General features: G+C 42.2%; 2 protein-coding genes across 9 annotated transcripts; one reads left to right on the top strand and one right to left on the bottom strand.

Moving 5' to 3' along the window:
- Nucleotides 1-11100: 11100 nt before the first annotated feature.
- Nucleotides 11101-13167, top strand: SIVA1 (SIVA1 apoptosis inducing factor). Its single transcript, XM_051769984.1, has 4 exons — nt 11101-11413; nt 11503-11682; nt 12310-12466; nt 12938-13167. Exons 1-4 carry the CDS (start codon nt 11296-11298, stop codon nt 12993-12995), a joined length of 513 nt encoding a protein of 170 aa, XP_051625944.1. The 5' UTR covers nt 11101-11295; the 3' UTR covers nt 12996-13167.
- Nucleotides 13168-29776: 16609 nt separating this feature from the next.
- Nucleotides 29777-104735, bottom strand: AKT1 (AKT serine/threonine kinase 1). Of its 8 annotated transcripts, none has more exons than XM_051769974.1 (14): nt 104683-104735; nt 97638-97814; nt 65385-65513; nt 58684-58795; nt 55766-55913; nt 53880-54011; nt 53648-53713; nt 51690-51758; nt 50867-50992; nt 49457-49585; nt 44971-45185; nt 36865-36952; nt 32095-32197; nt 29777-31395 (listed from the first exon to the last, which is right to left on the bottom strand). In XM_051769974.1, exons 2-14 carry the CDS (start codon nt 97681-97683, stop codon nt 31316-31318), a joined length of 1443 nt encoding a protein of 480 aa, XP_051625934.1. In that variant the 5' UTR covers nt 97684-97814; nt 104683-104735; the 3' UTR covers nt 29777-31315. The 8 variants fall into 8 exon arrangements, with proteins under 8 accessions (XP_051625934.1, XP_051625930.1, XP_051625935.1 ...); XM_051769970.1 differs by lacking the exon at nt 104683-104735 and adding an exon at nt 104262-104591; XM_051769975.1 differs by lacking the exon at nt 104683-104735 and adding an exon at nt 103823-103976.
- Between the last annotated feature and the right edge of the window lie 8782 nt (nt 104736-113517).

Raw genomic sequence — 113517 nt, 5'->3', positions numbered from 1 at the left:
CTCTGCCAAAATTGCCCATTTGGAAAGTTCTTTGGTTTGTTACTGGTGTGTTTGTTGTCTGTCACCTGGAGAGCTGAGTCTGATGACTGGGAGGCAGGAAACAATACAGACTTTCCTGCCCCTAACCTCTCCTAGTAATACTTTACATGGGGTAAAGCTCCAGCCCACTTGTGGAAATGGCCCAGCTTCCTGTGCAGCAACTTTTCATGTCCATCAGAGAGCTGGTTTCAAGTGCTGGATGTTTGCAAAAAGGATGAGCTGACATCACCCTTTTAAATGGGCATCAGGCAAGGAAGAAAATCCAGCTCCAATCGTCTTATCTTTAGCAGTCCCTGTTCGTGGTACAGGCACTCCATCAGGGGTGTAACCTGTGCATTTGTTGGCTACTAATAAGTGAGTGTGTTAGTGCTTGTTTCATCTCTTTATTAGATCCATGTTGCCAGTGAAGAAGAGGATACCTGAGGCATGGAGCCTGCTGGACTGCCACAGTGCTACATGGATTCATGGCATGTGAAAAGTGGTACAGCACAGGCTGCTTCAGGGAGGTAGGAAGCTGGATTCTTTGCTTCCTGAATCACTGATCCATCACAAACGAGCTTTGATATGAAAGTATTTTACCCTTGCATGGGGCTGGCTGCACCTTTGCATATTGGTCAAATCTAAAATGAGATATTATCCATGTAGACGTCAGCCATAGAGGGAACCATTAAAGAAGTGAAGAAATCCCACATAAGGACTTCAAGATTTTGCCATTTAATCTCCCATATACTTACAGGAAATTAGTTGTTCTAAAATACCTTCATGCATTATTAATATCTGTACATTTGTGGAGTAGACACTGCTTGTTAAATATTTGCCCATCAGTCATATGAGACGGTAAGAAAAAAAAAACAGGAGAGAAGGTCTTCTGTAAGCACATACACTTCACAGCTTCCATTAATGTAGAAAATTTTGGCCAACAGCTGCCCTTTTCAGTGGTTGAAAACAGTACAAATTTTAACACTGTCTAAATAAACGTGTTTGGCAAGAAAAAAAAATAACGTCTTTGTCAGAAAAAATAAACCCAACACTGGTGTATTTGAACATTTTCACAGTCTTGAGATAATGCATCTTTCCTGTGTCAGGCGTCACCTTTCAAGAGCTGAACATGCACTCCAGAGTTTACTCTGCAGGCTTGTAGAGTCTCAGACAGCAGTGTTGGGCTTCAGGTGATACCTTTACAGCGCCTGAGAAAGTGGCAGAGCACTTCAGACAGTTTAGGTGGCCACTGAAATCTTTAAAATACTGCAGGTAGAGGCACTGGAGATATGTTTTCTTGCAGACTGCAGGATACAGTCAACTGTACGTGCCCTTCCAGCAGAGGTGTCAGTGTCCATCTTCATCTTCCTGTATGGGACATAAAACTTTCCGTGCTAACTGGGCCTAATTCTTCAAATGTGAGGAAACAGTGTTTGCTGCTGAGGTTTGTGGAAGCCTGGCTGGCCTGTAAATGGAGATAGTCCCATGCAAGTGGAGGCAGCCTTTGGTGAATCTGACAAAATGAGAAGCTTGGAAATACAGTCACAATCATAAAAACTTGTTTCATGGTGTTCTTTGCTTCTGAAGAGGAAACTCCCAGTGTCAAACCTACTGTATTTAGAGTCCTGTTTCCATTGAGATTCTTGAAGTAGTGCAGCCCTCTGCCACAAATGGAGACCTGTCCTTTGAATTCTGAGTTCTAGATGGCTGACAACAAATGGCAAAGACCTTGGTAAGCTTGAGGGCTTGGCAATGGAAAGCTCCTGAAGTGCAGGAAGAAGTGAAGGGTTCCCCATGTCTCAGTACAGATTGGGAAACAGCTGGCTATGGAGAAGCTCTGCTAAAAAGGATCTGAGGTTTACAGCAGATGCCAGGGTGAATATGATACATCTTAAATAAAGCAAGTGGCCTACTGGGCTGTACTGGGGGAATAATGGTCAGGAGATGAAGAAAGGTGTTTTCCATTACTCACATTGGTGAGTAGTACCACTAATTCCTACTGCACATCCATGGGCATCCATTGTAATGGCATGTTTTATATCCTTAAGAATTGGGTGAAGAAGAAAGGGAGAACTGGGAAGATGATGTGACATTCTAGTTTCTTCAAGAATCTGCCTTGCAACAGGTAAGACCAGCTACAGTCCCAGTGCACAGTCACATGTATGTCAGTGCCACTGTTACAACTTTGCTGCTCAGTTACCACCCCAAAGCATCAAAACCAGGCAATGCAGTTCAAATTTTGAGCTTTTCATTTCATGCTCCAATTTTCTTCTGCTTCAGTTGTTCCAGCCATCAAGGCTGTGCCCTTGTGGTGCCCTTGGCAATGACCATTATCACTGTTTCACACTTTGGTTTGCTCTACAAAGTAGTGCACCCAGTTTGGGTTCCTTTCCCATGGAACCAAACAAGAAATGCTCTCCAGCAGTGCCCCTGCTATGCTCCAGATACTACTCAGAGTTCAGTCCATGGGACCTGACAAGAGCTGGTCAGAAGCCACCCTCCACCTACAGTGTGGATATTGGGTCCTGAGCCCCAAGTGCTTTGTGTATTTCTTCTTGTAGTGCTGCACTGCCTGCTAATATAGACACAGCTTTTGAACATCAGCCATTCCATCTCCTCTTATCCAGTTCTTTTTCCACTTTATACTGATCCCTAACTAATAAGCAATTATTTCCTATATGTTTCTATATCAAATGCTTAATGAAGTCTAAATAGGTTATAACCACCTCATTTCCTTTATCCATAACATCAGTTATTATTCAAGATACTCAGAGGTCATCTATTGTTAAGTCTACTTTACATTTTATCCCATTTTACATTTACCTTCATGTTTTTAGTGAGCCTTTCCTTGAAAATATTGCTAAGTCTTATGAACTACTGAGTCTAGGCTGTTAACCCTCTGGTTGTCAGCATGACTTTTTCCCTGCCTCCTGTGAAAGTATTTCACTTTCAGTTCTCACGTAATACAATACCACTCTCAACTCAAAAGGTTATTAAAAGCATTTCTCCCTGCCTTGAAATTGCATAGAGCCATTCTTTCAAAATTCAGGAATGCAGTTTGTAGCTGGACCAACAGGGCCTCAGTCATATCTAAGTGAGATAAAATACAGCTTGAAGACATTTACTAAGTTCACAAAAGGTTTTCCTTGCCATTCTGAAACAGCATTAAGTTTCTATCTATAGCTTCTAAAGGAGATTACTGGAAAAGGGAACTAAGACATCAAACCCATTCCCTGAGGATTTGGTCCACTGATTTTAAGTACATACATTCTGCAGAAAAAATGAGAATGTGCCTTCAGTGATCTCTAGTTGCCTGTACTGGGTACTGAAATAAGTAGCATCTCCAACTTTGCCAGAAGAACTGAGGTTGGAATGGGAACAAAACAGCAGGAAGTTCATGTGCTGAGTGCTGAACTTGGCCTAAAGAACAGCCAGTGTCTGGGACAAACTAGGGGGTGGCTGGAAATTTTTACGAGCTAGGAGGAATGTCGGGCTACTCGCCTTCATTACTCAGTCGGTTATTCAGTGCCAATATCACAGTTTTATATTCAAGCCAGTTTCAGTGGTGATACATTTGTTTATGTAGGTAGCTCATCCTAGAGTTTAGGTAGTGATAAAGAATCAGTATTAGAAACAGAGCCAGTACTGAGCACCTTCACCAGCAATCTCGAGATCTTCTAAATCTTGGAGACAGGAAAGGAGGAAAGGACAGGACTGTGTCACACCAATATTTTCTCTGAAAACCTCATGCAGAAGAAAAAAAAAGATGAATGCATATGCATGGCAGGAACCTACTGAGCATAAATTTACAGAATAAGTTATGATGCATTTTAATGTACACGAAAAAGAGGTCAAGTGAAAGAAAAAAAAGAGCTATTGTCTAGTTAAGGCATTACAAATGGGATAAGGCATTTTGTCTATTTGAGATTGATTTGCCCCACACTACATAATTAAAATACGAAGGCTGGTACTGATGGAAGTCAGGGCCCTATGCAAAATGCATTGATGATTTCCATGCAGGGGAAACATGCCAGCAGCATGAAAAAGTCTCATTCTATTAGTTGGCACCCTGGATGGTAGGCCTAGGACTGAGCATTACTTTCACAGCTCACGCCACACCACTCATGCGAACTGCTCAGCAGAGAGCCAAGAGAATGAGTGCCTTCAAGACTTCCCAGCATAAACAGATTTCAACCAAAAGGGCTGTGCTAGGAAAATTTCCACATTAGCCCTTGTGATGGTCCCTGTAGCTGTGGCATGTTATCTGGCAACGTTCAGGGAATTGGCTTGACTCTGTGCAGCTTCTGTTTTCTGCACAGGCATCTTCTCTGTCCAGGACTGACAGCACAGCCACACATATTTAAAATAAACACACTTTGTGAGGTGCTGCTGGGGATGGTTTGTGAGACACAGTGAGTGCAGAGAGCCTGGCATAGCCCCCTGGAGCTGAGTGGATGTACCCTGAGTTATTCCAGAGGCAAACATGTGAGGAACAACATATGAAGCTGTCTCGAAGTAAGGATTCATTTCCACAACAAAATAACAAGAACAGGGCTGGATGCAGCTGCAATGTGGAGGGAGGAAAGTTTTGCCCAGCCCTTCCCATGCCATGTGTGGGAGAGGATGTTTTGTTCTGTGCAGTGCTAGTGAAAGGGCAGAGATACCTCTCAGAGCCTCTCCAAGTAAATCCACACTGAATAATGTAATAGCATGACTTGGACACAGATTTAAAGAATTCGTAGGACAACGACCTAGTATTAAATGAAAAACATTGTCTCCTGCAGAGAAGGAAAGCAGAACACTTGGCACCACGTTAGGTCAGGAGTGGCTGTTATCACTGTCAGAGCTCAATTTCCTTTTTTCATGGCAGATTAAAATAATCTGGAAAGAAGCAAAATGAAAGAAAAGTGCGTGGCAACAGAAATGAAGGCACACTACTGGTGGAAAGGCCAGGAACCACAACAAACATGAAAAACATCTTGGAGAAAACAGCCCCTTTGTAAACCCTGTCAGCAGAACAATAACATCTTCACAACAGCAAAAATAATTTATAGTTTTGAGAGTGCCCTCTAGTGTGAGCAGGACCTTTGGGTGCTCTGATCTCCTGAGCAGCGCTGGTGTTTCTCAGAGCTGGCAGGACAGAAACACGCTATGAAATTCAACCACACCGTGCTAATTTAAGAGCGACCACGGCAGCACGGCAGAGCCTCGGCTTAACAGCAGCATTCCTCAAGAGCCAGCCCTTAATCCCACACATCACCAGTTTATCAAAAATTATCTTGATGCATAAACTAATTCATTAAGATGAGGGCATGAACTCTGTGTTATCGAGTCCCTGTGAAATGACTTGCTCTTGTGAATAGACAGTGTCTGGTGTGGGTGTAGCCCTTTGAGCCGAGCTGTACACATGTTGTCTCTTGAGGCTGATGTACTACACAGCAAGAGGAAGGCACCGAAGAAAGGAAAGGGCCATGAACCCTTTCAGAAAAAGCAAGTTTATTCAAGGAGGTTTGGGGGGTTTTTATCTTCAAATCCATATTGCAGAGTACAGGAAGGACAGTGCAGTGGGACCGAGCGGGTGGGGTGCGGTGCTTCACCCCAGGCCTGACAGAGGATGTGTGTGCATCCTGATACCCCATCCAACCTAACACAGGCTGCATGCTGGCACATGGCCAACCACATCAGCTTCTATAATATACTTTAAAAAATTTCCATAGTATTCCTTTGACCATTTTAGCACGAAAACATTACAGAAGAAACAGCGAATTGGCCAAAATCCACTCATTTTATATCAGTACAATTAAGGAAACTGGTTATTTGAAGAGGTGTAAGAGACAGAGTCCCACCTCTAGGTATTGTGTTTCAGTTTGTTTCTAAATGGCCTAATAATGAAAGAACAGAATAAGTGGGGAATTTTTACTACAAGCACGGGGAGGGGAAGCCTTTGGTATAAGTGAAGCTGAAGGGAAAGATTAATTATATTGAAGGCCTTTCTGATGCTTATGAGACCCTGCTGTTAGGCATTTGGAACAATCTAAAAGCTAATATAATCTCCTGGATTGATATTAATGTCCCACCTGTTCCTGACATGGAATACTTTGACTTGTTACTGTAGGTGGGTAAAGATTGCTTGCAAAGCAAGGCATGGAGAGTAAGAAGCAAGACTGATGAATATTTAGATTCACAAAGCCAAATCAACTATCCTGTATATTTTTTCTGACCCTTCCTAAAACAGCAGGCAGAATTTTCCTCAATTTGCTTTGTTCCAAGCTTTTAAGTTATTTTCCTCTTAAGAAAGCATGCAGTATTGAGTTGCAATGTCTGTGACTTACACTGCCTGTGATTTTTTTTTTCCCAGTCTACCTGTTTATTTCTAATCATATTTTGGAGTAGCTGGAAGCATTGACTGACAGATAAACTCTAATTATGATTGTCTTACAGATGGATCAGATGGATCACAAACAAACAAACAAAAATCTTTAACTCTGTAATTGCTTATTGGAGTATTAAAAATCTAAATCTACACCTTTTATAGGCACTCAGGGGAGGAATGCTGAGACCCATTTATGCAACATAATAGCATTTCCCTGAAAGCATCATTTTGGTACTTCATTAGAAACCAAAATGGCAAATTGTATGTCAGGAATTATTAGGGAAGGGACCAAGAAGAAAACAACTTTAAATTCATGTTATCCAGGTGAGTAGCACACCTGCAGCTGATACACTGGCCAGCCAGTTTCAGGAAGGATGTCAGGGACTATAAGAGGTATGGAAAAGGACATCTGAGGCTTAGGTGTGCTGGGTGCCCTCAGCCACACAGATCCCTGCTGCACAGAGCTCTTGGGGCACTCAGGGCTCCCTCCCTTCCCATATGGCTTTCCCTGCTGTGCACTGGGATGTGGCACAGGTGATGTGGATCAGGACACACTGCAAAGGAGTGCTTCAATGTGAACAAAATGCATCAGCTGGAAGGAAAAATGAAGGAGGATGATAGACATCTTCGTAGTCATGGATGTTATTCAGAGAGTCAGTAGAGCATGGTTATTCATCATCTTTTATAAAATTAGACATAGGAGACAAACAAAGAAATTAACAGGCAGCAAATTGAAAACAAACTTGATGAAACATATTTTTATAAATAATGTATTTTTAAATAATATATTGCTCAGTTCTAGACCCTGCTAGACAAAATAAGAAATTAAATGTTACTGGTTTTGAGAAAGGGACTAGAAAAATTCCTGAAGAGTGGGCCTGCTGACAGCTGTTAAACATTAAGATCCAGATGGAAATTTTGGCTCAGAAAATTTCTGACCTCTAAAATGTAGAAGTGATGAATTATGGCCAAAGTCCTTCTGTGTGTACCCTGACTTTCTTGAAGTACTGGTAGAAATAGAATATAGGAAAGGCAGACTTAACAACAGCGGTCCATTTTGCTCCTTAAACTTGCTTACTGAAAATGGAAACCCCTGAAAAAAAAAAAATGAAATGCAATTTTCCTTTTTGCTGTAAGTGACAAAGCTATCAACCAGGCAACTTGTCTGTAATATTCACATGGGCACAGGAGAAGCACAGTAGCAAGAAAAAGACTGTAATTTTTATTCTTTGGGCTTTTTTCACAAAAAGGTTTTCAAGGATAAACCAAAATCATTGTATTTCACAATTGCCTCTGGTGGTTCAGGATTTGTTTGGGTTGTTTTTTCACATTCAGAATCTCATTAACTAACCTGAAAAATCATGAGCATTAATTTTCAGGAATGCTCAAGGCCTGCAAGCTTTGCCAGATCAGAGCTCAGCCTTTCTGCTACTTCCAAATCACCAGTGAACTTTCCTCAAGGGTTACTGCGCTGAAACTAATAAAACACCCAGCACCATTCTGTTGGGTAACAAGTCATCAGACAGGCAGGTGACTCAATTCCCTTCCTGCAGGATGCTCAGGTGTGCTGGTGCAGAGCAGATGGAATTGTTTTGCCTTCATAGCTTACAAACAGGAGACAGCTTATCAGTGGCAGATGTTATTGAGGTTGAGTCTTGCAAAGCAATTAAGAGATGTCACCACCCAAGGCTGACTCAGAGAGCTGCAATAGAACATTTCTACATCTGCCCTGCAGTGGGGGGTGGTGGCACATGTCAAATGTAATCAGCCCTCGGGGAAAGTCCCTTCCAACTCAGAATATTCTGTGATTCTCTGTAAGTGCCCTTAAATTTACCCTTTAGTGACAGCACCAGCAGCACTGCTGCAGCATGAGCTGCTCTCTTTCAAATCTAATTCATGTGTGAGATCAGTGTTCCAGAGCACTCCTTCTCCACAAGCAGAATAGTGCTTTTAGCTCTTTCTTCATAGTTCAGCCGGTTCTCAGACAGCCAAGTTCCATCCACTTGTATCCTATGCTGTATTAATGAAACGTGTATGATCTGCTGCCCTCTATCCCAACAGGGCTCCTTCCTACTGGGATTACATTCTACATACTCCCCAGAGAGCTTCAGGGACATCAGAGTGTACAGCTAATGAATATTTACAGAGAAGTTTTTTTAAAGAGAAAGGAAAGACAATGAGTTTCCAATAAAAATTGTCTGCTGAACATCCTTAAGCATACATTTGCAAATATGTGCAGAAAAATCCAGAGTAGAAACCTTTACAGCTAAAGAAAGCATGACAGGAGTCAGACTTTGGAGCTCAGGAGGGATTTTTGTGAATTACTGTGAGTTAGAACCATAGCTTCCAATCCACAGACCACAGGGATGGGCTGATCAGCTCCATAGACAAAAAAAAAATCACATTAACCTGTGTCAGTTCAGTGTGGTTGTACCTGCAAACTGTCAGCAGCTCAGCAAAAGGTGGAAACATCATTTTGGTGTTTGAACAACGCTCTCAAGCACATGGTGGGATTTTTGGGGTTGCCCTATGCAGAACCAGGAAGTAGACTTGATGATCCTTGTGGGTCCCTTCCAACCCAAGATATTCTGTGATTCTATAGATGTAGTTAGACACTGTGCTCAGCACTGGTCTTGGTGTCTCAATAGTTTTGGAAGAATTTGAGAAATGAAACCAGGGTTAGTCCGTTAGGTATTGTGGCCCATTTTCAACACGTAGATCTATATTGTATGTCTTGCATATTGCACTTTCATATAAATGATTGCCATTCTAAATCTTGTGCTAGTATTGAAATCATACACAACAACTTTTATGAGTTTCCGAATGAGAGAAAACGCTTTAAAAATATTGATTCTGTCACTATTTGGGGGGGAGTTATTTATTGCTTGGGGTTTTTGGTGTTTGGTTTTTTGTCAGTGTTTTGTTTTTTTTTTTTTTTTTTTTTCAGAAAGAAATGTACATCTGTTCATGTAACTTGTTCTTGACCAGATTAGAACAAAGAAATCAAGACTGTTCACAAGTCCTTTGGACTCAGTAGATTGTAAATTTATTCGTGGAAAAATCACTCCTGTACTTGGTTGTGATTCTTTCCAGAGTCCTAGAGTCCATACAGGGGCAGTTTTGGATTCAGAGACCTCTCTGGAAGAACTGCAACTGCCCTGTCTGATTATGTTTTTCAAATGACACAAAACATTGCACCGGAACATCACCCCTAGTTTTAAACTTGTTCACCCTGAGGAAAACAATGTATTTTCAAAATATACGCAGTAACCAGTCCAACTGCTACTTGGAACGGTGCCTGAGGCTTTTAACCTCTGAAACCACACCTACAGAGTTTATTTATAAACGGCAAATTCATTACAATAATCCCCTGTCACAGCAGAAAGTCTCCGGGGACTCTGGATTTAGCTGAACCTGGCCACCAGACCCCAAAAACTCACTGTGCCCACAGTGGTGCACCCACGCCTGCTCTTGGCTGCTCTGAGGGGCCCCCTGGAGTCACTCTGCCAGACAGGGGGTCTCCAGCCTCCTCAGTAATTTTTTTTTTAAGTGAATTCTTGTGCTTTTGCACATTTTTTTTAGTTCCACAGCAGGGGTTGAGGTTGCAGGAAGAGCTCGGTGAGCAGAGCATAACCTGCAGAGGGAAGGCGAGGCAAAAAGCACTGACGGGCAACGAGGTTCATTAACGATTTGGACACAGGACTTAAAGAGATACTAAGTAAGTTTGCAGATGATACAAAATTGGGAGGAGCTGTAGAGTTCCTGGAGGGCAGAGAGGCCTTGCAGAGAGACCTCGAGGAATTAGAGGACTGGGCAATCACCAAACGTGTGAAGTTTAACAAGGATAGATGCTGGATTCTGCACCTGGGACACGGCAACCCTGGATGTACGGATAGATGAGGAAAGGGACCTGGGGGAGTCCTGGTCGATGGCAAGTTGAATATGAGTCAGTAGTGCCCTGGCAGCCAGGAGGGCCAACCCTGTCCTGGGGGGCATCAGGCAAAGCATCACCAGCTGGGTGAGGAAGGGGATTGTCCTGCTCTGCTCTGCAGTGGGGCAGCCTCAACTTGAATATTGTGGCAGTTCTGGGTACCACAAATATAAGAAAGACATTAAGCTATCAGAGAGTGTCCAAAGGAGGGCAACGAAGATCGTGAAGGGCCTTGAGGGGAAGATGTGTGAGGAGCAGCTGAGGTCACTTGGTCTGTTCAGCCTGGAGGAGACTATGAGGAGACCTCATTGCAGTTACAACTTCCTAGTTAGGGGAAGAGCAGGAGCAGGCACGGATCTCTTCTCTGTCGTGACCGGTGACAGGACCCGAAGGAATGGCCTGAAGTTGTGTCAGGAGAAGTTTAGGTTGGACGTTAGGAAAAGGCTCTTCACCTAGACGGTGATTGGGCGCTGGAACAGGCTCCCCAGGACAGCGATCAAAGCACCAAGCCCGACAGAGTTCAAACAGCATTTGGACAACGCTCTCAGACACATGGTTTGATTCTTGGGGTGTCCTGCGCAGAGCTCAAGGGTTGGACCGGATCATTCTAGTGGATCCTTTCCAACTCAGACTATCCTGTGATTCTGTAAGTTTCTGTTTACGGGCAAACCCGAGTCCCAAAGCTGGTTTCGCCCTTCCCCGCCGGGTCCCCCCGGTGCGGGCGCAGGGAGGTGACGCCTGCGGGGCGGTGACGGCGGGCGGGGCCGGGCGGGCGGCTCTGCCAACCCGGGCGGGCAGCGCCGGGCGCTCGGGACGGGCGGGAAGCGACATCACAAGGACGAAGCCCTCCCTTTCCTGCGGGAAGAACGGAGCGGTACCGCGGCTCCCAAAGTGCCCGGTCGGGGATGTTCGGCCCGGGCCCGGCGCGGCGGTGACGCGGCGGGGGCGGGCCGGGGCCGGGGCCGGTCCGGCCATGCCGAAACGCTCCTGCCCCTTCGGGGAGGCGGCCCCGCTCCAGCTGAAGACCCGCGTGGGGCTGCGGGAGCTGAGCCGCGGCGTGCGGGGCGAGGAGTATCGGCGGGAGGTGTTCGGTGAGCCGGGGGGCGGGATGCGGGGAGCGCCGGAGGGATGCGATGGGGAGGCCGACCCTGACTCTGCTCTCCTCCTCTCCCGCTGGCAGAGAGGACCCGGCGGCTGCTCTTCAGGGGGGCCCAGGCGTACATGGAAGGCGCCGGTCCCGCCGCCGCCCGCCCGCCGGAGCCGGAGCCGCCCGGGGATGCGCAGGGAGGGGGTCCCCGCTGGAACGGGCAGCTCCTCATCGGCCACGACGGGAAACTGCTGCGGCGGCCCGCGGAGAGGGGTAGGTGCCCGCTGGGCCCGGGGGAGGTCACAGAACCGCTGAATATACTGAGCTGGGAGGGACCCACGAGGATCAATGAAGTTTAGTTCCTGCCCTGCACATGACAGCCCCAAGAATCACACCACGTGCCTGAGAGCGGTGTCCAAACGCTTCTTGAACTCTGTCAGGCTTGGTGCTGTGACCACTTCCTTGGGGAGCCTATTCCAGTGCCCGACCACCCTCTGGGTGAAGAACCTTTCCCCAGTATCGAACCTAAACCTCCCCTGACACAGCTCCATGCTCCTCTCGCCAGGAGGCTGTAGACTGCGATGAGTGGTTATAGACTGCATAGTTCTTCTTTATTGATTTTCCTCAAAGGAATTGTTAGATTTGAGCTTCGCTGACAGATTTGCGAGCTGTCACATGTATGGTCTGCGCTAGAATCCTTTAGTGGCTTGCCACTGAGCAGAGAAAGAACCAAGAAAGTTCCAAGCAGGGCTCGCTGTGGCGGTGCCTGCCCGTGTGTTCTGCGAAGTGCTGCCACCTGTAGCTGTGAGCGGAGGCTCCGCAGCTCTTGGGACTTCCAGGTGCTTTCTCTGTCGTGCTCTTAAAGTACGGTCACTTCTTAATCGTATCTTTTCCAAGCAGTTCCACCCGTGGGAGCTTCCAGAGCCTGCTCATCGTGTGTAAGGACCACTGATGTCAAGGAGGTGTGTACGCAGTGTGACCGGTTTGTCTGCCAGAGCTGCAGCAGGCTCTGCAGCTGCTGCAACAGGGTTGCCTGCTCTTTGTGCTCCACTATTGAGTAAGTGCCTTTCAAGTTTCTAAGCTTATTTTAATTATATATGCCCTAAAAATTGGACCCAACAGATATCTAGCTCATCCACGTAAAGGACTTAAACTCTTTTTAAACTTCAGCAGCAGTAAAACTGTCTGAAACATGCCAACCAAAATGCCTGTATGAAGCAGTATTATGAGTGCAAGTCTAGTTTAGCTTCTTATTTAAGTGCTGTAGGAGGCAAAAATTCCCCTTGCTTTCCCACCAGCAATGTAGTGTGTTGGCCAATGGTGAATGAATGCACTCCCAAGGAATAATCCTAAGTTTTTGCCCTCGTTGTTAACATTTCTGTGATATAAAGAAATACTGAATGTGCTGTGTGGGAGTCCCGTGGTTACAGTTGATAATAGAATAGAATGGCATTTATTGCTATGTTCCAGAAACAGTTGACACACTGACTTTGTTTCTTCTGGTTTTCTTTTTTTTTTTTCCCCCTAGTTATGCTGATGTGGGAGAGCAAGTTCTCTGCAACGGTTGTTCAATATTTCAAGTCTGAAACTTGATGAAATAACCCTTGTGGCTAAAATGTCCATGAATTTCATGAAGTCTTCTCCTTACAGCTGGTCAATTAATCCTTTTAGCATGTGAATTAGTTATGGAATTTCTATGTTTTATATTTTATATTGTACTTTTAAATATTGCAGCTAAATAAACATGTATATTTTAAAGCTTTCTAGATTATTTTGAGTTGGCTTTCTCCTTTTCCCTAGTTGTGGTATGCCTGGTGTTCCTGATGTGATACAGAATTCAGAATATTCTCTCCATATGTTGCTCATGTTAGGACACACTTTTGTGAGATCAGAATAGAAATAATTTGCTCCTTCTGTGTTTTCACGTGAGAGTGAATCCATTCTGGACACAACATTTTTTTTGTGAGCTAACTAGGAAAATCAACCAGGCCTGAAGGTTTTTCCAAATAGAGAATTTGCTGATTTCTGGTTAATTATTTTTTTAAGGTATCACAAACACTGTGATTACTGACAGCTTGAATAGTTTTAATCTTTCTATGGTAACTTTGATAGAAAAAGCAATAGTATACCAGGCTTGGAGCAGGAAAGCTTTTCTCAATAGTTAATTTTCCAGTACCCTCCTTGTAAGGCCTTTACTGGAAAGCAGCTTGCTTGTGAGTTGATCTACACTATAAACTTCATATTGTCCTGAATACCCACTCAAAAATAGCTCAGGAAGTGGTCTGAGAAATGGTCAACACTCAAGTGTACCTTTCCATAAACCAGCTCATTCCTTGTTTTCCTTTCACATCACTGCAGAGACCAGTTTGCTTGGTATTGTTTGTGCTGTAGGAGTGAAGTACTACTGGATAGCCTCTCAAAGTAGTTTTCTTTTACTGGTTTTGCTATGTTTCTTAAAAAAATGCTTTTCATCTTACACACCAACTATACATAAGACAAAACTACAGTGGTCTTTACCTCAGGAAAATGCTGACTTAAGTGGCTGATTCAGGACTGTAGGATAAAAGGAATAGATTTGACAGAAAAAAAGAAATTCTCCTGACACTCACAGCTAATGGTCTGTTTCTCGAATTCTTTGCCTGGAACTCCCAAAGCAAAGTCACCCACTCATGATTCCCAATCTTCTCAACTGTGATTAGTATGTTTTGGGTGGAGTAACCTTTTTTTTACCTGATCCTCTCCTTTCTGTTTGAAGAGACTTCTCCCTCACGGGGACCCTTTATTTGACAGTCTGTTGAAAGCATTCTGGGTATTTACCTGTCAGAATACTGCAGCTGCCCAAAGAACAGTAAATGCTTTAGCAAAGCGTGGGTGTGGCTGTTGCTGAATAGCTGCACTTCTTAGCTGCACATCACGTGGCTTTGGATGTATCTGCCACAGTGAGGTGCAAGATGACATCCTTTCTAGCCCTTGTAGCACTTGGTGTAACTACACGGAGACACTTTAAAAGCATTTGTGGCTTTAGGGTATCCTGGGGGATGTCCCTTCACTACTGGGTCAACCATCTGTGTCCCCCTAGACTGGCTGATGGATCTGGTTACTTTCCCTGTTCTGCAGGCTTTGGTGCCAGTTGAAGTGGAGGAGTTTACTAGTTCTTACTCCAGTCTGGATTTTGAGCAACTGTAAAATGTATCTTGTCTTCATCCCCATAACAAAAAAAAAAAAAGGCTGAGGCAGGAGAGCTAGTAGTGACAGAATTAGTTGGAGTGTGCAGCAGTTCCACAGCAGTATCTGTCTTCAAAGCCATAACAGATGAAGTCAGGATGGTGGCAGATCCTTGGTGCAGTTTCCAGAATGTTGCTCCTGTGGCAATCATTTCAAACTACAAAGCTGAGCTTTATGAATGGGAAGGATCTGTGGCTTACTGCATTTAGATGTTAGTTTTAGGGAAGAGCTTTAAAACTTGGTTTTATTTCATTTGAAGATTTAAGCAGTGAACAAAAGTGTTTTTCAGTCAAGCATATTTTTCAAACTGAAACCTTTAAATATGTCTGCCTTTTCTCATTCTCTCCTGAGGGTGAGAGACTGAAAATACTGTTTTGCTTCCAGGCTCAGGGAGAGATGAGACATGTTGTTTACAGATGATTCGTGTTTCAAAGTAGTTGATAGATATGGGTTTTTGGCTCATTTAGTCACTGCTGTATTTCGTAGAAAGCTGTCCCCTGTAAACAATGACATGGATTTCATGGCTTAATGTTCTTATTTGTTATCCTCTAGCTGCTTGAAAGATGGTTGTGCATTCAGGCAGATACCCAGTGCGGCGGGAAGAGCTGAGAGAAGAAAGAAGCAGGAGGGCTGGAAGAAGCTTTGAGGCTGGGAGGAGCAGGGCAGGAGGAGCACAGAACAGTGTGGTCAGCTCTTGCACAGGGGTGGTGCATCGTTCAAATGAGAAATGGGTTTTAGTGGTTACCACTCACTTGCTTCTCTGCCTTCAGAAGGTGTGAAAACTGCCCTTGTCTACAGAAAACTCAAATATTATTCAGGAAAGTTCCTGCTCTAGTCCTGTAGGTCTCAGATAAACAATGGGAGGTAAGGCTGGGGACTGTTTGTAAATCTTTATATTGCCTACACTAAAAAAGAAACCTGTGTGAATGGAAAAATCTTTGGGTGGGAGGTTCAAAGATTTTTCTCTTAGGCTAATTAATTCTTACTCACAACATCAGCCTGTTGCCACATTGGGTACTGATAGGACTGCATAAGAGAGCAAGAGAAATTGCTTTAGTAATTTAGCAGGAAATTGGGTGTAATACTGTGCTTTTTTGTTATTATCATATGTTCTTCCCCTCATACTGAGTGCAAAGTGTCAAAAATCAAAGTTTGCCTGCTGTTCCAAGGAAGGAAATCCCCTGAGGAGCCAGCATATTGGTGGGTGAAAATATCCTGCAGTAATGATATTACAGATGGGTGAGAAACTTCTGAGGCCTGTATATCATCACTGGTGACATATGTCTCAAAGAGCACAGTTTTATGTCTAAAAGGAAGTCAACTGATCTGATCAGGATAAAACAATTTCTTTTAAGCCTAATAAGTGAGTAAATTCTAGAAATGTGTGGTTTCAGAGATGCCAGATATTTAAGGACTATCTAAGGTGGTGACTTCAGTAGTCTCCAGCATCTACACCTTACATTAGAACAAACCCACAACATATAAAGAAGCTCAGTGAAAAGAACAAATACACTTGAATTGTCTCCTTCAATAGCACTTGTCCTGTTCACGTGGCAATTCCCATATGTTTTGCAGCTCAGGTTTGCTTTCCCAGAGGAAAGTGAACCATTCCACAGATGATCCAGAAAACATGAAAAATAAAAATAAATAAATCTTAGCTCACAGATCTAACCAGTGCCATTCTGTGATCGGTGTGTCTTCTGTTTAGTACAGCCAGCATCTCAGCCTCACCCCCTCCTTTTGTTTTGATGTCCTACCCATTCAGACCCTGACTTTTAACCAATTCATGGCCTTTTTTTTTTATTTAATTATTTCTGAGCAGGTGATAACTAGATGAAGCTCTTTGTTGTCTCAGGGCAGGGCACAAACCAAGTTTCGTGGGTGTGAGTGCAAGACAATGTCTTTTTTTTCTTTATCAATATGGGTAAGACATTCATGCTTTGCCTCTGTGCTGTATTTGCTGCCATCAGCTGTGAGTCAGCAATCTACAAATGGTTTAAATCTTCTGAATCTTTCCTTGAAGAGGTGCAACCAAGAAGTAGAAATGGAAACAGTGTCATCTGTGTTGGTTTGGCCAGCACACAACTGGCCTTTGGCTGGATGGGTTAGAAAACAGCAAATGCCAACACTGTACAAGGAATACATATTTCTCTCTCACCATGCTCCCTACACGATGATGGCTTTGGGTTTTGACAGGACCAAAGTGGATTAAAAGATTGAATCCTAGCAAAATGTAACTGTTATTGAATTCCCACCTCTGCTGTGGAACTGCTTATATGTGCTGCTCCTTTGTAATTTTTGGTTAGTTGTAATATTGTTTCATCACGGCGGATTCTGCAATTATAAGCTGTTAGTGTTGCCTTTCCCTTCTGTCTAGATTCCAACAGTGCTGAGCACCATTAAGTTTAGTGTGGCAGTTTATCTCCACAGTTCACTCTGTGTAAGTCAAGCTTGTCCTCTGCTCCATATGGTGGTTTGCCATCGACTGTCAGACAGAGCTTAGATCCCAAGCCATTGCAGGAATGTGTGGGGTTGTCCAAGCAGAGGGAGGAAAACCTCGACCCACCCAAGAGCAGCACTCAGCTGATGTGCAAAACAAAACTGCCACAGCAGCACAAAGATTGTAGAGCCAAACTCTGCAGCATAATCTTGGGTGTGCCAGCTTGGCAAACGGGAAATGAGAGGGATGGTGGGAGGCTCTTCCCAGAGAGCATCCTTCTCTCAGCAGGCTTTTACAGGAGGACAGGGGAGGCTGAGAAAGCCTCGTGTACCCACACATACCCCAATATTGATTTACCTTGTGCTCTTTCATCCGCTCTCATTACTAAAAGGAGGAAGGTAGCAAAACTTTGAACATTGTTTTTAGTGAAGCAGATTGGTTAACCTATTAAAAGTAGCCGAGAGGCTTCAGAAGATGTTAATGCTTCTTTAAAAAATAAATGGGAGCTATGTCATTTAATAACAAACACTTCTTGTGAATAGAAAATTGGAAGATAGTTATTGTAAATTACTTTCTGTTTTATATTATTAAAATTGCAATAGAGTGAAAGTGATCAGACACTATATATTGTATATTTTAACGGTTAACACAGTAATTCTTTTTCTTTTCTAGAGACACTTTATTTTGACAGATATTGAAATATCGTACTTTTTACAGTTAATTGCATTTTGAACTGCTGCCATTGTAATACAAGTTTTAATATTTGCTAGTGTTGTGTATTCTGGGCTTTTGTTATTTCGTTGTTTGTTTTCTTCTGGGAAAAAAGCTGGAATAAAAAGCCTCAGCTGGAATCAAATTATTCTAGCTTACACTTTTATTGCAAGTTTTTAGTTCTCATAGTTGTAATTTGCATTAAAACTTAGCTCTAGATGTTATGTTACTTATCTCTTGCAGAGGTTATTATTGCTTAAACACTTTGTGATTGCAGGATTTACTTCAAATTTTAGGATTTATTGAATTGTACTTTCTTGCCTTGTTTGACTCAAGTGTAATAGTTTGGTTAGATAACAGCAAATGGTCCCCTTCTCACTTTTTCTGTAAGATACAAATGTTTTTCTGTTTCTTCTTTCCCTGACAAAGACAGTTGTAGGTTGTAGGGACAGATGTCCACTTAATAACCTGCACAGCAATGTCAGAATCCCCATGGTACCACCAGGTACTACCTTGATCTGTTTTACATACAATTGCTCCTAAATTTGCACTGAAGTTCTGAAAGCTGCCAGCGGCTTCTTGTCCAGAAGTACTTTCTTGTCTTGTACTTTGATTAGGGGCTTAAGGTAAAACATAACCACTCACCCGACCTCTGTAGCAGAAGTTTCATCTTAAAGCCACAGGGTGGCAGCGCGATGTTGGTTTTGTGTCGCTGGTTACCCAAGTTCTTGGGGTTTTTCTCGAGTCCTCACAGCGTGATTGATACTGTTAAAATTGGACTGCTAGTCTGGGGAGGAAGTGTGTTTTAGAATATTCCCCTCAAAAATCTGTAGGTCGAAAACAGATGTTTTCAAAACAGATTTTTTTTTTAATCAAAAATACTTTGTACCATTCATAAAATACAGAGTGAAATTCAAAAAGGACCATTTTGCTGCCTGCAAAGACGAAAGTAAAATGTAAATCATATGCAAAAGCATAAATTGATCACATTGTTTTTTCTTTTAATTTTAAGGTATCAGTATAGCAAACAAGGGTGTTTATATGCCAGACAACATGTAAGTTATGTCACTCTTCTTAAAACACCCCCCTCAAAAAAAGAAACCCAAATACCCCCATTCCACACTTGGTTGCATTAAATGAACATATCCCACTCAAGTTGCTTCTTATAAAGCTGTGAAAGAGTCCTGCCAAGAGCAGGGCTGTAAATCTGGACTTGGAAATGTACAGTGGGGCACTGAATGGCAGTGGCACCTGGGGGATGGTCCTGGTGGTGGAGAAAAGGTGAGGGTTGTGCCATTCTTTGAGCAGAGCAATTTCAGGAATTACGGACTAGTCAGTCTGACCTCAGTCCACAGGAAGATTATAGTGTGAATCCTCACAAAAGCTGTGCCCAGCTCTACATTCAGGCACATGAGGGGCAAGAAAATAATTGGGAACCGTCACACAGATTTATCAAGGGCCAAGGTAGCTGGCTTTGCTGATGAGATGAGCAGCACTGGATGAGAGGAGAGAAATTGGTGTAATTCACCTTGACATTAGCAAGGCTTTCAGCACAGTCCCCAAAGCACTGTTTGGGAGCTCTGTTGGAGAGGTGGGGTTTGAGCAGGTGAACTGTAAGGTGGGTACAAGCAGTGCTGGACTGTCAGATACAAAGGGCTGTGACAGGCAGGGCAAAGTCAACCAGCAGCAAATTAGCATTGCTTGGGGGCTGTCACAGGAACTGGTGCTCCAGTGACCCTCCAGGGCAGAGAGACAACACTAATGAACAAGAAGCCTGGTGACTTCCAGTTCACAGATGGGTCACTTCTGTGGCCTTCAGAGTCCATCAAAAGCACAAGTATTTTATGATTTTTTGGGTGCTGCAAGGCTGTGTATTCATGTGGGGTGCATTTGGATACACTTAACAATTTATAGTACTGTTGAAACCCTTCAACACTCCTAGATCAGCTGCATTCTTCTTCTGTTCTCCTAAGCATTGATTGCTGCTGTCAGAAATGAGGAACTAGTAAAAGGCTATGTGGTCTGAGTATGTCCACTCTTACATCCTGTTTACTCTGCTAGAACTACTGATATGATAAAACTTACTCATATCATTAAGTGTTTTGGTGGGATGTGCTGTAGAGTGCAGCACTCTGCAGAATATTGATTCCTGAGCCTAAAGAAATGATTCAATTTTCAACCAAATAGTTTACATACAGAATTTAATGCACTTTTATATATCTCATCCCATCGAGTTTCGTTTTGGGAGCTTCATTCTCCCACGCTTTCTTGCACTGAGTAATACCTCCCCAAATGAGTAATCTGATTGTTCTGATTTCTTTTTCCATGATAGCAAGATTATTTGCTGCCCCAGAATAGATTTTAAAGTATTTTTAAACCCAGTAAGAACAAACTTAGAAACCTGGGACTGTGGTCAGTCTGGATGACCAGGATAAGGAATTAACATATAGTAAAATGTAAGGCTGAAATATATATAGTCAATGTGCAAATTTTCACAGTCTCCTCCCAAAAATGTCAAAAGAAGAAAGCCAGCTCGAATACTTCTTTCATACCTGAATGGTTTAACTCCAGGTTGTTCTGGAAGTCCTCACTTCTCTGAAAGTGAGAGCACTTGGTCTCAGCTGGGTGTCGTCGCAGTATTGTTGCTCACAGAGCTGACTTGAAGATATTTGTGTATTTAGATGGGTCACAGGAGTGCAGGAGCTTTCTTATTTAGCCAGGGCATGAAGTAAAGAAGTATTATAGAAAACTGCTTCATTCCTGTGACTTTGGATCAGCACAGCTGAGCACAAGCATCTGTAAGTCCTGAAAATACCTTTTATTCCTGACCTATCCAATATTGGAGCACACTGTCTTGGTGAGACCAAGAACTAGGAGTTATTGTACATCAAGTTAGAGGGACTTTTCTTTTTCACTGGTACAAGACTTCCACTTTTGTTTGCTCCTATACCCACCTGTTTGTATTTGGGATCATTGCTATAACTGTCTTTCTTACATCTTGCATTGAATTTGTCCCTTCTGTGCTGATGTCACTGATAAGGACACCGTGAGAGCCTGTGCATTTCTGTTCACCTCAGCACTAAGTTTTCCATTGGTGAAGTGCAGAGCTGTCCTTGCTCTGCTGAAGAGATCATCAGTGTTCATGATGCTGCCCTTTCTCTGCTGCTGCTCCTTGTAACCTACTGCAAAACAACATGGTTTGGGGTTCTTTCATCTTTTCCTTAGTGCCAGGCATTGTGGCAAGTACAGCTTAACAGGCAGGAGTCGTGGCTTCAAGCTGTACCTGAATTGTCTAATGTTAATTCCACACATGGTCTCTTCTCCCCAAGTTAAATGAAAACTTCCCTAATAACGAGCGCTGTCAGAAATGAGAGTGCCCTTTAAAGTTTAGTGGCATACATCACTTGGACATGAAAACTAGTTCAAACCTCAACACTTGTTCTCTGTATCTTCTCGAGAATTTCAGTTCTTGTGAGGCCTTTAACTTAGAATATTTTCTTAGTTTGCTTAACTCCAGCTACCATCTGTTGTTCGGTGACAACTCGGAGCCAAGACGGCTGATGGAGATCCGAGTTCTCCTAGATCAGCACTTGGCACCACGAGCTTTTTCACAACCCAACAAGCAGTTCTAACAGCTGCATGCATGAATCACTTAAGTTATAGTACCCTGCAGCACCCTGTAAGAATGGGTTTTGACAATCTGGTCAGATGTCACACAAGCAAAAGTGCGATGAACCGAGCTCCTTGGAAGGTGTGACATAAATTTCAGATTATTATTTTGATACACATTTTAATGTAACATGCTCTAAAGTTTCATTGCTGTTCAGAAAGTTTTGGGACTACCCTGGATTGCACGTAAGAATTTACAATTACAAAAGAAATTCAGTGGGCCGGGGTGTGTGTGTGTTTATTTGTTATAGCAAACTATTCTGACACATTCCCTATGGCATTTCATATCACTGAGAGACAGTTTGCTCCAGCAGTAGAGTGCTCTTCACGTGCTTTTGACTCAGTCTATATTTAAACCAGTCTCCAGCAGTATTTTATTTCAGTTGTTTTAGTCTGGTTTGCTTAGCTGTGGATGCATTCTTGATTATGATCAGTGTTTATTGCAAGATTTGCTGTCATAGAACCATAGAATAATTTAGGTTGGAAAAGACCTCTAAGACCATCGAGTCCAATTTTTAACCCAGCACTGCCAAGCCCACCACTAAACCACGTCCCTGAGTGCCACACAGCTTTTAAACACCTCCAGGGATGGTGAGTGACTCCACCATTCCCTGGGCAGCTTGTCCACGTGTTCACATACTGCACTTTCACAAATGCTACAGAACATCATTTCATTCAGAGTTTAGGAAGCTGTAAGAGCACTTCTTTAAGGTTTGCAAGAGGACTGTGGGGATTCCCTGTGGGTTTCATAGCAGTTAGGTGAGTGCACCAACACCAAGCCCAAAGGACCAGTGTCCAGAGACCAGGATCAGCCTGGTGTCAGTGGGCAAACTGGGCTACACAGCTGAGGATTTGTGTTATGCTCTAGTGGTGTCATTATTTTTTTAATGATAACCATTGCTTTGGCTGAGTATTTAACACGAGGCCATTGACAAAGAATTTATGGAGTCCATATGTTTGTATTTCACTTAGTTGTCCAAATAAGGGGGGGAGGGAGCAATATGGAGATTACAGTGTCTTGATTTTATTTTGAAGCTGCATCTGCAGACTAGCTGGAGCCAAGCAGGGTAACTATAGGATGGACAGTATCATCCAGGAATAGGGTGTTAAAACTTCTTGGGCAACTTCCACAGAGCTGCCTGGCAGGAATTCCCCCTCAGTTTCTCTTAGAAAATGAGATCAGTGGGTACCCAGGGGATAATGAAGGCTGGCTGCCAGAGAAGGGAAGCCTTGGTAGTTCTGCAGTAGGATGGGAAAAGAGATGATTCCAAGAGTTTAATCAATAGTGTTGAGTTGGACTGCAAGCCTTTCACACCACTAGAAAAGTGGATAAATTGATCTCAGGATGCTCAGGCTTCAGACTGATGCAGTGAACTTGAGGATGCTGAAAAAGGTTGGTGCTAGTTTCCCATGTTTTAAAGAGCTCTTAAAAGTTTATAAGAGTTCTAAAGAGAATATGTAAATGTTTTCCATCAGCAATTTTCGGTTAATGTCTTATCAGGTACTTTATGTTTCTAAAGAACTCTAGATAGGTTAAACTTGATAGTTCACACCACAACGTAAAGATAAGCCAGATAATGGGCAGACAAAGTTCTGTTTTGTTTTCCCTGGGTTTTTTACATTTATCAGCTGGAAATCCACACAAATTTAGGGATGCCTTAGAACAGAAATGTCTGCCAGACAGTAAGGGATGACCAGATTTTTTTTTCCTAAATCTACAAAAGGAGTAAGAGTGTGCGATAAAAGGCACTGGGCCGTTACCTCCTCCTCTTACCTGCAGCAGGATTGATATTAAAAATATCAGTAGGAATAGGAAATCACTTTAAAATTCAATGGAGACTTGCTCTTTTCTTTGGTTAGGCCAGTATTTCATGCCAAAATATACCAGACAAGAGTCCACATGAAACTTGAGGACATGGGTCTGTATAGACAATGTAAAGTGCTCCTATGGATTTGGGTCAGATGAAGTCTCCACAGTGACCCAAGGAGCATCCAGAAGGAGAAAGATACTTATTTAAAGACATATTCTGTCAGTTGATAACACACCCTCTAGAAGGGACTGCAGAAGATAAGAAACAGGCTAAGGTACAAAAAAAATGAAAGCAAGGGAGAAGAGGAGGAAGGGATCCACTGTTTCTTGTCTGCTGGGAAGAGACAGGGGAAGGAGGACGATGTCATAAGGCAAAAAGCAAATAAAGAGAATTGGAATTCTGACAAAACTGACTGAAAAAAAGGGCAGGGGAAGTGCAGCAATAGTGCAGCCTGGTCTCTGCAGGTACCACCCAGCAATCTGCATCCAACCTCCGTGCAGCAGGGAAGTGAAAGCCCACCTCCATGTGCCAGCTTTTTTCCTGCTCCCAGGAGAGGAGATCTGCTCAGCAGAAGACAGATGGCATTACCATTGCCTGTGCTCCTGTGGGGGCTTTTTCCAGATGGGGAGTTGGAAGCTTCTTTGTGCTGCTACAGCCTTCCTCTCCAGCAGCCCTCGAGTGCTCGGGGCTCCACCAGCCTGTGCACCCGGATCAGATGCTGCTCAGACATGTGCAGCTCAGCACTGAGAAGATTTCAGCTGAACCTGTTAGGAAAACAGAAGTATTTATAACGAGGGTTTTCTTCCTCTTTGAGAAGTGTCCTTGTTGACTTTTTCTTTCTTGTAACACGCACCTGTGTTTTCTCATTATTGAGAGACTGCTGATAAAACCCGAGTTACTATCAGTGACCTGAAAAGAAAGGTGATGTGACTGTTTTGCAGAGGAACCCCAGACAACCCTGTGTCACACACTGACTTCACCAGCCAATATTGGTGCTTTCCTGCATTGCTGGGATGCCTCTCCTACCTCAAACAAGGCACGGGTGTGACAAGTTTCTCAAAATTACCTGAAGAACCACTGGACAGTCCAGGAAGCATCACCCTCATTGCAACTCAGTGAGCTGCTTACTGGAATTTTAAAAAAAAATAATAATCATTTTAAATACTAAGCAGCAACCTTTGATCTCTACTTCCTTCACGCCAAACAAATCAGCACAGAAAGTAAAACTTTGGAAAGGTAACATGATTACAAGTTTTACAAACAAGTAAAGGGAAATACTACGTTTAATCCCCTTATCTTAGTTACACGTTAAATTTATGACCTCACCTGTGTAAATAAGTACATTTTGTTCTGCTTTCTTCCACTTCCCTTCCCTGCAACTTTCCACTCTGCAGTTGCTCCAAGTGACCCTGTTCTCTCCACTTTGTTTTTACTAAGCTTCATTTTATACTCATTATTGGAGGTATTCCTGTCTTCCTGTTTAGTTTCATTTCTCCCCATAATATCAGAATAAGGAACCATTGCAGCAGCTAAACATACCATATGGAAAACTTACTATATGCTGCAACCATCTTAATAGTATAATTCCATTTTTCATTATAGAAGTTCAATGAAGGGCTCATATTTTGATCTTTCTGCACATCCATAAACCCTTTAAAAGTCACTGGAGCAATTTATCAAATGTGTGAGAAAAGTCCATTAGCTATTAAAAAAAAATCACTCAGATGCTGTATCGTCTCCAGGCCTGTATGTGGGAGAAGGTGTTGGTGTTGTTCTCCAAAGTCAGAGTTGCACCTCATTGAATTAAAATGAAAAGCCAATTTCAGGGTAAGGAGCCTCTAAAGCACCCCTTGCCCTCACAGCCAAGCCAGGGCTCCTGACTGAGGCCTGGTGACATGTGCTGAGCTGCTGGATTCACTTCCATCAGGAGAACCAAGTCAAACTGGCATTTTCTGCAGCAGCTGGCAAACTGGAAGCATATGCCAATCTGCAGGGTGCAGCTGTGCAGCTCCAGGTGTCAGCCACCTTTGGGGAGCTGGCAGCTCCTGCCTGCATGAGGAACAATTTCTGAGCAACCTGCATCAGACAGGTGAAAAGGACAGTACAGGAACTTGTTTCAGGCGTGGCACTGTGGAAAGGAAAAGCTGTGACCACTAACACCAAGCAGAGATGGAAGTGCCTGGTGGTGCTGGTGTTACTGCAGCCTCCCAAAAATAGCCCAGGGATCCTGTCAGAGTGCAAGTCCTAATGCAGAGCAGACATCATCCTTCTCCCAGAAGAGTAAATATCACTCAGGGTTTTCTCCCCTTGCCACGCCAGAAGGAAGCCCAGAGTATCCAGCCTGCCTTCACCCACACAGCCATTGAATCATGGAAAGGTTTGGGGTGGAATGGACCTTAAAGATCATCTGGTTCATCTCAAGGAATGTAAGGGCAAGTGCCTGGTGTTCCTGCTTTAGAGGAATGCACTGACATCCTCCAGTTCAGTAAGTGACAATATGCCAGAATACAATGTACTCTTCATATCCCTGAGGAAATTACTTACAAAACTATAATGCAATAAAATGTGGATGAATTTAACAAAAGATACGCGCTTTGCTTAAAACAGTAAGTGCAGCAAACTTGGGATGACCAGGGCCAGTGACATCAAAGAAAATGACACAAATGGGGAATTTGTACTATTGGAAGCATTTCAAAGCAAGGCTGGTGTCAAGTCACACAGATTGTATGAAAACAGTAGGCAGGTCATATCAGGCTGGAAGTATAAATCTATACCAGAGAAGACAGAAAAAAATCCACAAAGACCCTCCTTCACTAAAGCACATGCTCTCAAATCATTAAAGAGATTAAATCATTAAAGAGACTCACAGACTAGTTGTGGTTTGCAGGGATTTCTGGAGATGGTCCAGCCCCATGCCCCTGTTCCAAGCATGGGCACAAGACCTCAATTTGAACCCCATTTTTTTGAACACTGAACCCCAAAGGAGTTCAATTTGTTCCAACTGCTGCACTTCAACACAATGAAGGAAAAACAGTATTACTGATTTTGCCTTTCTCCAAAACTGTATGTTTAAGCATGGATTTCATGCTCACTTGAATCCAATTTCAATGAATTCCCAGGCACTCTGCTTAAGATCACAGTCACTATTTTTTGTTCTGATACAGGTTTTCTCAGCTTTCTGGCTGAGAGCATCAGTACTGTGAGGACACAACAGTGCAAAGAAATAGATGTGGCAGAGTTTACAAATAACTAAAGATCACAACAATTGGGGGAAGGTCTGTCTCTCTGTGAAGAATTTTCACTCTTGTATCAAAATAGTTATACCATTTTCTGCGGGGTGAAAATTATGTATTATTTTAACAATGTGCAGAATTTGGGAGACCTTCAGAATCCAGAAATACAGCAACTGCTGTGTTGCCATTTATCTGCTTGAAACAAACTCAAAGCCCTGATGAAGATGCAACATACAAGCAGTTAAAGTAATCTGACAGCAGACATGAAGAAGCAGTGTGGAAAAATTCCTAGAAGTGGCCTCTTAGACCAGGGTTACATTTAACACAGGAAGAAATTCAGAAAGCCTGTCTCTAGAGAACAGGTAGTGAGCACTAACAGGCAAAAAACTGAAGCAGCACTTCAGTGAAGGAGGAACAGAACTGAGCTACGAGCACACCGAAAAACCACAGAGGGAAGTTAAGTTTTTACAGATGAAGTCCTTGATTTGATCCTTAAAAAAGAACCCACCACGCTCACAACACCAGGATGGTGACCCAGCAGCTATAAAAATTAAAATAAAAAAAAAAGGGTCAAGCAGGAGCTACTGTAACAAAATGGGTTTGTTTAAAATGGTTTCAGACACAGAGCAACTACTCATCACCTGATTAGAATGCAACATATGCTCCAACAGACAGCTACCACACGTCTGCACGCTCAGCTGCAGTAGGGATAATAAGCTCCTGTTTGCTATAGGCACTGTGTGTTCTTTGCATTTTACTCCTCGTGGCAATTAACCTCCCTGTTATTAAAAAAATTGCACTGGAAGTGGAAGACAAACACACTCATTTGCAACACTGAAGAAACAAGATCCTTTTACATTCGCCTGTTTCTCCAAATGTGTTTTTACCTCTGAAGCTCTTCTAGATATATTGAAATAAATCAATCCTTCTAATTTATTTCCCCAATATTTCTCAGGCAAAAGATCCATACAATTCTCACAGGCACTTTCTGGGTGTGGGCTCTTCTTCTGCAACTGTCTCCTTGGAGTTTGCACTCCCATTGTAGGTCGTGACCTCTAATCTGGGACCACCATCCTAAATCCTGCTACTGGAGATAAAAATCTTGTTTTGGCATGTGCTCTCTAAAAGCAAAGGGTATTTTCTCTGACAAAGATTTAAAGCTACCCACAAACACAAGTATGAGAATACAGTGCTCTTGCACTGTGCATTTCAATGCACATACACCATCCAAAGTAGCAGACAAGAAAACTCACCACCAGTTAAGGCAAAGATCATCCAATTCAAACTATCAAGGCAAGTTTTTGCCCTCAAAACTCCAAAACCTACCATAATTTATTTCTCAGGTGGAAAACTGGGAGCAAATTCAAACAGCAGCCAAGGTACTTGAGGCCTGCATGAGAGCAGTGCAGCAGCTGGAGAGCAGGTGGAGTTCACCTGCTGGAGGGGTGATGGTGCAGAAAGAAAAATGAAGAAAAAGCAACTTATTTTACTGGGGGGCTCAGAGGTCAGTTTGTACAGAGTTGAGAATGCTATAAACCACAGTTATCTTCACCCAGTTTAAAGGGAGAACAGCCTGCCATATCCTAATGGGATTGTACTGGATGTTTTAGTTACACAAGGGAATATAAAACGGAATTTGCAGAATTACCTGGCTTCTGCCCATGCCTCTTAACCCCAAACAGCACACAGGGCTGTGCATCTGTTTCAAACACGGCTCAGTTGACCTCAACTCCTGACTGCACTCAGAGGCATACACAGAACTTACTGCAAGTTACTCACTTGCTCTTGCCAAGGGTTTTTTTTCCCTATTTTTTCTCCCAACCTGAGTTTACAACCAAGTTCCTGGGCTGTAACATACGTATACTACCAGTGTTCAGAACCTGGGATGCACCATCTTTGCTGCAATGTGTAACACCAGAGCAAGATGACATTTTTCAATGCCAGAAGGAAGAATTAGGAGGTTTTGGCTGTGAAGAAAGTTCGAAAAGTTTTGGGTTTTCAAATCAAAGAGTTAAAGAAAGGTGCAAGATTTAAGAAGTCTCTGCATATATGGTACAAAAGGAACCTGAGGTGAATGACATTCAGGTCACAGGTTTCTGTGATAGGATTTTCTGTGCTAAATCAAAAAGGACACATTTTAGGTTTGCAGACAGACAACTGATACACCTGTAATCATTCAACTATGGACAACAGGTAAGGTGTTTTAAATAATCACTGGCTAAATGAGGGAAAATATCCAGAAGACCTGGCATTCAGGTGTGGCCCCCACAGTTCTTGGCTGCCAACAATACTAAGGTTCACAGAGATTTTTGGCAGCTTGGTTTTTTTATGTTATGTTTTATATAAGGGAACTAAAACAATTAGCAACAACTGGCAGAAAAATACTGTTCTGAGACATAATCATCCTCAGCAGAACAACCCGTTCCACATCTGCTCCTGCATTTGAAAGACCAGATTTTCCTGGGGCAGATTACAGTAACCTTTGCTCACTCATGTTGCCTATATTTGGATGCATGAAGTGTGTTAGTTCAGAACTTGTCAGTACTTGTAGACTTGCAGAAGAGTTCCTTGGACTTCGTCCCTGGGCTGGCTGGAGACTCGGGTGAAGGCATGGAAGCAAAGGAAGGAGAGCAGTTACAAGATCAGACCAGCAGAATAAGACAGGCTGTCCAGTCTCTAGAGACAGATCCCTTCTTTCCCCTTCCCTTCTTGCATAAAACATGCTGTAAATTGCACCAGGAATTACAGCTTATTCCTTGAACCAAAACATGTGTTGGATATTTAATGGCTTAGTACAGTTGCAGCTTCTGTGCTGAGTTTGAAGCACACACTGCAGTTGTTATTGCATGTTCTTGTACTGTTCTCTGTATTCTTGTTTGAAAATGGACATTCCAGCCTCCTATAACCACCTCCTGTGATTAACATTAGTCCCAAGAGAGGAAACATAGTTTTAGAGACTGTACAGTGGCCTGAGTGATGGAACAGAAACATCTTTGTAGATCAGGACCTCAGTAACACATTCTCACTGGCATCAGGAAGGCAGCAAAACGAGGCCTGTCCTCATTCACCTCAAGACAAACTTTCTGGCACAGGGTGCATTTCTCTGAACAAACATTTTCCAAAATTATCTTTGCATAATGATCAGCACAGAGATGAAACAACTGAGGAGGGACAGAACAGCCTGAATCCCTCAGAGATACACACAAACTCGAGAAACTGGAGCAGTTGTTGCATCCCTACAAATTCAGAAGGTTCCTACCACAAGAAATAAGAACCTAACTCGTTAAAGCAATTTTATTTAAGTATTTGGAGGGAAATTTTCATATCATGAGTAAAAATACTAGAGTTGAATGTTGTTAAAAAAAAAAAAAAGTCAAGATGATGGGCTCTCTGTGCAAGCACAGCAGTTTCTGATGGAAAGGAGAAGCGAGGATTTTCATAACATACTCCCTTTCAAATAAAAAAATTAAATGCTAGTTAACTGGAGTACATGTCATCATTTTTTATACAGTCAAGAGAATGAAAAAAAAACAAAAAAAAGCGCAATTTAAAGAACGCAACCTACAATGGAATAAATTCATTCGCAGCAGAGACAGAATAAGACTGCTTTTATGAAAATTACAAAGAAACATGATACAACAAAAATAGGGTGAGGGGAATTTTCCACTAAGATTAAAAATGAAAAACAAAAAAAAAGTTCACTTTTTGAACACCATTATTATTCAAACACGTATGAAGTTCCAACCTATTTTTTTTTTACATGGGAAAACACTGTTAAAGTGAATCTTCAAGAGTGAGAAGGCACCATGAACTGTTGGTTGATACCTTTAATGCACACTCAAGAAATAAGAAATGATCTGGCATGATGCAAAAAATCATTAAGTGTTTATATATATTCATATATCTTTTCATAAAAAAAAAAAAGCGGCAACAAGTCATTACTTCAGTGCCAAAATGTACTTGTGTCTGGCTGATTCGCTCATTAAGATGATTTCTCACTTAGACCTGTGTGGTATTTCTGTACAGTGGTGGAAGTGGGTGATTTTTTCATTGTTGCATTTCATATTAGATTGGTAAATCAAGCATTTTCTAGGTTCTGAGAAGCCAATCCTATGAAGTATTCCTAAGCTCTATGCAAATGGAATAATTAAATGCACTGTCTAGAATGGAATACTCATCTGTACGATGTGGCAATCCCACTGGATTCAGTTTGATATGTAATGTCTTGTAGCAGATGTTATAACAAAAATAACTTTTGCTTTTTGATTTACCTCACTGAGGCCATTAATGCTGTTCCTATAGTTGGTTTTCTGGAGTTAGATGATGCTTCACTGCTGTCCAAAATGAGTTTGAACCTTGACTCTCCAGAGTTTGTTCACTTTGTTGCTTATATTATTGCACTAGCTACTAAAGTCTTATATCTTCCTATATAAATCTAATTGTTCAGAGTGCAGATTCTATATTTAGATAATGAACTGTATGAAATAAATAAAATAAGGGGATTTTCTGGTCAGAGTTGCTGATATGTTGAATACCTTAATTATTTCTAAAGTAAACAGTTTTGGTGTATGTTCTTAAAAACCTATGGTCATTCAGCATAAAAGCCTTGACGTAATACTTAAAGAATGGATTCGTTTTCCTTCTCAAAAATGCATCAAAGAATTGTTTTAAATACAGAATCTGTGAGGCTTCCTACAAAGTCATCTAAATCGTAATACAAACACAGTTTGTAATTCAGATAATATAGAAAGTTCTCTAGTGTCCATTGAAGTAAGGTCCCCAAAATGCAGTCTGTTTTGTTTCTGAATGGCAAAACATTAAGCGGTTCCACTGGCTGAGTAGGAGAACTGAGGAAAATGAGGTCTTCTCTCGTTATCTACACAATCCATGCTGTCATCTGAAAGAGGAAAACAACATTAGACAATATTTTCTAACTTTTCGATTTTAAGTAAACAAACAGTAAGATATTGCACGGTAAAGTTATTTCAGAAAATTTCAGTGTTGCCTTTTTTCTTCTACAACTTGAAAGGACAAAGAAAGAGAAAGTCTTAAATCTCCCCCCAGTAAATGGGGATCACACCAGATCCTGACTGGTGTATGTACAGAGTTGTTTGGATGTCCATTAAAAATTGGTAGAAGCTGCATAGCTTAAATCCATATTCACTGTTCTGAATCTCTGGAAATTTATATTTGACAGCAACAAACATGCTCAGTTACCAAGAAAATAAAGTACATTTTGATTGAATATGGACATTAGTCCACGCTCAATTGACTGCTTGCATATACACAGTGTGTGTGGATATGGACATGTGCAGAACTCATTATCAGAATTAATTTCCAGTGGGAATGTGCAGAGTTGGAAAAGAAAACAGTACAAATAATTTCACTCTTATAAGACAGGTTTTTAATTTCCCGAACTGGAAAGACATGTGGAAAGTTTCACAACAGTTTACCAACTTCTAGGTCAAGTACATATGGAAAACCAGCAAGTTTAAACTGATGCTTTTTCACATAGCTGAAGAGAGCTGGTAACATCACAGCAAATTATTTCTAGTGGTCTGGAGGACACAGTGAGAAACATTTGGGAAAACTTTACCTTGGTCAGGAGGAGTGATTGTTATCATCTGTGCTGTAAATTCTTCATCAAAGTATCTTGTATCTGTTTCAGATGTAACTTGTGGCTTGAACAGAGGTACAAGCTATGAAAAACAAAAAAAACAAACACTGTCCATTTACAGGTTCTTGCAGTGCTGTAAGTGAAACAAGTAGGATTTGACATAGTTATAAGCTACAGTGCCTTTTCCTACCTTCCTAAAATGTCTATAAAACACCAGTTCACAAAGAAGGAAGTATATACAGTAAAAAATATATATTTAGGTGTGCACTTCCTATTTATGGGGCATTTAAGGCATTTTTTCTCTAGGATTTAAATGCACAAAGAAGCACTAAAATTGCACAAAGAATCCTAAAATTTCTTCAAGTAACAGTATATTTACAAATGTTTAAAGACAATAGTATGTACTGGTTCCCAACCTAATTATATGGAAATTGTCAACTGCATCTAGTTAGGTATATGCTTAAGGAGGATGCAAATGTGTAAGAAAGATGCTCAGTGATACCAAATCGATCAGCTAACCTTCTGTATCACCACAAGGGTTGTATCATTCACCAAAAATTTCAACTACAGAGCTATTGTGTCTATGCAGCTCTGGCTGGAAATGTGCTGGAGGTCTCACTAACCTGGGAGAATTTAGGCCAAGGCAGCAGCAACGTTAGGCTTTTATATTCCTGGTCCTGAAAAGCAGTTTGATGTCAACTCTGAACTTCGAAAAACTGAAGTGCTTACAAAAACCTGAGTCCAGTCAGCAGTGAAATCCTCCTCATGTCACACCAGGAGTTGCACTATTCGGGGTTTATTCTTGAGACTCACTCGGGCAGACAGGCTGGAAACCATCCATGTGTACCTAGGCAAGCTCTGGCAAGAGCAGCTCCAGATGGAGAGGAGCTGCTTGACTGGGGTTGGAGGAGGAGCGCGCCTGGGAAGCGGGATGACAGAGCTGGATGCATACAGATGCACAGGGTTGGAACATGTACAACTTTGGAGGGCAACAGAACTGGGATTCAGACCTCACTCACCTCCCCACTGCACAGTGCAGCAGAGCCAGAATGTAAACACTGTTCTGAGCCCTCCCACAGAGGACATGGAATAGCGCTCAGCGCTGGGCTCCCGCTCGCCCACCACTGGGGTTACACATGGCCATCTTTTAATAGCACAGAGCCACACCAGGCAACAATTTGGGAGCGTGATTGAGGAAGTATATGGCTTCCAATCTGAAACTGCAGGGAAAGGTTTATCAAGGTAAATGGTAAATTGCTCCAACTGGAATTACGCAGTGACCCCAAGACTTGCACTCCTGCGCTTGCACAAATAAGAACGACACTGACAGAAATCACTACACTCGGAAAACATCAGCAAATCTTGGATGTACAAAACACCTCTTCTCCACCCTCAACTTTTCCACCTGCTTGGATGTGGAGAAATCATTTGCTTGTCAAGTTGGTAAATGAGAAAAGCACTAGTTTCAAGCTCCCTATCACCAGGATCATCTTTCTGATCTGTTTTGAGAGCACCTGACAGCATGTTGTCCTGTCTTACAAGCAACAATCCAATGAGTCACCTTCATTTTCAATGTAAAGACTTTAAAAAATGTAATCTCTATATATGGCAGTATTTTCAAATACAAAGAAACATTTACTGTTTAAAATCAATCTTTAAAAACTAGGGGACATAAAGACTGTTAAAATAGGAGAGTGCAATTACAGTACACTTTTTTGTTTTTTTTTTTTTTTTGTTTTTTTTTTTATTACTAACAATCCTCCATGCCCAAGGATGGCTTAAAAGAGCTGGGCAAATGATCCTATCAAAAAAATACTAGGTTCTTAGAAGTGGTCTTTGTGTCATGAATTTAAAAAGGAAAAGGAAACAGGATATCCCAACTCAGGAGTCACCCTGAGCCTTACAGTCCCCCTGAAGCTATTGAAGATGGAATGCTTCACATTATAATGTTAATAACATTTCTCAATCAAATCACACCAACATAATTATATGTTGGAGCCCTGTTGAGGATAAGGAATTTTTCTCTCCCATTTTAACTCTATTCTCTCTCTCCTCACACAAGTTTCTGTCAACTCCTCAGAGCAAACCTGGCTTTGTTTTTGACAGGCTATGCATGCACACGTGTGTGAAGATCTATCTGTCCTTTTAAGCTAGTGGTGGTTTTGGCACTTGCAGTGCCCCCAGTTGCTCTGCTTGCTGTGCACAGCACAGAGTGATTTAGGACTTGGGCACTGCAGCAGACACCTGAACTATGCACATCGCAACGACTCGGAGCAGCGATCCCAAGTGAGAACACATGTGGAATGGGCTAGCGCTGCCTGTATCATTTTCCTTTTTATTTTAGTATCTGTTAGAAGCAATTTGAGACAGATTATGATGCACCCACAAGACATTTTTTTCCCCCTAGCTGTCAAATTCTGAACATTAAGCTGGAAACAGAGGGAAAGCCGCAGAAAGCTCCAACACTGGCTTTAACAAGCAAATATGTCACTTTACTGAAAAGCTGTCACTGCAATAGCTCTGCAGTTCAACTGGCAGAGAGGTGCCACCTGTAGCCTCCCACGGCTGCAGACCAGCATGAATCCTGCAGGTTTATGCTGGTTTAAGAGAGAAAAAGTACCAGGGAAAAAAATGCATGTGATTAAAATCTCATTGTGTATGTTTCGCTTGTCGGTGGGCAAAATACTGCCAATGAAATCGCACCTTTCTCTGCACCAGAGACAGATAGCACTCTTCCAGGAGAGTCTGATGAACATTTTAAATTTTTAGGACAACCTCAGTTATTCAAAACTCCTTATAATTCAAAGCAAAGCTATGTTTCCAAAAAGCTTAATTACAAAGCAAGTGTTCTCGATTACCCAAGCCCATATTCATGCACATATTCAGCATTACTGGAGATGGTGTGTAACCAAGCTTAGCGCACAAACACCTCTCAGCAGCTGACAAAATCCAGCTTTTATCCATGAGACTGCACTTCAGGTAAATGCTGCAAGATCCTCTTTGGACCACCCAGAATGTAGGCAGCAATTACTCACAGGTTTTTAAAATCTTTCCACTTACACAGCATGCCAACTTCAGATGCTAGTGGGACACGAGCAAAACCAGGATCTAGGCTCCTTGGACAGGACAAAGTCAGGAGTAGTTTCAATCAGCACAGTTTTCTCTAAAACATGTTAAGTATCTGAAATTTCCTGGTGGTTTCTAGAACAATATGAATCAGTCCTACTATGGGACAACCTCTGAAGTCTTTCTGAGTCCTATGGATAAATAAATTGCCTCCACCTTGTGTGATTTCTTTTCCATTCAGGGAATCAGGACTACCATCAAATCACAAACAACTTCACTCTTGAAGTTTGAGCCCCAATATCAGCTTTTTACTTTAAACTGCATAAAAATAGCAAAACACGAAGTATTCAGCTTGTCAGCTGGGTGAAAACAGGGACAACTTCCTGTTTAGAACAGGAATTCAGATCCACTTTTTATATTATACCGAATAGACACCACCTAACTCTCTCCTGCACTCATGACTGCATACAGCTCTCCCTCACAGGATGCTTTGAAAAGGCTGAGGTCTAAACTCTTATCTACACTTTCAAGGCACAAAAACTTACTTTATGATTTTTCAGTTCCCTTTAACCACACAGATCTGTGAGGAAGTGAAAGAAGGGAAGGAAATAGAGGACTCTTTGTAGTTGTATACAGGAACTGGACAATTCCCCTACTATGGTACAGCAACTCAGTTTCTGCAAAGCTTCTTACCTGTTCCCACCAACTGGAGAGAGAACTAAACTGTACTTAGAGATCAAACGAGATCTGATACCACAAGGGGCTGCTGGAGGAAAGAGGGAAATCAGGAAAGGCTAGGATTGAATGAGATCATATGGCACCAGTAGATGGGAACCCTGAATCACCAGACCCACATTTTAGTTGGCTGCATTTCATGTTAGTGCTATGAAAATGTGGCTGATGAGAATCAAATGGGAGAAGACAACAGCAGATCACTATGAGAGCACAAAGCAGGACACCTTGGAGGAGTGAAATACTCATCTGTGAAGGAAGGGGCAGTGAGACATAGAAATGATAAAACACACTCCTATGGAAAGGGCTGGGCTCTTTGACTTCAGTGGCTCCACTGGAAAGCCCACAGGCTCAGTGGGTCTCATGGAAAACCAGTGAGAAACACCACAAAGTGCAGACACTTCCTATCAGTCCTTTGTCACACACAAAAAAATAGTATTAGGCTTGGATTGATGCAAAAGCCCACACTTGTATGCACTTGTCTTGAATGCTGAAATTAGACTGAAAAGGCAAGAAAAATGCAATGGGAAAAAACAGTCCATCTTCTACTACTGCTTCTAGGAATTTTTGCTTCAGATGCTCAGGAACCAACAATAATCCTGGTCTCACAAGGGATACATCAGTTGATAGGAAGAAATTGTAAGAAGAATTCACAGGAAAAGCAATTTTAAAAGCTTAAAATACTGTCTAAATTTGGAAGCAATTTCCATTACATCTTATTTATTCAGCCAACTACCTCATTGAGAGATACTCCTATCACTGCAAAATAAAAATTCAGAAGTAATCCAGTTACAGTATTTTAAGAAACACTAAGCAATTTAGCCCTGTTAAAAACAACTGCAAACCTTTTCTGTGGAGTGTTTCTGTGTACATTACACAGGGCAACAAAATTTGAAACATTCAGTATATTCACAGCTACAGTTCACTTTGGATGAACAGTTGTATAAATACCTTTTTCTCATATACATCTTGCCAAACAATGCCAGCAAAGAATTTGTGCTGCATAATCTCCTTGGCATCATCGGGACCACCACCTAACCTGTAGGAGGCAAAATAAGTAATTAAATGTTTGAGTACAGTTATTTTTCTCATACAATTTTTATTATAGGGTAGTGAAGAAATTCTGAGTTTATATAATACATTTGGGAGCAGTTCCACCATTTGCTACATATTTGGTTTTTTGTGCACGGACTATTTTAGGCTTCAACACAGTTCCACTTAAAAGATTTAAAAACATGCTAACAAACAGAGTTAGAATAAAGGTCTCTCTCAGAAAAAGAAAAAAGAATAATGATCACAATTCAAAAGACCTGCTCTTCAGGAAAGCTGCTGTCCTGGGGACCACAGCAGATCCTACAAGTAAAAGGTTTGAGCCACACACCCTTTTCTCTGTACTAACAAGAGACTACCCCCTACAATTTTCTAGAGCAGAGCGATGCCAGCAGTAAAACTGAATTTGATTTTGAAGTGAAAGAGAGACAAGGCTTTTTAAGGCAACCTGATTTATGCAACCTGATTTAAATTTCCATTAAAGAAAACAGTTGACAACTGCAGTGATAATATCACGTCGTATGCAAATCTTTCCTCCTCCTTGGCTTCAGGAAAGCACAAAGGGTGTTTTATTGACTTGAGGTATATCAAGATAAAGCACTTTTATTCCAAAATAAAACTGTCCACACAGCTTATAGATGCAATCAGTTTAGTTGCAGTCTTGAGCTAACAGATGCTTAAATTTTGCTGTGGAGGTTAAAATGTTCTCTAAAAGACTGAACCACATATCTGCAAGCAAAGACAGGCACCAAGAAAGCAAAACAGACACTGGGTAATCAGCAGGAGACTCTTTCAGGTAACAAGGTTAAGGTAACGCTCAGGATTTCAAGTACAGGAGGTGTTACCATGTTCACCCAGGCTCACTTCCAGGATCTGCCTGTTCTCTGGTGCCATGGGCAAACTGAGATATTACCACTGTTTTAAGAGCTTAAAATAATGACTCTACGTGGCCAAGGCTAGAGCTATACTGCTACAGAAACCAGGGATAAGGCCTGTTCTCTGAGCCCAAAGCCAAGATTCCCAGTGAAGCCTCATCCATGCTGCACAGCATTTGGCCCTTCATGTCCTCCAGGCCACATGCAGTAACCCCTCAGCCCTAATACACAATTATCTGGGGATAAAGGGGAGAGGTTTGGTTCAAAATATCTCAAAATATCAGAGATAACATGAAGGTTGTGTTAAAGCCCACTGAAGTGGTATTTTTACAGCTTGAGACTGCAAGCTCTGGGATGCAGTGTGAAGGCACAACGTTATTGGGACAGCACTGGATGACAGTTCAGCGTGGAAAAGTCAAATACAGTGACACTGTTCACAGTGCTGACTGGGAAGGAATCCTGGTGCATGCAACCCCCTCAGCCATGCCCACATTGGCTGTACCAGAGACACCAAAGCAGCACAGGTGCCTGGCAGTCCAAAGTCCGTGCTTGCTTCCAGGCCCTCTTCCATTCGGTGGCACAGCAACCTAAGGGGTTTGCTCCTACACATTCCTTCAGGAAACGTGCAGTGGAACAGCTCCCCAGTCTTCCAGTAGCAAAGTGCTGGGTGACTCTCTCCTTCCCAAGGTAAGCTCTAAGACCAACCTAAGTTCACCCTAGAGCCCCAGAGGCCAAACCAAGCCGGACGATGGCTCTCCCAACTGCCTGGCAGCACATTCTACAGCTGTGGAAGAGCCTGGAACAGAGCCCAACTCCGGGGCAGCCTGGGAACAGAAACAAACTCCGTGAGTAATCATCTCTCGGCTGGTTCCCCCCAGGTCCAGTGGCTTTGCCAAGTCTCTACCAGACTCCTTGTTCCTTCCCCAGCACAGATGATAATGGCTGATGGAGAGGGTGGAGTCAATCCTCCTTATCCACAGATGCCAACAGACGGCACGAAGTTCGGGAGTGACTATGAGCTAAGAAGCACCTGAATGGTGTTTTGCAGAAGCAGGCAGGAAGGCTGGTTGGCTGCAGCCATGTACAAGTGCTTTGCAGAATATATTATCTAATATGAGCCTTTGTTCCATGAAGGGCAAACACGTACTCCAGGAAACGCCAAAAAAACCTCCAGATGCTTTACTTACCTTTCAAAAATCTATACTATTAAACAAATCCAGTCAAAGCGAATGGGGAAACGATAGAAACCTCCTGTTTTGGACATGGACTTATTCCAAAATACACTTCTGTTTTCCAGAATTATTATGAAAGGACTCTCAAGGAGAACAAAATTAAATGGGCAACTAACACAAAAATCATGCTTAAGCACCACTGAGAATGGAAAGAGCAGCAGGTTTGTCTTTCATAGGGACATGCAATACATAAAGAAAAATATAGCAGAAATAAGAGCTTTGAGGAGATTCCTGTACAATAAAGTTAAATTCCGTGCATTTAAGTCTTCAGACAGAACCAAAAACAGTATAAATAGGACTGGAAAAGCAAAAGCTATGGAAATTTACAGTATACAAAGAAATATAACAGAAAGTGTAGAGACCAAAAAGCAATTTAAGAACAAACACCTCAAAATCTAAACTTCTGTCTAAATTGGTCTCCTTAAGAAACACCTGCCAAACAACTCTGGTTATTCATTCAACTTCTATCTACATTTGAGAGGCTTTTTTCCCCTCTATTTTAGTTAAATAAAAAAATTGAAAATTATTAATAAAGTGCAACATCAATATTAAACTGAAACAATTTTCACATTTTAGCTTTTTATGAAACTGTATTGCTTTCAAGTTCCATTAACCATTTAATGACAAATGTCTGTGCTCCACGAATCAAGGGCAATCAGCCATCCTTCCACTGATATATCATGTAGAAACAATTTTTAAAATTTATGTGTTGTATGTTTTTAATATACATATATAAATATAATGTATAAACAGACAGTCAACAGTGACAGTATTAACACCATCCAGAAGACTGCAATTACTGGATCACATGGAAAATATTGTCCACGTAAAAAAAAAATAAAAATATTTGTCCACATAGAAGTAAACAGTGCTCAGCAGCCTCATCCATTCCCAGCTCTTTTAAGAAGAAACCCACAAGCTTCTAGTTTTATAGTTAAGAGGTTTCTACAGTTTCTACAGTAAGGACAGCCAGGCTGCAGCGCAGAAAAGTGGGAGCAGCCACCTCCACTCTGCCCTGCCAAATAATCCCATCCCTGAGCTCGTGCTTTGCTGTATTAGGAGCCACAATACAGATTCTGACTGTGGGCGAATCCCCATCTGAAGAGACTGTCATACTTGGAGGCAACAGATCTCTGTTGTTCACAGACCTGCACGTGCACTACCTCTCATCTGAGAAGATGGACGCAGTTTTAGGCATCACTTCTGCAGTCACCCTGTCTTCACATGATTTGTCTGAGTCACCCCTGTCCCCGAACCTCGTTTTACAACAGCACAAACATACCCACCAGGCTCAAGAAAAGCAGCTCAGGAAAAGCTATTGGTGTTCGCCAGCTCCAAGCACATAGACACATATTTCTCCTTTTCTGATACAGTCAAGATGGAAACTAATATTTTACTATGTCCCTTACCTTCAGAGGCCTCTAATAGCCACAGGGAAGGATTTGGGAACTGCATCTACATCACTTTCCTGTGACTGGAACTATCAGCACAGAGAAGCTCTGGACGGCTTTGGGAACAGCATGATTTGATGACTCCAGATTTGGAAAGAAAAGGCCACATTCTTCCTAAAGCCCTGTACACAGAGTCTATTGGGGCTTTCCTGCTCAGAGATTAAGACTTTTGTAAAGCCTAATGCAGCTAACTTCCAGCTCTGTGCTGAGCCTTACTTCCCCACTTCTTCATTAACTATATGCACATGACACAAACACAGTAGATCCAGAAGCACTGAAAAAGTCCCCACTCCCCAATATTAGTAATCAAAAGGAGTCATGTTTGAAGATGCTGAATCTTGGGAAGTCTCTAAAGTACTGGTTTCTAGAAAGCTGGGAGAAAAATCTCTTTAAATCTGCCTTTTATGTTTTTCTCAGTTTCAATTTAGATCTCTGTGGGTGAACTGTTTCACTTTGTCCAAATCGCTCTGGACAGAACCAAATTAGGCTAAAATTATCATACCCAACAGCCAAGTCTCAGTCTGTCTCAAAGCACCTGGTGAAACATGAAGACTTGATGAACACTTTGCAGTTGAACTGATATGCAGGACACTGGAGCTGACTGGAGGCACTTTTGTACTCCAGGCACAATTCAGAGTAAACACAAACATTTGTCACGTGTGGTTTCAAAACTTTGCATGTCCACAGGGCACCAAAGTCTGCTGTCCAAGAGGACCAGTTATTCAAGGTTATCTCCTCCTGCCAGCCACCAGCTTAGCTGGGACCACCTCCAGGCCCCTGCAGTCCCCGTTAGTGTCACCTCTAACTCTTCCAACTCCAGCAGCTGCTGTGTGGGCTGCAGACCTACCTGTGCCTGAGAGCAAGTTTGCTCAAGATCCATCTAACCTTCCCATAGCAGAACACCACAGAGGACAAAGACACACAGCTTAACTCCTTTCACAAGGAAAAAAAAAAACAAGGAGTTTGGTTTTTGTACAGGTAAAGGCTTGATTGACTCTCATACTCCTAAGCATCTGTGGCCAAAATTGCACTCTGGATGTGGAAAGAATCACCACTGCTAGGAAAAAGTGAAGTACCAGATCTCTGTGTGGCTGCAAAAACTGATTAGCAGGTCCCAGTGACCTTCAGCTCTCCAAAAGCACAACCACAATTCTGGTTGTGAAGTCATTAAATCTTTGAACAGGTTGTTTGTAAAATGCTACATCTTCTCCCTCTCGTTCTTCCTGAGTGGCAAGGGCCAACAGCACCACAGGAGACAGAAGCAGGTGAACAAACCCCATCTGAGAGAGGCTGAACAACCCTGACCTATGACAGGGGGCACCAAGGCATGTAGTGAAAACACATCAAAATTCAGATTAAACCATCCTGAACTTCTTTCAAGTTATAAACCTGCCAAAATTCAGAGCTTTTGAGACACTGCTGATTACAAACCCACCCACCCACCCATCTGAACTCAGCCCATTTACATGGAGCACTCTGATCCATGCCCACTTCCACGGGCTGCAGTCTCCACAACCAGAGGAGTAATAATGAAAGTTAAAAACTTTGTTGTTTTATGTGTGAAAAAATGCTCTGATTACCTCCTTTCATTTGATCTATGTCACAAAGCAGCAAAGGAGAATTTCAGGTCACATTAACAGGAAATATTTACAGAATAGTTTTATTCCTTCTTAGGAAAATTAGGGTTCACATTACAAGATTAATAAACTTCTATCAATCCCAAAAGAAACTTCAAAATTCCTTTTCTCTTAGAAAATGGATTTCACATGACCAAATTTAGAAAACAGTCATGATTAAAAGCAGAATGCAAATTACTGTTCTTCACATTTTCCCCACATGCCTGTCAGTTTGAGACTGAATGGGTATGACTGAACACAGAGTGCTAACCCTGCTTCTGTAAATCCAGCTCAGGTACAACAGGTCCCTTTTAAGATTTAACTCACTGACACAGATCACAATTCCTGAGATCCTTGATATTTAAACTACCCTCATCACTGAGCTTCATTATATTAACCTTTACTGATGTTGGGGGTTTTTCAGATAATGATTTTACGGGAAGTGACAACATCTCCCAGTTTCATTTTTCTCATGAATTTGGCCATCTCCTCCATCCCACTCTGAAGTTCACCAGCAGTTACTAAATGCTGCCAGTTCTGATGCTTTCTGCCACAGACAACATTACAATGATACTGACTTCTGTCCACCCCAGGGCTTTATGGAAGAGGGGACTTCTGCTGAATTACACAGTGACTCCCCAAAGCACCATCAAAGGGCCAGTGTCAACCAGACTATTGCACATTATTTAACTTTTCAGTGACTGCAGTTTTGTAGCTCTCTGGCTGGTTTTTGTCAATATGGTTCCATGAGCTCACTGTGAGTCAACTACCAGGTATGTCAGGCTCCCACCTCAGCATACAGACCACCCAGAAAAGAGAGTGTAACACTACAAGGGCAGGACTTCTACCCCTCATGCTTCCAGATTAGTTCTCTGTGCCGCCTGAAACGCCACAAAGCACAAGGGATTTGCCAAATCACAACCTCAGTTAAAACATTGTGTGAATGGTGATTGGTTAGAGACCAGTATTTAAGAACAGTCCATGATCCAAAAAGCTTGGGAAGCACCAGTGTAATTAGGCATAATTACAATAAGGCATGTGTGCAGGCTTGTCTAGTCAATAGTTATTTCTATCAGCAGTATGAAAATCATCTGTCCAACAGATCAGAGCAGCGCCGCTTCCAAGCCTGCAGAAGATACATGTGAAGAAGTGGCTATTTGTATAAAGTGAGCATATTGTGGAGTAATTATTGGCATTGGGAAAATCTTGTAATTAGAAACGAGTAGGCGTTCTTTGTTTGTCAACAAATTGCATTTTGGTTCATCAGAGATGCTCCTTTAAGAACAAATTGCAGCAGATGCTGCTTGTGTTTTCCAGTGATTGAAAGGCCCCACCTGAATAAGCTACAAAAGGGTCACAATTGCATTTAACCCAGCACTTTACTGGACAGGAATCCTGTTGGCAGGGGCTGCAGCCAGGCTCGAAGAGCACAGTGCCCGGGGGGCTGCTCATCAATTACACAACCTTCTCCTGGAGGTCCCCTTGCAGGCGCCGGGTTCAGGAGGGGGGTGCAGCTGTTGCCACCTTGTACAAGGCTGGCCACGTTCCTGGCTGCAACTGTGCCCCGTTCCCCACGTCACCGCCAGGCTGAATCCTCCAGCAGTATAAATTGTGGATTTGCATTACAAGATCTCCCAACAGGATTTTCCATCAAAAACAGCGATAGAAATAGCCTACAGTGATGACAGAAATCGTTCCTACAAGTATCCATGTACCGGCAAAACCCGCTTTCCTGCTGTGTGCACACACGTGCGCAGAGACTAAACAAACACCAGAAAGCAAACGGGAATACTCTGCTTGCACCTCACATGAAAGGTTTCCTATTTGGGGCCCATTTACAGTGGAAGGTTCAGGACAGAAGATCAGGGGCAGAGTCACAATATTATTTGTTCTTAAAACGTCTGGGTTGACAAGATGGCAGGTTTTTAAACTGATGTTTATCTTTGTGCGAAGGTCAACATCCTTTTTGGATCTAGTTCTATATTGTTTGTCAGCCATTAGTGGCTTAGGGTTTTTTGTTTTCTTTTCGGTTTGTTTTTTTTCTGTTTTAAAATCAAGGGTTATTTTTTAAATAATACAGCAATTAAAAAAAAAAAACAAAAACAAAAGGACAAAATAAGAAAAGTCAATTGAACATGGTTTAAACTCCACCACAAACATGGTACAAACACCACCACCTACTGTCCAAAGCAGGATACTATATCACTGGCACATATTTAAAGAAAAAATTCAGAAAAGGGACAGCAGTCTCAGCTGGGACAGAAGGTGAAAGTATTTAGTGTAGAGTAGCTTATAACCCACAGCAGCCACTGGATTTGTTATGACCAAAAGCAGGGTTAACTTCCTTTTTCCCCAAGCTATAGTTTTGCTTAATGGCAGCCAACCTACTGTGAAGTTCAGCACCAAAGCTCCTTCGTGTCACTATTTGTGGTGTCAGCTCATGTCAAAAGTTAAAAATAAATGAGTAGATCCACTTTCTGCATCTTGTTGGATGATCGCTTTAAACAGATTAGAAATAAAACTATAATTTTGTCAGAAATACCTTCCTCAACTTTTAAATAAAGAACAATATCTGGCATGCGTCCATGCAGGCAATAGCCCTTTGTGCAGTACAATTTTCAATTATCTTGCAGTTATGACAATAAGGTTATTTCATATGGGAGTGTAGAAATGGTTACTCCTAAGTCACCTGTCTCAAAGACAGTTCCCTTTCATTCACATAGCACAATTATTAACTTCCTTGTGAAGCCTGTAGCAGAATTTTTCTGTGGGTTTTTTGGCATTTCTGAGGGCACAAGTACTTAAAAGTGCAACCATTAAGCAACAGTCTCACCTTTGCTTAGGATCTTTCTTCAGCAAACCTGACAAGAGAGATTTTGCTTCAGGTGACAGTGTGCGTGGAAATCTGATCTCCTCCATAAGGATGAGCTCAAAGAGCTTTTCGTGGTCCTGATTGTAGAAAGGGAGCCGGCCACACATCATTTCATACATCACGACTCCTAAGCCCCACCAGTCCACTGCACGGCCGTAGTCATTATCTTCCAGAACCTGCAGAAGGTAAGGAAAAGGCTTCAGAAGAAACTCCCAAACCAGGCACGAACACAGAATTTGAGAAGCAAAATTTAACTCAGCAAGTCCGTCTCACATGATACAGCTGAATCTACCAGAAAAGTACTTGCAGAGTATCCATGTGAAAAGAACTGCCATCCATGCTCACCATCCCAGGTGAGCAGAATGGGGGAAAGGAGGTAGCAGGTACATTACAGCAGTCTCCTTCCCTTCTTCCTCCCACCCTCCCTCACATTATGGTCATGATAAGCACAACCTTTGAAAGTCCAAAGGCTGAGAACTGTTCTCACATTACAGAGCCAGCTGTTAAACTCTCACTTATTCATCACAAACTGTTCCAAATGGAATCCAAATTTTTAGAAAAAACCCAAACCACCGAGGAGCCATATGAGGAGAAGAGACCGTCAACCTGTTCCTTCACAAGCGATAAGCCAAACATATCCATCACCTTCATATCAGCTTGCCCACCCCAAGGGTTGCTCTGCACATGCTAAAAGACCACCCACAAACACTCAATGACTAATCTACATTAAACACTAAGAGCCAGAACACCACTCCTAACATTTGACCGGCTGCAAGGCTGTAAAACGGCAGCCAAATTGTCTGGAAATGTTTCCCCTCCACCCCTTTGCCCCGCTCTAAAGGCACTCCTGCCTCTGCTTAGAGGGCTGCAAACCCAGGAACTGTCAGTGGGGTGGACTTTTGCCAGGTCTTACAGCAAAATGAGCCCAGCACAGTTCATTCTTCTCTCCCCCAGGCAAATTCTACCTAACAAAGCTGTGGCTGGTGCAGGGACTTAAGACCCCAGCAGTGCCCTCCACCTCTCCTGCTCGCTGGTGAGAAGCCGGGCCATAGTGCATTTCTGATCTTCTGCACAGTGGGTTGTTGAAGGGAGTAGGGAGAGTTTTGTGCCTTGTGCAGTGGATGTTAAAAGGACTTCTCTAGACTTGGTGTCTCCTATGCAGTTGTCTGTAGCTGACACCAAGAGTCTCATGTTCCAGACCCTGTCCTCAGGTTTTAGTCGTCATCTTTACTCCTTTCACGGGTCTGCACTGAGCTGCTTACTCTTGCTAAGAGCACAAACCACAACTGCACCACCATCGTGTTTTCTTGCTGTGTGGTGTCCGTGTGAGCTTTACATTCCTGCGATTCAGAACACTTTACGCTCAAAAGCAAAAAGGTGAAAGAGTCAAACAAAGTTGACTCAAGTTTAACAAAAGCAAGATCTGAACCTCTTACGGATCTTGATAAAGGTTTTGCAAATAAAAAAGAAGCATCGGGACACTTCACGTAACAACTGTTTGCACTCTGGCTCTCTGCATTCACTAATTATTCCCCTTAATTATCTGAACGAGGGAGAGGGCCTGCAGTAAAAATCAAAAGGCTGCCAGGTATTAGATTACCCCACGTCGGTCTATTTACAGCATCCCCGGCCGTATGATTCACACCAAACGACAGCTGGCTGTGCAGCTGCCCCGTATATGTATACGGCCGACACAGCTGCCGGCCGGACAGGATTCCAGGAGCCGGCCCCGTCCTTCCCAAGGCATGGCAGCCCTTCGGCTCGCAGGAGATATTGTGTGACAATGCAGTTACCGCTCTCTGAGTCACCCCCGTTCAGTGAGCGCTTCCTGTTCGCACTCCCCTACACTTGGCTTGCCTAAAATAAAACAGTCACAGGGCCTCCAATTTTTATTTTTTAAACTGCCGCACGAGAGATGCAATAGGAGATACTGAAAGAAAAAGAAAACCACAATGGCCTTTGTTGTGCACTTAATAAATGCCATAGGTGCTTTAGAAATGCAGTAAACACTTCAAATGTTACTTTAGTAAGTGCATTATAAGCTGTATTATAAACTGTATTACTAACTGCAACATTTCCCTTCACCTCCATTAATTCTAAAAAGAATATAAAATGCTTATTTCTTCAAAGTTCTTTATCACAATGAGCATACACTCATATTAGTGACTGCATAAAAGAGAGCAACGGTGTATCAAAAATACACCGTAACAAAAAAGATATTGCACTCATACACGATTTATTGCAACACACTGGATAGCTGGGGAGCAGTGAAGTAGCAAGGTCATTTCACTTAAATTAAAGGATCATCATTTCCTAATGAGCAGCTCTGGACTGCTGTGAGATGGAATTTGAAAGAGAAGGCAGAACAGTTGTAAACATCACAGCCATTGATGCATCTGACACATCAAAGTTGACATGGTTCAGTCACTGTCATCCATGCATGAGATTCCAGTATGAACCTAAAAACAACGATGCAACAACTGTACAGACACGCCGCTGTGCTGGACTCGAGTTACAAATGCAGACAAGAGGCTCAAGACCCCCGCTTTTAAGGATGTCTGACCTCAAACACATGGAATATCGCTCGCGCACAATTTCCAGATTTTTTGCATGCTATCAACCAGATGACAAAAGCCTCCAGAATTTAACACTCCAACTCACAGATGGGGTTTGCAAGTGGGGGAGAGAACTGGGTTAATCAAAAGGATTTGTCCTTCAGGGTTTTTGGATGAGCCGACTCAACATAAATATTAAAAAGAAAAATAATAGCAAATGCCATAAGAGAAAGAACAACACAATGCCTGCACAGGGAATCCCCACATTCTGAGTTAGGAAAAAACAAAACCAAAACAATAAATATTTTCAGCCTCCTCAAAAAACCCTTGACGAGAAACTGAAGTTCAGCAGTTGATTTTTTGAAGGAAGCTAAAATAAAAGCTAACACTGCATCATGCTGCTAATTACTCTCTGCATCAGTAAATCTCAAACTGTGGTGCATGGACCCCAATTTAGATTCACTGAAGACTTCTGGTGATCCATGGAAAAGCTGGCAGTTATCATGAGATTGGCTCCACCTCCTTGCTGCAAGCTACTTTGACAGGTGCCCACGTTCTCCATTATTACAAAGAGACTGGAGGCCCTTGAAAGCACCTGGGAGTTAAAAAAAAAAAACAACCAAAAACCAAAAAAACCCCAAGAGCACACTGCCACCACTATGTAAGCAGAGAGCACAAAAGTGCTGATCAGCAGACACCAGCTCTCAGCAGAAATATTCCTCCTCCACTTCGGTTTTCCATAATCTGTACTCCTGCATACTTCAACTCAAGGCAGGTTTGCAATGCCCAAGTCTCCCAGCTCAGGGAAGGCTACATCCTGGCTGTGTCAACAGTATATAATCTGCCAGCAGCCCGAGACTTGCTTCTGCCTGTGCTCTGAGCTGGATAGAAACCTAAACGCCACGGGTTGCAAAGCCCCCACTGCAAGGGAAGCAGTGCTTGTGCAAGGCACACCACATTAGCTCGGGCTCTGTGCCCCACTAATACAGGGAGTCTGCTTCCAGACAGCTCGGAGCGTGGGCAGAGAAACCAGCGTCTGCCTGTGAAACACCGTGTGTACATGTATCCCCTATAACACAATTCCACTTTTGATCTGCCCGTAACTAACTCACAGCTATAACACCACCTGTGTTGCACAATTCTCGGAGTGTTTCCAGGAGGAAAGCTGCAAGAACACATTTACATTTTACACTTTACAAAAAAAAAAAAAAAAAAATAATTTTGCACAAGAAAAAAAAAAAAATCCCCCAAACATGCCATTTGGGGGCTGAGATCCCCTGCCTGGATTTATTTCCTCTGAAATTGGAATGTTCAAATTAACATTGAGAAATATCTCGTGCTTTTATAGTCATAAAACAGTTGGCACTTTTAATGCATACCATGCTAAATACTGCAGAAAAAGCTTGGTCTGTCCTTTTTTTGAAAACATGTCGCCTTATACTGCCCTCAAAGAGTAAAAGAATTGGACAATACTTTCACTTCTTAAGCAAAGTCCTGTTGATAACTTTCAACAGGACAACAAACACCATACTGCAAAACAAGTAATACAGCATATAGTATTCGAAATGATTTAAAAGATTTTTTTTAAAATTACATACCTTTTACATATTAAATTACATATTACATATTAAATTACATACAAGAAACAAACTGTTCCAGTAAAATGTAAATACTCCCTGAAGTGGACGGAAGATACTATCCTGGTGAAAAATTATCACATATCATTATGCTAAAGATACATTCCAGATCATGATGAAAAAAAGGAGTCTCAGCATGTGTCATAGCAGTCAGTGCATGAACACATAATGGCACAGGAATTATTCTGTATTCTTACTGCTATCATGGACAGCATATAAGAAGGTAATTTAACACAACAGCCAACATAAACATACCTCCGGCGCAAGGTACTCTGGAGTGCCACAGAAAGTCTTCATTGTTGCTCCATCCTTGATGCCTTCTTTACATAGTCCAAAGTCTGTTATTTTTATGTGTCCATCTTTATCCAGCATAAGATTTTCCAACTGGGAAGAAAATCCAAATTAAAGACATGATTATGTATAACATACACTGCTCCTGAGCAGGACAGCAAAAGACATAAATTTCTGCAGATCAGTTTTTCAACCTCATTCTCACTGGGGTCAGAATAATAGTAGCTGCCAAAGCATGTATAATGTAAATATACATTGTAACACTTTCCTTAGTTCTTTAGGGAACATTAGGTAACTAATTTGCAGTAACCAATGGTATAAACAGAAGGAATGCGGAACGTAGACATAATATTTATGCTTCTACAATATTATCCCCAACAGAACACCAGTTATTTTGAACATATATTAAGTATTCCCCCCTCACACAACTTCTTTTGCTGTGATTTTATGAAATAATCTGTACCAGTAAATAACAGCAAATCAAACAGAAATCATTTGCATGGCTACGGAACCACTTCCAAAGAGACCCTTTAAATGAGAATCACTACATACAGTCACTCAGCAAATGGTATTCATCTTAGCTTGGGCCACTAATTTTTGAGAAAGCCACCCAGGTATCACATGTCCACCATGTACAAATAAGGTGCACTTTCAAACGTATCATGGTGATATGGGAGACAAAATCCCAGCAGAAATCCCAAAATTACTTTGACATAGCCTGAAAACATTATGAATGAACACAATGTTCATTCTATATTGCTCCTAAATAAACTACCAGTATACCCTCACACTCTCCTGAAAACTCTTCTCAGGAAAAAAGAAAATGCTACTCTTAAAGCTTCCTCAAGAATTTCTCGAGTTTGTTTGCCCTGAAATATCTTGTTTCATTGGGGTTTTTTTCCCCCTTTGTGCTCACCAAACAAATAAGTAACTAACATGAAGCTAAGGCAATTTTCTGACTGGAAGCAGGTGCTATGAAGACAGTTCTGTGAGCACACTGCAAGGAAGAGCAACATTCACACAGTGTGAATTTGCATCTATCTGATAAGACCAGGATTATGTTCCACCGTGCAGAAGAACCAGCAAAGTTTCTCTTAGAACATAAGCAGGCAAGTGAAAATGAAACCCAAGTAGCCCAGTGCCCCTTCCTGTTTTCTGAAGGGCTGCCCCAGGGTCCTGATAAATGCCTCATACAGCCTCTTGAACTATGAAAGTGTACAGACATCCTATAAAGTCACGCCCAACAGCTGCAACAACAGTTAGGATAAAGTTCAGTCAGGAGAGCATTTCTTAATAATTCAGGCTCATTTGCTGTTGTTAACAGCAAACAAAAAGCCAAACACCCAAAGCTTATGAAATTATTTCTCTACATACCTTCAAATCTCTATAAACCACATTCTTCTCTGAATGCAGGTAATCCAGCGCTGAAACAATCTCGGCTCCATAGAACCGAGCTCGGTCTTCAGAAAAGACGCGCTCTCTTGACAGATGGAAAAACAACTGCAAGAACAGTGATTTGTTTAACTTCAGATGTTTCTGAGTTATGTCTTGCACAGGACATCCTGCTTGGAATGTGCTACTACCTAAGAGAAAACCCCTTCCCTTCCTCACCCAGCTGCGTTCCCAAATGTGTTAAAAAGAACCATAAATAAAATGATTTGACAATTTATATCTCTTATTCACAGATGCACACTGATAACGAGCTTGTGTGCTGCAGTCTTGTATGTTCAGAAAATTCTAAAAACTCTTTTTGACTGAACTACAATTACATATTAAAACTACAGTGTGATTTGGAGAAATGTTAATATTCTCACTTTTCCTTCTTGATTGTAACAGTAGTTAGCTCCCTCCAAAGTAACACATGCTCACAATATTCATTAAAAAGTGTTAAAACTTGTCTGAAGAAAAACTAGAAAGCAACCTTGCCTTCTTGAACTTCTAAATGTCAGATTACAATATATTGCTGTCATGTAAAATAGGAACCTACGCCCAAAACCTTTATGTTCTAAAAATGGAGTTGAGAAAATTAAGAGTCTTAATTTTTAATATTAGTTAAACCTGCAAACAGCTCTGCTTAACTGGGACAACTTGGATTAATTAGAATTGCAAACGTGGACCTTAGCTAAATAATGTCAAGCAGAATTAGCAGTAGTACAGGAAAATCCTAGAGTATTAAACATTATTATATTTCCCTTACCTCCCCTCCATTAGCGTACTCCATAACAAAACACAAGCGATCATGTGTCTGAAAGGAATACTTTAAAGCCTGAAACAGATTTAAACCAAAACTTAGAAGACAGATCATAGTGACAATTATAAAAGCATTTTTAATAGAGTTTCAGAAACAGACATGAAATTTTCTATTTTAGTGAACTTTTTGTCCTTGAGTCTTATATCATACCTACACTTTCCTGTTGCATCTGAGGACTGATCCACTGCCAACTTATTTCATTAAATAAATTTAATTAAACATTAAATCAATCCCTTGCAGAAGCAATCAGCACCTATAAAGCTGTGAAACAAAGTCCTGGCTCATTAAAAGTGACACAAAATGTATGTACCAACAGTGGCTGTGAAGTTTCCTTCTCAGGCCACAAGTTCCCACAGGCTCCACCTCACAGACAAGAGGCTCCGACCAAACCCCAGAGCACCGGGTTTCACTGCACCAGCGGTCCTCTTACATGAAACATATATATTTACACACACCAGCCCCCTGGTCTCTGCCCGGCTGCCTGCAACTGCTCCCTGCTGACAGTCTGCCAGAGGATTGAGCAACACTGTCGATACCAATTTGTGAGCAATTTGCAAAAACAGACCGGATGGAGGGTGTGATGGAGTGTCACAAGGTGCCTTTGTACAGTCCTGTCACATGTGTTCCCGTGGCAAGAGTAACATCAACTTGTTTGCCATAGTCTTGAGATTTCTGGTCATAACCCATAACATCATAGAATACCCTGAATTGGAAGGGTCCCACAAGGATCATCGAGTAAAACTCCTGGCCCTGCACAGGACAACCCCATGAGTCACACCATGTGCCTGAGAGCATTGTCCAAACAATTCTTGAACTCTGTCAGGCTTAGTACCATGACCGCTTCCCTGGGGAGCCTGTTCCAGTGCCCAACTACCCTCTGAGTGAAGAACATTTTCTTAATATCCAACTTAAATCCAGTCTCACAGCTGACTTCAAGAGACCTAATTTTGGGTATTTGAGTTTATGAAAGCATCAAGGAGAAAATATCACATGTGGTATCACTGTCTTCATTACTAGGGGTGACATTTTTAAACTACTCATATTATTGCAGAGAAAGGGAGGATCAGGTTTTAGACATTCATGATTACACTCAATACAGACAATATTTACTTCCAGAGGTCACACTTAACAGGGCTTAATTCCAGTTAAGCCCTTGTACCTGGCCAAAGGAAACAACCAGGATCCTATACAGTCTCTTGGAGGGTTTAAGCAGCTGTAAACAACTCAGAGACAACTTGTAATAAATATTAGAAACAAAATCTTGAGATGGAACTTGGATATCTGAACTCAGCACAGAGAGATTGCTGGCACTGAAAGTCTAAACTGAGAGTATGGTTTGATTACACAGCTAAGCCAATCCAAAAGGAAAGCAGTGGTTAAAGCACAGTCCTGCTCTTCCCTGCCCCATTCCACATGCTCCCACCACTATTCTTTGGCTGCCATTACCAGTGTTCTGATTCCACAGTTTCTGAGAGCTTAAAATAACAACAAAGACAAAATTAAAGGGTTTTTCCCCACTCTATCTTCCTGAACTTGTTTGTCACAAGATCAGGGTCACCCTGATCTCTGCTACAAAGAGGAGACCAAGCATTTGGAGGACAAGGGAAGTAGATATTTCTCTCAGAGATAGCAAATCATTAAATGGGTGAGCTGTAAAGTCAAACCACACCCTGAAACACTGTCTTCAAGAGGTACTGAGGACCTGCTCTGCAAGAATCAGAAAACTTTTAAAAGTATTTAAATTTGTGCTTCCCAAAAATGGAAAGGGTACAAAAATACACAGCCACTCTGAAAACACAGATCTCAGATGCATTATATAAGTAAAAAAACCCAAAACCACACAACAGGGAAAGCCTTGTTTGTCATGATGTCAAGTAACACTCAGCAGAGGCAGAAATGCTTACTGTTAGGAATGGATGCCGAGAGTTCTGTAGGACACGGTTTTCTGTCAGCGTGTGCGCTACTTCATCCTGAAACACAAGCAGAAGGAAATCAGCAAGGTGGTTCCCCAGATCAGGGCTCCATGTAAAACACTAACAGAGCAATTATTTACAAGTTCTCTGAGAATCCTCGGCATGACTTTGCCAAAGGCTGTATCAAGGGCAAACCACATCCCCAGGTTTCCCATCTACTCACCTTTGCTACAATAACTTCTTTCTTCAGAATTTTCATAGCGTAATACCGTCCAGTTGCTTTTTCTTTAACTAAAATGACCTTTCCAAAAGTGCCTTTTCCCAGTAGTTTAAGGTATTCAAACTCGTTCATGGTCTGTTAATGATACAGATAAAAAAGAACTGAATTACATGAACTAACAAGAAGTATACTATTCTCAGCAGAAGTGCTCATTCACGTGAGAATGCATCGCATATGTTACACATGTGTCTTTTTGTTAATCTTTTTGTTTTGTAGAATTCAGGAGCAGAAATGACTCTCCCATAAAAATGAACGCCAGTGCACTTCCAAATATAATCAATCAAACTATTTAGGGAAAACCATAAGCTTTCAATTAACTGAACGCTCTTTTGCATGACAACACTCAACTGTGGAAGTAACACTCAGCATACATTAATCCAGATATTTTGACCTCTTTGTCAGTGCAGACGTTCCTTAAAAGGCACATGCTGCTCTGATTCCAGGGATTAAACTCACACCTTTTTTCTGATGTTCCCTGCATTTCTAGGAGGGTGCTTTCTTGTGCCTCATTGTACTTCACTGAACAGCATCAAAACCACAGGACAAATAACTGCCTCACAGACTAGCCATGTTGCAGGCTAAGGACTCTCTCTGTGAGATCAATGATGGCTGCCAACGTGGCAACAATCAGACTTACACAACCCAAGCCTCAGTTGAGGAAAAAAATTAAGACGCTTTCGACAGTAAACTTCCTCAATAGTCTTCCCTAGAACTGGTTCAGGAGACTTCCTGCTAATTGTTCAGTACAGTTGATATCAAGACTTCAGTCATCACTGTCACTAACACACCCAGGGAGAGACAGTCACTGTTTCAGAAAAACAGGTATATTTGACCAATGTTTGACCAATATTTCTCATTGCATTTCTATGAAGAGTTGCCCAGCAAGGGCAGGATCTGTTGAGTCAAGGATCTAAAGGCCTAATGGCAGCTTTAATTCAGAGAGACATGTAAGTAGCCACCCCCATCACTCTAAAAGCGCTGACATGACACAAGGGTAACAAGAACTTAGTGAAGAAACTGGTGGATAACTATCTTTTTATAGAAAAACATCAGTTTTCCCAAAACTGAAACAAACTTATGAAAGTAGGTGGGGATGTCAACGGTGAGATGAGGACACAAGAAAGTCCCCAGCTAAAATCCACAAACATTACATTCACTTGGGAAGTTCCTATCAATTCTTTCTTGCAAGAACAGCTGGGATCACTTTGGAAAACAAAAATCCAAACAGAAGACCACAAGGAGGTAGAAAGAAGTGAAGGAAGGCTAAAGACAGACACACCTAAAAAGGCTAAAGATCTCCTCTGGTACACACTCCTTTCATTGAAGGCCACTGCTGAACTGGCACTGTGCATTCAGACTATGTTGTGCCTGATGCAAAACCCCAAGCTCTAGGAACATTACAGACAGACACTGCAGTGGCTGCAGGGGGTCAGCCTAAACCCTTAATCCAGAGCAATTAAATTCACTGGACCCACCCTAAATCCTGCAAATCCACTGGAATACCTTTGTACCCGCCTGCAAAGAGTTTAGAGTCATGTGGTCTAGCAGGAGCTATGATTTCAGGCCCTGTACCACAGGAAAACAGGTAAACCAAACCCAGACACGAGCTGGCCTTGAAAGTCATCCAGTAAGGAATCTGAACTCAGAACTCTGGTGGACCCAGATAGGCTCTGCCTGGTACCTGCTCAGCTCAGACAATTGTTTCCTGCAGAAGCTGCATCTACAACCAACTGTGTAATTGTTATGGGAACAGATGTGGTTTGATGGCTATTTCTTGTCTACATTTGAGAAGACCTAAAAAAACAGTTATTCCTGCTATGCCCACTTACCACTTTGTGTTTTGGCTTTGTCATAGAAACTTCCATTTCTTCGGCACCTGAATTATCACTGGGAGAGCCAGATCTGAAATCCATCATCTCTTCCTCTTGTTTCTTGAGGCTGTCTGCTACTGTTTGGATGGCTTTTGTCCATTCTTCCCTGGCAAAATATAGGCAAAGACATTCATTACTTGTGACTTTACCATCTGCCATTGCAAAGATCATCAAGGAATACAGAGCAACTAATGCTCTCTGAGGAATCAGTGGAAGATACAATGAATTATGTGCATTTTCAAGCACTGTAAAAATGCATTTTTAAGACCACTTTCAACAAGTATCTTTATTAACAGTACTAGAAACAAAAGACAACTGAAGTTCTCCCAGTCTGGATGTAATACAAGGCTTTTCACACAACAGAACTTTTAATAGGCATTCAGTCAACAGCTGATACAACCTGGTGATAGAGAGACTTACATAACAAAAACAGACTTGCCAAAACCAAAAAGCAAGAGGTTCCCATGAAGCACAAAGCAATTAAATGCAGTGTCTACATTTCTATGGTGCACTGAAACACATATCCAACTCCTGGGGACACTATGCCACCTTTTCGCACACATATCCCAAATTTTAATGGCAAGGGGTGTTCCTGGAGAAGGTATTAAATGCCAGGATACTTAGGTTATTCCTGTGTTATAAAGATGATGACAGCAGTACAGCAATTCCTGTGTAAACTTTAGCAGAATGTCAGCAAAAGCAGTGACATTTCATCTTAGGTCTTGGTTACGATAAAGTTTCCACAGCTGTTTCAGCAACGGGTGCTCTAACAGTGACCCCTTTGACTCCCATGGAGACCACTTCCACTCCAGTGTCCTTTGGGAAATTTCACACCTTTGGAAACTACTGAAGTGAAAGTTCTTGGCCTTCACTTGATTGCACTGCAAATTTATTGAACATAAAGAATACAACTCGTAAGGGCTTAAAGGGTTTCAGGACAGGGTTTAAGACATACAGGGGCTGAAGGACTATCTGAACTTGCCACGTTTTACTGTCTTTTGTATCTGTAGGGAATGGGATGTGGTGGTTTAGTTGGTGTTTTCCAGGCACTGGTTAAACTCTTCTCCCAAGGACAGTCCAGGTAAAACACTTTGCCACCGCAGCAGGAACAGCAGCAGCCAGTGCTAAACTGCTCTACATGCAATCTGCAGTGCAGCTGTGCCATCCTTATCAATGTCCCATTCTCCACTGGTTCTATGAAATGACTTTTTTTTTTAAAAAAAATCATATCTGAACATGTGGATTTTGGTTTGTGATGGATGGAAGAGGCAGATCATTCACCAGAGGAAGCAAAGTCCATAGGAAAAAGTGCCCAACACAAGATTCTAATTAAAACTGCACCACTCAGGGTTTTCCTGCCTTGTTCATTTTTTATTTTGGATTTTGCCTGAATATGCACTATCCTTCCAGCCCTGTCTGGGGCAGCAAGGTAACGCCAAATGTTCTGAACGTTCTCGCAATACTCCCAGCACAGACTATTCCATCCACCATCACAAACACATTCCCTTATCTGCTAGTCATATTTTTCATATTCAGAATGGTTACAATAAGAACTTTTTCTTCTGTACTTTTCTCTCTCCATCTCTTTCAAAAAGCAAACATTGGTTTTAAAGGCAGAGAAAGCTGAAGGTATATCTACCTTCATATCTCTTCTAAGATTTGTTACTGACTTGGTTGAGATCTCAGCCCTCCTGAAGTGAGTATCTTTGATTTCTGGGAGACCAGAATTTCACCCTCAGCTTTTATGTCTCAAGAGTACACAACAGAAGTGACTAACACTCTGAGCCCCGAAGTGTCACAAAGCTGACTTAATTGGTTAGGAGGGAACAAAACAAGACTGAAATACAATCTTCTTCCAAGTGGAAACTGTTATTCACTCCCTTTAGGGTCACTGACCACAACGCTACTAAAGAAAACAAGGACCAGTTTCTTTTTCTTTGCTTTTAATTTGACTTCGCCTTCTTCTGATCATTGTAACAGAATTAAAAGCAATAACTGGAAACTTTCTTTAAATCAGTGCATGCAAAGGCTATGAAAACAAGAGGCAAATAATATTGGATAGAATTTACCGATCTTTAAACTAAACATGTGCCAGTATCATAGCTAGGGAATACCAGGGGTTTAAAATACTCATTCCCCTGGGGCAATGGTACTGGAATAATTTAAATTCAGTTTCTGAAGAGCGAGTAAATATTTAAATACTCAGTAGCTGCAGAATAGCTGTGCTGGAAAACTGTTCTCTCTGGAGGTAAGAGATCAATTCTCCAATGATGAGAGCACAGGATGCAGCTCTTAGCTTTGTTTCCTAACAGCTGAAACAGAAATCTGCACCTGCAGCAGATAACTATCACCTTTATTATCTAATTTGCATAAAACATTAGCAATCAGCAATGATACAACTAACTTTTCCTTTAGAAACAAGGTGTCTAAATAGACTTTAAAAGGTCAGTATTTTGATACAACTCAACTTTGCCTGAATCTCTATTTCACTTGTGCTTATCCTTCCAGAAACTCCCAGGTCAGAAACCCTTCATTTTACATACCCACAACACTTCCAGTGAGAAATGAACCTTACATTTCCAGAAATAACTACCTGTGTGCTGGTACACACCTGCACCTGTCCATTTTGGATACCCAACCTAGCAACTCTTCATTTACAAACTGCTCAAAATCCACTCTCTGAAACCCCCCCTTAGGGTACCTTTTATACTGGAACATGGACTAAAACTGAGGCGCTCAAAAATCATTTGTCGATTTTCAGTCCAGACGTACATCATCTGATAAATAAGAGCTTCAGCAAAAGACTTGCTATTAATGCTGAAGACTTGCATCTGCTTTTGCAAGGAGTTTATGCATTAAATATGAATGAAACATACCGCTCCTCTGGAGTCTCCACATGAAATGTTCTTTCAATTACTGTGGTCCACTGGAGGCATCTAATGATAAATGTGTTTGGTTTAGGTCGTTCTGTCTTCATCAGCTGGCACTCTACCACAATCAAGGAAGAAAGAGTCATGGTACATAAGCAGGTTTAAATAATCATTTGTCTTTATTCTTATCTAGCAAACTGTTGTGATTAATCAGCCATAGAAATCTCTGTAAGTACTTCTTTAGGAGACTTGAGACAATTTACTCTGTTGATGAAACCAATAAATAGCTTGGGAGATAGCCATCTAAGCAGCACCGAAATCAAATTCTGCTTTGAAAGGCTCCACATTTGGTCTGCCTATAGAGGTAAGTAGAAATGTGATGTGATAACACAGAAGCCATTCAGACTCAGGTCCCAGACTCCAAAGGTCATCCAGAGCAGAGCACATGGCCAAAGTCAGTTGATAATGCAGCAATTACATCCACTGAAACTGAAGTCAAGCCCCCACATTCCCTCCAGTTGACTTTCCCAACATAAAACCCTGTCCGTGGCTTCCAAGGAGTTGCCAGAGAGCACGTCTGGTCACTTTGCAGTGGCCTGAGGAAGATCAGACTCAGCATTTCCAGTCCTCAAACACTAGAGGGAACATCAAACTGCAAAGGCGCCCCCTGAAAAGACCCCATTCCAAACGCCTTCGGGACAGCTGCCGCAGTCGGATGCTGTACGGACACGCGGCTCACAGCTCCCATCACTGCCAGAATTCAAGCACAGCCTAAAAAGGCTACAGAAGTACAGCTACATGCAAAGCCACCACTTCCTTCATCAGAATGCTCTACTGAGAGCTGAGCATTAATTTTTTTTAATTTTAAAATCACATCTACTACTTTAAGCTTCATAGGATGTTACGAGTGTTTATCCTTCCAATTTGGGCCTGAAAATGCACCTGACTAAAGGTACAGCTAATGCTATACTAACAGAGAGCTGAAAAATAAAAGAAAATCAATACCAACAAGAAGCTAAGACACTATATTTTTTACATTAACATTAATAGAAAATCTAATTAATTAAGAAGCTCCTGCTGGAGGAAAGTGAAATTAAGAAACCAAGTGAGCAGGGGGAAAAGAAATAAAATATAATTGTGGGTTTTTTCTTGCATTAAACTCTTTTCCTTGCAGTTAATGAAACCACAAGCTCGCTATTATTTGGTCTTCAGGTTCTAAATCACTTTCCAAGTAAATAAAAAGGCACTATGAAGACAAGAAGAAATTTCTGCTTACTGCTAGAGCTACAAACATCCTCCACCTTCAGAAACGTGCAACTTGAGGACAGAATCCACCAGAATTCGTACATGTCACTAAAGGCTACGCTGGTTCCATTAGGTTAATTTCATTACTGTGAAAATTTAGAATGCTCAGTTTTAAATTCAAGCTATTAATTAGCACCAAGATAAAATATTTACCGCCAGTGTTTTTGGGCGCCATATTTTTGGCAATATATTTCATGCCTCATTTGCGGTTGGAATTATAAGCTTTTCAATGAGTAACTTCGCATTTTTCATGACAAGAAAAAACCTAATTTTTCTTTAATAGCACGCTGAGGTTAATACTGCATCCTACTAAAGCACTGCAATTAGATAAGAGAAAGTTTATTAATGAGTCATGGAAAGGTTTTAGTGTGATAAACGGCACTCCTTCATTCACCCAGATTAAACAACTTCCACACAGCGACGCAGCCCAGCGCCGTGTTCAGCCTCCCGGCCACCTCCATCCTCTCTCACTGAATGGCAATGAAAGCCAAACTACTGCACGGGCTGTTGCAGCCCAGCGCTGATAAATTCAGCTCAAAAGATCTCATTCCTGCTCCCAGACCGCCCACCTCAGTTTAGCTGCTCTTCTTTTTCTGTTGTTTGTTTGTTCTGCCTCCCATTTTTATCTGCTTAATGTGATTAGATTAAGGCCAGGGTTGTCCTCTACGAGCCTGCACAATGCAGCCCTAAGACACCGAATTTGGCTGAAGACTCGAACAACATCAGGCTATTTCTAACCTTGTGCTAATCCAGAGCTGTTTTCCCATACTTATCCAGAAGGGTAACATTATGAAGAAATAAACTGAAAGGTTTTGTTTACATTTTAAAACCAGACTTTACATTCACATTAAGTGCCTCGGATTCTGAAGAAGTAGCACAGACATTTAAATTAGCCATGAACTCTAAACTTTAACCATTTAATTTCAGCAAAATAAACCACACGAGGAGTTTTCTGTCATAAAAGAGGACCAATTAAACGTCACTCTTCCCCTAAATCAGCACTGTCCATTGATATTTGTTCAGCTTGCTGATCCAGCAATCTTTAAGGCATACAGCAAGATGAATAATAGAGATTTGTCAGTTAATAACCACTATAATTCAAGTATGTCACACAGAAGTGTTTTGTTTAGTGAACAATATGCTATCTAATTACCCTGCTCAATCATAACAGCACATATCAAGTAATACAGAAGGCTTTATTTTTAAATTGCTTTACCAAAGTGCTGTACCACATAGGTTCCAGAAAGTTTGAAACTACCACTTAGTTCCCCCCACATATGACAATCACATGGATTTTATTAACAAAATGAATAAACAGTAGGCTTTTTCTTACTTTTAAACCCAACTGTGTGCTCTTTACTGTAGTTGACAAGTTACAAAAGCACCAAACTTGCCTCCTCTAACCATGTACTGCAACATGAACCACTCCAGCAGAGCACAGACACGGACGATGTGTAATATCAGGTCTGATTTATAGCATGTTTGGAGGTTCTGCTTAAAAACATTCACATTTCAAATATGGGCCGAGGGTCACTCACCCACTTGGAAGACAGTTTTTCCTGTCAAACAGGCAAATGTAAGTATTCCCCATTTGCAACAAAGTAAGTACTATAAACAGCAGCCTGTTAAAAATGATTTAAATTGCTCTAAAGAACCTCTTGATTCTTTCCTGGCGTTTGGTCTTTTAAAGTAAGTAGGACAGAGAAATTGTTCCTAACAGGAATAGACACCAAGGCATTCAAATGTAAATTACCATTTTGTATTTGAAAGACACTTAGTATTATCCTGGTGACTTTCTAAAATGTCACAATATTTGCTTTCCCAGCACTTAAGCTAAAAGGCAGATTACTTTCGATGAAAGTGTCAAACTCTGCTCCCTATATAATGACATCACACTTGGAACAATAATGTAAAGGAAGAATCCTTCCCCTTCCCTGCTTTGGTTTCTTTAAGGAAGGGTATGGAGAAAAAGAGAAAAGAAAAAAAAAAAAAAGAAAAAAGGTAAATGAGGAAAGAAGAATGATGAAGAAATAAAACTTTGGAGAGACAAACAGGAATGTTATGTTGAAGTTCTTGTTTTCTGCTAGCACCACTGGATAGATTCACCTTGGATAGATTCATGCTGTGCCTTGCTCAGCATGGCACAAGCTAGGAGCACCAAGTTACAGACCTGCACTAAGGTGGCCCTTAGTAACAGCAGACAAAAAATTCAGCCACTAATCTGGCCATCCCAAGCCCTCTGATAAATGCTTGACTGCAGACACACAGTCCTGCCCCAAAAGGAGCTCTCGTATTGTTGAGCAATTATGTTTTCAGCTGTACAACAAAACCACCACAGTCCACCCTCCTTTTTGACAGCCGGGAGAAATAATCCTTTTCTAACAGGAGCAGCCTCTCTCTCCATGTGGTTTTTCACAATATACTGCTTTTCTCAGCTATATGGTTTTAAAGGCTTATAACCTAATAGGGAGACATACATGATAATCCAAGATTACAATCAGTATGAAGGCTACTTATCTCACAGATTTACAACACAGGCTCTATTGGTTATTCATCTGCAGGGGCTTTGGAGCAGAACTTTTAGGTACAGGTTTCTTTTTTCCTTCTATCTTATTAGTGGTGAAGTACAGAACACAAATGCAAATAAGACTCAAATATCTCAGTTAAATGCTCAGGTACCATCATTCAGAAGTTCTGCTTTGTTTTTTGGGGGTTTGCTTGTTGTTTATTTGTTGTTGGGTTTTTTTAAAATAAATCACCAGTAGGTTAATTCCAGACAAAATAAACTCCTTAAGCACAGCATTAAATTACAAACATAAATATATGGTTATTTAAAATGGAGAATTAGCTGGTGAAAAAGTTATTTAAATTAAATAAATAGTGAGTCTCTCTCTACCTAGAGGGGCTTAGAAACAAGTTTTCAAAAATGTACTACCAAAACCCTCACAGACTGAAAGGAAAAGTCTAGTGTAGCAGAAAGAAGAGACTGTCAAACACATGGAGAGCACACTGTTTATTGCTAATACTTTCTTCATATCTGTTAAGGAAAAAGACAGGTAATTGGTATCTTCTATCACTCTTTTCTCATGAATGGAGTATTTTCTACCTCTCATGGACTGCCAAAATCACTCAATATGAATTTTACACTACAAGTAAGAAGAGTCCCCTACTCATGACAAAACTCCTTTTACTTGCAAAGATAAAAATGCCAACATTATATTACAGCAGAAGAGGTAAAGATTTTAATCAGAGACATGGGACCACTTCCAAAGAACAGACTGACAGAGACAGCCTGCCATCTCATTAAGGAAAAAAATCTAGTTCACTAATTAAGAAAAAAAGTCAGGGCTATCATGGTCTCTTGGAGGAAAAGAAAACAGAAAGATTAATTTTTACAAAATATTTAAGCTAAATTCCCCCCCCCATTCACTAGCAGGAGGCTTCTATAGGCCTGTGCTCTGGCCTGAGCCTTCCTCTAGAGACAGCTCGAGTTCACTCACATTAACTCAACAAATTAACCCAAATGAATGTATCAGGCAAGCAGGTTCAAAGGGAAAGCTTATGGTGCAAAACACATCCAAACAATACAAGTGTGGAGGGCACCCAGAAGGGAGCTGCACATCAGGTGCTGGAAGCACCATGTGCTACTTCCTATGTGAGAAATTAAATCCTGGTGGGGAAACAGCTGCTTCTGTGAGCCCAAACCCACAAAAATGACTTCTAGCAAGGGGGCCACACTCCAATCATCAAGACCTTCCTGATCTGCCACTAGTTCACCAGGCAAGAGCCAGTCTAGGAACATCCTCCCACCCACCACCCAGCCTGCAATGCCTCTTAGAAGGGCTACACCTTATCCACAGGCACATGCCGCATCTTCTCCGACCATGCTCTGATGCCATGGTAACAAACCTGTTTATCTATAAATGCTGAGACTGATGGGCTCAATCTGCCAGAAAAAGCACTATATTCCTGTTGTGAAAACCTATTTAAGTTAACTAGTTTTGAAGGCAACTTGAACAAAGAGAAGGCAATGGACACATTTTTACTCCTTAGCACTGAGCTGCCCAAGTAAATGCAGTTAGCAGCAAGAGGATGGAAGTGTCCTGCAGAAAGTGCATTTGTTAAAAGCCTCTGGCTATAGACCAAGTACTGAATTAATTTATGAATTAATGGCTTTCCGCTGCCTTTCTTTACCTTCTTGATCTGTAAGGAGATACCAGTCTAAAGAGGAAAGTACTGTCATTACTGAAATGAAAACACTATGACAATTCTCTCTCTAAAACGAGGCAAAAAGCCCCAAAGCACTCTTAGCATGCTGCACAGAGGCACCAGGCAACAGCACGTCCACTATTTATTCCCATCATCAGTCAGAACAGGTATATGCTGCTACCGGAGGAAAAATAACAAACATTTGCATTAATTCCTAGTGTTGCCCAGCCCTCTTAGGACCAGGGTGTTCCAAAAAATCTGCTTAATGATCAACTACAAAGATGAATCCCATGTATTTGAAGCTATCTGTAAGGAAGAGGGAAAGCCCCTGCACCCTTCTTGCTGCAGAGCTTTGCTCCCACTAGTCACCAGGAACACGGAACAGATCGTTGTTAATAACAGGTGCCACGATCTATTTTTAAGTGGTGGAACGAGACACAGGCAGATCATGAGACAGGAAAGATTAAGAACAGGAGAAAATAAAAGCTGGAAGTATACAGAGAAAGGTTAAAAACATGAGCAAGAGAAGGAAATTATCTTCAGAGTCTTCTATCACATCCTGTGCTGCAGCACCTGAGCAAAGTCGGAAATGTTTGCATAGGAAAGAGTGCAGAGGTTAGGAGATGTTATTATTTCCAAATCTTTTTGTTGGCTTTAATAGAAGAAACATGGTTTTGTGTTCAAAATTAAGAAAAATCAAGCTTGTTTCATTAAAACCAGTGCTCACTCTGCATTCTCTTGTGCTAACAATTAAATAACTTTGACCTATGTCAATGCCACTGGAATTCAGACCTGGTGGCAGAACAGAGGCTGAAATGCTTTGGCTGTGCCTACCTGTCAAGTACTGGGACATGTGCCTGGGTTAATTTCCACTTTAAAGTAACTTGCTGAATAACATACATACAGAATATTAACAAATAGATTGATTTTATTAGATAACTAGAAATGGTAAATTAGTAGAAAACTGGTTAAAAAAAAAAAAAAGGCAAAAAAAAAAAAAGCAGAGCATCAAACCCCCACATCACAGTCATTCCTGAGAAACACAGCGGGGTTTATCATCTCAAATAAACACCTATAGTGTTTAGATACACCACTCGGGGCAGATCTGAATGTTACAGATGCAGCTTACCAGCTATGACTACAAGAAAACATCGACCCCCAAACTGGACGAGGGAGCAGGTAAGAACACTTACGAGCTACTGAGAAGTTATTTAGAGGTGATTCCCGCTGGTCGACATCCTGCGGTCGCTCCTTGTAGCCAATGAACGTGCCATCGTTCTTCAGGAGAAAATACCGTGGCCTCCATGTTTTGATGTATTCTCCTGGAGAGACAGGATGGGCAAAGGGAGAGAACATCAGAAAACACCCCAAAATACTGACTCACCGATAATTTTTATTTTTTTTTGTTAATATTGAAACTACATGTCATTCTGACAGCAGCAGTTTTAAGAACATTCAGTTCAGTCTGATACAAACAGTGGAAAAATACAGGCACTGAGTCAGATACTGCTAGCAATGTTAACCATAAAAATGGGACTTCATAGAAGGTAAACAGCTATGTTTTGTTCTTCCATCTACTCCGATTTCCATTCAAATTCTGCAACATCTGCCTTAAATGCATTTTAAATTTAAAAAAAATCAGAGCAGATGTCCTATGTATTATTTTTGCTATTGTCATTTTTCATACTGACAAGTGGAGAAATTTTTTTCATTTACATTTTGCAGCGCAAGTATTTTAAACAACAATGGGTAATTTACTAATTAGTCAACTGCTTTATCAAACCAACAGTCACTTTTAGACCGTAAGAAGATAATTCTCTGCTTATGTTACATAACATCACTCACTCCTCTCACAATATCTCAAGCGTGAAACATGAGATGATATATCACAATATGAAGGGGAAAACACTGGATGATGTATAGCCACCACAAAGAAGAAAACAAACATCTATTCTGAAAGATATGCCACCTTTCTTTGTCAGAGAAAATATCCCTTGCTCACACCATGCTACTGCTTCTCTGAGTAACCTGCATAGGTGTGTGACTGTGTTACAGCCACATTCCAAACGTCCAGCAGTAGAAATAAAAGAAAAAAGTTGATCAAAACATCAAAACCTCAGTTATTTACGGGATTTATTTGTAAGATACTGGTCTTCAGGTAAGGAAGAGAGAGGTTCCACTGTGGCTCTTCTGGATGACTGTCAATATGCCTTGGCTTTTTGCTTATTGACCAGACTGTCTTCTCAGGCAGTCTCTCAAGAACCTCAAATAGCTTTTCATGGAGCCAAGCTGCCCCTCTAGGTCCTACAAGGTCCTGCAGTAGTATTTCTATTCAACTGAGTCATAAAAACCTCACTTAAGATGTTATTCAAATCACACTACTGGCCACACTTTTCCAACTCTGCTCACCCCAACAACTGATTTTAAAAAAATTAAAAACAAATGGTCACTACAAAGCACCCACAGCTGAGCATCAGCTATCCCTTCTCTCTTGAGTATGGTTTCTTACTTGTTTGTTCAACACTGGTGAGAGGACAAGGGAGCACAGTAGGAGCCAAGTTCCTTTTCCAGCCTGTGCACCCCATGGTGCTGCCCTGAAGCGGCTGGTGCCCAGTGCCCACAGGTTCATCTGCTGGCAAGCTCTTCAAACAACCACCCAGAGCAGTGAAAGGAGGAGGCTCACCAGACTTATTGGCTCTGGCAACCTTCTGCTGCTCTCCTATTCTCCCAGGCTCCACTCACACCCTCTTTTCCTGCTGCTCAGCTTTCCTCTGCCAGTAATTTCTCTCCCAGCGAAGTGCACCCTGCCCCAGGAACTCCCTTGCAGCTGCTTTGTCTCCTTCCTCTCCCCAGAGTCCTCCTCTCCGTCTGTGGTGCAGTTTCACCCTGCTTTGGGCACCAGCTGTGTCACTTCTCTGTTCACGTCCATCCCGTCCCCTCCTGCACACCGAAGCAGAAGCAGCCCCGAAGCCCACACCACGCGGCCACGGGCACACACACCCCCACCAGCTGCTTTCACCTGTTTAGTCCTTGTTGGGCTTTTCATTTTCTATTTAAAGCAAAAAAACTAAGAGTTACCGAACTGTTCGACAGAGTTGCACAGAGCTACCTTTGCAGTGGCCATGTCTGCAGAAAACATCCACTTGCACTGAGGAAACAGGTATGGGGCAAGAAAGGGGAGAGGAAAAGGAAGGCGCACAAACCTTCTCAATGTTTCTTTTAGAGACATCTGTTACTGCTGTAAGTCTTACACTAACCTATAAGGGGTTTACAAAAGTGTCATCATTGCTCCAGGAATTTCAGAACTCACCTACAGCTGTCATGGTTTAACATTTATAAGCAAGGAGGTAAATGTAGAAGGTTTTGTTGTCAGTATCTTTTTAATTCTGACCTTAATTAAAAGCTGAAAACTTTCTGGGATCAGTAGGAGATTATGAAGCCTTCCACATTTAAATTATCAGTCCAACTCAGCTCAGATCAGTGAGATTACTCCAATCTCATTACTATTACACCACAGATGTGACTACAGGGATAAGAAGATACGTGGCACATTCTGCCCAGCTCTTGACTAGAGGTTTGCCAGGTAAGCAGGTCAGGGAGGTGGCTGTCCAGACTATCACAATTTTGGAACACACTGTTACATACCTGACTCGTTGGTATTTTCTTCTCTTGCATAAAGAACACCCAGGAGACCTAAGAACCACCACATACCCCTTATGATACCTGCACTTAAGACTAAATACAGATTTGATGGGACATAAAATATCTGAACAGAGGTAAGACAGAGTTTCCACCTCCCTTACTCCCTAATTTGTGCTACACATCTTTCCCATTGGCATTTACAGAGGGGACATTTATTTTTTGCAGATTCTGAAATTATTATCTGGTTATTTTCAGTGAAGCACGCATAATTTTACACAAAATTACACTGTACTGTCACAGAAGACTCTTCCTCTTAGATTAGATGCTTATGTTTGGCTCTCATACTTTTTTACAGCTTTATCCCCACCGATCTGTTTCTCTGTTAGAAACACATCATCTAACAGGATTAATCACACAGTCTTTAAATTGGTGCACTCCATACATATATATAGCATCCTCCTCCACACTCACTCTTTCTCTGTGAAAAATCAAGGATTTCATTACTGCCAGGCTTTTTGCAAGGATTGTTCTACTTGGATCTTCCCTTAGCCATTGCTTTAGCTGGTTCTAGTTCCTGAACCACCTTTCTCATTTGCAAATAGATAACATGATTTTATTTAAACTTCTTTTCCACATGTCTGGAGCTTAATGAATCCTGTAATATGGGAGCCTACATATTATTGGTTATTGCTCTTGCCAAGGACAGTATGAGGCACAGTCCAGCATCTGTGGTATAAATTTTTATTATATAACACACTGAGGTTGTACTTCTGCATCTTGCAGCAAAGTGGTAAGACACTGCCTGGTGTGTGACTTCCCAAATAGATAACCTCCAAGTATAATTTTACATTCAAACCTGAGCAAACTATAGTTCCTCTACAGAAGTTTGGACACACAGATTCACAAACACAGTCATTAAAAAAAATGTACAAAGTGCGTATTCTTCAGAAACAAGTTTATATTTTTATGATTAGCCAAAACACTATAAATGGCCTACAACCCATGAGGACCACATCAATTGTGACAGCAAAACTGACTACTTTAGGCAGAAAAGGAGTTTGTCAATACAGATAGAAAATAATTATGTGGAACTGCTGGGACAAAGCTGTCTGAAAAACATCAACACCTTTTCCTTCCTCCGATATACTCAGCAAGCTGTCATGTCTGAGGAGTGAACTGAGCTGTTTCAATTTGTGCCCTGTGTTTTTTGTTCCTGTTGCGGTTTTGTTTTTAAGAATCACAAGCAAGAAGTTACTTGAACTCACTAATATTAGCAGTTATGTAGTCACACTAGAAAGAATTGTACCGAGTACAGTAAATGCAAGCATGTGTGGCAAATTTTATCAGACAACACTAAAAAAAAAGAAAAAAAAAAAAAAGATCCACCATGGAAAAGTGAACAATTTACAAAGCAAAACATTTTTTCCTCTGTGATTCACTGCTTGTGTAATGCCCTGGCAGAGCCTTCTTTGTTTTCAGTAACAGAATGCTAACACTGCAGACACAGGAAAGCAAAAGCATGGGTTATAAATCCTACATATAAAATCCTGGAACCAAATAGACTCCTCTGTAGTTTGCTAGCTTTATTATTTAAAATCTTTATGTACCATTCTGTTTACTCCAAGCAATTTCCAAATTGCAAAGAATCCCAAACTGTATATATCTGGAAACATACACAAAGATAGTTATAGACTGATTTCCCTTTATTGCCTTGTGTCTGCCCCCACACACTGCACATTAAAATACTTAACACACACTTAGAATGTAAATCCATCTCATGCCAGAAAAGCTTTTTCGCTGTAATGCATACTGCAAAGCACGCTTATGCCTGAATATTTCAGAAAAAGTTAAACACAAAACTCCTTCAGTTCATGAAAAGTTAATTCTACTGAGGATTTACAATAATGCAGGGTTAGGTTATTTTCCTCTCCTCCCCACAACAGTATCTCACCGAATCTGGAGCTGTCTACCACTGATAGAGTATCTAACATCAGAAACAGCTGCCACTCCCTGGGAAGCTCACGGGGTAAGTGGAGAATAATGAGCAGCAAGCACCAGCAGAACAAAAGAAAATCCATCTTTATTTACCAACTGCTGCATGCTTGTTGCTGCATCAAGCTCATTCAAAGCCAACACCACACCCTTTAATTCAGAACAGACTATATTTAAGAAGCCTCTGCTATTTTTTTTTAATCAACTCATACATACCAATGGTTTGAAAAAAAAAATCATTAGGTTAACCAAGTCAGCATCCAATGATACCCTTGATATTTAGAAAAGCACCAGACCAACTATTAACTTTCTTATGGCCCAAAGTAACCAAGTAACATGCCCAGGAGCACTGACTGAAAACAAGGTCTCAGTTACATGAAATGCACTCAAGTGGCTACCACAAATCTGTGGATAAATAGTGCATTAAAACTTTCTGTCCTGAGCATCAGAAGCATCAGCTTTAATTGCAATTAAGGTTAACGCTCAAAAAAAATGAGAGCTTTTGCGTTATGCAAGCCTTCTCTACATTCCCACACGCTCCGATGATGTAACGACACTCCCTGATTGTACAGCCCCAGTTCCTGTCCGAGGGAACACGAAAGTTATGCCAATCGCAGCGCTAATGTGCCACCAGTCAAAGGTGGAATGACTCATTCCCGAGCCTCAATGGCCGCGAGAAGTGGTCTGCATCCTGTCGGCCTAATAAGGTCTCGGCAAAACAGATGCCAGTTTCCTTAAAGACGTGAAGCTTTCAGGAGCTGCCATCTCATGTGTGCTGGAGAGTGGGACGGGGATTTACAGTTAGTTTTTGCTGCTTGAGTAAATGGGGTAAGTGTCCGCTCTCGCTTCAAAACCAGCTGAAATCAAAACAGATTTGGAAAAAGAAAGCCGGATTGAAAACCTGCCTTTGCATTTCTAAAGCACTCGGAAGCAAGCCCTTTCCAAGCCAGGGAGCTAATTCTGGATCTTAACAACCTGACACCAAACAATTAAGTCTAGGGTGACCCGAATGAAAACTCTCAGCTCAAATACGTTCGTTTTTTTATAGAAATAACTGCACAGACACCCACAAGGCTGGTGCACCGCTCTTCGCTCCCCTCAACAAACTGTCAGAACAAGATATTTAAACACGGTGCCAGGTTTTCGGTAGCTTGGGGAAAGAAAAAAAGAAAGGAACAAAAAAAAGAGGTTATGCTAATGTCTTTCCCAACGTGCTGGCGGAGAGAGAAGGACCTCTGGTTTGTCTGCCTATTCAGAGGCGCAGTGAAGGGGCCGGTTCTTTGATGATTTTTTTGGGCCCCTCTCTGGATGCCTCCTCAGCCGCCGCCTCCAGTGTACAGCTGCGGAGGCACTGCCTGTGCCTGGAATCTCAATGAGGTGGCCGGGCCTGGTGCTGGGGCTGCTCCCCCGTGGGGAGGTCACCTGCAGCCCAAGGCCACTATGCCCAGCCAACGCTCCAGAGCTCGGCTCATCCACGCCAGCCCAACGCTCCAAAGCTTGGCTCATCTGCACCAGGCCAAGGTTGAACAGCTCGGCCACTCCGTGCCTGGCACAGCCCTAATGTGGGGTCCCACGGTCACAATGGGCTAATTTGGGGCATGACAAACCCACTCCCCACTTTCATGTCCCACGGGTAGCTGGACGGCCGCGCAGTGCACCGGCAGCCCACACGGCCCTGACTGACGTGACTGCCAACAGGTTCAGAAGAAATGCCTCCTCCTCCTGGGTTTCTGCTTTTCTAAACCTACTGCCGTTTCTCACGCTCGCAGAGAGCTGCAACACAGGGCACCTGCTTCATTATCATATCTTGGGGGAATATGGGGAGGGAGGGAGGGAGGGAGAGGGGAGTTGGAGGTGGGGCGAAGGGGGATGGCTGAGCCGTCTGGCCTTCGAGCGACAAAGGGAGCCCCGCGAGGACAACTCCTGGTCACCTGGCACCCCACATCTGTAAATTAACTTCAGAAAGCAGCAAACAGCCTTGGCTTACTGCTTCCCACAAAGCTGTATAGAAAAACAAGCGTATTGGAAGCTGCCTCTGTCTTCAGTTACACAACAGCGCAGGTGGGAAACACTTAAGGAAGGCAAGGAATGGGTGCTCTGATTCACAAAGCTGGCCATGGGAGAGATCAGAAGTCAGATTACGAAGAAAGAAAACCAGATTCTCGCCCAATACTTTCTCTGTGCAGGGGATGGACAACTAAACTACCACGTTGTCTCCAATTCCATCTCTGCCAAAGGGTTTGAGATCACCAGCCAACACCACCACTGCAGAAGACAACACCTCTATTTTTCACCACTGTATTTCAACTGTCTGGTTATGTAAAACTGAAACATGGAGGTTTATCTTTTTTCTTGTTTGGGTTTTTTTTGCTGAATTTCAGTTTAGAAGGTCAAAAATGTTGCCATATTGCTTACAGCAATCAATTTAAGCAATACCAGATATTCCCAAAGGAGCAAAAGAGAATTAATCAGCATGTAAAAAACTCCTTACTCCTACCTTTGGCACAGCTTAGTCAGGCTAGTCCTAACCTACAGCTGTCTCCAGTGGGAGAAGATGTAAATGAAATTTCATTAAAACCAGCAGTTTTAAGGATAGCTATATAAATTACAAGAAAATATAAAGTGATTCCTTAAGCTATACTGAAAGCAATCTCAGAGTGAATTGCATCTCCACTACCTCATGGTGTGAGCAAAAGGACTTAAAACTACCATGAGGTGTCCGACTGAATTAGAGAGATCTTTTCTGTAACAAGCTTGCAAGCAGCTATAGCATTTTACCAAAACGCTGCACTCCTGTAGCAGAAAGCACCATCATGTACTTCTCTGCTTTTGACAGGTGCCCAGCTCTCTCTCATTTTTTTAAATAAATAAAAATGACAGAGGAGGTGTCAGATTCACTGAACTGAATTAAGCATGCTTAGAACAATTATTTCTCCCCAAGTAATTTTTACCTTGACACTATGATGGAAAATAGCACAAGCAGCTAACAAGCCACTTAAGCTAATAAGCCTCTTCAACTTCTTAAATATCTTCCCTTAGAGGAGGGAGGTAGCTACAACTATTCCTCAAGCTCAATCTGAAGTTAATACAATCAGTATTTCTGAAAATCAGGCTCTTAAATACACCCCATGTGTTTATAAAAAGAGTGTGACTTAATCCTCTGAAGAATTTATGTCTACTACAAATACAAAGAAAAACAAAAACTAAACCAAAAACACCAAACTCGCCACACCCCAGTGTATTTGAACAAGGATGGGCTTTTCTAGACAGCATCTAAAACCTGATTCAATTATTTTACCTCTTTGCCTAAGAATCCTTAGCCACGACTCTTGTGCTTATCTGAACTCATGCCTGATTTGAGTATCACAAACCCAGTTTTATTCTTCAGTAAATCCTGTCTAGAGACTGACAGAGAGTGTCAAAGGGGACAAAGCAAAGAAACACAAACCAAAGCTCTTGCAGAGATTAAACAAAGTAAGACCGAAATCACAGTTTTAACTTGTATTCCTCAAGCTGCCTACACATAGAGGATGTTCAGGAAAAGCATCATTAATTGATTAAAAATTATTTTAGGCCTCTTCCCCTACTCTGCCCCATTAAAAAAAGATTAGGTGAGTCAAAGACTGGGGCAAGAGTGATTTTTATGATGCATTTATTTGCTTTGCGAACATTAAACCTGGAAAGTACTCAGCAGAGGCTCCCCATCAAAATCCCAAAGGCGGTGAGACTGAGAGGTGAGCTGGTAGCTTGGGGGGGTGTGTGCACAGGAGAAAGCAAGAGCAGGGGAGGGAAAAAGCAGGACACAGGCATGAAGAAAACATCGGCAGCAAGGACTGGAGAGTCCCCGCCTTGCTCTTCTAGGCTCCCATTACCAGATCATTGTGTCATTCACAAAGTGAATCAAAACCTCGGGGAATTGTAAAGAATTGGCTAAAAAAAAAAAAAAAGGCAAAACAAAACTAAAGGACATTAGGAGAGATTTATGGCAACAGCAGCTTTTCTAAAACAGAGGATATGGACCAACTTCAGAGGCAGTTGAAAAGGAAAAAAAAAGGCTCTCTTTGTAAAAACTAAGCTGCAGAACATGGACTTTAATAAATAAGCAATTTATGGAGAGTAAGAAATTAACACATCGTATTGTTATCCTTTAGCTTCTGGGTTTGAGTCCTAATTTTCAACATAAATACAGAATTGTTTTAGGCCACTTACAATAAAAGCTCTACCAGTAATTGTGTGATCATGCTGTGCATCAGGAAATTTCTTGAAAGTGCCAAGAAAAAAAATCAATGCAGAATTTTAAACATGTTTATACAAACAGTTACTGGGTAAATATTTCATAGAAAGATGCATGAAAGCTAAGTTAAGCAAACATTCAATGGCAAAAATAAGAAGCAACATTAAAAAAGGGGTTTTGTCTTCATATGGCTGGGGCTAATTTGGATTTCCCTTCTTCATTTCATCACTAGTAAGTCTGCAAAACCCTGGAGGAGCACACGGAGACCATGTTAGTTCTAATAAAAAGTTTCATTTATCTTGAGCCATTTAATGGCCATCAATGGAAAAATTACAAGCACTTCCCAGAAAGCAAGTTCTAATATTTGTTATCATGGCAACCTCCTGGTTACGCCTCCAAATTTAGTATTCCTCAGATAACTTTTACTGAGTCACTACCCCAAACTCAGCAATGAAAACCTCCTCCAGATAACAGGAGTGCTGCCTCACTTCAGAGGAATTTTGCAAAGTAACTTAATTGCCTACTGAGAATTTATTAAAGCAACTTCACCTCTGAGTAACACGAGAGCAAACAGCCACCGTAGCTCTGGTGCTAAGCTTAGCTGAGTAACACAAGCGTAAGAAACCTTGCCAAGGATTTCTGTGCCTCGGACTTCGGTGTGTCGTCACCATAAAGCAGAGCACAATCCACACTGCTGCCTCAACAGGGCCACAAGCCCAGCCAGATGCACTACCAAATTTCATTTATTTTTATGACAGATAGTCAAAATGTTGAGTCTCAATATAATCAAACAGCAAAATTCCTGCTGGATTTCAGCGGTACCACAATTTAGCCCTGTAACACTGCAACACGACTAAAATAGGACTAAAAACATGTACGTGTAATCACAACTATTTTTTAAACCCTGAAGTCATCTATTATATTATGCTCATTATACTTCTTCCTAACAACTCCAAGCTCCAGGATAGATGCATTTCAGTCAGTCACATGAAAATCTGCTTCTTACACAAGGAGGAATGAAATAAAGACCAACCCGAAAAAACATACAATAAAGACCGACCTACCTTGACACTGCTACCATTAATTAATTTTCATGTTGCCAACAGCATCTTGGTACACTGAAGTCACTTCTCATTTTAAAAACAGCATAAAAAAAGAAAGGTATACACCACACAGAAGTGAGAAGCAGATGGACACAGGAAGATGGGAGCTTGAATTACACTTTCCAGCCTGCAGTGCCCCATACTTTTGTAATTTTTGCCATGTCTTCCCAAAACAGCCTCCTCTATTCAAACAGATCCTATTACCAGGGGAAAAAAAAACAGCACCCCCTACCCGCAGCCTGTCCTGAACTCACACCAGTTTCTGTGGGCATCAAACCTGGCACTTGCCCCACTGGATTTTCTGAGGTCAGGGACTACTATGTTAGCCCCACCTTTCCTCCACAGCTGGTTTTCCAAGCACAGCACACCACAGGACTGTTCCTCACCACACACATCCCTTCCTCCACTGGAATCCTAAAAGCCCCATCCCATAACTGAGCACAGTCCACGCTCTGCAGTTCTCTTCCCACTGCCACAACGATATCCCCAAAGAACAGAAGCAAAACAAACATCAAAACACATCCCTTGCCTAACCGGGTTACAGCTACCAGTCAGGTGTAGAACTTGCAGCAACCACAGCAGCTGTCCAGAGGAGTCAGATTCCCACACTTTAAGTCAGAGAACACCAGAAAACCATAAATAAAAGCTTTAAATTCATACGATGATTTTTGCTCTGTCCTGTTTGTAAAATAATTTAAAAAAAAAAAAAAAAAGGAGAGCGAAAAAAACCTACAGGTCACCTGGGGTAACATTCTTGAAGGTCATCTGGGGCCACCTTCGTGCCTCAGGGACTTCTGGAAAGGAAGGTACAGGCACATGTACAGAAAACCCTGCATGCAAACCCTGTTCAATGCTCAGCACACGCTCTGCTTACAGCATTTCCTGCCACTGCTCCCTGATCTGATGCTTCCAGCTCAGGCAGCAGCTGCTGGGGGCTCCTCTGCCACTCCAGGGGTCAAGCCAAGCAGGTGCCACCTGCAAACCCAGCAAGGTGGGAGGGAAACAGGAGGAGAAAGGGGGAAGACAGAGGCACCTTGTGGAGGGGGTACAGTGCGCCCGACATGAGCCAAGATGTGGCTACCACAATTCTGGTTGGAGTCTGCTGCATCAGAGGACAATGCTGACAAAGGACAAGCTGGGTCTTTGATGGACTCAGAGCACAGGCAGGGCAGGGAGAGGTGGCAGCCTGACCCCCCACCCCAGGCCATGCCAGCTGTGCCGGTTGCCATCACCAGTACCGGTCCCGGCTCTGTTGCTGCTGGAAGTGCAGGCTCCACCCAGCCCATGGGGAGAGTAATGCTCCTCTCTCAGAACTTTGTTCTTGAAAAATGGTCAAATCCAGTAGGTTTAAATATCAAGGTTACATCCTTTAGATACAGACACGCAGGTACACCAGAGACAATGTGGAGCTCCAGCCACGAGCTCACAGTATCGCTGTGCTGACCCTGCTCCTTCACAGGCACAGCCAAAGCTCACAATGAAATCTTCTGAAAGTCACACTGGCCTCAAAGACTGAGCCCACCCTCTGATCTGGGGAAGCTGTAAGGTTTAGATTATTCCCTAATTAATGTTTTTGCGCATTTATTTCGCCATCCTCTGTGAGAAAACCTTTTTAACATCAGGATTACGGGAGTGTCAAGCTAAGAGACAAAAATTTTCCAAAAAGCAGTAACTGTACTTGCAATTTTCATTTATCCACAGCACACCAAATGAACCTTGGTTGTGGATAGACTTCTTGCAAATTACAGTTTTCTAAACAAAGGCACCCTTAGTTACAGAAATTGGAAGGTACAGATAACACCCTCTCCTTTAAAAAAATAAGAAATAAAACAGGATAAAGGATCCACATGAAAGTTATTGTTCTGGTATTATATTTGGTGATAAAATTGCAGCTCAGCTACAAAATTAACTAAGAAAGAGTCCGCTACTGGGTCACCATCACTGGTTTGAGAAAATGTTTTTCTACACAAATTTTCTTTGCCTCATTGGAGAATCCAAATTTCCTAGTTTAATCTTTTTCCCTTTTCCAAAAGAAATGGGAGCCTTTTTAAGCAATGAAGATATCTAGTTATTTAATCACAGGGGCAATACAAGATTAAAATGGTTTCAAAAATTTAATCCAAACTAAATGTCTCCATTATGATAAAGTTTCCCAATGAACATGAAATCAACAGGTTTCCAATTTCAGGTACGAAATTTGATTGAAAATGCTGCTTTGCAAAACTATCACAGTCTCCTGCCCCTCCTCACTAAAAATGCAGTCTAAATTGCTATTTCCATAAAGAAATACGATATTAACAGGAGTTCTATGAAAAATTCCTTATGACCTGCAAGGATTCTTCTGCTTAACCCTAATTTATCATACAGAAATCAACTGCTCTGCAGATATGCATACCAGCAAGCTCCTTTTCCATGCTGCAGTTGGAATTTCTACCAAACTGGGGGTGATGGCAATTCAACAGCTTTATTTGCAGTCCTCTGTTCTTTGCACCTATTCATGACAGCACACAGGATGCAGAGAAACGTGGTCATGGCATTCTATACACTTTCCATTTCATCAGGTATGCTTCCCTGTCTTTATCTTTAAAAAGGAAACTGTAAGCAGTAAGCTGCAAAAAGGGTGATGATGAAAAAGCAAGAGAGGCGAGGGAAATAAAGGAATATTTTTTTAAATTACGAACATCAATGCCTTTTAGAAAGAAGAGATCCAGCCACATTTCCCTCTTCCTTTGTACTGAAGTTTAATAAACATTCTCTCCAAGTTACCAATTTTGAGAAAATCACCGGATAAACACTTGTGTTAACCCAGCTACATGGCTCGGTGCCAAATGTAATGCCAAACTTCCCAGTTGCAAAACGAGCTGTTTTTACACACCAAAGTAACCACGCAGCAGGCCTGCCGAGCCTGAAGACAGCTGACAGAGATGACTGTTGCTGTCCCCCCATTGCACCGACATCCATCCAAATACCAACATCTGCTGTGCTACAATTTACTTTTTACACAACATTTAGCAAAACAGTGCCTCTGACTGCAACATCATTAAGGAAGTAACAACAAATAAATCGCAAAGTCCCATCAGACAATTGTAAAATTAAAGCATAGTTTGCCTTGCATGCACTGAGCTTTAGTTCAGACGTACTGGACTTCAGAAATAATAAGCATTAGAATCTGTTTTCTTTTATTAAACACACAACACACAATTCTGTACACCGTGACAAGCACAATCCATCATTACAGTGTAAATTACAGTTTTGAGGGTATTGACTTGACTCAATAGGCAGAGAAGCAGATGCCTGCATGGCAGCCTGGCTTGCCCGGGACCATCACAGCAACCCAGAGTACTAACAGGATTACACTGTGCCTGCAAGCACAGGAACTGTGCTCTAAATTTGGGGCCCACTCCTTTCCAAACACCCAGAGCATGTATTTGTGCTTGCAAAGTAAGGAATTAACATTCCTAGAATCTAAAGTGCCCTTTGCTTTAAAAGCAAGACGGAGCACAGGGGCCAAGGCAATCAGCTACCACCGCACAGAGGTGAGGTGGGCTCTGGTGGTGAGCCCTGTTTACAAATTCATAGCCTGTGGGTTCAAACCAGGATTTTGTCTCCAAAGTGAAAGCCAGGTTTGGTGAGTGGTTCCACTGCACTGCCCAACACAGTTCACATCACAGAGGACCCTCCGTGATCCAGTGTCCTCCAATTAGTTGTCCTTCACACCTGCACCACCCAGGGTGCTGAAAGTCAAAATGGGGCTGCGCTGACACCCCGACACTGCCGCAGTGCCTTCATTGGCACACAGGCAAAAGAGGAGGAAGAACAAAGAATTCTGATCTTCAAATTAATGCCCAGTTTTCAAAACCAACTCTTTCTTCCTCCTCTCCTGCAGTAATTCTATGAATGCAAAAACAAGCAAAAAAAAATTTAAAATCTCACTTTCTTTTGAAAAGCAGATACTGAAATTAAAAATTTAATGAAAAAACAACTTAGATTTTATTAGGCATCAACTAAAAGGTTTTCCCTCAATCTTTCTGCTTCTTATCACCATCTTTAACACAACCTAAAAAACACTCTAGTTACAAAAAGTGACATTTTTTGTGGGAACAAACAGTGCCCCTACATCTCCAGACAATGTGTCTGTCAGGAACAACAACATACCCAACACTCAGCTCAAGATACAAGAACTTGGCAGGCTGTATCTCAAAGCAGTTTCACCAAAACAATAAAGTTTCCCTCAAATCCCTATCAGCTTAATAGTGGAAGACAATAATATTTCAGATAACACAGACAGCAAGCATTTTGGTAAGTGCAGTAGACATTCTTTATCCAATTTGCAGATAAAAACAGGCAACATCCACAGCCAGATTAACAGACATGCTGCTACTTTCATGCTTAATTCATGATAAAGGCAAGGGGTTAAGGCTTAAATGCTTCTGGGGGGTTTAGCCTGTGTTGATTTGTATTAGACTCTACAAATATATATACAATTTTATTTTTATATATATTTATATTTGGCAACAGAAGCTGTGCAAAGCACGGCCTAAGCACAGATCCTCTTCTGGGCAGGGATTTAGAGGACAGACTCCTCTGTGCTAGCTACTACATGTTTGCACAACAGGAGTCAAGGTCCATTGGAAACTTATCTGAAGACTTGCTCCTGCACAAACTTTAGGTTCAACCTCCGAGTTCAGAACTGAAACACTATTTGTTTGTCCATTTATCCCCTGGCACGGTTGGCTTTTTGTCAGACAGATGTATGCCACATGCAAGTCATTTCCCAACCTCTCTGCTCCACCTCCCTCCACACACTCTGCACACACTCTGACCCCTCAGCAAATGTTGTAAGAGAGGAGGAAGTGTTTCTGACAGTTTGCAGACTCTTCACACCAATTTTATGCCAGAGTATAAATGTTTTCTCCTGCCCTCCAACCCTACTTGTAAGGAAACAAAGCAAAACAAACAAAAAATCCACTGCTTCCCAAACAACACTATGCCCTAAACCTAGCAGCAGGAAAGGAAAGGGGAGGGAAGGGGTGGAGAGGAAAGGACAGAGAGGATGGATTACACTGAAGTTATTTTTGTCCCGTTCAAGTGGATGGGCAGAGACAACTAAATATAGAATTTATCAAAGCAGGTGAACAAGAAAGATGACATGAGCCCCATGTTTCAAGGAGCAAGAAATAAATGAAGCATACTCCTACAACCTGGCCTAAAAAGCTCCCCAAACCACACTCATTTGCACGAACAAGACTCTACTGAACAAACATTCAACTCGCCACAGCCTTCCCTTCGGACATGTGACAATGTAAATGGCAAGCAGATAGGCTTCCTGTCTCTTACCTGCTTATACTATATATAAACAAGACTACAAAATCCACATTAAAATAGAAAGAAGTTCACACTCCTCTGTGGTGTCTCTGGACAGAAATTATTCAGAAGAAAGTATGCTTGCATGTACAGCTGGGTAATAAAGCACCGCTTGAAATCAAACGTTAAGGAATGTTATGTTGTCAGTGGCAACACAAAGGATGTGGTTTCTACGAAATTTAACCAGTTGTGTCAAAGACAATTGCTTTCTTCTGGTCACACAGCAGTCCATGGCTTGCTCAGAGTAACTGCTACAGTGGTTTGGATTTCACAAGTGAAAATCCATTCATAAGTATTTTTAACTCCTTCCAGGGTCTGAGTTAGTCTGGGAAATGTCCTGGGTGGCACAGATTCCACTGAGGCACTGTGAGCAGGCCATGCTGGGAAACATACATATAGCAAGACTTATCCAGGCTCTTGGTCTCACAAAGCCTGCAGCCAAGGACCTAAACATTAAGTGCTTTGCCTGCAGGCACACAGGAGTGAGCAAGGAAACCTTCATAGGAAAGACATGGCAGCAGTCAAACCATGCCTTCAGCGGAAGCCAGACTCACATGAGTGCCGAAATCTACCACTGGGCTCAAAGAATAGAACGCTTTTCTGCGTTCCCCTCTTCCATCTGTGCTCCCAGTTACTGCAGTATCCAAGAGCCCCACAGCTTGAGCTGCATTTGTCGTCACAACATCCCTGTGAAGTAGGGAAGTGCTGTTATCACCACTTTACAGACAGGGAACTAGGGCACAGAGAGAGAAAAATAACCCTGTCTGAGGTGATCGTACAAGAAGGAAGTTAGTGGCAGAGCGGAGGAAGATTGACTTCGATTCTTAGTTCCAGGATGGCACTTGAATTCATCAGACACCTCTTCAGCTTCTAGATGCTCTGCCTTCAGTTTGACTGACCCACCCAGCTCCCCTGGGCCACAAGGAATGGGGAATGCATATGCCTTTAGTAACAGCATTTCCAGCCCAAGAAAAATGAAAGCGGGTATCAGATGCAAGTTCTGTTTGCATTCAGAAATCCAAACCCGAGCAAGGAAAACCATTTCCAAAATAGCCAGCACTATCCTGGTATTGTGGGAAAAGGAAGGAAGACGTATCAAGTTTTCATAGTAAAAAAAATTAAAAATCCATGGCAGATCATTAGTACAATTTTGAAATAATTAGTGAAAGTTTTAACAGGAAGCTGGTATTAGACATCTTTCAGGAACCTCCCTGCCCTGGAGATTTTACGTTACAGAACAGTAAGGAATTAAAAAAAAAATCCCTTTGGTACTACAGCTATCTCATTTCAGACAGAGACCTAAACACCGAGCTAATGTATTTTCATATGGAGACCTTGCCTCCAGACCTCACACAACAATCTTGTCTCAGATAAAACAAATTCCAGAGGCTCCACACTGCTTGAGGCTCCCCATTTCTGGCTGAGCCAGGCTTCAACCCTGCTCTCTTTTCTAAGTGAAATGGCACATCAGGTCCAAAATTTACTCTATCCTTTGGGACTCCAGTTGCAGCCATCCAGAGAACTAATTGTGAAATAAGCTTCTACAACTTAAGGGCATTCATAAAGCAGTATTTAATGTCAACTGTTTGAGGTGACTATTACCCTGGAGAAAACAGCAGAGATCCATCACCCTATGGATCACCGGGTTTATCTAATCTGACTCCAAAAGGTGACTGCTCATCCTAATAGCCAAAGGATGACAGACTTTCTAAACCACCATGAACAGGCCTTAATGATGGACACAGTCACCACACTGATGGGGACAAAGAAAGAAATTTGTGAGTTGGTGGTAGCTGAGGGCACCAGATCAGCCATGCTCGGCTTCCAAGTCAATGCTGCCATCGATAGACCATCACCGCTGACAAGCTGGACCTCACGGTGCAGGCCTCCGCTTTTACAACAGGCTGCTGTACATTTCAGCCACCAGCCACACAAGGGGCATCTAAAGCACATCTCCTCTGCCAAGGTAGAGTCTGAAGGAGCTGCAACCAACCAGCTACTGCTGAACAAGACTGCACCATCAGGCACCTAATCCAACTTCCATCAGTGACAAAATAACTAACGCCTTGCTTGGAGGGGACCAGAAAGAACAGAACTAGCTCTACAACACATCCCTCTAACCCTATTTCTCCTCCTTCTTTAATACTCAGACTATAAAAGAGTGAAGGAGAAAGGTTGGGATGAGGTTAGAAATATTTCAACTTTCTGAGAGCGAGCCTCACAGCAACAACAGCCAAACAAACAAACAAACGAAAGCAAAACTTCCAGCAGCTTCACAGCTACACAGCAATTATGGTAAACCAGACATTCTAGTAGGTAAAGCAAAAAGCAACTTTTGGGTCCAGAGCAGACGCAGAACACTAACAACAAGTAGTAAATACGCAAAGTTTATTATTCCAAGTTTTGAACCTTTCCCTTTAAAAAATCCCAACTTCTGTATTTGAACAGATCAGCCAACACTGAAAAATGAAAAGGCCTGTTGACAACTGAGGAACTGTTATTAATTTTGTTTGATGGCCATCACAGGGAATATGAAAACTAAAATCGAACACCTCTACAAATGGGGTTGTTATTCTCCTCCAAAATCAAGGTGGGCTTTGCATGAGATTCCCACCATCCCACTGTCAAACAGGTCAAGAATCACAGAATACTTTTGCTGAAAAGAGCCATTTGAGGTGATCTGGTCTGATCAGCCACTCAAAGCAGAGCCTTTCTAAATGCTACAAAAGAAATCCTAACACTAATAGTGCATGTAGGTAATTCAAGAGAATCATACAAATACAAACACAGGAAATAGAATGAATGCAACTTTATCAAACTGCAACTTTCAAATCAAATTTGAGGAACAAAATCTCAGGTCTGCTTGGCCATGTGACTTCATTTTAATCTCTCTGCCTCCAGTAACTGGTCTGAGCATTCTAGGAGTCAGTATAAAGATGAATATCAATACATTCTTTGTGTGTGCTGGGCATAAAAAGGAGAAATGAAGTCAGTGTTCCTCCATGGCTTATTTCACCACATGAATGATGAGAGAAATAGCACAGGATTGTACACGGTCACAAAGCTATGCACAGCCTCTGAAGCATGAACATGTATCTACAACCACACATCCTGTTGTGTGTCATTCCATTTCTAAAATAATGCCTGAAAAGAGGAAAGTCTCCAGAACCATGAGGTTTTGCCATAAGCACACCCAATATACTCGTGGGAGTAAACAAACCTCTTTGAGACACCAACGAGAGCTGTTGTGCCCATCCCTAATAGCCTGGAGCAGCTCCTGAGAAAAAAGCTTTCCTCTGGTCATAGGAGGATTCCTTAAAATGTGAAGAAAACGTCATATACACCAATTTTTACACAATCCCACCAGTAACACATCAGAAGATTAACACCAAAAAAAACCCAAACCCCAACCCTTAAAAATGCAGAAAACTTAACAAAGTAAACCTGATTTTCCCCCCTATTTTAGATACAGCTTTCTAAAACATAATGATTCATATTACTGCAGTACACAGCAACTTCAGGCACACATCTGGATCTGAGCCACCTGCTGTACACATGGAACAATGAGACAGTCCCTGTTCTGCAGAGTTGACTGTCACAGGACAGGGACAATGGAAGGCCAGACACACACACACACAAAAAAAAGGGGACCAATACTGGGCATCACAGGGAACAGCAGTCACAGTGCACACACACTACAAGTTCATCAGGGCCTTTTATAAGCAACACAAGGAGCGAGAGCTTTTGAAGAGGATAATAAAGCAGCACTGCAGCTGTTTACAGGGACCATTTCCCAAGTGTGAAAGGGTAGCAAAAGAGAAAGCACACAAGTGCTTTCCTGCCTTACGTTGTAGTCACAGTATAGACACATGCTAGGCTAACTGGAGGCAGAAGTCAACATCTTAATAGCAAATTAGAGATGGTAAAAATAGGTATGAAAAGCAAAAGCAGCTGGTTTTGTAGCTCAATGCAACAGAGGAACTAGCGTTAGGAACAAAGCAGCAGCCCAAAGAACGAGCTCTGCACTGTTCAGAGCAGCACTTTGAATAGGACAAGGTTACATGCCAAGCATACAAAGATGCAAGATGATGCAAACCTTAGGAAAGTATATTCCTCCCTCCATGTTTTGCTTTTGTTTTCCATTTTCAAGAATAAATGTACAGTCCAACAACTACAGCCACCTGGAAAAAATCAACTTCTTTGAAGATTAAAAAATACAGTCTCGGCGGCCAATCTGCTCAGAGTTGCTGTAGAGCTGAGACTAGTCACTATTTCAGAAAGAAATCTGGCCACCTGCTGCTCTAAGCAGAGAAAGTGGTGTACATGTAAAATCACGCTTTCTCTGAAATTACAACTGATATTACAAGGAAACACAGACTAGACTGAGAAAAACATGCATTAATTCCAAATGGTGCAGCTATGCTGAACTGAACTGTACACGGCTGGCTAGCAGTCTTCATTCTGTTGTCAGAGGTCTGCTCATCTTAAAAAATCATTTCATATTATTCCTGATGAACAAACTTCTATAGACACCTTAGACTTGTGGCTTCCTTTCAAGTCAGAGGGTAGATATCAGTAAGGCTGGGGCATCACAAAACCTCAGGCATTAAAAAAAAAAAGTTACATGAGTTATTAGAGAAAGATGAAACACCTACAGAACGAAAGGTTCCTAGTGCAGCAAGAACAGCACGTTCTAACCCAATAAAAGCAATCACCAAGTTAGACCTAGAGCACGCCAGAGATCAGATGCCAACGACAAGGTGTAAATTTTAAGCAACTGCTCTTAATACAGTTGAGCCACCCCAGCTGAAGAGAAGACACTGCTCCATTGCATCTGTCTTTAACAGGGCTGTCCCACTGTGTTCAAAATGTGAGGTCAGATTTGGCTGCTACGACTTTGCAATCCCACTGTATAAAGGGGGAGAATTAACAGTCCAGAGAAAAAAATGCCTCATTTTACCTGAATATGCTGCTGAATCTGGCAAGAGCTGTCAGGGAACACACAGAACCCTTCAAAAATACACATCTTTTATTACACTGGGACTGTACTTTGTGTTGCACAATCCCAAGCTTTTGTTTCAAGCAAGAAATTGTTTTCTAAATATTTTGTCACCATGACAGTCTAGCCTTGGACTCAAATTCTGCCCTTGGTTACTCCAGAAAACTCCTGTGAAGTCAACTGTGTGGTACAGCTTGTGGCTGTGTCCTGGGCTGATGGGAAGGCTCACCTGGATGTGCAGCCACCGGTGTCCCCTTGGCCCTCTGTGCTCTGCATGGCTCTTGCAGCCTGAGCTACTGCCTACCACAAACTGAGATCTGTGTGAAGAAACAGCATCACAGAGAACAGGAAGATAGTTTTGCAACTATGAAATACTAAACATCTTCCCAACAGGTTCAGCTTGAACCGAGGAGTACAGGCAAGACAAAACCCATTCCCAAGAGAGCAAGAATGAAGTATTTTAAACACAAGAGAGAAAATGAGACGTAGAAAAACATCCTGGCTTTGAGGGCCCTGTTCCAAGTAAAAACATGTCTTTCAGTGACATTAATCTGGCAAACTAAATCTGAGCAGATACAGCCTAAGTCCCCAGCACAGCCCCAAAAAGAGCAGTGGAGCATTTCCGTGTGACTCAGGAAGCCCAGCGAACACTTTCTGCAGAACAAGATCAACAGGGTGTTTATATACTGCAGCGGCGTCATGTGAACGGGTGGTTTAGTTTGTGAAATGAATGTTTGCATTGTCATTAAAAAAAAAAAAAAAAAAAAAAGCCCAAACCAAAAAACACCCTCTATTCCACACTTACAAGTTTCCAACATTAAAAACATAGCAGGGGAAGGAAGTACTTCAGCAGCCAAAATTTACAAATTCTTACCATAACTTTGGCGCAGTAAACTTCTCCAGTGTCACAAAGGCCTATTCTTCAGGGGGCTTGGTTGCCTTTTTTTCAGAAGGACTAATCCACATGTGAAGGCTATTAAAGAACACACAAAATACCAGCAGAAGCACAAACATGCATATTTTGTGTGTGTGTTTTCCAAGTTTTATCTGTTTTTCCTTACACAGATACCCAAGAACAGCCTGGAGGCAGGTATTCCTGCTTTCTCTCTTTTTATTAATGAAGCTCAGTAAGCTTTTTCCTTTCCCTGAAAAATGACAATGCTGCTTTATTTTAATTCATTCAAACCAGTGACAGAGATTCATCCTCTTGAGTTGCACTCAGCAGCCAGGCTTCAGGAATTTAAGAAAGAATGATGATTTTAATACAGAGGGGTTTTGTTTGTTAGTTTGACTAGAAAAGAAATTCCTCACAGTAACCTTTTAATTGTTTGAGAGGCACCTTACTAGAATCTCAAAGAAAACGCTAATACTCTAAGTTACACTTGGCATTTCTGCACAGCAAAACAAATCCAAGCTCTAAAAGTCAGCATTTTCCTCTTATTATCTGAAGCTACATAAAAGCCCTAACATAGATTTGAAAGAAATATAGCAGAAAATTCTTCCTGATCTAAGTACATAGGACTAAATTTATCTTTCACTTTCCAAAACACTGCTTAGAGACTGGGCATTTAGAGTTCTATTCACTAGCTAGAAAAAAGCCAAATGGTACATTTTAAAAAACTGACTTTGAAATATTGTTATGAGAACAGGGACAAGCTATGTAAACCCTAAAATTCTGTGGGTCTTTGTAATCACGATTACTGTCGCAAACTAAAAGGCTCATATTCCCTACTAAGCAAACATTTACAATTAAATCCATTCTGCACAAAGCATTTGCATTTTGAGATAGAACAGTCAGTTGTTCAGCTGCTGTGATTTAGATGGATTGGTTCATTATTGCTGCAGTTCGTTTTCAGCTACACTGTATAACAAAGGGGTGCCAATGTAGTCGTGAATGGCTTTAAAGCTAAGTATGCTGGTATTCTTCCATGATGATGTAATTTAACTATCTCCCCTCTCCCAGATCAAGATATCTTGACTTTACAGGCTAAACTTCAGCAGAAACGACAGAAACAAGCTGTCACAACAGTGTTCAACAGACAGTATAGATACTACAAGTCAGCTGGAGGCTGTTGCTGGCAAGTTTGCAGTGATTTTCCACAAATGAAAAAGCAATTTTCCCCCAATTCTTATTTAGAATAAATACTTTTGCTATCATGCAAATAACAAGGCAAATTTGACTTCCACACCAGGAGATACATCAGTTATATACCTTTCAAATGTTCCTGCTACACTAAAATGTACCTTTACCAGAAAAGACGACCAGAATTACAATTATCCCTGATGCAAAGAAAATTTCAAGATGAAAAAGTCAAATACTATCCTACTCCTTCACTGCCTGAAACATAACACAAAGGCAGTATGAAAGTCACATATTGCATTCTTTAATATTAAGAGGGATTAAAGAGAGAGCACGACTTCTTACACAGGCAAATAGTGATAGGACAGTAGAGTTTTCAACTGTTTTAAACTAAGGGAGAAGATTTAGATTAGATGTTAGGAAGAAATTCTTTACGGTGACGGTGGTGAAGCCCTGGAACAAGATGCCCAGAGAAGCTGTGGATGTCCCATCCCTGGAAGTGTTCGAGGCCAGGTTGGACTGGGTTTTAAGGAACCTGGTCCAGTGGAAGGTGTTCCTGCCCGTGGCAGGGGTGTTGAACCAGGTCCATATTTAAGGTCCATACCAGCTCAATCCACTCTATAATTAAAGCAGCAAAACCATTTTTCTATTAACAACTAAGTAAAAAGGTAGGATTTCTTTTTTTAAAAATTTATGGAAATAAAGAAACATGACGATTAATGATGTTTAGCCCCCCCAGTCTAAAGCACGGCTTTCTCCACACACTGCCTAAGCAGCACAAAGAACACTTCCCACAGAGTAACTCCATTAGTGAATTTGTAGTGGCAAAGGACTCTTATCCTGTGTCCAGAAATCAGTTTCCACCTATAAAACTCCTTCCGAGCCCCAGAACCAGCACTGTCACCACAGAGAATCACAACTGGATTCTAGACCGCTCCATGCAGAAACTTGCTGTAGAATAACAAACATTTAATACAGCTAAACCTATGCAACTACACATTTCAGTCAAGTCTTGAATTAAGAAATACTTGCCTTCTCTTTCCTTGGTGTTCACAAAATTTCATTCTACTTAGTGAACATAGGAAGGGAAGGGGACTGCACGATTTAAAGTTAAAAATAGTTAAAAAAAAAAAAAATCTACATTACAGAGAAAACACTTAGTTAAATGATTGCTATTTATTGCAGGTTTATTGGCCACAGACAGGCGTGGGGATACGTGTGACATGCATAAAAACACCAGTCCAGACAATCCACGCCTGGAAGCCCCTGAAAAGCAAGCAGCAAATAAAAGGTCATATTGCACTCTGCAGCTCTGAAGAGACCTGACAATGGATTTTGAACTGCTTAACAGGTTGTTCAAGGGTGTAGCTTTTTACTAATACTCCAGCTGTGAAGCTCCAACTTAGGAATAATGACAAAAACATACAAAATTGTGGGTACACCCTTGTAATTCAGGGCACAAACACTACCTAGTGCAAATATTTTCTACAGCAGTGTAACTACATTATTTTGCACAAGGCAGCACTACACTGGCAGTTGTGATCTGGCACATACAAAGGCTCATATAGGAACACATGGAAAAAATTTTAACTAAGTATTTTTTCTCTTAAATCTTAGGATTTGAGTTCAATGAATAAAAAAAGCGGTTCAAATAGAATTTCATTTTGATGTTTCTATTAAATAGAACATTTAATATTAGACCGGTCAAGCCTCTTGCAGACAAGAAATTTATTCTTTCATATTGCTTGCTTTCTGAAGTGTAATCAGGATGTACTTTGTGATCCCCAGATCCTTTGACGCAACTGCAGAAATACTAGGGTATACTGCTAAGGCTAGGAGGTCAGAAAAATAACACCACACATTATAAATTACTTTAAATCCTCCATTTTTTGAGCTTTCTTGTTACAAGTAATTCAACAGCCCTTTTTCTTCTGCTTAGTCTAAACCTGAAGCAGGCACACAGGTTATCTTTTCTAGTTTTTCTCAGCATCATGAGGACTAGCAAGCTTCTCTGCTTCAGGAAGAAAAAGGGGCAAAATCTTGTGATTTCTACATGTGGAAACTGATTTATAAAGCCACCATAAACGTTAAGGGCTGCACTTACAACCTGAGAATTAGGAAGCAGCCCTGTCCTCCATCAGCACCTGAAGTCCACTCAAGTAACACCAGTGTCAACCTCTTGAGTTAGACTTTCTATCAGCATAACAACACTTGTCTTGAAGACCCCTCCTACGGAGACAGGCTGAGAGAGAGTTGGGGCTGTCCACCTTGGAGAAGAGGAGACTCTGGGGAGACTTTACTGCTGCCTTCTGATACACAATGGGGGATTTTAAGAAAGAGTCAGAGAGGCTTTGTACAAGGGTCTAAAGTGACAAACAAGGGGTTGTGGCTTTAAACTGCAGGAGAGTAGATTTAGACTACAGAAGGAAGAAATTTTTCACTATGAACGCCCTGGCACAGGTTGCCTGGAGAAGCTGTTGATGTCCAATTTCTATAACTGTTCAAGGCCAGGCTGGATGGTGCTTTGAACAATCTGGTCTAGTGCAAGGTGTCCCTGCCCATGGCACAGGGGTTGGACTAATGATCTTTAAAAGGTCCCTTCCAACCCAAACTATTATAAGGCTGGAGCTCCCTCCCAAAGAAGGCTGTGGTTCACCACCAACACAGAGCCCACTTCTCTGACATGCATGTTCTGTGGTTCTCACTAAGGGTACATTTGCAAAGCACAGGCAGAGGAGACTGATTTGACAGCCTCAAAAATGACTCAGATGCTGCCCTCAATCTCAGTGTGAGCACAAAATACCACTGCAGTCATGCAGAGAACCACTGACTCCAAGGGCTATTTCTACATGCAGTTCACCAAAGGCCTGGGCTTTGGACAGCACTTCAAAACATGCTCCCCCAAGTTACCCAAGAGACTCAGGGAAATAGTAACTGACTTGCCCACAGTCTGTGATGATTGTTTACCTCAGCTGTCCTCAAATATGACCATGCACTTTTGAATAAATTGACAAATTTCTCAATCTTGTTTGATCAGCTATCTTTTTCACATTTTTGGCTCAACTTGAAGAGGTGGGAGAATAATCCCAGACGTCCACAACATGTTTTCCAACTGCACTCAAAGTCTGTCTTCATTATTTCCCCCTTTCGGTTGCAGTAAATATTTCTCACAAAAACACACTACTTCACACCTAATATGGTGCTATTCTTTCTCCATTCTTTTTCTTCCTCTTTCCTCACATAGTTTCCTGGTTTTTGTTCCCTCTTCGAGAGGTACAATGTACCTACAACATAATGCATCTGAAAATAATAATCCCTCCTCTGTCTTCCCCCCATGAGAGATGACTTTTTAAATAAGATTTAACTCATTTTTTTTGCCTTAGCAAACCAGTTACTCCAATATGTAAAAGGAGGAAAAAACCGGCACGGCTGACAGATGTTTGTTTGGTTTTTACAATGCTCTGTCTTTTAAAATACATTAAAATTAAATGTTGAAATATTAAGCAAACCCTTCTTTTTTCCAATATATATCAAGGTTTGTTTCCTAGATGAATCTGACACCAACCATCACCCCGATTTTTAAGAAAATTATTAGTACCATAAAAAGTGTATAAAAGCAGAGACACCACATGTCACCATGTACTGGTCTAAGACACCAAAGTCCTCACCAGCATTTTCAGATGGTAAAGTCTCAGGCTACGAGTGCTATCCCTGAGCAAGTCTGAGCAGGTGAAGCCACAGGCACAGGCAAGGAGTGCAACCGATGGTGCTCAGGCAGTGGGAGCACCACCAGTTGGAAGGGAAGGAACCTTCTGGCACCCACACAGGGGCTGCAGGGGAAGATGTTTTCAAGTGAGGACAAGGCGCCAAATCTAAAATGCATGGCACAGCACCCTGCCTAAAACCACTCCTGCAAGAACAACGAGCAAGCTTTATTCCCTTGCTCTCTCTTTACCTCAGAACAGCATACTCACTCAGTATTTCTTTCTTCCTACATCCAAACCTGATGACTTTTCAATATGCCTACTGAGAGAAAAAAAAGAATAGAAAACATAGGCAACTTTTTGGGGGGTTTTGCACAGGCCTACCTCCCTTTCCCTTCTTGAAAAGAAAGGAACCATGAAAAAGAGGATCAAAGCCAATACAGATGCTTTCTGCATGATCCACTGTATCAAGCATTCCCAGGCTCGCTTTTACAGGGCTTGCAACGTCCCAGATCCCTCATTCTCAAATCCCTTTTAACAAGTAACATTAATTTATGATGCTCCCCCAGTCTTAGAGATAAAATTGAGACCTAGTTTGTTTCGTTTCTGCTGTACAATAAAGCAGAATAGGAAAGTAAACTTCCAGGACTGACATAAATAATGTGGGCACCATCAACATCTGAGCTCTTCCTCTTTGCCATTCAAAGTGAGAGTGTTTAGTGTCACTCGCATGTAAGTTCCAGACAGTCAGTTTACAAACACTGAGAAAAACATCTAACCTAGCATCACTTCCCTAAAGAACTGGAAGTCTTTTGTGAAAACGTTGGAATAAAGACTTCCTGGGAGTCATTTTTACAGAAAAAAAGAAACGTTTGGACTTCAACCTTCAAAAATGTGAAGCTTGTGTCTTGAAGAATGGGTTTAATGCAAAAATGTTCTGGAAGAAAGACTTCTCTGAAAGGACACTGGAAAGTAACAAAGCCAGTCAAAGACAAGTAGTTCCTCTGTGAAAGGAAGATGAGCAATCTCTAGGCTACGCTCTTTCAAAGATGAGGTTCAGTATTGTTACACTGTACCAGCTGATTCTCAGCTCCTGACTTCCCTGTCATCCAAAGCAGACTTATCCAGACAGTATGCTGGATCCAGCCTGTTTCCTATGATCTCTCCACAAATAATTCCATCAGATGAGATTACCCTCCAAAAGTCTAGCTGACTAGCCATTATCAGCTCATATTTCTCCAGATGTTTTGTGATCTCATCCTTTCTTAATGTCTCTAGCATCTTGCCTACCACCAAGGTCAGATTTATTGGTTGACAATTTCCTGGTTCCTCCCCAGTCCTCTTTTCCCAGAACAGGACAAGCAAAATGAAAGCAACCAAGAGCAAGCATTGCAAAACTATTGCCCCTTGTGTCGAAAAAGAGACACACAAGGAAAACCACAAACTGACACAGCTTATCTTTTGTTTCCAATAAGAAGAGCAACAGATTTCCCTATAAACCCAACCCTTCAGCTCTAGAAATAGCATCAGCTTCTTTCCCTCTGTCACAAACTTCCCCACTCCATTCTTTGTCCAGCCCCTATCTTGTTTCTTACCTTTCCATTCCCCCCAGTTTTTCCTCTGAAGCAGCTGTGCCCTCTATAGCTGGCATCTTCAGAGTTCAGATGGCTCTTAGGATCCTTTGTATCAAGTGCCACAGCCATTCCTTTGAAATACCATGAAAGCCAGACGATCCTCGAACTAATCTGAACCTCGAGGGTTCTGGCTACACAGGTCATCAAGACAGTGCATTGCTACATCCCAGGGACAGACAGAAGCCAAGATAAAAAACAAAAAACACCCCAAAATAAAACACACACACACACACACACACACACACACATAGAAAAAGGTAGGGAACATGGTGAGAACAGAAAAGAGAGAAGAAAGAAGAGGTGAAGAAAAACAGCAACACAAGAGACCCCCCCCACTGGCTTAAAAAATATCTTGTAAGATCCTGTTTTGATTCATACTAACAGAACACTGAAAGTATGAACCTGTGCTCAAAATAACAAAGCTAAAGTTCACCATCTGTGCTATTCTGCCAGAGAAAGTTAAAAGAGCAACAATCAGCATTCGATTCCTGGTTTGTATTTTACATATGAACCCTGCATTCACTTTTTGCAATGAAGCTATAGGAAGACAAATCACAAGGGACCACTGGTTATTTATTCAATTGTCTGTATCCCTCCATTCATTACAGAAATAATTCTTTAACAAAAAAAAAAAAAAAAGTATTATTTCCAGAAGTGGAATAAGTATCTTTTGTATAATTTCTCATTTAAGGGTCTCTACTAATTTTGATCAGCTTGTAAGCCAGAGACTCAATCAGTCAAATAGTTTTACCTGCCTGGAGTCCACAAAAACTGACATTTCAAGAAAATGTTCCGGTTTTCATGGTTAAAATACTGTGTGTTGTTTATATACTATTTAAAAACAAAATAGCTCTGCATTTCCTGCTAATTATTAATGGATGAATACACAGGTCTTTCCTGCACCTTATAATTGCCTCAGATTTCTCACACTGAGAAATCAAGAATTCTATTTCCTTTTTCAAATGTCAGTGTACATTTTTCCCTCCCCCTCTTTCCCTGCCTCCAGAAGACTCCTTTTTTTCATACGAGTTTATGCCCTAATAAGAAAACCGGACATACTAGGGAGGACAGAGATGACAGAGTATCAAAACGCACAATCCCCCCTTTGTTAGCTGTGCAGAAAGACTTAAAAAAAAAAAAAAAACAGGATGAAGACTGAAAACAATAGAAAGACCTTTATAAACAGGGACCAGAGCAGAAAGATGCAAGAAATCCAATGAGATCTTTAAAACAGATCAGTAAAGCAGGCAAAATACACTTGGGCACACCTCGGTTATCCAAAAAGTTCCACACACACAACCAAAATTAAGGATACTCATGACATACATTCAGAGAACCTATAATCTCAGAGCTCAACAAGCAGCAATTTGGGCAGATAATTTTCTCCTTCTCCCCTCATATTCAATCACAATTATGGCACCCCTGGGTCAAACCATTTCCCCCATCCTTTCCCACTAAACAAACCTTCAGCATAACACAGCCAGGGAGTACGTACTGTGGATGTACATGTACAATACACCAACCCCATGTCTGAGTTCCTTCATGCGTCCTATGTGTGTGCTGGAACAGTTCAGCCGTGCAGTTACACAGAGAGTGGTCAGAAACTACTTCACACAAGAGTCTGTTGCCTTGCTATGATTTGAGTAACATGCACTAAGCACTGCCAATGGGGAAGAGGGCAGGGGGGAAGAAGTTCATTCATGAATCCTTCTATTTCTGCCTGGTTGAGGTTAGACGTGTCAATGAGATGACTCTGGCCCCTGCACAAACAAACATCTGCACTACTGGAAGTAGAGCTTCCTTTAAGCAACTGACTTACAGAACTGCCAAGAGCTCTCAGCCAGGCAGCAATGTTTAATTCCATTTCTCCATTTGTATTTTTAATCTTGGAAACAAAAACAGAAATGTAAAGCATGCTGACAGAAGAAAACTACCCCACAGTTCTAGAAAGCCCTGCTATTTCCCCGCCAGGCCAAAACACCTGCTCCTGCTAATGATGGCTTTATGCTTACTTACACCTGCCATCCAGAAGGGCTCCAGAGCACTTCGCTGCCTGATTTATACATACACAACTCATTAAAACCACCAAAATTAAGCCACTGCTGGGGTGAGATGTAGCAATTGTTTCACTGCACACAGCCATGCTGTTCAACGGCTCGGGACGTGAACTAAGAGACACCATAACCAACCAAAGCTGTGGGGAACGTTAGAACATCATTGCCCAATCTGGATTTCGGACAGTCACTACCTAAAATATTTGCATGTGGAAAGACCTAAGATCTTTAAAGAACACTTGCAGTGCAACCTTTGGTTTTATAAATGATCCAAAAGACAAACAATATATGTTTCCTATATCTAAAAATCCCCCTTTAGCAGTCCCTCCCTGCAGTAATTACTGTTTACGCCTCAACTTCAGAAGCTCATGGTATCAGACATCAGTTTTGGAAACATCCTGTGGTTGAAGCACTTGATCTAGCAGAGCCAGCACACTGATAGGGTCAGGCAATAAGTCTAGATTATTCAAAAAGAAAGATCCTTTACAAAACACACACACACAAGTGGATCAGTTACCCCCTGACCAAGACCCGGCCAAAAGAACTGAATTTGTCAATTGATTCCAAAACAGCTACAAAACCAAGAGAGTAACAGATCTGACATGCTGGCAGGCTAAGATGTAGCACTGCCTTCTGAAAACCTCCTCGCATGGACAACACCGAATTAATAACTGCAAAGTCAATAAGTGGAATGAAATAGGTGTCACTGTACATACCGAGAGGGTAAAAAGGCATTGGGAAACAGGTTAAAAAGATTAGGAAACCTGGCATCCAAAAAATGCCAAGACACGTTGAACAGTTTGGGCGTTTGGGCACAAATTTGCTGTATCAAATACGCAGAACGTGCAGAGTAACATTTTGGAAATAGAAATGTGTTCAGCAAATAATCTCATCGTATTATCAGCAAACTATAAGAGATAATAATCTGTTTCTCTAAGGCAATTTAAAAAAAAAAAAAGAAAAAAGTCAGATCAGGAGATCTGGGCATCTTTTACTGAGATCTCCTCCAGAGGTCTCCTTACTTGAAAGTAGCTTTATCATAATCCTAGAAACAACAAAAATTCAGTTCTCAAAAGTAAACACAGACACGTTTGAAACACAACATGACCGTTTCAAAGTTTCAGACACATCTGCTCTGAATCGTCCTGACAGTACCTTTTTCATACTTTCTAAAGTAAATGTTTCTCCCCGATTTTTTTACAGTGTTCCTCAAAATAACAATTTTTTTTTTAAATTACAGGTAAGTGCAGGAAGAATTGTAACAAAAGACAGTTAAAAACCCTCAGCCTAAAAACACTGTTTAAACTAAAAAAATCTCTCTGATTTGAAGAGTTTCTAGATTCATAAATGGTAATGGGAAGCGTAATTCTGTGTTTCTTTTCTCCTGTTTAATCCAAACACAGCATAATTCTCAAATACTTTATCAGAACAAGGCAGCCTGGGTACACCAGAATTACTGAATGAGCTGTTTAAGCTAATGAGTGCAAAGAGGTTTCCAACTGAAATAAACCGGAACAAAAAAAAAAACAAAACAGAAAAAATTTTATCAAAACATTTGTACATCAAGCATCAAACAATCTGCTAAACTACACTGCATATCCAGCTGTTAGAAATATATGCTTCCACCCTTTTAAAACACAGATCATCAACATGTTTTCTAAATCCTTAGATATTTCTTATTTTTGCAGAACCATCAGCCTTTATCCAGGTTATGATAACGTATTTATAATTTCTTCCATAAATAATTATGCTACACCTTTGCACCTTCAGGCAAGTTGCTGCAAACCCTCTAGAAAAATCCTGAGTCTGCAGAACCATGTAAGCTTCCCTACTGCTGGAACACAGAGATTCTGTTGTTGGTCCAAAAAAAATGACGCTATTATGGAAAGTACCTGTCAGTGCTCTCTCCTTTCCAAGGAATGATAGTAGAATATAAAGAAACACCTAAGTGAGGTACCATATAGGATCAATGCTGTGGTACTTGAAAATGAACACCTCCCCATAAAAGAACAAACTCACTGTTTTGGGAAGAAAACATTTAAGAATGTAAATGCCTAATGGTACACGTGACTGTTTTATCAGTTTTGCCACTCTGTCAAGAAGAAAGACTTGTTACAAAAATCAAACTGCATTAGTGGTACAACAGAAATGCAGAGAGTGCACAAACTCGAGGCTATTCTTCCCATCCAGGACACTGGTACCAAGACCAGTTCAGACACAAACAGAATAGCACATTCTCTAGCAAGTCTCTGCAAGAGCACAGCACTACTCGCGAAGTACAGGCATATTTTTCAAAAAAGATTCACCTTAATCCTCCCTTCAAACACAAAAAGAAAAGCTCCAGGCCTACATGTAAAGCAAAATAATTTGCTACAGTTTAACCTCTAACACTAAGAAGCATCTCCTTCAGTTGCTATCTCTATCATCATTTTCAAAGCAGTTTTCAGTGAAAACACACAGACACAAAGAAAACTCCTCGAATGTGCATTTTCTAAAACTTAAAAGAAAGTCACACACAGTCCTTATATTCCCACTAAGGTGAAGGGGAAAATAATGGATTATTTGAAGACATGCTGCTAAACACCAGATCATTGCACAGGAGACAGTCAATCCACTGTCCGGGAGGGAAGAGTCACTTACCTCGTTTGTGAAGCCAGCCTTCCTTCACTATTGCTACTTCATTCATAATGGCAGGAATGTCTCTTGAAAAACCAGTTTATGCCAAAAGATCACTCTGTTGAAATTCCTGAACTCCAGCAGAAGGCTCCACAAGAGGGACGAGGGTTTTTTCTCCGTTTTTCTCCTTCCCAGCTATTTCTAAAAGGATCAGAAGAACAATACACCATCATCTCAAAGCATGTCACAGACCTACAGTAAGGGATATGCAAGGAATTAGCTTTCACTGCTGGGGTGTTGGTTTGGGATATTTTTGGTTTATTATTATTAAAAATCCTAAACAAAGGCTTAGCTCTTCACAAGGATTTTTCTACCTCGGCGGGCGGAGGTGCCAAGGTACGCGCTTGCTGAAGTCCTGCTTCTTCACTGAGTAGGTTGATCACAGGCAGACTCACAGCATTACCAGAGTGAATTACAGGTTGATTCAAGACCTCCATCTCCGCAACACCACCTCACTCTTCACAACAATAAAAACTCTGAAATTTCACAAAGTCCAGTTTTCAATATTTCCTGGTAAGGAAGACCTTCAGAACCTCTTCTGAAAGAGTCGTTACAGTATGATGGCACTCTATTAACCAGCACATGGCATATCTTAGAGATAAACCTTTGAGAGTAAATATTCCCATGCTGATTCAGATTTTCTTACCTTCAGCATCATCCCATTAATCCCACTCAAACCTCCTCGACTTCCCAAAAAGCATCTTGTCTACCTTTGTCATTTCTACCTCTCCTAGAGGTACACAAACAACCACAGATAAGCTCATGTACCTTTCTGTTATCCAAAATCAGCCCTTATAGCGCCCTGATCAATTTTACTGCTCTTCCCTAACAGCACTGCAGTTTGCTGTTGTCTTTCTCACACTGAAATACACCCAAGTGCAATTTGGGATTTTTACCCCTCTGCTTTATGAGACAAAGTCCCTATCTAAGTAGCTCAGAATTGCTATATCTTATTGAAAATGTGCCTTGCTCATGGCTGACTACCACAGAAATGTTCTGTGCATTTCTCTCCCTCATTCAAAGTAATCTCTTCCCAAATGCATTAGCTTTTATTATTCTTCTAAATTGAATCTGATTATTTTTCTGCTTGTGGCACAAATGTTCCCTGTTTTTCTTCAATGTCTTCTGCGCTCTCCGGAGTGTCCATGCTGCCATTCAATTTGGTATTACTTGAGTGATCAAAAAACCTAATTGGTGACAAATTCCCAGCAGTAACCGACCAGTTTTAATAAAACAAAATCCAGCAACATTTGCAACCTCCCACCAAAGACCTGGCTCTTACTGGAGTATCTCTCCAACTACAGACATCACATTACCACCTAACAAACGTATACCGTCGCTGCATGCATTTGGCACGTGTGCATCAATTATCTCTGAGCGTGCAGGTGATAGCCATCCATCAGAAATTAGATTAAAAAGCAACTAATTCCCCATAACTCACCAAGACGTAACACTAGATGGAAGAAACAGGTGGACAAAATGAATCCAGCCTAGAAATAAAACCCCAGCAGGGGCTGAGGGCTCTGTGCCGTAGATCACAGTGCTCTGAAACAGGCAGCCTTCAACATACAGAGCTCAAATTTGAACAAGCTCCATCACCGCCAGCAGAAATGCATGGGGAGAAAGAAGGTCACTCCCTTGACACTTTGTTTAGGAACCTACACTGTTTATTACTATTCCTCAGCTTTTCCAGTTAACACTTTATTTTCTAGTTCTCCCCAGAAACAAGGTGGGTTTGAGGTTTTTTCCCAAATTACTAATCTGCCAATCTCACTAGTCATAATTATCGACTCCGTGAAACAGATGTTTGCATGAGGGAGGGAAAACACACAGAAAATTACATTGGAACAAGTGACATGTAAGAATTCATTAATTTCATAAATAAATATGAGAACACAATACTCTGCAGAATAGAGACCAGCAACCCAGAGCTGCCAGAGTTACTTAGGAACAAACTCCTTTAGCTGCAGCTTCAGAGCTATTAGGAACATGGCAGGCTTTCTTCTTCCTTTCAGAACTGCATGCACAACAGTCATGCAAGCTAGACTTGCTTGTTGATGTCAAGAGGTTATGCTGTTGATGCTTGGAGGCTTCATCTGAGCATTGAGCAATTTGCAAAGTGTTGAACAAAACCCCTAAGATTATCACAACTTGCATATGGAAATGCAACACCCAGGTGTGAAAGTTAACGCTTCTAACCTCGTGTCACAGAGCACAGGGACTGTGCAACCTCCCTCTGCACCCTGAATTCAATGATTTAGTGGCACTGAACAATTTACACTCTTTTCAATAACCATACATAAAAAAGGAAGCTACAAGCCAAAATAATCTGTAGAAAGGACAATCCTACTATTAAAAACAGAAAAAAGCATGAAGGACTAAAATTCTGCAATCTGCAACTAACTTACTCCAGGTTTTCCTGGGTTAACACTTGCCAGGATTACCACTTGGCAGCCTCCTGCTTGTCATCAGCTAAGCTGTCATCTCATAATCTGAATTTGAATGACAACAGAGCCAAAAAAAGCAGATCAACAAAGAAATACAAAGTTCAGAGGAACTGCTTTTTCTTCTCTGTGGTGTCCAAGCAGTTTGGACTGCCTTTCCCCCACAATTTATACCCAAGAAACATCAGGCAACTGCAGCCCTGCTCTCAGGGGTATGTCTTTACCTGCCCATCCTCTTCCAGGGAAGAGGGGCGGTGAAGTGGGTGGGGGGTGTTATAAAGAAGCCATGCAGAGGCAGCATGGCACAACCAAGTGGGAAAACATCAAACATTCCCTGACACCAACCTGCAGCATGGGTTCCACCTCGGTCCTTGAGTCAGCTATGTGAGAGCACTTATTTCATAGGGGTAAACTTGAGCTATTTTTACTGTGAACAGCCGGGGATCCCTTCTCACTATCTAATAAGATGTCCATAGACACAGCTCCAACAGCAGCAAACCCGCTCTGTCTCGTGTATTTTAAAACACACACTCAAGCTGTGCCTAATATATCTGCCTTAGTAAAAGACATTATTGAAGACAGTGGCAGCAAGCAAGAGGAATTTCTCGGAATAGAGGAGCAAGTTAACTATAGGTCAACGTACTACTGAAGATGCGTAAACCAGAGAAAGTTCCTTTTCCATAAAATCCTTAGAGGGAAAAAAAAAAAAGGAATGATTACAGTCCTCATTTATGGCCATCTAGGAATGGTTCCCAGTGAACAGAGGGCATCTGAGGTAAGTATGACCTGGCTGCTCCAGTCTGTGTCTGCACAGGACTGAATACTGTCAAAAGCTAAACAACTTGGTCTTTCTCTTAGCCTTCTCTTTGCTTGTTTTTCAAAATGCATTTCTATAATATTTTTTTTAACACTGAAGTATTCCTCATGCAGCTGAAGTGCAGTAAATCATGAATGGCATGACACCAGCATCATATCATGGTGACGCTGGGTTTGCGTGTATATTAATTCCTTAAAGGTTATTAACTTCTTCATAAATAATGAGATAACTCACTTCCCTAGGCACTGCAGCAGCAAAACCTGCTCTAAGGAGTCAGTCAAACCAACCGCCCAACAGAAGGTGGAGCAGAACCATCTTCTCCGTATTTGGGAGAGTCGTCTTAGAGCTCCTTCTCTTGTTCTTTTCTGTATGTTATGCTCACCTTCTTTTGTCTGTACAAAATTAAGAGATGAATCTGTCCTCCTTGTCCTCTTTCCAATATGAAATTTTATATTCGTTTCCACTCACACCCTAAAGCACAGGAGGAAGAAAAGGAAATTTTCCATCATGCTGCAGCTGAAACTTAAGCTTACGGGATACAGGAGCATCTACAGTAATCACCTCATCTTCATGAGGGAGAGTAAGCAAGGGACTAAAAGAGAATCAGATTCACCGGTCTCAGTCCTGGCATGTCAGACTGCGTCCAGGTTGCACTAGTTAGCCCAGATCAGAAAGCAGGTTACAGCAAAGCATTCTCCTGGGCTAATGCTTTGCCTGTCACACCACCAGTTACCGATGTCCACTGCCTTGATGTGGCATATTCCTGATACTCCTAGGACACCCGGAGTCCAAATGTGCTACACATCCTTACATGTTCTCATAATGCACAGCAGCAGGACCAGGCAAAACAGGATCCAGATGCCCATGTTTGCCTACCATGGCCACATGACACTGTCATGAGAGCAGACGACACACAGGAACCAGACTGGAGCAGAGGGGGGTGCGTTTGGGCCCATTACATGGGATGCCACGAGCAACCCACGTCCTCCTCCCAGTGTAAGCTCACAGCTGACAACCAACTGCACCTAAACAGCAAAGACACAACCAAGCTGGGCTCCAGCCAACATTTCAAGTGGAGCGTACAGATAGATGTCCCCACCAGGCTTTGACCAGCGAAGTACATCTCCTGGTTACGCAAATCCCGCCCTGGGTGTTTCACGGGAGCAGCAGCGATTCCAACGTGCTCAAGGCCCTCTGAGCCCGCAGCAGCTTTGCACCATGACCCAGTTACCAAATCTGGGCAGACAGCTTTCAAGGAAGCTTAGAAGGACCAGGTTGCTCCAGCATCTCAGCTTCCCTTACAAAAAGGCATTGTGGGCCGCAACTTAGGCGTGGTCACCAGAATTTACTACTCTATGCTGTGTGTCAAACGACACCACATCTGCTGGAATTGCATGGCAGCAAGTGCAGCTTATCACAAGGTTCAGAAAGGCTTCTCAGATACTAAGCTATAGAGAAAATGCCAACTAGAAAACAAAAATCTCTACAGCTACTTTCATTTTTTTTTCAATCCGTTAGCCTAATCTAGGTTTACAAAACCTTAACCTGAAATATTTGTGCTCTTATGCCTTTGCTGATCAATAGACAGGAGGTTAATACCGTTCAGGTGAGGGGCCAGAGTTACGACATCCAGCTGTCCAAGCTGGAACCACAACTACAGTTTGACAGGACAAACTAAGCTGCCTATTTCAAAACTGAGTGATGGCAGAAAAGTGACTTCTTCATGCCCCCTCTGCAGCCCAGACAAAATCCTCTTTATGTTCCTGAACAAGTCCTCTTACAGTTTATGGTCATATAATTTAAGAACTGTGCTGCTCAGAACTTCTGTACCAACCTGAGATGCATTCAATCAAATTCCATTTTAAAGTATTTATGACAAGTTTTGTTCTGTGCCCAAAGAAATAAAGCCAGTCATGAGCCTATTTAATTGTTAATGTAATCACTTACAGGACATTTTTATAAGACTGTAAGTGAATGCTGGAGCTAAAAGTGACTTGTGGACACTGGATCAATTCTTAAATTTGATTTACCACTGCTGTACACCAAAATCAGTTCTATAAACACCACACACAATACAAACCCTCCTATTTAAAAAAATCAAAGGTAATTCCACAGTGTCTTTAAATCTGTTAACTAGACAAATGTTGTGGCTGTCATCATGAAATTAACTACTACATAAAAGTAATTACTAGTCATGCAGTATGTCAAATTTATTTACCTGCAAACAAATATTCTTCAGCATTAAGTGTTAGTAACTCCCTTTTATAACAGTATTTTGAAATGTACATCCCTCCTGTGGTATAAATAAAACAAACAAGCGCAAATCGTGGATTTGCTTCTTATATGTTAAACGTGGTACAAAACCAAAGCAAAATAGTTAAATGCTTCCCCCAGTGGGGTTGGGGAGGGACACACTACCGATAAGGTACAAGCTGTATTAGCATTCGCAGCGTCTTGTCAGTAAAATACATAAAAAGCACCAGCACGTTTATATGCTTGATTATGTGTTTTACAAGCGAAACAGAAGCAAAAGTCCTACAAGTCTCTAAGAACATTTCGGCAATTGCAGAATTTCAACTGGGGGGGGGGGTCGGGAGAGGCATCTGCAGACAGCTCTGCAAAAAACAAAAAGAAAACAAAAACCAAACACCAAAAACAAACAAACAAACAAAAAGCCCCAAACAACAAACCAAAAAAAAAAAAATCAAGTCCACAAGCGCTGCACAGCCACCTACACACGCCAAATGCCCACGGAGAGAATCACACCCCCGTCGGCAAACACTCAGTGGTCCGCAAAGCGGAGCTGGGCTGAACAACGCGGCCGCAGAAGACAAGGGGAGAAAATGGGGGCGGGGGAGGTGGGAAAAGGCGGGGGGGGGCTCGGCTACTTCGCTCGTCGGCGTTTCAGAAATAACACAAATCATCCCCCCCCGGTCGCCCCCACCGCCGTTTCCCCGGGGGATGCTCGGGCAGGGGCCGGGGCGGGGGCAGGCCCGAGGGGAGCCCCCCGCCCCGCCGCCCTCTCCCCCACCGCATCCTGGGGGAGCCAACAGCTTCCTGTCCGCCCCGGGCCCGCCGGCAGGACGCGACCGCCCGCTCGGCCCGGGGGCCGCCCGCAGCCCGGCCCCCCGCGCCCCCCACCCCGCCCGGCCGTGCCCGGGGGGCGCCGGGGCAGCCCCCGGCCGGGGGAGGCGGAGGGAGGGCGGCCGCCCCCTCCCCGTGCCCTCCCGTCCCTCCCGGCCCCGCACAATGCGGCCGCGCCGAGCAGGCCCCGGCCCCGGCGCTTCCTTCCCCCAGCCCTTCCCTGCCGGGGAGCGGGTCACTTACATGGCTGGAGCCCCGGGAGGAGGCGGCGGCAGCAGGGGAAGGGAGCCGGGGAGGGAAGCAGGGGAAGGGGAGGGAAGGGGGGAGCGAGCCAGCGAGCTGAGCGGGGGAAGGGGGCGGCCGGCGAGGCGGGCGGGCTCTGCGGCGGGCGCCGAGCGAAGGCCTCACTGGGCTCCCGGCAGCCGCCGCCTCCTCCTCACCATCCCCGGGCGGCGGGGCGGCTCCTCCTCCCCCTCTCGCAGGCGCTCGGCCCGTGGGGTTCGCTCGCACGCCCGCTCCGGCTGCCGGCTCGCCTTCGCCGCCGCTCCGCCCTGCGAGGCCGCCCCTCGCCTCGCTCCGCCGCCGCCTCCCCCCGCGCCCCCGGCCGCGCTCTCGCCGCCCGGGCCGGGCTTGTCCCGCACGCGTGTCCGCGGTGCTCGCTCACATCCTCCGCGGAGCGGCCGCCGGGTCCCGCCGCCGCTTCCCGCCCGTGCCGAGGGGCCGCCCCGCTCCGCTCCGCTCCGCGCCGCTCCCCGCTCGGGGTCCGGGGCCTCGCCGCCCTCCGAGCTCCCTCAGCGCGGCGGGGCAGCGCCCGCCGGCCCGGCCCCCTCCGCCCACCCGCCGGCCCGGCCCCAGGCCCCGAGGGCGGCGTTTCCTGGCCCCGGGCCGTGTTCCCCCTTCCCCCGGCCCTGGGCCGGGGAGCTGGGGGTGGCTGAGCCCCGCGAGGGATGTGGCCTCCCCTGACTCGGCCTAAGGGCCGGGTGCCTGGAGCGTGGACAGTTTCATAGAATCACAGAATCAATTAGGCTGGAAAAGACCTCTGGGATCAGCAAGTCCAACCTTCGACCGAACACCACCATGTCAACCAGACCTGGCACCAAGTGCCAGGTCCAGGCTTTCTTTAAACACCTCCAGGGACAATGACTCCACCACTTCCCTGGGCAGCCCATTCCGATGTCTAATCACCCTTTTTGTGAAGAAATTCTTCCTAATGTCCAACCTAAACCTCCCTGGCACAGCTTAACACTATCCTTTCCTATCGCTGGTTGCCTGGGAAAAGGGACTGATCCCTCATCTGGCTACAACCCCCTTTCAGGGAGTTGTAGAGTGATAAGGTCACCCCTGAGCCTCCTTTTCTCCAGGATAAACACCCTCAGCTCTCTCAGCTGCTCCTCATAACCCTTGTGCTCCAGACCCTTCACAGGATTCATTGCCCTTCTCTGGAAAAACAGCAACCCCAAAAAACGGGCACCCGACCCCACCATAGGGAAGAAGACCTGTCAGCCCTGGCATTTTGAACTCTGGGAAGGGCCAAGCTCCTTTAAATCTCTTGGAGCGCTTCCAGCAAGCTCCCCCAAAAATATGGGGTGCCAGTCTGCTTTCTCTGCGCTCGGAGTTTTCCCTTGGTCCTGTAAAATACCGGCTGATTAAATAATGAGGTATCACAGTACCTTGGAGGATAGTTCTTTTCCACAGCAGATGGTCTGCAAGGCATTAAGGAATTGCCCGTGAAGGGGCCAGGGCAGTGAGTCTGGATGCTGCGCTTGAGGCCGTCCTGCTCTCATAGCAGGAATGGCTCAAAACATCACAAATTACTTCAACTATTGCTTACAGCATGTCATTATTTTTGGTAATGTTTTTGAGAGCCGTTCTGCTCTGAAAAACAATGTTGTGGAAACACCTATGACAGATTTACATTTCTCCACCCACCCACTATCAGAATTTGTCCTCTTTGGTCATTGAGGGATTTTGTTTATTCTGTAATTGACAGTGCCATAAACGTTAACTGGGCTGTAAGAACTGATTGGATTTCCCCAGAAACGTACAATCACCAGTGATAGCATTTCTGCCATCGGAAGCTGGCTGGAATTTAGGAAACAGCACATCTTCCCACAGCTTTGCACTGTTGGCAACATAGAAGTGCGTAACACGCACTTACAGCAGTAAAGATGAGGAATACAGCTCTGCCTTTACACTGGTATCAAACCCTTTGGATATAATAAGAGGCTTTTCTACGACATCATGTGAATGATTGTAAGCATTTAGTGAAATTCGCTTTCTTCTTTCGTTTTGATCAACTAGCTCTGACTAATCATATCTGTTATCAGGGTTCCTGAGCATCAAATGTATCGCTGGATTTTGGGTACACCAGTGTGCTAGAGGAGCCAACAATGAGACAGAGGAAAAAAGGCTTTACTCTTCTTCATGGGGGAGGCAGAGAGAGCAAGGCCTCCTTTCCCACCAGGGAACAGACCAGTTCCTCCTGGCAGAGCAGCTATACTAGTGCGGGATTTTCTGTGTGTCTCCTTTAGGTTTACTGGGGCATATTTCAGTGCAGTTTTTAAAATGTACCATTCAGGGAACTAAGCAGAGTAAGCAGACCCTGTGGCACTGGCCCAGTTACCTAGTTTAGGGTCAGATCTTCAGCTGCTGCAGTCAGTGGAAAGATTTCTGTTGGTGCCAGGGCAGAATGGAATGGCTGTGGGAACTCTCTAAGATGTAAAGGTAATGGAAAGGAAAAATCTGGGTTTGTGATCACATTTTGACCTGCCATGTATTATGTACAAAGTACGTAGTGTATATTAAAATGTAGGTAGTCATTGAAGATATATTTAAAATTAAATTAATCATTAGTGTGCAAAGCTTGCAGGCAGCTCAGAGGACATGTATCTTACTTAACAAAAACAAGGAGAAAATTCATTTATGAACTAATTTTGAGTCTTCAGGCCTCAGTTACACCTAGAAGTAAAAAGCACATGTAAGTACAGGAGTTCAGTGGCTGTAAGACACTTCTGTCCAGGCAGGGGGATCTCTGGTAATAGATCTGGTTGCAGGAGAGTTTTCTTGCCTTCCTGCCAAACCCTGTCCTGATTGATAAGCTCCCAGGCTGTGTGGTGAGCAAGGTCATTAGGACTTCCCCCTGCAAATGAAGCAGCGGTTTAAAAAATAAGATCATAGAGTAAACAGTTTTCTGTCCTGAAGAGAAGAAAATAAACCTCTGTTGTTTGCTAGAAAGGAAGTACAATTAAAAAAAAATCCAAATTTCAACACGAACTTATTGTTTAGATTTGCCGACTGTTGATTTACCATGATGAAAGACAGGCCCAAACTAGAAAGTTTGGATCCTGATCTGGATCTGACATTCCCCAAATCTGAGGGGGAAGTGTGATTCAGAGTCTGGAGTAAGGGCTTATCTCTCAAACACAGCAAAGTACTGTGGATAAAAATACCCAGGTAAAGTAGGAAGTGCCTGGTCTGCAACAACAAGAGTGACTTTGTATCAACAATGAACAAAAGCAGCTTTTTTTTTTCTTTGAGAACAATGAAATCACTCAAGAATTTTTATAAATACAAACAATGTGGGTTTTATCACTCAGTTATCATCAGTGGGATTATAGTCTATAAACCCTAATTTTCAGGGAAGTCCCTAGATTTCCCTGAACGCTTCCTCAGATTTCACATCTGTTAACTCTCGTTTATTAAGTGCTTCAGGATAAGGTGCATCACCGGTGCCTTGGTATTACATTACCTGAAAATACTGAATGTAGGAGTTAGTGGCAAAGAAAAGTTGATTGCCAGGTAGTGTATTGATACCATGCCAGAAGAGCAGGCAGTCCTGTTCCCATCCTTTTTGAGCATATATATAGGTAGCATATAGTTCAGTGTTACTTTTAAAAATTATTTTAAAATGTTTAAACTATGAAGCTTTGGATAAAATTGGTTTTTATCCAGTCAGGCATAAGAAGAAAGACTAGCATGGTAAGATGAAATGGAATTACTGAGTTAACCCCCAGTAGAACAAGCTCTGTTCCATGATTTCAAGTAATAACAGCACCTTTGTGGGCCAACAGAGAATTTGTTCCTCACTTTTTAAAAGGTAGGCTGTACTCAGAGGTACTCAAAGGAAGAAACTGTATGACTTCCTATTGGAATTACTGAGCTAGTATCTCAGTCTAGGCACTAACAGCTTTTAGACAAACAACTCAGATTTGGTCTGAAACAAAAGTCTAGCTCAATAAAAATACAAATTAGAAGTGCTTTTCACAGCACCAAATATAATAAACATAGCTGTGCTTCTAAAACTGAGCAAATCCAATGTTTGAAGGTGTATTTCTCAGTAGCAAAACAATAGCAAGCTCTCTGGAAAAAATAATTAATATATAGTCATGCTGAAACATTGTGGGTTTGCTTTTTAGAAATTCCTCTTGAGAATAAATAGATGTACGAGTTTGCTTGTCCTTCTCTGATGAATTTCCTACAAGGCTAAGTGTCAGCTAAACTGGTAATGGGAAGAGCAGAACTCAATGGGGCCTGTTTGCTGCTCTTCCTGATGGCTTGCTAAAAATCCCTGGGAGAAGTCAGACAGAAGACCTAGCTTTGGTTTCCAGCTTCTGTTCCAAGGTGCCAAAGCTGGAGAGCCCTGGGATGGCAGGGTGTCAGTGCCGTTGACAAGCTCCAAAGTGAGAGCAGTAGAGTCTTCTTCACCAGGAATAATGACAGCCATGACAAGGGGCAGCAAACATGCTGTGGGCAGTTTGGTATATAAACAGGAACTGGATTGGTTTGCATAGAAAATGGGCTAGTTATATATAAAACAAACAAAAATAGCAAATATATCGGTTCTGTGCCATACACCACTGCAGTTGCTTTTGTTGTTACAGTGATAACCACAAGTCCCAGCCTGGACCAGGCACCATTAGGCACTGTAGACACACATCAGAAGACCTGGGCTTTGATCTGAAGGGACTGAAGTCTGCTGCAAACTGCTGCTTTTCCCCTCTCCTTAAAAAGTAGCATGTCATGAGTTCTTAGGTCTGGGAAGATACCTGAAAATGCTGAAATTCCAATGATCTGTGTGAGGGAATATCACAATCTTAACTACAGTCAGATAGGCAAATCCTTTGAGACTGAAACACTGGCATTATAGACACATATTAAAAGAAAAATAAAAACTTTCACATTCCTGTTGCATTCCCAACCCTCACACACCTAATGCTAACTATCTTCTTTACCTAAAATTACACAGTTAAGCGTGGTGTGGGCATAATAACTTGGGTTTTGTTTCATGGGTTGATTATCCCTGCAGATCCCCACGTGCAAGGAGCAGCAGCCGTGCTGCTGGATGAGGACACAGGCACAGCAATGGGTTCTTGGAGCACTGGTTCTGGCTGCGTTGAGCTCCAGGTGACAGCCAGCACAGAGCAGCTCAAGTTTTCCTCATGAGATTTGCAGTTTCCTGGAGATCAAGAGTTGGAATCGAATTTTTAAGGTTTTAAGCATTATGGTGACAGGGGCTTCCCATATCTTTTAAGATATGTATATGTATATATGTAGGATATTTATCCAGTGGACTGGCAAGTGTTTTTATTATTTGTATAGTAACACTAGAAGAGAAGGGTTTGCTTTTAATTTCTTCAGTGTGTTTTTAATGGCATCTGCATACACGTGACAATCTGCTACGCTTTGAGTCACCTGCTCAAAATTGTATAGTTTGGAAACTTTGAAGGGCAGAAGTGACCATTTCAGCATCATTCTGGTCTGACCCCCTGGCTACTGCAGCCACAAAATTGTGCTTACTGATGTCTTCATTTGTATTCAGATCCTGCTTTATTTATAATACAAGAAGCAGTCCTATGAAAGGAGAGCCCTGCTAATAATTTATATATTATATAAATATTTATTTATATATTTTTAAATATAAAATTTTTTTCAGCTATTTGAACATTTCTCTCCTGTAGTTCTTTGATTTCTAATCAGGTTTAAGCTTATGCTATCACTTGCCCTCAGTGAAATCACTGAGTTCTCTGCCTGACTTGTTGTCACAAAACATTTGAGTACTTTTACTATCTTTTGGCTACATCTACACTTGTTTTGTTAGCTGTGCCTGCAGATAGGCTGGTGGCTGCTGCGCTCTGTGGCCAGAGTGAGTTATGTCCATCCTGCTCTGAGGGGCTGGGCTTGTCTCCAAGCCTAAACCCTCTTCCTCTGCCCTCAGCAGTGAGCAATTGTGGCCTTGGAGGAGTGATTTTCTGGAGTGATCCAGTGGATGCTGAAGACCTCATCTCCACATCAGAGGTGTTTCAGTGAAGTGGGGGTGTTTCAGGCTAACTGTAATGGGGTCCCATGGACTATATGCCCAGTGGTGGCCAAAGTTCATGTGGACTGCTCTGGAGGATCTCACTGCTTTAGGTTCACTGGAAGGGAGCTCAGTTCATGCACTCCCAGCCTGATCTGTGATACAAACCAAACCACAGTAAATGGGTACAGTCTGGAGATTTGCCTCAACAGCACAGTCCTGATTCAAGCATGCTAATGTAGACTCAGGAATTGGGAACATTTGCTGCCACATCAGCTGATGGTATCCAGAAGTTAAGAAGATATTTGGGAGAATATTAGGAATTGAGGATATTAGGAATAATAGTCAGAGACACATCGGCTGCAAAATTCAGGCTCAGAAACCCTGCATGTGTCCTAATATAACAAATACCTTCTTGGTTGCCCACCCCATCCCTCACCATACTTGGCACATAACATCAGTTTTCTTTGACCTCGAGTCGTCAAACATTGCCTGTCTGATGAACTTCCCATCCCAGCCTTGACCAGAATGGCTCACGCATTAAGCTGGGTCCACCAAGAGTCTGTATAAACCAGGACACAACCATCCCTTTGGGTCTGTGTGGGACAGGACCTGCCTCTCGGCATGTCCATGTCCAGTGCTGAGCACAGTCTCTGCAGGAGCTTCTTGGTGCTCATCTAAAATACACACTAAATTTTCAAATAACAAAGGCAACTGTGAGAGAAATCAACCAGTTGACTGGCCTTGTGGCCTTCGCTGGCCTCAGCCTTGTCATCTGCATTCGGCTGGAGAAGTGGCTGCTCCTCAGCCAGTTATTGGTTGCCAGCCCAGAGGGAATCAAGCCCACTGCCGCATCCAGCCTGGCTCTCACACAGCGTTCCCGCTGCAGCCCCTGAGCCTACCAGGACAGGCTGGCAGCCGGAGAGAATGATGTCACCGAATGGGCAGGGCTTCTTTGCCGCCGATAACATCTCAGCAGATGTCCTCCAAACATGCTCACGGTTCCCCCATTATAGCATCTTTATTACCCATTTACCTTTCACAGTCTCACTTTTTAAGTCAGCAAAGAGGTTACTCTTTGCTAAAGACCATGTTAAAAAAAATGGAAAAGAGCTTTGCTGCAGTTGTTTTAAGTGGTTTTTGATTTATGCTTGGGCAGGAAAACCTTGCATTTCAGTAAAACATCATTACTGAGATACTTCAAAGCATATAGGTACCAGAGTATCACTGAATTTCTGTTTGTGATTTACCCTTTTCCAAAATAATACAAGGGATCAATTAAGTTGCTAACTGTGCACCTTACACGGGCACCCCCATGATCCTGTTAACTGTAATCTGTTCCCCAGGTTTTACTCCCACCTACTGGGTCTCATCCCTATTTAGAAAATCAGATCTACCCCAGGGTATCCTTCTGGACGTGTAGAGTTCCACTGAAATCAGCAGGGATCTGTTTAAGGACATGCCTGCAGAGAGTATCTGTTATTCTATATTTACACAGTACGCAGCATAATAGGACATGAAACCTGATTAAAGCCTCCAAACACTACTGCCATGGAAATCAGTCTTGTTATTGACTGATGACTCAACATGTCTGGATTTAGATGGAAGAGGGCTACTTTCAATTCCCAATTCTTTTATAGACTCTCTGCGTAACCTAGCCAAGTCATTGAATCTCCATACCTCAGACACACCTGTATTTAATGCAGAGAAAGTCAATCATTGATTAATTCCCTTCTCCCAGCCCATTCTGCAGTTTTTCATTATAAGTTCCTTAGGGCAGACATTGCCTCTTGTGACGTGCGAGGACACCGTGCAGCACCAGGGAGCTCTGACAAGCCTATAAATGATAAAATAACAATCATGTTCAGTAGCACAGAAGCAGCTGTGATTGTCCTAATATTTGTCCTAGTAGAGTCATTTTTAAATTGAAAGCACACCTGGGATAATTCAGTTCCAGAAGATGCTCAGCCTGATCCTGGGATGATGACAACCTCTGAGAAACCTGAGCTACAGCATTGCCTTGAAAAAGATAAGAAAAGGTAAAATGATGAGGGTAATAGAGTTTTGTGGGGTTTTTTTGAAAAATGTAAAGCAGTACAGATCGAGTCAAACCTTGAATAAAATACCAGCAGCCACACAGTTTTCCCTCTTCATGGGAACAGATGTGGAAAGCTATTATTATAATTTGCAAATAATGTTACCCCCTTATGTGTGTCATTGGAGCTTTTTTATTACATGGATTCAGCCAGACAGTTTCTCACATAACACTGTTATTCTGTTTTCATTTTGGATATAGTTATCAGGTAATGGTTTCCCAGACACAGGTTCTATTATTAAATAGCCATCAGTTACACAGGTATTTAGCTCTCAGAAAATCAGTGTTCTGAAATTGTGAAGATATTTCCTAGGATAGAATATTTGCCGAAAGTTAAGCCCGGGAGCAAGCACAGATCCCTGCAGGTAAGCCACACAACTTGCATAGACAACCATTATTAATACAAATCACTTCAATTAAAATTGACACGTGAGCTAATTAATAGGATGTTGATTGATAAACAAGACTGCGCTCGTTTTATCCAGGCATTTGTTAATTACCTGCCCGATGTTGCAGCTGACCGGCGAGGACACGCTCCCGCTCTAAGGAACGTCGTGGGGTTTGTGTGCATTCCAGTTTAGCAGGGATTGGCTGTACCTAGAAAATAGCAGTATTTTTTTAGCCGTGGGATATAAAGTTTTGTGTCTACCTGCATCACAGATGGGATACAGTGTGCATCAGTTGATGCACAATAAGGTAAATAATATCTACCATGTGATGCTACAGTAAATTTTCACATTGTTTGCTGACTGTATGTATATTTTTTTTCTTCTCTCGTCTATTTCCCCCCCTCATCTGACAGCACTGGCAGCCTCCACAGTGCTCTGTAGCAGCGAGCACACTGCGACACTGTTGCAGGGGTTCCCTACAGCAGAGCCTTCCCAGTGCCATTGATCAAGCCACAAGCACTAGTTAAGTAATGCAAGGTTGTTCTAATTCCCTGACTCATCTCCTGTTCCCCCTGGAAATCCTAAACGTGGTGCTGGAAACCGAACTGCAGTCCTCTGCAGCAGGATGAAGTAACTTTGATTGCTGAGTCACCACGTTGACCCACACAGCTCAAATTTATAGTTAGCAATAGTCAAGAATGCTCATTGTAATCTTATCAC

Source organism: Manacus candei, unplaced genomic scaffold (assembly GCF_025592945.1).
Source record: "Manacus candei isolate 608988 ecotype Guabito, Panama unplaced genomic scaffold, ASM2559294v1 h1tg000113l, whole genome shotgun sequence".
Classification (NCBI taxonomy): Eukaryota; Metazoa; Chordata; class Aves; order Passeriformes; family Pipridae; genus Manacus; species Manacus candei.
Note: the sequence above shows the minus strand (reverse complement) of the source record. Positions and strands in the feature narration are given on the sequence as shown.

Bases quoted from the DNA above. Each gene is read 5' to 3' on its own strand.
- SIVA1 (XM_051769984.1), top strand. From the start codon at position 11,296: ATGCCGAAACGCTCCTGCCCCTTCGGGGAGGCGGCCCCGCTCCAGCTG. The intron at 11,683-12,309 runs GTAGGTGCCCGC...TTTTCCAAGCAG, and splicing joins GCGGCGGCCCGCGGAGAGGG to TTCCACCCGTGGGAGCTTCC. The intron at 12,467-12,937 runs GTAAGTGCCTTT...TTTTCCCCCTAG, and splicing joins TCTTTGTGCTCCACTATTGA to TTATGCTGATGTGGGAGAGC.
- AKT1 (XM_051769974.1), bottom strand. From the start codon at position 97,683: ATGAATGAAGTAGCAATAGTGAAGGAAGGCTGGCTTCACAAACGAG. The intron at 51,759-53,647 runs GTAAGCATTTCT...AATCTGTTTCAG, and splicing joins CTCGGCATCCATTCCTAACA to GCTTTAAAGTATTCCTTTCA. The intron at 32,198-36,864 runs GTATTTATACAA...TGTTTTTCATAG, and splicing joins AAGATGTATATGAGAAAAAG to CTTGTACCTCTGTTCAAGCC.